Genomic DNA, 112,206 nt, shown 5'->3' on the forward strand with positions numbered 1-112,206 from the left:
GTGGCGTTTGTCGATCGTGATTGTGCGGATTGTCTTCGACTTGTTCTTTGAAGGTTCGTCATAATATCGATTGTTTATTCCGTGATTATTTGTTGCTAGACTTTTCATAGTTTAGAGGTGAAAATCACAACACACAAACTTGATTCAAAAGATCGGGACAACAACGATTCTTTGTTCGTTATTGAATTGAGGTCGCGATTTGATTTTAATCGTGTTTGCTATTCTTCGTACAAAGATTCACATCACAATGATTTCATATTCGATCGTGATATATGAGATGAAGAGAGTGTATTGTACGCTAAAAATATCTTAAGGTTCTTGCAGGTGCTATTAGTGATACCTAAGAGATCATGAGATGATACTACTAGACGTTCTTACCATAATCTGTTGGGTATAATTAGAAATGAGTTCTGACATTCTTGATCAAGAAGTTGAAGAAAAATTGGGGCCCTGAATAAGAATAAATGTTATTATGAATCATATGGAGACGTGAAACCACAACTAGCCGTATCCTGAACCATTGTAGGTCACACAATTATCGGATTCTGTGTTCCCGTTGAGAAATTCAAAGTTCAAGGAGTTGAATTTTACGACTATAATTTGATGAAGATAAAAAAGAACGCTTATAAAATAGTTTATAAGTTGATTCTATAAGATGGAAGAAATGAAAGTTAGCTTAATTGCTAATTGGGGAAGGAGCGTTAGATGAAGGAGTTCACAGAACTGGCAGATGCCAAATATAGATAGTTAAAATTTTGATCTTCGAAAATTTCAATTTTCATTATATGAACTGGACTTGTATCCTTGACACATCGGCGTTGTTAGATCATCGATCGGGGTGGTAACGAGTTCAGAATCATTTATTTAGTGAATTTGGAATTTACTGATTAAATAATAGTACTTGTAGTGGTGACCACTAATATATAAAAAATTCTCATAAACATTCTAGAGATACACTTTATATGAAGATATAAAGATATGTGTTTATAATATAAATATATCATGCATTACCAAAAGTTGATAAATACATGATATAATAATGATATGATAATTTTAATCAATGAAAATCAAGAGTCCTAGCGAGAGTAGGATTATGAATTCTGATGAGAGCGGGACTCCTGATGTGATAAGGAATCAAGCTCCGTAAATATTTCATTGAGTGTCATATGAAATAACAGAGTTTTTTCACAAAATACAAAGCACAAAAATTCACCAAAATCGTCGCCCCTTCCAAGCTTTTCCTTAATTTGTTTGAAAGATTTCCGTTGTGATTGTGACTCTACTACTAATATATTGCTAGAAATTTTTTTTGTAAGCTATTTTCAAAATTAAAATCAAACACATGCATGCAATAAAAGTGGTCAATCGTGCATTTTTAAAAGCTACTCAACAACTAAATAAAAATAACTGCCGTTAAATAAAAACCTAAATATCAGCCCAACCCTAGACTACTGTTTTAAAAGGACTCACATGCAATAATCAAAAGCCTGCCAAATCATCCACGTGTCAAAAGGTGTAAAATGTATAAAAATCATGTTTCACTCCTGACTTATAAACATATAGTGAGGAAAAACGTAAAGTCATCGGGTTATCGTGCGCACTCCCATCTCCGCCTACTCAGTCTTCGGCGCCTCCAGTCTCTATCTCATCATGCTCATCATGATCACATGCATCAATCACACCGAGTGAGTCTAAATACTCAATACACCTGAACTGTTATAACAAATATGTATACATAATATGCGTCAGTGAAAAGTACTGTAATTAAAATAAACTTTATGATCTTAAAAGCATGAACGTAAACATATCGTAACGTAAACATATTCAAAACATATCTCATCATGTAATCATGTACGTGTTCATTTTCCTTTATTGAATTCAGATCATTAGTTGCGACTTTCATATCAGCTCAAGTCGATGGTTCCATCGACGTATAACCGCGGTACGCGGCGGCGGGGACAACCGCAACAGTTTTACCCATCCATGAGCGTGTCCTTGCATGTTCGTGTTCGTGTTAGTCACAACCAACTCACCTCCTTCTAACATGTCATCGTATTCAGTACTTATAAAATTCATACATATACATATATTTTCTTAAAATAAAGCATGCAACGTATTTTCTGTATTTTCATAAAATTCAAGTTCATAATAAACATAAAAATTTTAAACATGCAAATTTTTGTGATCAGGGCGCTGTCAGGACCGCTAACTCGACCCGTATGCAAAATGACTATTTTTACCCTAGAAACCCTAATTGACCATTTTACCCATGGACCTAAAAATTTCGACCTGAAGCCAACCAAACTTATTAAAACACCTCAAAAAATATTTATAATCATTTCCTAGACTTAGACTCGAGCCCATTCAGTAACTTTCATGATTCGTTTTAAAACCTGGCCCGGGGTCCCAGTTTGAACCCGAATCAACCCGAAACTTAACCAAAATTAGACCATAGTTCAAAGACTCGTAATCAAACCATGTATGACACAATTTAACCATCACTAATCTCAATCATAAAGACATATCAATATCCAAACGAGACAATAACACTAAAACTAATACCCGTCATATACTGGACTAGCGCTTGGGCACTGGCAGCGTAGCGCTACCCAGCCTAAGCGCTTTGTACCAACGCCATGGCGCTTCAAGCGCCGAAGCATCAGCGTAAAGTCGAATTTCAAAGTCAAACTCTACCTACTCCCAATGAGCCCGGACCAGACTCGAACCAACATCTCCTAGCCAACCTTTGGATCCTCCTGGATGGACCTAGCCAAGGACCCTAGCCCCATGCACGCTATTGAGCATGTTTTACCCTAAAGCCAAAAATGCCAAATTGAGCCCTAACCATGTCTACCCCTTTCGATCTACCCTTAGCCTGCAACAAGTCGTGCTTGAGCCACTCCAGGCCACATCCCACACCCACCAGGGCTTTAACCACAGCCCGGAACTGACCTTGCACCGTTGCACCTCCCACAACACTCGACCGAACCATCACAAGCCCTAGAACAAGGAAAAGCCCAATCGCACCATCACCCAAACAAGTCCCGGTCTGATCTTAACCTTCGAAGAACACCTGCTAGCCACGACTTGAGTCCTATAACTCTCGATCCAGACATCCTCTTATAAAGGATGAAAATTCTGTAAAATCATGTAGAATCCAAGTATAAATCATTCGTATAGATAGGTCTATATCATATCATGTAAATACCATCAAAATACCTACTATGATGTGATTGACGAGAAAAACAAATGTTTTGGCGTGCCTTTGCATATTTACGCTCGAAAACTTCGATATACTTACGTAGAACGGCCACCGGAGGGACGAGGAAGATTTCCTTTGAAAAACTTTGAGAAAAACCAAGAAGCGTGGCTGCTGGGATTTCGAACTGCTGTAAATGGGGAGGGGCTGCCGAATTTTTATTACGGTTTGGGAAGAGTGGCGGCCGAATTGTAATTAGGGTTTGGGAGGGTAGAGTTAATTATAATAATTAGTATAATGGGCCCTTAATTAAAAAAATGAGGTTAAGTAGGATTTTAGGCCCATTATGTATTAAAATTGTCCCATTAAGCCCAAAAATACTCCCGTAAAATATTTCGTTTAGGTAAATTTTTGAAAATATTGTCTGAACCCTCAAAAAGTCTTCTGACTTGCTAAAAATTGCATACCGGTTCAAAATATGACTCGATGAGCAAAAATACCTTACAAAGAAATATTTTCGAAAATCACACTTACGTACATCATATATTAAATAATTAAAAATAATTATTTAATTAAAACATTTTTCCTTAAATGTCCCTGATCTCCAATCCTCGTTCGAGCTTGAAATACTACTAAAAGCCTTATAACATTAAATCTGACGAACCATGAAATAAAACACATATTCATGTCATGATCATAAAATTAATGCATTAAAAATAATTAAACACGTATTTTAGAAAACCCTGGATTGCATGCAGTCAGGTTACGTAGTTCGAATTTTCTAGATCTTACAATTCCTTCCCCTTTATATTGAATTCCTTCCTCGAAATTTAAGACGTACCGAATAACTCCGGGTAGCGACCCCCATCTCTGTCTCAGTCTGTAGTGTCTACTTGTTTTAAAATTTTACTGAAACATTTTTTTTAAAGCTATGATCGAAAAGTACTCATGCACATGCAAGCGAATAAAAGCAGTCGACCATACATTTTAAAAAGTTATTCAACCTCTGAATAAAAATAACTGCGGTTAATTAAATCCTAAAATGAACGCAACTTCCTGGTCTACTAATTTAAAAGAGAAACTCGAACAGATAAAAGTCTGACGAACCCACAACATAACAAGATTTCAAAACCTTTCAAAATATTTAACCATATTACTTAAACTAATGTCTCATAAACATATTATGCGGAAAAACGTCCGGTCCTCGGGTTATCCAGTGCACCACCAACTCCGCATACTTAGTCTTCAGCGTCTCCAATCTCATCAACTTCAAAATGCTCACCTGCATCATTCACACCGAGTGAGTCTAAAGACTCAACACATGTAACGTTATAACGATTACATATACATAACATGCAACAGTGAAAAATATTGTACTGAAAATACATTTCATGAAGTTGAAAAGAAACAAGAACTTAAACATTTCATATCATGACATAGCATGTCAAAAACATCACATCATATCATCATATATGTATACATTTTCTTTTATTGAATTTAGTTCATTAGTTGTGATTTTCATATCATCTCTATTGTATCAGCTCTAACGTACCATCTTTATTCGATTGATCCATCTACATGTAACCGTGGTACCCGACGACGGGGACATCAGCGAAAGTATTACCCATACACTGTGCCTTGCCCTCAGCTCATCGTATACATATATCATCAGTCACAACAAATCTCATCCTTCAAAAACACCATCTTTTTCATAACTTAACAAAATCATGCATATACGTAATTTTCTTTACAATCAAGCAAGCAGTGCATTATCATAATTTCATAAAAATCATGTTCGTGATACATAAACATTTAAAAACATGTTAATTGTGATCAAGGCGCTACCAGGACTAAAATTTTGATTCGGGTGAAAAATGACCATTTTGCCCCTATAAACCCAAAATGACCATTTTGTTGGGGAATTACCCCGAAGCGATGCCAATCATGATGATAATAGTACCCAAAAATACGGAATAAAATAATCAACAAGAACACAAAGATTTACGTGGTTCACTCAATATAGGCTACGTCCACAGAGCACTGCAACTTTTATAACCGGAAGAAATATTACAACAAGTGTATACATCAATACACTCAATATCTCATGATCCCACCCCGAGTATACCGAGAAAATATTTTCTCTAACTCACAAAAGAGAATTCGCGCACTCAAGAAAAAAATACACTTTTTTTTCTATGCACTCTCTTTTTATCAAAGCTGATAAGCTTTTGATTTTGGGATACAATAACTGAAGGAATTGAGCTCTAATTATAACTAATTCCTACGATCAGTTTTGTAAATTCTTTCGATGTGGGATACGTTTTTTTATTATTTTAATTAATGTGGGCCCCACCCATATTTATTAAAATCTCACCTAACAATTCTCCCACTTGAAGACTTGATTTCAATTATGTCTTCACACCATCAGTGCAGCAGCTCAAACCTTCTTTTTTAGTCCAGAAGACCAACTGAAGTTAAACACAACTTCAGTTTTTCAATGATAACAGCCTTCGTGAGCACATCAGCTGGATTCTTGCTTCCAGGAATCTTCTCAAGCTTCAAGACTCCATTCACCCGATCTCTATGGATCCCAAGGATTTGTTTTGCAGCACTCAAATCCTTCAAAGCAAATTCCTTTGATAACTCTTTCTCGAGTTTATCAATCTCCTCTAGACAAGATCATGCTATTAACATACCATCTACATATATCAGTAGTATGATATAATAACCATCAAGCTTCACATGACAACAGTGATCAGCCTGATACCTCAGAAAACCATCATTATTCATTACACCATCAAACTTCTTGTACCACTGTCTTAGAGCTTGTTTGAGACCATACAAGCTCTTCTGAAGTTTGCACATCATTTTCTCTTTTCCTCGTACTTCAAATCCCTTTGATTGATTCATTTCTTCATCTAGCTTACCATGAAGAAACGTCGTCTTTACATCTAACTGTTCCAGATGTAAATCTTCTTTTACCATCAATCCAAGTACATTCTGATAGTAATTAACGTTACCACCAGAGAGAAAATAACAGTGTAACCAATGAATTCCTTTTCGCCTTTTACAACAAGTATTTCTTTTTACCGCTTGCTACCGTCATGTTCTAACCGGTACTCCCACTTGCTCTGTAAAACCTTTTTACCTTCAGAAAGTTCTGACAACTTCCACATGTGATTGGATGACAGGGAATCCATCGCATCTTCCATGGCTAACTCCCACTGTTTAAAGGTCTCATAAACATCCGATTTATTTTTCACAAAATAAACCCAAAATCTCCTGCTCGAATCGTCAACAGTAGTGTCATAATATCTTGAGTGATCTCCAAGGGATGTCACAGGAGATGGTCCACATACATCAGTATGTACAAGCTCCAAATCAGCTGATTTCGGTTCTCTAACCTCTTTCGAAAAGCTCACCTTTTTCTGCTTTCCAAAAAATACAGCTTCACACAGCTTGTGTTCAACGATCTTTAATTTCGGTAGCTTTCCGTTTGAACCAAGCATCTTCATTCCCTTCTCACTCGTATCCCCAAGCCTACTATGCCATAGACTTGAATTAGCTCCAGCATCCACAGCCGCTAATTTATTTCTCAAACTGGAAGTCATATAAAGTGTTCCAGTTTTCTTTCCTCGAGCAACAATCATGGCTCCCTTTTTCACTTTCCAAGAACCATCACCAAAGGTCACCTTATGACCTTCGTTGTCAAGCTGTCCCACTGAAATCAGATTGTGTGTCAACTTTGGTGCATGCCTTACTTTGTTGATTTTCCAGACAGATCCATTTGTCATCTTCATCCGGATATCACCCATACCAATTATTTCCAAAGGTTTTCCATCAGCCAGGAAAACTTTTCCGTAATCTCCCGCAATGTAATTATCGAATACATCACGATTACCAGTGGTATGAAAAGAAGTTCCCGAGTCCATAACCCAAGAATCAACAAGGCTTTCCATGGATAATAGCAGAGCATCATGTACCTACTCAGTAACAACATTAGCGTTGTTCTTTGGTGATTTGCTATTCTTTTTCAAGTGACCAGTTTCACCACAGCTCCAGCACTTCACATTCTTTTCAAAATTGCTTTTGTCTTTTCCATTTCTTGACTTGGACCCACCATGCCATGGGTTAAAAGTCTTTTCACCACTCCTGCCTCTTCCTCTATTCTCGAGATTTAGAGCAGAACTTGATGATGTTCCTTCACTAGAATCCATCTTGCGAACTTATTCAGCAAGAATTTGATCTCTGACATCATTGAATTGTAGCATTCTTTTTCCAACAGAGTTGCTAACCGCTGTCCTCATCGGTTCCCAATTGTCTGGTAAAGACGCCAAAAGAATAAGTGCTCGAATCTCATCATCAAATTTAATTTCAACCGATGTTAACTGTGAAACAATCGTGTTGAATTCATTGATGTGTTTAGCCACCGATGCATCTTCTCTCATCTTCAAGTTAAATAACTTCTTCATGAGATGGACTTTATTATTTGCCGATGGCTTTTCGTACATGTCCGACAAAATGGACATCATCTCCTCCGTTGTTTTTGCCTCCGCCACGTTATGTGCCACGTTCTTCGTTAGGGTCAATCGTATTACACCTAACACTTGTCGGTCAAGAAGCTTCCAGTCATCATCCTCCATCTTTTCCGGCTTCTTTCCTGATAGATGTTGATGCAACTTCTTGCTATATAGATAATCTCTAATTTGTAACCGTCAGAACGAAAAATCTGTTCCGTCGAACTTGCTGATTCCCGGTCCCGATCCATCATCTTCGGCCATCACTTCTCTAGCCTTAGCAAAAAATCTAAAAAATCTTTTCTGATGTGGAAGATCAGACAAAGCTGCAACCACAGAGCATACTCAGAATTTTTAAGAATTTTCATAACAAGGCTCTGATACCAGTTGTTGGGGAATTACCCCGAAGCGATGCCAATCACGATGATAATAGTACCCAAAAATGCGGAATAAAATAATCAACAAGAACACAAAGATTTACGTGGTTCACCCAATATAGGCTACGTCCACGGAGCACTGCAACTTTTATAGCAGGAAGAAATATTACAACAATTGTATACACCAATACACTCAATATCTCACGATCTCAACCCCGAGTATATCGAGAAAATATTTTCTCTAACTCACAAAAGAGAATTCCCGCACTCAAGAAAAAAATACACTCTTTTTTTCTATGCACTCTCTTTTTATCAAAGCTGAAAAGCTTTGATTTTGGGATACAATAACTGAAAGAATTGAGCTCTATTTATAACTAATTCCTACGATCAGTTTTGTAAATTCTTTCGATGTGGGATATGTTTTTTTATTATTTTAATTAATGTGGGCCCCATCCATATTTATTAAAATCTCACCTAACACATTTTACCCCTAGGCCTCTAAATTTCGACTCGAAGCTTACCAAACTTCTTAAAACATCCCAAAAAATATTTATAAGCATTTCTCAGACATTAACTCGAGCCCATATCAAAGCTTAATCGATTCGTTTTAAAAGTTGGACGGGGTCCCGGTTATAACCCCAATCAACCCGAAACTTAACCAAACTTTATTCAACTCGAACCGTGACTTAAACCTACATGAAGAGCCTATAAACCACTTAATTCAGACCCTATATGACCCTCGAACAGTACCCGAAAGTCGTTGGAATTTTTCTGCACATACGTACTCGAAAGCCTAAAGCACCAAATCTTGAAATTTTCGATCATATCCTACATGCCAACGTGTCCAGCCCTCAACCCAACACCATAGGACTAAGACTAAGCCAAGGACCCCTCTCATGGACCGAATTGACAAAACCCTTAGCCCTCCAAACTCGCGGACGTGCGCGACTCTCAATACCCTACACCGGAACAATCAAGAACCACCCTAGCGCCACACCCTTCGAACAGCCTATGGACCATTACCAGCCACTCACACCCCTCTTCTAGCCTATTCATGGACCCAAGAGGGTCGTATCTTTAGCTGGGATCGAGCCCTGCAAGGCTACATGGCCAAAACTCTCGATCTAACAAAACCCGCTCAACCGAACACCTAGTACCAAACGGTCCTCAATATATCCAGACTAAACCTTGACTCCGGCGTCTTGACATCCTTTTACTCGACGTGTACAGACCCTAGCATGAAAATCAGCAGCCCCCTTACACAATAATGCAAGAAAAGGTGAGTTATGCGCAAGAATATGCGTTTTCATGAGAAACCGAAGCAACAACGTTTTTATGGTGCTAGTTCTACGAAGTCTACATACATGGCGCAAGAATCAGCATAAATACAACATGAATGATGAGAAAAGGATGATACAAATCGTGCCTTGACGTTTAGATGCTTGAAAACTGTGAGACCCCGAGACTAAAATAGCTTCAATGGCATTTTGGTAAATAAGTTGAAAAATATTCAATTTATTTTGATGGTATTTTCGTAAATAAGTTGAAAAATAATGAATTAATTTTTAAGAATAAAATATGACATACTTGGTCATTATGAAGTCCAAATGTTTTGAGATTTGGATATAAAGTAGAAAACTCAAAGATAGAAGTTTCATGTTTTGAGTTTTGGAAAATTGGATCGTTTGACTCGTCTAAAAGAATAACCGACAAGTAACTCATATTCGAAGTTGGAATTGAATTATGATATGATTTTGATTTCATATGAATTTTTGAAGTTTCAAATGATATTTGAAACTCATATTAATGATTTTGGATTATGTTATTGATTGAAGTGAGTATGTTATTGATGTAGATAGATTTTTATACTGAAATCTAAAGCTACAGTGGACTGGAAACGAAGAATTGAGGTATGTTGTGACCTGGTAACATACGACATGTATCTGAATTATATGATATATGTCGGATTGATTTGATTGATTGGAATGAGAATACGTGTCTATATGCCTTATTTGCTGATTGACGTGGCATACATGACATTATGATTGGAATATCGATGTATAAAATAAATGTTTTGTTAACACACATCATTTTATTCATATATCGATACATGACATGCACGTTGAGCTATGATCCTTGGATACCCTGATATGATTTGATTGGATTATGGGGTTTGTGAACACAATTGCTATGTTAGTATTATATGACCCGTAAAGCATAGACATTTGTGGCCCCGATGATTGGATATGAGATTTGGGATTTGATGGCGCTTTTTCGACGCTATCATACGAGTATTTCTTATTGAGGCCGGTGTGCCAGCTCGAGCATTGATTTGATAGCGATTCGTTTGATTCTGACATGTGCTCAGTGGATGGGCATTTGACCTGATACCTCCACGACATACATGCATTGCATATCATATATCATTATTTATATATCTGTGGTATATATGATTGGTTGTTCCATACGGAGCTTTGCTCACTCCCAAGGGGGGCTGTTGTTGTCTTTGTGTGTGGACAATGGCAGGTACTCCAGGATATCAGGAGACCGGAGAGGTTACTTCTGGAGGAAGCCATAGCTTGGGCTGAGGTTTATGTTTCTGTTTTGTTCCCAGTATATATGTATATGTATCTATATACCGGGGCATGTCCCGAGGATATGAGTTGTTTGTATATGATTGGCTTTGATTATGTGTGGGCATGTTTATGACGTGAGATGAAATACTATTTTTAGTATTTAAAATTTCAGGAGAGTTGTTTTGGGCTCGTCGTAAAGAAATTTTAAACTCGTTTTCCGCTGTAATTAATTAACCCTAATCAGATTGCATTGTAATAACGATTAGAAGCTAAGGGCCCCACAAAAACTCCAAGATCTACGCACGTGATGTGAACCGGAGAGGCAGGGAAGAAGTTTTCTTGAAAATATGAGGGGTCGTGACTAGCTGCTGAAAGGAGGAGAGCTCGCAGCGTATACCAGGAAAAGGAGACCGGGGTCGACCAAGATAAAATTTTCTGTTCAGAGACCAATGCAGTCAAAGATTCAGCGATTCGAGCTCGCAGCGTATGCTAGGGGCGAGGCCCCTAATCTCTCTACTATGACAGTGCATAGAGCTGTCAATCGGGCCGGCCCGTGTCGGGTTGGGTCGGCCCGACTCGGGTTGAGAAGTGGTCGGCCCGTGGCGGGCCGACCCATTGGGTTGGTGGGTCGGGAAATCCCAGCCCAGCCCACCAAAATATAGGCCGCGGGTTGGGTTGAGCCAACCCACGGGTCTAAAAAAATCTAAACAATTTCAATACATTTGCTTAGTTTTGCATATTGTAGTTCACCCAAAACAATTGACAAAAAACGCTGTGCTGTAATCTGAATAAAAAAGGGTTGTTGGCGGTCAAAGAATCCAAAGATTAGTAAATGTTAAAACATGAAATGCCACAATTGACAGTGAAATAAACGAACAAAGTGCTAAAAAGTTAGTTCAAAGAAATTAAAGTTCATCAAACTAAACAAAAAAAACAATACAATTTTTTAAATTTCATTAATCATGAAATCATTCATATTAAATTCTTCTCCTCCATCTTCATCCTCTCCCCCTTTATCAATATCAGCATTTGATCCCTGATTAGAACGCTGTTTTAACACTTGTGTCGTCTTCATTACCTTGATCAACATTAAAATACAAAAATACGAATGTGGTTAAAATTAAAATAATAATAAACTAATTTATCAACTAAGTCAACAACAAACTACAAATTTGCAAACAAAATTACCAACGTAACCATGCAACCAATTGCGAGTGCAAATAAGAGCTTGAATTTTTTCAGGAAGTGTACAACTTCTATACTTGGTAAGCACACGAGCACCGATGGAAAAAGCTGATTCTGATGCAACAGTAGTAATTGGAATAGCCAAAACATCACATGCCATCATTGCTATGGTGGGGTACCGATGTTTTTTATCCTTCCAGTACTCCAAAACATTCAAATCTTGATGATATGCAAATTCAAGTTTTGGCTCCTCCAAATAAAGATCAATTTGAGATTTTCCGACATTTGTAATTGTCTGGCTCTCATATGCCATCATTTCCTATATTAATTGCAATAATTATGATATGAAAATATAAATCAGTTAAATAATACAAGAAAAAAAGTATTAGAATACTTACATAAAAAATGCTTTTGCTCTTTCCTTTACCTTCTCCTGCACTTTGGGGAGCAATTTGTGTGCTAGAAGAAGATCGTGGTCGTGAAGAACTTGCATTGTCAGTCTTAGAATATTCATCAAAAAGCTTATAGAAATTTGCTTTCACAAGTTCTATCTTCTCTAGACATTTAACAAAATCACTCTCAGCCTTAGAATAAAAAAACTCCAACATCGAAAGCTTTATCCGTGGGTCAAGAATGGCTCCAAATGCAAGCACCATGCTATATTGTGTCCAATACTTTTCAAACTTTCCCAACATTCTTTTACACATATCACTTATCACCTCATCTTCATGCATTAAGTTTTCCTTTAACAAAACTTCAATCTTCCAGACTTGCATAAAATATAAATTTGATGTAGGATAAGAAGAACCGGAGATCAAATTGGTAGTGTAATAAAATGGCTCAAGGAACTCACATATTTTTTCTCCTCTTTTCCACTCTTCACTTGAAAGACAAAATTTATAATTCTTGTCATTGAATTGAAGGAAAACAAAAGCTTTCTTATACTTGATGGCACTATCAAGCATTAAATATGTCGAGTTCCAACGAGTAGACACATCCAATCGCAAGCCAATATTAGTATCAATGCTACCGACTGTTTGTACACATTCTTGAAACTTCTTCATCCTAGTCTCCGAACCTTTAACATACTTGACTGACTCTCTAATTTTATTCAAAGCAACAACAGCGACTTTCAAACCTTCTTGGACAATTAGATTCAATATATGAGCAGAACAACGAACATGAAAATACTCACCGTCACACAATAAGCTATCATGCAAAGAGAGTTGCTCTTTCAAATTAACTTGCATGTTGTCATTACTAGATGCATTATCCAATGTCAAAGAAAAAACTTTTTTCTCAATTCCCCACTCCTTCAAAAATTCAAATAATTTTGCTGCTAATTCAACTCCTGAGTGTGGTGGAGGCATATGAGAAAAGCTAAGAATTTTACTATTCAACTTCCAATCATTATCAACAAAATGAGCAGTCAAGCAAATATAACCCTCACTAGTGCACGACGTCCACAAATCCGAAGTTAAACAAACTCTATTCTGAATAGTAGCCAAAACATGCTTAAGTTTCTCTTTTTCCCTCAAATAGATTCTTTTAATATCACAAACAAGAGTGTTTCTAGAAATACAAGGAACATCGGGATTTATGTATTTCATCCAAGCTCTAATACCATCATACTCAACAAACGAAAATGATAAATCATGTCTAATAATTGCACAAGCCAATAATTCACGTGCAATTTTTTGGTCTATTTTCTTAGACCTCATCTTCCCATCTTGATCAAGAATCATTTGTCCTACATCATGGAACTTCAATTTGCTACAAGTTTTCTGATGACGCCACAACGTAGAAGTTCCATGTTGTTTAGTCCCACATTGATACTATTTTTTACATCCATTACATTCAGCTTTACCTAAACCATCAATCCCTTTAATTTTCTTAAAATACATCCAAATATCAGAAGTTTCTCTACGTCTTTTTGGTTTAGTTGAACCCTCATCATTCTTAGGATTTTTCAGTTCATCAACATCCACATCGGCAGTTTGAGTTTGAGAAGAAACGTCCATTTCAACAGTGAGTGAGTTCATATGGGGAAGTGCAAGTAACTGCCAAAAGAGAAATTTTATTAAGTCAATTTCGTTTTTGTAAATATTCTAAAATTTGAAACTTCAACTCTATAGGAACAGCCGAATAGGAAACATGCTTAGAACAAAATTTGAATCAAACAAAGATACACCTCAAATACATTTATTTTAGGTCCATTCATCATCAGGAAATGCTTTACCAGACCAACAACAGTAAGATTTATCACTTGGAATATAAATTTTATTAAATAAGGAATGTGGCATTTAAGTCCAAAAAGAAAAAAAAACGAATTGCAAAAAGAAATAAAAAGCTGCCAGTAGGCTACCAAACTCTACCTTCCACATTAATTTTAAAATTACTTATTTTTTATATTAATAATAAAAACCCAAAAAACTTGTATTCCCTGTCTGAAATATAAGTGTTAATTTTTTATTAAATATTGTGAGTAATTCCATTTGTTAGCTTAAGGCTTATTACCGGTGCCATGGCTTTGTTCATTTCTTAACATGATGTACATTTATTCTAATCACAGATCAATCCAATTTTATTAAAACCTGCATCCTTATTTAAACATGATGATCCAAAAATTATAAATATCAATAGTAAAAGCGGGGAGAAAATACCGAAACAGAAGTACAGAACACATCCCAATTTTTATTTCTTAAAACCTTAAATGTCTCTTGTTATTTCAGTTTTTTGTACATCATTTATAAGCTAAAATTAGTTGATATTATAATTAACAAATAATAAATCGATCAACAAATATCCTCCGTAAGGCATCTCAATCTTTTAAAAACTCTTCGAAATGTTTCGATGATTCACAAAATCTTTATTCCACCACAATTCCTTTCACCCTGCGTAGCCCAAAACTAAATAATAAAACATCTTTTCATGGAATACCTTTAGATGGATCAAGAGTCTTTAGTAAATAATTTTGGTGCAGTAGGCCGCCGGCGAGGAGTGAGGGCCCTCTGGAACAGCCGAACAGGAAGAAGCTTTGGAGAAAATTAGGTTTCTCGGTAGAATAGGAAGTTTTCCCATAATGTAGGATAAATTTAATCATGGTCCATGGGCTAACCCGAGCCCATCGGGTTAGGCCCAATTCAACCCACAGCCCGAGCGGCTAGGCCCGTTTAGGCCCGAATTAAAATGGGCCAACAAAATAAAAACCCAACCCATTAAATTTTATTTTCGGACTGGGCCAACCCAGCGGGCCCAGCCCATATTGACAGCTCTAACAGTGCAGTTGACTCTGAGGAATAGAATTCGTGAAGGTCAGTCTTCTGATGAGCAGTTGGACAAATAGAGACCGAAAGATGAATCTAAAGACCGAAAGATGTATTCCAAGGAGGATGGCATAGTTCGATATCGAAATCGACTATGGATTCCTAATGGAAATTCACTGAGAGAAGTTATAATGAAAGAAGCTCATAATAATCCATAATGTACACGGATTTTCAGCAATTGTATTGGTCGTCAGGCATGAAGCGAGACATTTTGCGCTTTGTATTTGGGTGTTTGACATGCCAACAAGTTAAGGCAGAGCATCAGAGGCCATCAGGGAAGCTTGAGCCACTTCCTATTCTGTAACGTCCCGAAAATTTGAAGGTCTGCGTGCACCACATGCCTGCAAGTTATTAAATTTCTTTTGTATTTTATTAATTTGTTTTAAAGTATTAAATACATGTTTATTTTATTAATTTGTGTTTAATTATTTTATGCATTTTATGTATAATTTTTGCATGATATGATTTATTTCATGATATTTTAAAAGTTCATGCATTAGGATTTTTTTAGTTGCATTTCGCGCTCGAACGAGGAACGAATACCGGAGAATTATCAGAAAAATTATTTTTATTACATGATTAATTTTTATTAATTAATATAAGTTGTTTTAAAGGTTTTTTTTCAAGAAATGGACTTTGTTAGGTATTTTTACCCGTCAGAGCATATTTTTAACTGTACGTAAATTTTACCAAAGCGGAGACTTTTTTAGGGTTCGACTAATATTTTCAAAAACTTTTCAATACGAAATATTTTTCGGGAGTGTGTTTGGATTTAATGGGCCTAATTTTAAGCTAATTGGGCTTAAAACTATTTTTAAACTGTTAATCAAGCAATTTAGGGCCCATTAGCTATTTTTTATCTATATATTTATCACCTAATTATTCCCCTAATTAAGCACTCCACTAAAACTAATTATTCTACATCAGGCGCCCACCCCCCTCTACTCACAAACCTCCTCGTGAATTGCTGCTGCAAAGAATTCGGTGTCTCCATTTTCCCTTCAAGCAAGAGCTTTTCCCTTTGGCCATGTGTTCCTCGATCTTTTGTTCAAAAATAATCACCAAGGCACGCATTGTATCATTGCCTTTTCATCACACTCATTTTATATGTTTCTGAATGGGTTTCTTGCATGAAAGTTTTCGATCCAATCATGTGCATAAGAGATTTCGGGTTTCATGTGCTTTTCTTGCAATCCATGTTTGTTGTTCACATTTTTACTGTATTTTCGTGCAAGTGCTGCTAGTTCTCGATCTAGGGGCTTTTCACGTTGAGGAGAATGATGTTAAGATGCTAGAGTCTAGGTTTGGTCGACAACTTTGAGGGGCCGATCGGTGTTTGTTGTAGGGAGGCTTGGTATGGCAAGATTTAAGGTTTTGGGGTGTGATGTGATGCATGGGCTTGAAAAAAGCTGTGTTTCAGACCTTGTAGAGTCTAGTAAGATGTTAGGAATGAGCCATGGGTGTTTGGTCGAGGGAGAAGCTCGATCCTTGGAGGTATGGCGTGAATCGAGAGGTGAGGTGTTAGGTCCGATCGGTTTCTGCACGTGGCTTGTGCAGCAACTTCATGTTTCGGTTTGGCTTAGTTTATAAGGGTCATTAAGGTCCTAATGATGAGACTTAAAGGCTGGACATGTGGTGGTAGAAGGTGGACCGAAATATTTAAGAGTTGGGGGCTATGTGTTGGAGTAAGATTATAAAAAAAAGGGGGGGGGGGGGGGGTGCGAGACTTTATTAGGAGCATTAGGTGTTGGATGAAATTTCATGGATTTCAAGGACATAATTTAAGTAGTAAATGGTTAAGAATGAGTTGTTTAAATTACGGTTCAACTTGGAAAAAAAATTGGTTAAGTTTCGAGTCGATTCGGGTTAAAACCGGGACCCCGGTCCAAGTTTTAAAACGAATCGGTTAAGTCATGAAATGGACTCGAGTTTATGTCTAGGAATGATTTTAAATGTGTTTGTGATATTTTAAGGAGTTTGATAAGTTTCGGGTCAATTTTAGAGGTCTAGGGGGAAAAGATAATTTTTTTTTTCAGGGGTAAAATGGTCATTTTTCACCCGAGGTAAGATTTTGGTACTGGTAGCGTCCTGAGCACATTTTATCAAGTTTTAAATGTTTCTGCATCGTGTTTATGATTTTTTTTAATTATGATAAATTACGGTGCATGCTTGGTTTTAAGGAAAAAGTTACGTATATGCATGTTTTTATTAAGTGGTGAATATGATGATATTTTGAAGGATGTGAGTTGGTTGTGAATGACGATGTATATGTATACGATGACATGAGATATGATGAGCTGAGGCCAAGGCTCAGTGGACGGGTAATTCTATCGCTGATATCCCCGCTGCCCAGTACCATGGTTATACGTAGATGGATCCATCAATAGAGTTGATACGATAGAGCTGATACGAAAGTCACAACTAATGAACTGAATTCAATTAAATGAAAATGTATACGTATATGATGACATGAGATGACATGATTTGACACGATATGATTTTACACGACATGTTTATGTTATGCTTTCAGGTTCATGAAAGATATGTTGAGTATGGTATTTTTCACTGCTGTGTGCCATGTATATGTACTTTTTATTACTGGTACAGGTGTGTTGAATATTTAGACTCACTAAGCGTGTGTGATGTAGGTGAGCCTGAGGATGAGGGGACTTGAGGTGCCGAACTCTAAGTAGGCAGACCTGGTGCGGTGACAAGACCCAAGGACCGCATGTTTTTCCGCATTTTGATTCATGAGTTTTTGAGAGGAGTTAAACATTTTCATATGTTGATGATTTTACGATTTCACTCGTTTATTTTTACGTTTGACCTTGGATGATTTTGGTTATTCTAAACTGCGCTATTTTTATTGTCAAATAAATACGATTATTTTAATCTTTATTTTGAAAATGCGAGCTTTAAAAAAAATATATTTATGTACTTTTAAAATGAGTAGAAGTTTCATATTCCCCAATGGAAATGAGAAAATATTACTATAGATTTTGTTGTGGGATTGTCAAGGACCATCAACGGATTCAATGTCATTTGGGTGATAGTTGATCGTCTTACAAAATCAGCACAATTTCTACCTTTTAAGACGACAATCACCATGACTCAGTGTGCTGAGCTGTATATCCGAGAGATAGTCCGAATGCATGAGATTCCAGTGCTATTGTTTTGGACAAAGATCCGATGTTCACATCGTCATTCTGGAAGAGTTTACATTCAGCAATGAGAACAAAGTTGTTGTTCATTACCACATTTCATCCTCTAACCGATGGACAATCGACATGGTGATTCAAATTTTGGAGGATCTACTCCGAGCTTGTGTGATCGATTTCCAAGGAAGTTGGGGACCAAATACCTCTAGTAGAGTTCACCTATGATAATAGCCACCAATCGTCGATAGGTATGACTCCTCATGAGGCACTTTATGAGAGAAAGTTTAGATCACCGATACATTGGAACGAGGTTGGTTAAAGAGGAGAATTTGGTCCGGACTTGATCAAGAAGACAGTAGAGCTAGTAGTCAAAATCCAAGATAGGATGAAGACTACTCAAAGCTGCCAGAAGAGTTAAGTTGATAAGCGACAAAAGGAGCTAGAGTTGGCAGTTGGTGACCATGTATTTGTGAAGATATCACCTATGAAGGGTGTTATGAGATTTGGCAAGAAAGGAAAACTCAGTCCGAGGTTCATAGAACAGTTTGAATTCTAGAGAAGATTGAAACGTTAGCCTATAGAGTGGCTTTGCCACCGATGCTAGCTAGAGTGCTTAATGTGTTACATATCTCGATACTGCGAAAGTGTACTAAATTATGAGCCTCTGTATTTGACTCCAAATATATCCTATGAGGAAAGGCTTGTACAAATTCTGGGTATGTAAGAAAGAAAGCTCCGAAATAAGGTTATACAAATGATCAAAGTCAAGTGGCTAAATCATTCGGAGTAGGAAACTACTTGGAAAACCAAGACTAACATGAGGAGTCATTACTCAGAGTTATTCGGTAAATTTTAACTTCGGGGACAAAATTTCATTAAGGGAGAGAGGAATTGTAAGTCCAAAATGCGATAACGTAACCCAACTGCATGCAAATGTAGGGAAAACGGAAAATGACTAATTAAATCATTTTAATTTCATTGATTGAACGTGGTAAGCATGTTTTCATGTTTAAAATATGGCTTTATACTAGAATGCATAAAACTATATTTTAATGGTTATTCGAGACGCGATCAAGGAATGAAGACCGGGGATCGTAAAGGGAAAATATTTTTATTAAATGATTGTTTTTAATTATTTAATATATGGTATATTTTATATGTTATTTTTGAAAATGATGTCTTTTGAGATGTTTTTACGCGCCGAGTCTTTTTTTAACCGGTAGTCGATTTTTGACGAAAACAAGGACATTTTGGGAACTCTGCTAATATTTTCGAAAACTATCCTAAACGAAATATTTTTCTTACTTTCTAATGGGCCTAATGAGCCTATTATACCAAGGTTTTTGGGCCAAGATTTCCACAAATTATTTATTTCAAACTTAGACCCCCCAAAACCCTAGTCTACACACATAAACTCGCGCCTCAAGCAACACCATGATTCCTAAGGTTTTTCTTTCAAACAATGGGACACACACACATGTCCAAGAGCCTTTTAACATGAACTTTGAAGGAGGAAATGCAGCAAGGATCCCCCGTCTCTCCGCCAATGTTCTTCGTATTTCAAATAGTTTTTCGTGTGTGAAATATGCAAATACATGTCTTAATCCTCCTTCACTCATCGTTCATACCATATTATGTTTGTTTATACATGATTTCATGATAAATATGATCTCCTCTTACATATTTTCGTCTTCATGGCTTGTACATGATAAAACTTGAGTTTTCATGCTTTTAAATTCATGTTAATGATGTATAAAGGAACTGCCATGGATTAAATGGGATGTTTTTCAATATGTTTAAGGGTCTTAAGATGCATGATGTAGGCTGGAATAGTTCAAGATAGAAGTGGGCTGCACGTTATAAGGTTTTGGAGGAAACTAGAACATGGTTTTGGGTTCCTAGGAGGGTGCACTGATAGCTGACGTAGGGACGTGTTCATGGGTCCTAAGAGGGCTGAGTAGTGGTCCTAGATGGCTGGTACCGTACCTGGTGCGAGAAGGAGGGCTGCAGGCATGAGTTGGGGTCGTGCAAGGCTTGAAGTTGACGAGTTAAGGGATGTGGCGTGCGTGGGATGTAGAGATGATCTAGGAATGGTCTAAGGGGTTCTGTTAGGGTCCCAACAGGGTCAGCTAGGGTCTTGTTGGTTCGGTGAAATGCTAGGATCGAAGGATATTATGGTTTGCTAGGGCTAGGGTTTGGTCGAATTAGGGCAAAAATTCAGTAGCCTTCTAAGCTTGTTCAAGGATCTTAAATGGCATGATTTGGGATGGACAAGGGTTAGGTATGTGTTAATAAGCTATGGTTAAATTTTGGTTAAATTTCGAGTCATTCGGGTTAAAATCGGGACGTAGATTCAAGTTTTAAAACGAATTGAGAAACTAGTCGAGTAGCTTAAGTTTACGTCTAAAAAATATTTATGGGTGTATTCAAGGTGTTATGTTAAGTTTTGATGGATTTGGGTCGTCGTTTTAAGGTTCAGGGGTAAATTAGGAAAGTTAGGGTTTCAGGAGAAAAACGGTTATTTTTTACTTGAAAAATGTTAGACGTCCTGAAAGTGCCTTGAATGCTGTAATGAATGTTAAAATGTTTATTTTGAAAGATTATGAAATTTTCTGATGAAAAAAGATAAATCTAAATGACGTATTACATGCTCGGTTTAAAAAGAAATGTTATATGCATGAATTTTTATAAGTGATAGAAATGATGAAATGATTGAAGGAGGTTATTTGATTATGACTAATAAGAATAGGAATACGAAAGGATATGATGATATTTAAAGTGAAGACTCATTTGACGGGTGAGAGTGTCACTGATGTCCTCGCTGCATGGTACCATTGTTATACATAAGATTGATCGATTGACCAAGCTGAAACGATAGTCACAATTAAGGATCTGAATTCAATAAAAGGGAAACATATACGTGTATGATGGAAGGAAAAGTATATGATGAAATGAAATGACTTAAAGTTATGCATGTTCATGAAAAACTAGTTTATTAAAAGTGTTTTTCACTGTATTGTGAATATATATATACTACTTGTAATCATGATTAAGGTTTTCTGAGTCAATAGACTCATTAGGTGTGAATGATGCACGTGAGAATAATTTTGATGATGATAGAAGACTTGATGGTTGAATTGGTTGGGATGATGATGCACATAACCTGAGGATCGATGCTATTTTTTCGCATTATGATGATTTTACAGTACTTTAAATATTTTATGAATTTTATGCTTATGAGTGATTTTTGAGATGTTTTAAGAGTTTATGCTATTTTTGAAAAATGCTAGCTTAAGGTTTGGTTTAACGATTTTACGTTTTGCACTGTGTTTTGGATTTTCAGCAAAATAGTTGGTTGAGTTATTTTAAATGATGCAAAGTAAATATATTTATATATGTGAGTATATTCGGCCGGAAGTTTTAATAGAAAAAAATTCTAGTAAATTTTAAAAAAAAACGAGTAATAGACGTTTCACCTATATTGAGAGATTGTTGAAATAAGTAAAGAGCAATGTAAATGTAATTAGATCAATAGATTAAATGCAATATATACTAATAATTAACCCCACTAAAAAACCATCTACGTACTTTTTTAATTCTTCTTCACTTTGCACATCCCAAATATGGGCAGCCATTTGCTCTTAAGGGAAACAATACACAACATTATCGACAATCAAAATAATTATCCAGATCATCAAGATATAACATAATAAATCTCAAAATACAATAATTACCAACCGAAAAACCACAAAATTGAATAAAAATAAGATAAACATACTCACAAAGTCCTCCACATATCTTTTTTTTTTGGGTTTTTCCCTTTACGTGCTAGCTCAAAAATTTATCACGAATTCTTATCATATTCACTTGCTTACATTCCTTACAAAATAAAGATTTACAAGTTTAGATTCTGTTTTCAAATTGATATTCACTGGTTATCGAACATATTTTAGTCATCTTAACGGCTCTGACAATGTAAAAGGAACCGATAGCTCTGACAATGTAAAAGGAACCAATACATTGTCTCCAAATTTGAAGAACACCAACTAGGCATCGAATTTTTTGACCACTACCTCAATTTTTATGAAATTGAATCTAAGCTTTGATTAAAGCATTCCAAAAAGTGGAATCTTTGATCCATGTGAAAGTTCCTCCATCACATTATGAAACCTTACATAAGATCAATGGCTCGGTGACTCGTAGAGTGACTCGTAAGGCCTACGAGTACTAGCCTTGACGTTATCTCTCCTTCTCGTTTCTAGAACATTTCTGCAAAAAAAAAAAAACGAGGTGAAAAAAATCATAAGAAAACGTAATACTAGAAAACATACATCACATAACCAAAATAAACCCTGTAAATTTCCACAATAAATTCGTAACAAATATTCAAATGTACTTCTCCAGTGTCCAGAAACAACGATTCAAACAACCGTAGTACTAGAAATCAACATTTCACACTACCAAAAATGCAAAATGATATCATAATCATCAAAATTGCTTATTCTATCATTCAATCACAATAATTAAACCTTAAAAAACAAAAAAATTTGGACAAAATCAATACCTAAAAATGCATTATCTACAAGATAAACTCTGATGCCCTGCCCACTGTGGAATATACACTTTACAACTTCTCCAAAAAACTATATTAAAAAGTATACGAGACATGATTTTTACACTATCGAAAACCCTAAACGATCGCCGGAAGTTTGCCTTGTCGATTTAGAAGACAAAATTTTGTAGCAAGAAGGACAAATGGCTCGCCCTTTAGAAAGATGAAGCCCTTGATTGGAAAGGAGAGATATGTCCAAAATATCTCAATGATCTCGTCGGTGGAGGACAGTCGCCGCCGCCAAAGTAAAGAGTCGGCTGGAAGAGTCGATGGAGAGAGAAGAAGGTTGAAGATGAGGGTGATGAGAAAAAAACAGGTATGTTAATTATAAGTTTAATAATTTTATTAAAACAAAGTCTTAATGTACCATTTAGTTGCATTGTAGAGCTAGAATTCAATATATTTGACAGTATAGAACTTTAATAAAAAAATTCTGAAATGAGAATTGATTTATAAAATGAAATTGTGACTAAGGCTGCAATCGAGTCGAGTCGAGCATCATACTACTCGAGCTTGACTCGAATAAAATACTCGAACAAACTATCATATACTCGAGCTCGATTTGATTAAAGGCTCGAGCTACTTGAACTCAACCGAGCTTGAGTCGAGCTATTCGACTCATTTGCGTCCTAAGGATATCTATAGCAATGGATTTGAGACTAATTTGTCCAGTCGAATATTTTTGAAGTTATAAATTTAAAAGGTAAAATAATATATTTAAAAAAAATATTTGTGCGCAGAACTGTCGGGGGGTTTGCGGAAGCGAACTCCGAATTATTAATCATTCTCAGCACACCACAGCAGAACGCTCGGAAAAGGAGACATGGAAGTGGAATTGGAGCCGAGGGTTAAGCCCTTGAGTTACAAAGTGAAGGCCATGTCCAGAGAATCTCCTGCGCAGAAGGCAGCTCACGTGCTCGACACTGACCTCCGCAATCATTGGTCCACCGCTACCAACACCAAGGAATGGATCTTACTTGAGCTCGATGTAAGTATACACGCTCATGCCACTTGTTTGCCCCTATTTCGCTTTCAGGATTTTTAGGGAGTTTGAGAAGGAGTGATATATCAAATGGCTTTTTGCTGTTCTGTTTTTGATCGTATTGGTTTGATAATGTGGATTTCATTAGATGTTTGTTGCTGAATTGTGGAGTTTGAACTGAAAATTTGGCCACCATTTGTTTCTGTTTGTAAATTTTTTGAAGAACGTTGGGTGTGTACATTTTGAAGTGGTTCTGAAGGAGTATATTTTATATGTTTATACAGTTAGTTGTGACTGGCATGGTCAAAGTTGCATGAAGTTAAGGATATGCTTCCCATACAACATTTTTTCCTTTTCCTTTGAATATGTGTTTGGGGAGGGGTTGTTACAACAGGAAAGATTATATTTTGTTATACAGTTCGGTGGAGAGTGACTTTTGACAGGTGTATGTTTCAGATTGCACGCAATGTTAATAGTTTGATCTTGTTCTGAGGCTGAATTTTGTAAAATGTTTGCATGACTATCTTTGTCGTAAATTGGCTTTATTATAAGTTTTGTGGTTTTTGAAGCGACGTATAGAAATTACCTGTTGCTGTAATGGCTGCATTGTTTTCCCTGGAAAACTGGACAACTATCAGGGAATTGCACGTGAGAAAAAAAGTTCTGAGCTGACTAAATATATGGAAAAACCATGGAATAGATTTTAGGAAATTTATTATTATCTTTCATAACTTTAGAGTTTTGGAAGTTATTAAGAAATTGAGTTTTTAAGTGTTTATCAGACACAATTTATCTGCGTGAAGTGTTTTTGTCTTTGCTGTGAAACCCAGTGAATTACTGATGATGATGTACTTTTAATTTTAAGTTGGATTACCTTGTAGTTAACTTTAGTGTGTTGGCATTTCTTACCTAGAATAACAGATGAAAATACAAAACTTGAATTTGGCTCGAGTTTGAGTTTGAGCTCGTTTGAAATATTAGTGTATGTTTATGCGCTATTCAAACCACTGTTCGAAAATACAGACTTGAAATATATTTATTTAATATATAATTATATTATATTAGTAAAATATCAAAGTTTGAAAGGAGTCGCAAACTATCGAGCTAGATAATTTGGCCTCGAACATGGCTTGAAAAAGTTTGAGTTCATATAGAATCTATAATTTTGAATATGAATCAAAATTTTTTCGGGCCGGCTCGACTAGTTTACACACCTAATGTTGTGATCCTCTAATCATAGAAACTTCACCCGTACAAATATCCATTTGAGGTATTTTTCCATAGTTGTTTTTAACTACTCCAGCATAGCATATGCAGATGCTCTTCAATTTTCAAAATTGTGCATATAGGAAATACAAAAGTCATCCATCTTCAATTATGATATCCTATAGTCTTGTTTCTAATGGAAAAGTTTCTATCATTTGTTGTAGGCACTAGTTGATATTTTTCCTTTCATTTTGTCGTGGATGTCTCAATGTTTGACATTGGACTTGAACATGCTTAAATCATCTTAAAGGTCAATCCCCGATCTCCTTTGTAGTTGTTGTACAGCCTGCTATCAATTCATGAACGATATGTGTGAGGCCCGGGGCCAAAGAGGGCGGGGGGTGATCGCCGGTGCCATCAGTTGCACGGACAATGAGCGGCTCGTGGCAGGTTTCTAGGTGTAGGGAACATGAATGAACCGACCCACACGGGAATGAGAGGGATTCCGAGACTGTTCAATGTAATGGACTGTACAGTTGAAGAGGGCTTAAAAGATTTGATTGGTACTACTCATATCACGAAGGTGCATCTTCTTTTCGGTAGCTCATCACATAAGAACTCCAAAGTTAAGCGTGCTTGACTTGCGGCAATTGTGGGATGGGTGACCTCTTGGAAAGTTTCCTAGGGTGCGTGTGAGTGAGAACATAAGCACGCTGGAAAGACTCGTCTTGGTACAGTTGGGACATTCGTCAAATCTGGGGCGTTACAAGTGGTATAAGAGCCGACCTCTCTTAGTACGGTGTGGTTCGGGGATGAACCAAGCGGAAGCTGGTGGGCATGTGAGGCCTGGGGCCGAAGAGGGCGGGGGTGATCGCCGGTGCCATCAGTTGCACGGACAATGAGCGGCTCGTGGCAGGCTTCTAGGAGGAGGGAACATGAATGAACCGACCCACACGGGAATGAGAGGGATTCCGAGACTGTTCAATGTAATGGACTGTACAGTTGAATAGGGCTTAAAAGATTTGATTGGTACTACTCATATCACGAAGGTGCATCTTCTTTTCGGTAGCTCATCACATAAGAACTTTAAAGTTAAGCGTGCTTGACTTGGGGCAATTTTGGGATGGGTGACCTCCTGGGAAGTTTCCTAGTGAGGACAGTCGTCAAATCTGGGGCGTTACAATATGTTTGTGCCTTCAATTTATAGTAAGGAAAATGGAAGTAAAAGAAATCAAGCAAAAAGAAATTATAGGAACCAATTCTGTTACAATTTTCCTTTTTTGATGGTATATAAGCATAAATCTTGTTAACGTTTTGAATACTATCAGGCAAAACGGAATAAAATAGATTAGAATAACTGATAATTTTATCTCATTATCATATTTGTTCAAATGAATGTTTGCTTTACTGTTTTCCACACTAAAATTAAAGGTTTAAATGCTGTTTAAATTTTATGCTATAGGTTGTCACTAGGCTAGCTTGTGGGAGCTTACTTGTCGAACTGGGGCTTGGCATAGTGTTGTCCAGCAAAAGCTGGCAGGCTTGATTGATTTGTAGCTAGGTTAGGTAGCAAATATTGTGATTTAACTTTTATTTCGTTGTCCGTTTATGCTAATTTAAAACACTCGTCGAATGAATTATGACTTATTGCAGCATTTTTTTCATTTTGCCTTTCGTGGTTTGGTAAACTATGTGAGGATGAATGCCTTTTTGGACATTTATGTGGCCTATCTGTTTGTTGGAAATTTATTTCCTGTATTTGTTAATGTTGCGTACGATACATTTATAATCTAATGCTATCACTGGTTTTATTTCACTCCAGGTTCCGTGCTTGTTGTCACACATAAGGATTTATAATAAGTCTGTGTTGGAATGGGAAATTTCAGTTGGATTGAGTTACAAGGTCAGGAGAACATGACGTTTAACATAAAATGCATTCAATTTTTTCCTTTCAGAGTTTTCTATAAAGAGCTTTCTTCCTCCAGGTTTTTTTTTTATTGTAATCCTTATATACATGTGTTTCGCCTTGGTAAAATTCGAATTATATGCGCGCTTTTCATCTTCATCATCTTTTAATAACTGCTTGTGCTAGGCAATATTTTCCATTTTTTCATTCTGACTTTCCAGACGTGGACAATGAGAGTTTATGAGTGCATTTACTTTTGCTGTAAATTCATCCAAATCTAATCAACCCCCTGTAGGTTCTTGAAAATGCGCTCTTTCTTACCATTTTTGGTATTTTTAGAATCTGCTGCACAACTCCATCCTATCTCGTAAAAAGGAGATCCATTTCTTGCCAGAATTCAGTAATACTCTGTCATAGTGTTGCTTCCTTGCCTAGTGTATTGGGATTTTTTCTGTTTTCTAAACATTGACCGGGCCTTGTTTTAAAAATCAGAATAAATCTCTTGGATAGTTTCTCAATATCCTTGTCTGTCTTGCAAAACAAAAAAGTTTATCCAATGTCTCTTTCCATGGAATTGACGAGCCATGCCTTGACAATCTAGTTTTCTCTTCTAAACTACCAAAAGAGGGCCTGTCTATAGTGACGTGGCTTTTTTTCATTTAGCTCGTATAGTTTGCTGAGGGATAAAAACAAATCTTCATATCCTATGAGATTTCAAGCATCTTCTAGATCCAACATGCTCAGCCAAATTGTACTTTGTGAAATCTCTGCATGAAGAATCTTTTTTAGTAAATTGGTTTCTCCTAAACTAGATCAGTTTTTATTCGATCTTGCTCCTAGAGTTCCCCATTTGACTCTTTTGTTTGTGCAGGATATTGACAAGGTGTAGTTAGGTTATAGTAAGTGCTTGCATGTTTGATGGTTTAAGTTTCTGATTTTTGGATGTTCATCCTTCTGTCCCTTTTCCATGAGCATATGAGAAATCAAAGCTTAGATAATTTCTGTTTAGTTACAACCTATTCAGCTGTTCTGTCTGAAGTATATTACTTTTCTAGGCTTCTTCCTAATTTATCATAATCTAGTTAATGCTCCTAATGTAGATTCTTATTCACTTACTACTTTCATTTTCCAACTTTCACAGCCTGTGTCATCTTTAGCTTCTGTATTTTCCTCCTATAGTGTTGCTAAGGTGTAAGGATTGGATGTCTTTTCCTTGATTACTCATAGCATGATGTGATTTGTATTTGGTTTCTGCTATAATGTTATTTGCTTGTAATATTGCTATTGAATAACTTTATACTTTTATAAATGTGGTGGTTATCTCACTTTTTTATTTTGCTATCCTTATATGTCCTTTCAACATATTTTACGACAGCCAGAGGCTTTTGTAAAAGTTCGTCCCCGCTGTGAAGCACCTCGGCGTGACATGATGTACCCAATGAACTATACCCCATGCCGTTATGTGCGATTATCATGTATGCGTGGAAACCCCATAGCTATTTTTTTCATTCAGGTAAAAGCTCTCTCTTGAGCTATCACATGCTACTGCTACCAATATTTATTATTTTTAAGCTGAACATCTCTGTCTTATTTGCATTTCTTGGTAAATTAGATTACCTTTTGTCCATCTGAACATTAGGGATGAATGTCGCAGTGTTTATCACATATTAAGCCATTGACTATGAAATAAAGCAGCCAAATGTATGCCATATTTGTTGCCCAAAATGAATCTAATTTAACCGGATAACTATTGATCTGGACAAAAAGGAACCATTCTATTTTGTTTTGGCATGACATTATTAGTGTAGTGTTTCTTTTGATTGGTAATCGATTGTGCGGATTACTCATCCGCTTATTATGTAATCCTATTATTACCAATAAAATTAGTTTCTTCTCAAAAATAAAAATAAAAAATACAAGGCCTTAGATACCAGACTAAAATGGAGGAACTGCACAGTATGAAACTAGATCTGGGCCCAGGAAATCAGAATACCATGATTCTTAGAGTCATTGCTCATAGTCCAAATAAACCAAAAATTGATGAATGTCAAGGACTCCTGAATGTGCCAAGGCTTGGACTAACCAACATTTGTTTTCCATGGTATAAATTAAGAGGAGAAAGACACACTATTTAGAGTTACAATGAAGAGATAAATAAAGGAAACTAGTTACGGCACCTTGAATTGTTGTATTTTTCGTAGAGAGAATTTTTCAAAAATCCTCTCTCCATCGTTCGTTTTCGATTCATCGTTATCTCCTTTCTTCAATCGATACACAATCAATGGTCGTTCGCATCTAATCGCCGGCCTGTGCCGTTTGCCGATCGCCGGAAATCTACTTTCATAGTTAAATCATTCGCCCTTTTCGTAATGGAGTTTTCAAAATCGGGGTTTTCATTTCTCATCTCAGACCTTCACCCACATTCACCGGTCACCCATGAACAATTTTAACTTCCGATCGTTATCTTACCCTCTTCGTTCACCCAGATTGACCTTGACTTCCAAGCGATTCATAAGCTCATAATTTTATCCACATTTTCTAGGTATTCCATAGCCATGCAAAACTCTCTTAGTAGAAAGGATAAAATCTTTGAAACCTCCAAGACGAACCGAGGGATTTTAAGGGATTATTTCAACTCAAGCCGCGAGATCAAAATAGAACAAAAATTGTTCTTATTTAGCCGGAGTAGGAGGGGCAATACGGTTTTTGTGACCGAGAGGACCAGGAATGCGAGCTATCAATTGGAATTGGATTTCGAAAGTTTCTATTGGATTTTGTCGAAATTTTGGGAATACATTAACAATCCACAATCATGCCCTTTGTTCAATAGATTCAGAGGTAGAGAAGCAGTAGTGTCTATGCAGAAAGTTGTGAATGGTCGAGGAAGTTATCTAGAAATATCTAAGCTAGTCTGGAGGGGAAAGACACAGCGCATCATCATACCAAGTGGACGATCTGTTGGGGGCTGGAAATGGATGGCAAGTAACCTCTCCAAATTCATGGCAAACCAAAGGGATGATGTATCGCGATTTAGAGATATTAGGAAGCCTATGGAACAAGCACAAAAGCGTGGAAATTTTCGTTCGAATGACATTGATAAAGGATTTTCAGAAGTTGCAGCAACTGAACAATTACCAGCTTGTGTGTCTAAGGATTGGAGTAAAGCTATCATCATTACAAGGGATTGTGTCAACATATCATGGGAGTTGGTGAGTACTACCCTTGGGAAGGTAGTCCAGAGGAAGATTGAAGTGTTCCCATTCCAAGCCAACAAAGCAGTTTGGTGGTCACATAACGAAGAGGATGCATCCTTCTATTTGCGATTGAAGAAGTGCTTTCTGGAAAATAAAGATTCCTTGTCTTTTGAGAGATGGAGTCAGCAAATCAACAGCGAGGAGGAAGTTTCTGAATGCTGTAATAGTTGGGTGCGGTTATTGGGGATACCATGGGATTTATGGTCCACGGAACTCTTCAAAAATATTGGTGAGCAATGTGGAGGCTTGTTGAGTATCAGTCAAGACACCATCCTACTCAAAGACTTGTCGGCAGCAAAAATCAAAGTAATGGGAATTGAAGGAGGGTTCATCAATACAAATTTAGAGATCCAAACTAAAAGAGGACCTTTGATCATTCGCATTATTGTGGACTCATTCAATGTATCAGCGTATGATATCTACGAAAAAAGATCTTATGCTCAAGTGGTGGTTAATGGAGCTAGAGTTTTGGCAGGATGGGGTAGAATGAACGGACTCGAAGGAAACGATTCAAATGCAGTACCTATTAATGAACTTCAAAAAAGACATTCGGATGACACCAATATTCAGCAAGTAACAAATCAGAAGGATCTGCCAAGCACAATCACAAGATTGATCTAATGAAGATGGATAAAAAAATTGTGACAGAAGGACAAAAGAACGAGGGCAGGGTTGAAAACTGGCCTATTACGTACTTGGGAGTACCGTTGGGTGGCAATCCATTACAAACATCGTTCTGGGAGCCAGTGGTTGCTAAGCTATCGAAAAAACTGGCTACTTGGAAGAAAGCATTCTTGTCAAGAGGAGGGAGATTAACATTGATATTATCGGTTTTGAATTCCATCCCGATATATTACATGTCTTTGGGGTTCTTAAAGGTATTGCGGAATCGATGGAAAAGATCTCAAGAATCTTTTTATGGGATGGTGCGGATGGAGAGGTGCACATTCACTTGGCCGCATGGGATCAAGTGTGTAAACCAAAAGATAAAAGGGGTTTGGGTGTTGGGAAAATTACTTTTAGAAACAAGGCCTTGCTCGGGAAGTGGTGGTGGAGATTTTTTGAGGAAGAAAGGACATTGTGGAAGAGAATTATTATCAGCAGATATGGGTTACAAGATAATGGATGGGATGCGGGGTTGGCAAGAAACGTCACGTTCAGATGCCCTTGGAAGTTTATTTCCCGAATATACCCGACTTTTAAAGAGAGAGTTTCTATTAAGGTGAGAGGAGGTAATGAGATTAGATTTTGGGAGGATTTATGGTGGGGGGTTTCTTCGTTCAAAGATAGATTTCCAGCTTTGTTTCAGCTATCATCATTCCACAATCTGCCTATATCATATTTTAGCCGTTTTGATGATGTCTCGCGTAATCTATCTTGGGATTTACATTTTAGAAGGGATGTGAGAGATGAGGAGATTACTCAGTTGTCAGAGTTACTAGGTGCTTTAGATTCTGTTAGGTTGGTTGAAAGGGTAGATGATTCTATTGAGTGGTGCGGGGATTCTTCGGGTATCTTCACTGTCAGGTCATTCTATGAGTCTTTCTTCCCTGATTTTGTTTTTCCTGCTTTTCCTCTGTTCCATGCGCTTTGGAAAGTTCTCGTTCCAAACAAGATCCGGTTTTTTTCTTGGTCAGCTACTCTGGGTAAGTTACCGACCTCGGAGATGATTCAAAAAAGATTTCCGAGATATGCTTTGTGTCCCAACTGGTGTGTTCTGTGCAGAAATGAAATAGAGACTCAGGATCATATATTCATTCACTGTCCTTTCACGACATCATTATGGGCTAGAGCATTGCAAGAGCTGCGGTTGGTTTGGGTTATACCGAAGTCAACAAAGGATTTATTTAATATGGATTTGGGAAATCAAACTGGTAACAGAGGGAGAATCTTTTGGCAAGTGGTGGTTAAGATATGGATGGAAAGAAATCGAAGAATTTTCGAAGACATCGGGGCTAATACAGAAAAGTGCTGGGAAAAAATCAAGATTAACATTGCTATGTGGATTGGCACTCATCAAGATTTCAAGAATGTCTCCATTTTAGATTTAATGAGAGATTGGGAATATGTGTATCATTAAATTAGCTTGGATTTTGTGTGTTCTATTACCACAGTGAACTTCTAGTCCACTGATGTAATCTTAAATACTTTATCATTAATAAAATATCGTTTCCTATAAAAAAAGATAAATAAAGGAAACAATTCTGCCAAAATAACTTATTGTAATTGATGATATCGTATCAGGTATCCGTCATTGATTTTGTACAATTTTTTTTTATCGGAAACTATCTTTTTATTATAATATTAATAATTTAGATTACAAAGCCAGTGGATGAGTGATCCACAATCCACCACAACAATTAAAGACTACAAACTCTTCAGTAGCAAATAAAACACCAATCCTTAACTAGGTATGATAACAGTAGATGCTGAAACATTGGTATGGTAATAAATACAAAGTGATTTGAATATTTTCTACACTTCCCCTCAAGTTTTGCTGTAGATGTTGATTAGATCAAGCTTGCATGCAACAAAATCGTGAGCTTGTTCAGACAATCCTTTTGTAAGGAGATGAACCAGTTGGTGAGATTAGGAACATATAAAATAATCATGCTGCCTTCATCCACTCTCTTTAATGATATGACGGTCTACCTCTGCATGTTTAGTCATATAATGATGAACAAGTTTGTGAACGCTGGTAGCTGACTTATTATCGCAGTACGGACCTTGGACAGTTGCTTGGCAAAAAGGGAAAAATCTTTTGGAGAGTGGTGATGCACGGAATATGTTGGGCAATATGGCTAGAGAGAAGGGACATGGAATTAAAACAAGTTCTCACCCTAGAGAGAGAATTTTTTGAAAATGCTTTCTCCCTCCTTACCTCTCACTTTCAGTTCCCGTCTCCTTCCTTCGGTCTATTGCTTCTTCTTTACCTGAGTCGCGTCGTCTGCTCCACAGTCGCCTCCGGCGCCGTCGCCGGTCACGGCTGACGGCGGCATTCCGTCTTATCCCGTCTTTTTCCTAATTTGTATTGCCAGGTCTCCTCGTTTTAACGTTCGTTCTTCCCGTCACTTGCTCGACATTCAAATTCCGATCTTCATCCTCCCAGTCGTTCTGTCTAAGATAACTATTCCATCCTTTCGCCATTTCCGTTATTAATCGCACCCTTCAAGCTCAGCCGCTGGTCGTTCTAAAATGTATGGACTGATCTCGACTTTTCACCCAGATGGAATGATTAAGATAGAATTCAAAGCGTTCTCACTCAGGATGGTTAACGGAGGCTCGGCCATTCGGTGGTCTGAAAGAACAAGGAATGCTAGTTACTTTCTGGACATGGATCGACAAGAAGCCAAATGGTTCTCTTCAATACTCAGGAGCTTTGTTCATAGTCCTCAGTCAATGTCGGATTTTTATCGGTTTAGAGGCAGAAATGCGATCATCATCGTACAGCGTTTTGTCAATAGACGGGGCCGATTCTTAGAGGTCTCAAGATTCGACGTGCAAGGCAGGAAAAAGAGAATAATTGTACCGAGTGGATTCAACTCTTATGGATGGACAAGGATCTTGCTATTATTCAAACAACTACTTACGGGGAATGCTCACAGATCGGAACAAGATAAAGCTGTTTATGGACAAGATTCAAATAGAGATAAGCGACGACTTCAGGCAGCAAAGGCTAGTGTCAAAGAATACCGCCAAAAGACGTATCCAAACACAGAAGAATTGGGCAGGACTAGAACTGAAAGGAATTGGAACGAAGCCCTCATTGTTACTAGAGGAAGAATTAATGTATCCTGGGAGTTAGTTGAATCGGTTTTAAGTAAGGATGTAAAGACAAGGGTCAAATTATTTCCGTTTAGAGACAACAAAGCAGTATGGTGGACTTCACATCCGAAGGAATTCTCCTATTACTTGCAGCTGAGAAGAGGATTCTTTGATAATGGAGTGGCTCTAGATTTTGAGGGTTGGAGGCCAGATATTAACTCATCGGATATGGTTTATAAGTGTTGTCTTAGCTGGATTAAGATATCTAATCTACCTTGAATTTGTGGACCCGACAGAATTTTGAAGCCATTGGGGAACGATGCGGGGGATTATTGGAAATTAGTGATGACACATTATCTTTCAGAGATTTAGAATCTGCAAAAATCAAGGTCAAAGGAACAAAAGATGGATTCATACCCAATAGAGCTTCAATCAATTTGAATGGGGCAAGTGCAGAGCTGATACTTTCAGTCGTATCTTTTGACTTGAAGGCGTACGAGACTTTCGAGAAACAGACGTACGCACAGGTAGTAATCAATGGCAAGCGGACAGCGGCAGGGTGGGGCAATTCCAATCTTCATAGGAATGGGGTAACAAATGGGGAGGCTACATGCTGCAACGAAGAATTTGAGAAAGGAGAACAGAGGGCTTTACCACATGCTGTTTCAGAAGAATTAAACTCAAAACAAGGATCTCCGGCAACACAAAAGTTGGATAGGAAGGTGGAGAAAATCTTACAAAGAATTAAACCAAAAGAAATTGAGGAGTTCAGACGATCTCCGATTCAATCTGCCTCAACCAAAATCCACTCGGAAAGGAATGCGCAGCTGCTTGGATTAGTACCTGGAACTTTGGTGTCACCTTATGCACGTACATATTGTAGAAGAACTATCATACCAACTGAGGAGGACGAGAGTGTCCGCGATCCCAAGGACAGATCAAAGGCCGTCGAAATCAATGAAGAGGTGATTAGCGAGCTACGAGGAACTTGTTATGATGACAAAGAAGACTTTAACTGTGACGACTCACAAGAAGATCTCATGAACGACGGATCTGAATCCTCAGATTCTGGCAGCTTCGCATCATTGTATTCTGAAACAAGGGAGTACATCGACACTGAAGATTTAGACATTGAGTTGCTGTTCTCGCAAGGAAAAAAAGATATCAACAACGAGCCATCCTTCCTTGAAAACACTAAGCCAATTGTGGGTAAGGTACTGTCATGTCTCAATCCATCGACTCTTAATCATTCCTTTTCACTACACGCCATTTTTCCTTCTTCATTCAATGCTTTGGGGTTGTCTAGTGGGTTAGTAGGGGGGGTACAACCAGGAGTGATTGACAAGTCGTCTTCAGGGCTAGATGCTTCGACAGGGTCTCAAAGGAATATCAAGTATGAAAAAGGATCGAGTTCCGGAGGGACACACCAGTTTTTATGAAGATTCTATCATGGAATATTAGGGGGGGAGGATCATCTAGAAGGAGAGAAATTGTACGTAGGGTTATTCGGAAAGACAAACCGGACATTGTGGTGGTATTAGAAACTAAAAAGAAATGGTGGATCGTCGGTTTGTTGCCACATTATGGAAATCAAGATTTGTGGAATGGGTGAGTTTACCGGCAATTGGTACAGCGGGAGGAATTACGGTCATGTGGGATCCTAGAGTTGTCTTTGTAAGAGATAATTTGATTGGGGACTTTACGGTTTCTATTCAGATCGAGATGGAGAATGAAATCAGTTGGTGGTTCACAGCGGTTTATGGCCCTTGCAAACCAAGGCAGAGAGAGTTGTTTTGGGATGAACTTGCGGGTTTGAATACCATTTGCGGGGATAGGTGGTGTGCTGGGGGAGACTTTAATGTGGTAAGGAACATTACCGAAAAATGGAACAGCAGGTCCACAACCCCGAGTATGGACTGTTTTGACAGATTGATTCGGGATTTAGACTTATATGACCCTCCTTTGTTGAACGCACGGTATACTTGGTCGAACTTCAGGGCAGAGCCAATTTGCTGCAGGCTCGATAGGTTTCTTTTCACAGGGGGATGGAAAGATCTATTCCCAAATTTCAGACAAACGGTCTTGCCAAGAATCACTTCGGATCATTATCCAATCTTGATGGATACTACAAAGTTACGGTGGGGACCTACACCGTTCAGATTCGAAAATGCGTGGCTGCTACATCCAAAATTCAAAGACTCGGTCAAACTTTGGTGGAATACAAGCAACCATAATGGGTGGGAGGGATACAAGTTCATGCAAAAGCTAAGAAGGATCAAAACTGAGATTAAACAATGGAACATCGAGGTTTTTGGCGATGTAAATCTAAAAATTCAAGAGCGGGAAAGTATTATACAGCAGTTGGACGACAGAGAGGCGAGGAGAGATTGGTCCCAAACGTTACAAGAGCAGAGAAGGGATGCACGCTGTGAATTGCAAGAACAGGTGATTCGAAAACAACAAATAGACACCCAAAAAGCAAAACTGAAGTGGCTAAAAGATGGGGATCAGAATTCAAAATTCTTCCTCTCTCTTTTGAACAACCGCAGGAATAGAGCAATGATAGACAGGATCGAATTGGAGGACGGGTCACTATGTGTCGAAGAACAAGACATTGAGGAAAATATTGTGGGTTATTACAAAAACTTATACAAAAAATCAGAAGGAGATGGATTGGGCCTTGATGGTTTGGATTGGGCTGAAATAGAGACTGTTGACGCAGACCGGCTGGGATTGCCTTTTTCAGAGGAGGAAATACATCGAGCGGTGATGGAATGTGATGGATCAAAAGCACCGGGGCCGGATGGTTACACAATCACATTCTACCAAAAGAATTGGGAAATAATTAAGGCCGATCTCTTAAAGGTATTCGCTGAGTTCTTTGAGGGAGGAGTTGTAAATGCAATTACAAACGAAACTTACATTTTCCTTATACCAAAAGAGAAAGATGCTATGAAGATCAAAGATTTTAGGCCTATCAGCTTGATTACAAGTTTGTACAAAATATTGGCAAAGGTTCTCACCACGCGACTAAAATCAGTCATGACAAAAACTATATCGGAAAATCAGTGTGCGTTCATTAAAGGGAGACAGATAATTGATTGTTGTATCGTTGCCAATGAGGTTGTAGAGGAGCATAGAAGGAAAAAGAAAAAGGGATGGTTGTTCAAAGTCGACTTCAAAAAAGCCTATGATAATGTTGACTGGAGATTTTTAGAATTTGTGCTTCGAAAAAAGGGATTTGGAGAAAGATGGAGGAGGTGGATAAGGGGCTGCGTGTCAAGTGTTTAATTCTCCGTTCTAATCAATGGCAAGCCGAGGGGCAAGTTCAGAGGGGAAAGAGGGCTCCGACAAGGAGATCCTCTATCCCCATTCCTCTTCAATATTGTGATAGATGGGCTGGGAAGGCTGGTGGAGAAGGCGAGGTCGGCAGATTTGGTGCGAGGACTTGCGGTTGGGAAAGATAACATAGAGATTTCGCATATTCAATTCGCGGATGACATATTGTTTCTTACACAATCCAAGGATCATATGATGAAGGTGGTCGAGCTATTAGCACTGTTTTGCAGCAGATCGGGTATGAAAGTAAATTTCGACAAAAGTGTTGTCCTAGGATTAAATTACTCGGATGATGAATTGGACATTCTGGCCACGCATATTGGATGCAAGAAGGAAGTTTGGCCGATTACTTACTTGGGAGCACCTTTGGGTGGGAATCCTAACACACTGGAATTTTGGGCACCTGTGATGGCTAAATTTTCGAGGAAATTGGCAAGTTGGAAGAAGTCTTTTCTGTCGAGAGGGGGAAGATTGACTTTGATAAAATCGGTTCTAAGCGCACTGCCAACATATTACATGTCCCTTTTCAAGGTTCCAGTTAGGGTGGCCAAGATCATGGAAAAAATGATGCGGGACTTTCTTTGGGATGGAGGAGATGGAGACTTGCATTGCCATGTTGTTGGTTGGGATCAAGTCTGCAAGCCAAAAGATAAGGGGGGTCTTGGGTTGGGAAACATTCGATTAAGAAACAGAGCTTTGCTAGGGAAATGGTGGTGGAGGTGTGCGGTAGAAAAAGACTCTTTATGGAAAAAAGTTTTGGGAAGCATTTATGGGTTTGAGGATAATGGGTGGGATGTTAGGTCGGCAAGAACAACAACCTTGAGAAGCCCTTGGAAGTTCATTTCTAGCACTCATACGACTTGTCATAATCTCATTGGCACTGTGCTTAAGGGGGGGAACATCCTTAGATTTTGGGAGGATCGTTGGGTAGGTGAGTTGCCATTATTAGAGTGTTTTCCACGTCTTTACCGTCTCTCCTCTAGTACTAACAAACCGATTAATCATTTCTACTCGAATAATACTAGTGAGGGTCAGTCTAGCTTAAATTGGGACATTAAGTTTAGAAGAGATTTTAATGATTGTGAGTTGCAAGAGTGTAGTAGGCTTCTAGGGGTCTTGGATTCAGTTACTTTGTCGTGTGAGGCCACGGATGCTCGTGTGTGGTTGGGGGATCCTTCCGGTGTCTTTTCAGTGTCATCTTTATATTCGTCGTTCTTTCCTTCTCAAACTTTCCCAATTTTCAAACATCACAACACCGTTTGGCGAGTACCGATACCACAAAAGGTGAAAGTGTTTTCTTGGATTGTGGCGTTGGGGAAGTTACTGACTAACGATGAATTACAGAGAAGAAGTCCGTGCATGATTATATGTCCACAATGGTGCTGCTTATGCAAGAACAATTTGGAGACTCAGGACCATTTACTACTTCATTGTGATTTCACGAGAGGAATATGGAACAGGGTCATGAAGCATTTGGAATTCCAATGGTGTTTCCCATGCAGATCGATAGACATGCTGTTAATGGATCAATCATTCATCAAAGGGAAAGATTTTATGGATTTCTGGTATCTAGTGATTTACTGCGTTTTCTGGTCAGTGTGGTTGGAACGAAATAACAGGATTTTCAACGACAAACACGACTCGGAGGGAGATTTATGGGACAAAATCAGGTTCAGAGTTGCGACTTGGACGATCAACTTGAAGAAGTATCGACATTTGCGAATTTCTGACCTAAATAGGGATTGGAAGTTTATTTGGTTTTAACATTAGGGCTGTAGTAATCTCTCTTTGTTTGTGGATTGCTTATCCACTTCTGTTGTAAAAATTTAATCTATTGCAATAAATAAACGTTTCTTATCAAAAAAAAAAAAATATGGCTAGAGAGAAATAGAAGAATCTTTCAAGAGACTGAAGGAACAGAAGAAGATTGCTGGGACAAAATCAAGATCAATATAGCAAACTGGATTCGATCAGTCAAAGATTTCAAGGGTTTATCGATTTCTGATTTATTAAGAGATTGGTCTTACATCTATTGTTAGACGTTTTGGTTTCTTTTCATTAGTAGTGGATTTCTAGTCCACTTCCTGTAATGGACATTAACATATATTAATAATAATTAATTGTTTCTTATCAAAAAAAAAAGTGTCTTCAAACTGAGTTTTTAACTTTGTCATCACTCTTCTTATCCAAATGAGTTTACATACTCCATGAGCCATAGCTCGGTATTTTGCTTCAGCACTATTTCTTGTAACCAATGATTGTTTTTTTCTGCGATATCACCAAATTTCCCTATACTACCGTACAATTACCAGAAGTCGATTTTCTATAATGATTGACCCGAACGAATCAGCATTAGTGTATACACTCACTCCTTGATTATTTTTCTTTGCAAAAAGTAAGTCTTTCCCAGGAGTTTGTTTCAGGTATCCTAATTCGGTTGGTGTGCTGCTGCCGGTTTCTTTCAACTGATCATAAGTGTATTTTCTTTGGGAAATTTTTCTGTTTCTGGCAATCTCTACTCCCAGAAAATATCTCAAAGTTTCAAGGTCTTTTACATCAAATTCTTGCAACATCATATTCTTGATTTCCTCCACTTCTTTACTGTCATTCCCTGTGAAAATGATGCGTTCAACATAAACTAAGAATGATGATTTTGACAAAAAGAACAAATTTCACATTTACAATTTGCGGGTGACACATTATTCTTTGCACAAATACGAATGCATCTGTTGGAAATAGTGGAATTACTCAAGTGGTTAGGCCTACACTCGGGTCTTAAAGATTAATTTGGATAAAAGTATTATAGTGGGCTTGAATATGTCTGACGAGGATATCGAAGGAATGGCACTAGCAATTGGGTGCAATAAAGGCTACTTCCCGATTAAATATTTAGGGGTTCCTTTGCGAGGAAACCCAATGCTATGGAATTCTGGGAACCGGTGTTATCCAAAACGGCAAAAAAATTAGCAATCTGGAAAAAATCATTTCTGTCGAGGGGGGGTCGGCTAACGTTGATCAAGGCTGTTTTAAGTGACGTGCCATTTTACTTTATGTCTATCTTCAAAGTGCCGAACAAGGTGGGGAAAATAATGGAAAAATTGATGAGAAACTACTTTTGGATGGGGCCGACGGGGAAAATCATTGTCATATGGTAGGATGAGAACAATTATGCAAACCAAAAGACATCGGAGGCCTGGGATTTGGAAACATCTGTTTACGAAATAAGGCGCTTCTTGGAAAATGGTGGTGGAGAGGTTCAGTGGACATGGAGACTATGTGGAAAAAGTGATTATCAGTATTTACGGTATTCAAGAAAATGGACGGGACTTGGGGTTGGCGGGGAATACGACCTTCAGAAGTCTGTGGAAATGTATTTTTTGATCTTATCTGGCTTTTCATCAGTTGGTTAGGGGGAGGGGTGCTTAAAAAGGGTAATATCATTCGGTTTTTGGAGGATGAGTGGGTAGGGGGGGTCTCGTTCAAAGATCGTTTTCCTTCATTATTTCAGATATGCACTTTAACTAACAAACCAATCCTAAGCTTTGTTGATGTTGTTTCTAGCAGCGTTAATTTTATTATCCATTGGAATGTCCGTTTTAGAAGGAATTTTAATGTGAGAAGAGAGTGAGTACACAGTTCTTTTAGGGGTCCTACAGGCCGTTCGATTGGAGTGGGGTGTTGAGGACTATAGAAGTTGGTTGGGGGACTCAATAGGGTTGTTTTCTATCAAATCTTTTTATAATTCCTTTTTCCCGACATCTATTTCTAATCCATTCACATATTGTCACAACATTTGGAAAGTACTTGTCCCACCAAAGATTCAAGTTTTTTCGTGGATTGTGGATTTGGGGAAGTTACAAACTTGCGATTCTATGCAAAGAAGATGGTGTTGTTTGTGGCTTAAATTTACAATGGTGTTGTTTGTGTCGCAGGAAAGAGGAAAGTCGGGATCATTTACTACTTCATTGTTCTTTTTCATCAAACATTTGCCTAAAGGCATTGAAAGACATGGATTTGGTATGGGCGTTCCCGGAAAAGGCAAATGAGATGTTTATTATGGAACCGAGTTTGCAAACACGGAGACAACATATGAGGTTCTGGTATATGATTGTTCATTGTTTATTCTGGTCCATTTGGTTGGAAAGGAATGCAAAAATTTTTGAAGAGAAGTTGGAGTTAGCCGACGAAATCTGGGATAAAATAAAATTCAGGGTTGTGAGATGGTTGATGATACTGCCGGAATATAAACATATTTGTATCTCAGATTTAGTTCGGGATTGGAAATTTGTATTGTCATGATTATGGTGTTGTAGTTTGGTTTTACTTACTTTACTGAGTGCGGATTTCTTATCCGCTTAATGTAATCATTATTTATCAATTAATAAAATGTGTTTCCTATAAAATAAACTCTACCAAATTCCAGGTGTTATTTTTTTAGGGCATGCATTTCTTCAATAACAGTAGCTTTCTACTCAAGAATAACTAGTGCTTCCATGATGGACTTGGGAGTCAATTCACTAGGTAATTTTGAGGTAAAGGCACGAAACGTAGGAGGGATTTAATAAAAGGTTGGAGATGTTCAAGTTGTCGTGGGGAGTGTAGGAGGCGATTATAACGGTACAGTGGCAATGCTGTCAAGCAGCTTGAAGGAGTAATCATCGACTAATCTGTTAAATTGGAGAGGAGATTGGGGGAGAGAGGAAATAATGGCTGGAGCACACGGCGAAGGTGGGGGCGAATGCTCAGAGGAGGGTGGTTGGTCCAGCTGTAGCAGTGAGATGGCCCGTCATGGCACTCGGAGGACATGCTGAAAAATCAGAAAATCGCCACAGAATTAGGTTTAGCTCTCAGAATGTTGATCGCAATTTTTGTGAAGATGTATTTCCTTGCAATCACAACTAGTAAATACCTTCTCTTTCATTATATGGGATTGTAGTCACTCCTGGATACAATTTGAATGGCGTGCAAACTTTGCTTGCCATGATTACCATACGCATTTCTCATCGATGATATTCTGTTACATAGAAAATTTTTTAAGTGACCTTTTACTAAACCTTTGGCAGTTAATATGTCTTGAAAATTTGATGTCAGTATCTAGGTTTTATGATTCTTCATTACAGCTTATTGGGGTTCCAGTTATTGGTCTTGAGCCTGAGTTTCAACCAGTGGCTAACTACTTGCTACCAAGTATAATATCCCACAAACAAGATGCTGGTGATATGCATCTTCAGGTGAACAAACTGCAAATACCTACAGTGCACGAGATGCTGCTTAGATTCTTGTATAATCAGACATTTCTCTTTTTTTGTTCCTTTTGTGATTTCTTTTCTAACTATTAATTTATAGTTGCTTCAAGATATCACGAGCAGGTTGGCCAAATTTCTTCCTTACTTTGAGGTACAGATTTTGAGCCTGTCTTAACACATGGAAAGGGGTTTTCATCGCTGTTCTTTTCCTCAGATTACTAAAGTCTGTCATGCATGTTAATTGCTACTGTGCAGGCTGATCTTAATAGCTTTTCGGAAGGCGCAGAACCTGCTATTCGTTTTCTTGCAATGCTTTCGGGTCCATTTTATCCAATCCTTCAGATAGCAAATGAAAGGTTGGTAAATTAATTTATATTTAAAGTCCATAAATTTAGTTTGTATGCCTTTGTTCTACTTTAGACTCTGTGGTGATGACTGATGGTAGATTTCTATTATGTGGCCCGTTTTAAGGAATATTCATAAAAAGAATGCAGATATTTTTCGGGAAAATACAATATTTTAGACTCGTGAAATTTTGAGTGTGCGACCTTTAATATTTACATGGTGAGTAAATGTTTTGTTAATAGTTGTATAGTAAAAACGATGGTGGGGTGTGGGGAATAGAAGGAGTGGAATGAAGCTCCATTGACAGAGGTTCTATGACAGAATTGGAGAAAACTTTTTTAGAAGAAGAGATTAAGAGAGCAGTCTTTGAGAGTGATGGAACAAAATCACCGGGCCAGATGAATTCACTTTCAGTTTACCAGCAGTGTCGGGATGCAGTCAAAAGGTTGAAGGTGTTTAATGAATTTTTTGAATTAGAATAAAAAATGTGACATGCATTTGTTTGATACCAAAAAAACAAGAATCAATTTAAAATAAATATTTTTACCCAATCAGCCTGGCTTTTCTAGTCTCAAATTATTGCTAAAGTTTTGTCATTAAGGTTAAAGAAGATAATATATCTCACAATTGCAGATTCTCAGAATGCTTTTATTGATGGAAAACAAATTCTTGATTGTTGTCTAATTGTAAATGAGTTGGTGGAGGAATATAGAATCAAGAAAAGGAGCTGATGGATCTTTAAGGTCGATTTTGAGAAAGCTTATGATAATGTTGATTGAGACTTCTTGGATTTTGTGTTGCTCAAGAAAGGTTTTAGGGAGTGTTGGCAGAAATAAACTAAGGGATGCCTATCGAGTGTATTTTTTTTTAATTCTTATAATGCCAGACCTAAGAGTAAATTAAAAGATGAAAAATGACTTAGACAGGACAACCCATTATCACCATTTCCTTTAATTTTGTGGTGGATGTTATGGCAGAGTGGTTGACAATGCAATGGTGATGGGTTTATGTAGAGGTTGGGAAACAAGTAGAGAGGGTGGAAATTTCCCATATTCAGTTTGCCGATGATACGTTGTTTTATGTGCAGAATGAGAATCATATGAGAATTTTAGCGGCGATTTTACGTTCATTTTGTGAGATGTCGGGGCTAAAGATCAATTTGGAAAAAAAATGATTAATGGAGGATCAATTGCGAAGCAGAGGATTTGGATATGTTAGCATGTTAAATTGTCTGTGGGAAGGAATCGTGGCCTATAAGATACTTAGGGGCTACTTTGGGGCAGAAATCCTTCGAAGGTTTCTTTTTGGGAACCCATCCTTTTTAAGATGACTAAGAAGTTGGCAAGTTGGAAGAAAGCTTTCATATCTAGAGGAGGACGCTTGACTTTGCTTTCAGCAGTATTGAAAGTGTTGCCAATGTATTCCTTCTCCCTTTTTCGGGTACCTCGAGGTGTAGCGGATGCCATGTAAAAGATTGTGAGAGATTTTTTGTTGGATGGAGCAGATGGGGTCACTGGGTGGCTTGGGATCAAGTGTGTAGACCAAAAGAGAGAGGAGGCTTGGGTATTGATAATATATGTTTGAGAAATAATGCTTTATTAGGGAATTGGTTGTGGGGATTTTGTACTGAAGGAGAGTCGTTGTGGAAGTGGATTGTGGTTAGCAAATATGTGACACAAAATAACGGGTAGGATGCTGGTATTGCAAAAAGTGTTATTTTCAGAAGTCATCAGAAATTTATTTCTAGAATTTATTCGGTTTTTCTTTGGACAGTGAGAGCGGTGGTCAAGGGGAGAGATAAGATTAGGTTTTGGGAAGATAGACGGTGGGATAATTCTTCTTTTCAGGATCTTTATCCGTCTTTATTCCAGATTTCGTCGATCCATAATCATCCGCACTTTGTACATTTAATGTTTCATCCGATTCTTCTACACTTTCTTGGAATTTTTATTTTTGACGAGATCTCAAGAGGGAGGAGTAAATTGAATTAGGTTATTTGCTTGAGTCTTTAGAGATGGTCAGATTAATTGAGGGTGTACAAGACAAGGGTGAGTGGGTTTGGGATTCTTCTGGACATTTTTATGTGAAATCTTTATTTGAATCTTTGTTCTGTTGTTATCCTGTTTTTTCTTATCATACTATTTGGAAAGCGCCTATCCCATCGCTGGGGAAATTACCATTGTTTGAGATGAAGGTTCTCTTCCTATTTTCTTTGTCCAAACTGGTGCGTGTTATGTTGGCAAGAGGTGGAAACTCAGGACCATTTGATCATGCATTGTCCTTTTTCACGATGCCTTTGGTTTGGCTTTGGTATCTGCTAGATCAGTTTGGGATTTATTCGAAGCGGATCTTGGACGGTATCTGGGAAGGAGGGGCATAATGTTTTGAAATTTGGTGGTTAATTGTTTGAGATGGTCTGTATGGATGGAAATGAATAAGATGATCTTTGAAGATCAAGAAGATTCGACAAGGGTGTTGAGACATTAGACAAGATTAAATTCAAGGTTTCATGTTGAAGCTCTAAGCTCGAGGATTGTAGAGCTTAAATCGCTTTCGGTTTCGGATTTGTATAGAAATCGGGGTCTAATATTATGTTAATCTATTTAGAATCTGTTTTCACTTTGATTTTTGTGGACCTCTGGTTTGCTTATTATAACTAATATTATGAAAAAATATAATATTGTTTCTTATATTTAAAAAAAGTTCTGTTAATAGTTAGTGAGTATATGCACTTCAAACTCCTAGTTTTCAAATGTACCCAGTATTCTTAAATAGTTTTTGCACAATGTTTAAAATTTCAAAATGTTTGAAAATCAATTATTATGTGCTGCCCTCAAGTCTTATCTGATTTTTATTTGTGATGCAAACAATTTTCCGTAAACAACCATGTCAGTTTTCGGTATGTAACTCTCTTTGAGACAGTTCTTTAACAAATGTTTTCCGAGTCTTGGCAGAGAAGCTGCGAGAATGGCTGTCAATGTTTCTGACTATGAAGCTTCTAAGATCAATCTGCCATCGACATCCTTGATGGTTTCCTCCAACTTTGAGGTACTCACATGAAGTCATTTTATTCTATTTAAATTTTGCCCTTAATTCTATTTACTATCTTATTTTAGAATATTCTCTTTTGGAATTTTATTTCTTCTGGATAATACTTTGGTTGTAAGTGGTATCGACAGGAAAGGTATTTACCTTTTTGATGTATTGATTATTGCATTATCTAGATTAAGTGCAAGCAGGACGCATCTTCTTTATCATTGTTTATCTCTGCATGGTGCTATATATTTCCTTTATAATTATCTCTTTTCTTTACCAAACATCTTTGTTAAAAGATACACTACGAAGCATCTAGCTTCAACTTTCAATGCCAACTAATCTCATGCAATAGAAAGTGCCTTGGCTTGGCTGTAGTAGTAGTCCTGCATGTGAACAGGCATGTAAAAAACGTTACATATCATGCATTCCCTCTTAACTGTGGCATACTGATGCATGATAGTGAGCTATATTTATTTGGCGTTTTATATATGAAAACGGGGATGAAATAATCAAGAAGTTTTTTGGAATTCTATATTGTATAGTGAAAGCGACTAATTCCACTTTCTTTTGACTCCACTGTCCAAGTGATTGAATACTTTTAAATTCTCTGTTTTGTTGCGCACAGCCAAGGAGATCACGAAATACGTCATCTTCGTTGTCAACAATTTCTAGTCACTTTGTATTTCGTCCTGATGCAATTTTCACATTGCTTAGAAAGGCTTATAAAGATTCTAACCTGGGGAAGTTGTGCCGGCTTGTAAGATATGCTTCTTGTTTTTCATTTGCTTTCTGGGAAAAAGAAATTTAACCAGGTTAATTTTTCTTTATCTGATACTTGCCATGTTGTAGGCATCAAGGATTCTTAAGAAACTTTCAGAGTCTACGACATGGAGAGAAGCGTCTACTTTAGCTTCCGATGTTACATCTTCTGTAGCCGAAGAGGATCTTAAACCTGAACCTGTTGCTCCTGTTTCTTTAACTGACTATTCAAACTTGTTTGGGGAAGAGTTTCACATGCCAGATGATCATTGGGATTTAACATACCTTAATCTCTTAGATTCCGAGGCAGTAGAAGAAGGGATTCTGCATGTTCTTTATGCATCTGCATCTCAGGTTGGTTAAATGGAACAGAAGTGCCTTGTCGACAAAAACTGTCAATAGTGATAATTCTGCACGTACGATGTCTTGATGTTTGATAAAGAGCTGCAATATAAATTCCTGTTCAGCCTTTACTCTGTAGCAAGCTGGCAGAGAACACTGCAGACTATTTTTTGGCGCTACCACTGATACAAGCATTGCTTCCAGGTCCTTGTTCTGAACTTCTGATTCCAGTTTCCTATTGAAATTATTGCGTGTTTAATTGTTAGTTTTGTTATTTTTTGCAAAGCATTTACTGAAACAGAGAAACTTTGAGAAAATTATTTATTCTACTTAACTGTTTACTATTTTAATTTTTATCAAATTATTTACTGGAACGAAGAAAATTTTGAGAAAATTATTTATTCAACTGAACTCTTGAACAACAGGAATTAATATGTGGATCTTTCCTTAATGATAGCTAAGAGAAAACATGAGTACTAAGTATTGCCATGCTAAAAATGTTCCATGGTAACAATTTTCAAATCAGGTTTAAAGATAACATAATCATCCAAATGAGCCTACAGTCCTTGTCCCTCTCAAGTTTTCTTGTGCGTTTAATAATTTTTTTTGGGTTTTTTGTAAACATCTTTAGAGAAACATGTTCATTATTGTAAAGATGAGAAGGGGAGTTTCCTATTGTTTGAAGTTAAGTTTCTCTTTCACAAGTTGTAATTCGATTAATCAGTTAATGTGCTCTGTGTCTCGTAAAACATAAATTGTATTTTCGCACACGAGAGTGTTACATATTTAGTTTACTTTTTTACTAGTATCACTAATTTGGATTGGAGTATATTTCTTTTGAACACCTGAAGGTTTCTCCTGACATTCAGCTTAGAACATTTGTACAAATGATTATGTATTTGAAATTTCGTATCTAGCAACTAAAATAGAATAAAATATTTTAGCATGATATGAACTATTAATATTTTATATTTTTATTTACGAAACTTGATGCTTTATTCTGTACTTGCTTAAACAATCATAAATAATAGTATTACTAATCTAGTTATTAGGTTTCATAACTTGCTCTCATTTAGGGATTTCGAGGCCTCAACTGACACTTCTTTGTTCTATGTTTATCTAGCACTTCGGCCTGTAATCAGCAGCCCTTGCCAAATTGATGACAGCTTCTCTCTTTGGAAGCAACCATTCGTGCAAAATGCATTGTGTCAGGTATTAATGGATCAAAATGTCTTTCTGCTTGATTTTCATTGTTCCCTCCATCCTAATTTCTACCTTGACTTTTATTTGGGTAATTGCAGATTGTGGCAACTTCATCTTCGTTGGTGTACCGTCCTCTACTTCGTGCATGTGCTGGATATTTATCTTCTTTTTTGCCATCACATGTTAGTTACTTCTTTTTACTTTATTTTTCTTCAAAATACTAATTTTTTTTTTCTCAATAGATTTGTTCCTAAGTATATTTTTTAGGGTTGATCTATTCTCTCCTCTTCTTCTTGCTTCTCAAATAACCTGCTTTAATCTTTAACGTATTTTCAGGTCAAGGCTGCATCCGTTCTTATTGATTTGTGCTCTGGTGTATTGGCGCCATGCATTGCTCAAATAATTGCAAAGGTTGAATGATTTGTTGCTTAATCATCTGCTACATAGTTTTGGGCCTCATCTGGTGGACCCACCCGTTGTCTTTTATCATTCTATGGTTTGGGATTTCAGGTGGACTTAACTTTGGAGCTACTAGAGGACCTTTTAGGAGTAATTCAGGTATGTTTCGAACTTTTATTTCCCCCAAATTCCAAGATGACTTTCTCTTGCTTTTCCAGCTGGTATAATATAGCACCATCATTTGTTTTTCCTGTTACACAGGAAGAATGTTTAAAGGAAAGAAAAATGCAGAGATTACTTAGAAGAAAGTGTTTATGCACTCTCTTCTTTTGAACTAAGGAAAACTTCAATTTATGTTGCCTTTTTCATTGAAACTAATTACATAATGTACATGTCTAGAGAAAGCGAATATCTTTCAATGTACATGAAAGTCACCCCTTGGTGCTCATTGAATGGTTTTTCTCTGTTTAAGTGTTTTGTTTTCTCTTAAAGCATCATCACCAGAACTTCATAGTATATGCTATTCTCGTCAATAAAACTTTTTTCTTCCCTTTCATTTCCCTCTCGGCAAAATATATATAAGAAAAAACTATTAGGAGCCTCTTTTTTTTTTATGAATTTTCTGTTATAAACAGAACCACTATGTTCCTTTTCTCATTATGTACTGTGACTAGCTAATAAAATCTAAATTAGGACGCAACTCTAAATTCTAATGAAACATAGTGTTCTATCGACAGATTATGCATAATTTGTGTATTGCATAGAGATGAATTCTAGTTACTTTTGTAGCTTAACAAAGTCAAAGCAAAGTGCAGTTACACTTGGTAGGGCAGTCCAGAGGAAGGTTGAAGTGTTTCCATTTCAAGCTAACAAAGCTGCTTGGTGGCCTCATAATGAGGAGGATGCAGCGTTCTATTTGAGACTGAAAAAATGCTTTCTGGAAAATAAAGTTACCTTGTCGTTTGAAAAGTGGAATCAACATACCAATACCGAAGAAGAGACTTTCGAGTGTTGCAATAGCTGGGTGCGATTAATGGGCTTACCTTGGGACCTATGGTCAACACATCTCTTCAAGGAAATTGGTGATCAGTGTGGTGGTTTGTTGAAGATTAGTCAAGACACAATTCTACTCAAAGATCTATCAGCAGCAAAAATCAAAGTAGTTGGTATTGAAGGTGGGTTCATCAACAGAAACTTAAGAATTCAAACTCAAAGAGGACCTATGATTATTCGAATTTTGGTGGACTCGGTCGATTTAGCAGCTTACGATATTTTTGAAAAAAGATCTTATGCTCAAGTGGTGGTCAACGGTGCTAGAGTAATACCAAGATGGGGCAGCTTGAAAGGTTCCAGAGGTACAGAAGCGAGTACTGTTCAAAACCAGAAGGATGACACCCTGAGATTGGACAACAATCACAGCGTCAAAGAAATGCAAGATACGTTAATGATGCAAAATTCTGAAGGTCGCAAATGTTACTCCGAACCATGGTATCGAGGGAAGCAGATCAAGATTTTGAAAAGAATCCAGCCTAAATCAGTGAATGAATTTCAAACAGGGACGATCGAGTCTTTGAAGATAACTCCAAAACAGAGGGAATTTCAGTACGTCTACAGTAGGAAGAAAAGTAAGGCAATTAATGATACATATTACGGCCCAGCGGGTGAAGAATCAAAGAATCCATTCATCGAAAAATACACTGATTTCACAGAAGGGGACGTAGGAAACTGGGAGAAACATCTGAATCCAAATTTTTCAGATGTAGGTGGCGAATCCAGTGCAGAAGAAAGTCTCATATCCGATCACTCGACATTACATTCTACAGATTTTGACGATTTGGGTGTCTTTTTTGAAGAGTCTCCGAGTAAGGGTGGCAATTTGCCCAATAACTCTATTCTTATTCAATCCTCTATCCATTCTCTGTCTCCTACTCGTTCCTTACAGGGTCGGGGGGGTGGGGTCGAGATTTTAGGTGGGGTGGGAAATACATCTACTGTGTTTAAGTTGGGTAAACCCGGGAAAAATTCCCTACGGCAACATAATGACAAGGTGAAAGAATTGTCATCGGGGGGAGTCGACTTACAGAACTTAAAAATTGCGGCCGATAATGTTTGTTTGACAGCTATGGGTGTCGAGAAGATTGGAATTTTGAATATCAGCGAATGTTGGGAGGTGGATGGATAGTGTCGTTCTTTGTGAAGAGCGAGTTCAAGGGGAGATGCAGTGAAGTGATGAGAATTATTTCATGGAATATTAGGGGAAGTGGTTCTGCAACACGTAGGGGTTTGATACGTGCTGTCCTTGTTAAGGAAAAACCGGATTTAATAATTTTGCAGGAATTAAAAAGAGAGGTGGTGGATCGAAGATTCATTGCAAGTCTATGGAAATCGAGGTTTGTGGAGTGGCTCATTCTACCTGCTATTGGTCGGTCTGGGGGAATACTGATGATGTGGGATCCAAGGATCATTTCGGTTAAGGATAATTTGATTGGGGACTTTTCGATTTCGATTCATATACAAAAGGATAATATCATTGATTGGTGGTTCACGGCGGTTTATGGTCCATGTCAACCTAGATTGAGAGCTAATTTCTGGGATGAGTTGGCGGGATTGAGGGTTCTATGTGGTGATCGTTGGTGCTTGGGAGGAGATTTCAACGTGGTCAGATCAATAACCGAGAAGATTAATAGTCTTTCACAAACAACAAGCATGAGTTGTTTCGATGCACTGATTCAAGAATTGGAGTTGATCGATCCTCCATTACTCAATGGAAAATTCACATGGTCGAACTTTAGAGAATCGGCCATTTGCTGCAGATTGGACAGATTCTTATTCACGGTGGGGTGGTCTGAAATTTATCCTTCTTACAGACAATCTCTCTTGCCCAGGATTATTTCGGATCATCATCCAGTGGTTTGCGACTTGGTTAAACCTAAGTGGGGTCCGACTCCATTCAGATTCGAGAATGTGTGGTTGCGGGATCCGAGTTTCAGAAATTTGATGCAATTGGCGTGGAACAATGAGAGCTTTCAAGGCTGGGAGGGTTATAGATTTATGATGAAATTAAGGGCAGCAAAGGGTGAAATAAAAAAATGGAATGAGGATGTGTTCGGGAAGGTGGATATGAAAATTGCAGACTTAGTTAACAAAATCAGCAGATTGGATAAGCTAGAAAGCGAGGGTCGGGGTTCACAAGAGGTTTTGAATGATAGGAAAGAAACAAAATTGTTGCTGGAAGAATTGATATGCCGTAAGAATCAAATTAATAACCAGAAAAGCAGAATCAAATGGACTACGGAAGGAGACCAAAACACAAAATTCTTTCATTCAATCTTAACTCAACGCAACAACAAAGCGATCATTGACAGAATGGAAAGAATTGATGGAACAATTACGATAGACGACAATGAAATAGTCTCCATTATTCTCCAGTATTATAGGGAATTGTACGGGCTGTCAAACGTGAGGAGTTGGGGCATTGAAGGGGTGGAGTGGAGTCCTATTGATGAAGAGTTGAGTGCAGAATTAGAAAAGCCATTTTCAGAAGACGAGATTAAACAAGCTGTTTTCCATTGCGATGGATGTAAGAGCCCGGGAGCCGACGGTTTCACGTTGGCTTTTTTCCAAGTGTGCTGGGATTTGGTGAAAAAAGATTTGATGAAGGCTTTTGAGGAATTCTTTCAACGAGGAATCATTAACGCAGCGACAAACGAGACATATATTTGCTTGATTCGTAAGAAAGTGGAATCGAATAATGTGAAGGATTTCAGACCAATAAGCCTGGTAACGAGTGTGTATAAGATTATAGCAAAGGTACTGACGATGAGGCTTAAGAGTGTGATAGCAGCCACCATTTCTGAATCTCAAAACGCTTTCGTTGAAGGGAGACAAATTATGGATTGTGGACTTATTGCGAATGAATTGGTGGAAGAGGGAAGAATTAAGAAAAAAAAGGGTTGGGTATTGAAGGTGGATTTCGAAAAAGCATATGACAATGTGGATTGGGATTTCTTGGATTTTGTTCTGTTGAAAAAAGGGTTTGGTAGTAGATGGAGGTCGTGGATCAGAGGTTGTGTGTCAAATGTGTCCTTTTCTATATTGATCAACGGCAGACCAAGAGGTAAGCTCAAAGCTTCCAAAGGGCTAAGACAAGGTGACCCATTATCACCGTTTTTGTTCAATTTGGTGGTAGATGTGTTGGGAAGATTAATGGATAAGGCGAAGGAGACAAATTTTATAAGGGGGATTGAAGTTGGAAGAGAAAAGGTAGAAATATCACATATTCAGTTTGCCGACGACACACTCTTCTTCGTGCAAACCGAAGATCATCTAAGATTCTTGGTCAAAGTGGTTCAATCTTTCTGTGACATGTCGGGATTGAAAATCAACTGGGATAAAAGCGCTTTGTTGGGAATTCATCGTGCTTCGGAAGAGGTTGAATTATTGGCACAAGAAGTGGGCTGTAGAAGGGACAACTGGCCTATCAATTATCTTGGAATGCCCTTGGGTGGCAATCCGTTGAAAACATCTTTTTGGGCACCCATCGTGGCTAAGGTAACAAAAAAATTGGCAAACTGGAAGAAATCTTTTCTTTCCAGAGGTGGTAGGCTCACTTTGATACTATCGGTTTTAAATTCTATCCCGATTTATTTTCTGTCTCTATTCAGGATGCCGAGAGGCATAGTAGAGGCATTGGAGAAGCTCTCTAGAAACTTTCTTTGGGATGGGGCGGATGGCGAATCTCATTGCCATTTGGTTAAGTGGGAAAAGGTGTGCACACCGAAAGAAAAAGGAGGATCGGGTGTGGCAAATATAAGTTTGAGAAACAAGGCTTTGCTTGGAAAGTGGTGGTGGAGATTCTTTGTGGAGGGTGAGTCATTGTGGAAGAGGATAATAGTGAGCAAATATGGGTTACAAGAGAACATGTGGGATGCAGGGTTGGCGTTGAATGTCACGTTTAGATGCCCATGGAAGTTCATTTCCCGAGTTTACCCAACTTTTAAACAGATGGTTGTATTTAAAGTGAGAGGAGGTAATAAAGTGAGATTTTGGGAGGATAGATGGTGGGGGGATTCCTCTTTCAAAGAACTTTTCCCAGCTTTGTTTCAGCTTTCTTCAATCCATAACATGCCTATTTCTTATTTTGCATGTTTTGATAGTGTGTCGTCTACTCTTTCTTGGGATTTTCATTTTAGAAGGGTTGTCAGGGACGAGGAGTTACATCATTTGTCTGAGTTATTAGGGAGTCTAGATTCGGTGAGTTTGGTAGAAGGGGCAGATGATTTTCTTCAGTGGCAAGGGGACCCTTCCGGTGTTTTCTCGGTAAGATCGTTTTACGATTCGTTCTTTCCTATTAATCGTTTCCCAATTCCATCAGTTTCCCTTGCTATTTGGAAAACTCCGGTTCCAAAAAAAATTCAGTTCTTTTCTTGGATAGTGTCATTGGGTAAGCTACCTACCTCGGAGATGATTCAAAAAAGATGGCCATCGATTGCGTTGCAACCTAATTGGTGTGCACTTTGTAGAAATGATACAGAAACTCAGAATCATTTGCTCATTCACTGTCCATTCACATTATCCCTATGGTTTAGAGCTTTGCAAGAACTTCATTTGGTGTGGGTGATGCCTAACTCAACAATTGATTTATTAAATATGGACTTGGGACAGCATACGGGAACAAGGGGCAGAATTTTTTGGTTTGTAGTTGTTCAGTGCATATGTTGGACTACATGGCTTGAAAGAAACAGAAGGGTTTTCGAAGATGTTGAAGAAAATGCGGAGAGATGTTGGGACAGAATTAAGCTTAATATTGCGTTGTGGATTGGCAATCATCACGATTTTAAGAACGTCTCAGCTCTAGATTTATTGAGAAGTTGGGAATATGTTTATCATTGACATAGTTGTTTTCGTGTTTTTCATTATGAGAGTGGACCACTAGTCCACTATGTAATCCTTCTTATCATATTATTAATAAAATATGTTTCTTATAAAAAAAAAAAAAAAAGCAAAGTGCAGTTCCACTAGTGGATACTATTACTGATAGATTATCCATCCTTACAGGGAAGGCCCTTAGAGCACTCTCAGTGTTCTAAAAATCGGCCTTTGATTAAAAGCCCAATAAAACTTTCAAAAATATTAAAAGCAAAAAAAATAGATTAATTTTCGGCTGCCTAAGTCTGCCTAGCTGCCTAGGCTGGCCGACTAGCACTTTGTCGGTGCGGTTGGCCCGCGCCCAGTGCCTAGGCGGCCAAAAATTACTTTATTTTGGCTTTTTTGGTTTTTTTTTTGATAAAATGAACGATAATTTTTTTATAGATCCTAAACCAAAGTACAACAAGAAATATGATTTGTTAGCTTTCCCTAACGCACCAAACTTCATCTTATTATGTTGATACCGTGGAATCTGCTTAGCGACGCCTAGACGCTTCCCGACTAGTGCCTTGCAATTTTTAGAACCTTGAGCACTCTACAACATGATTGAAAGAGAATATTTTTTCCGTTTGAATGGTCGTGTACTTGTTATGGGTGTTAACATAAGACCTCGTGATCCAAAGAATTCACATTAGATGCTAATCAAAAAATTCTAGGTGAAAAGCTTTGTAAAACAAATCTTTTTGATACGCTTACAGACTAAAACTTTAGCCATGATTGCTAAGTATTAAAAGTTTTTCTGTTTCATTTTGCATAGGGTGCCCGTTTTTCATTGTCCCGTGCACGTGCCGCCCTCAAATATATCGTCCTGGCACTATCTGGAAACATGGATGATGTATTGGCAAGCTATAAGGTAGTTCCATGAGCAGAGAAAATTTTAAAATGAAATTGTAGGTCTTGCTCCAAAGTTCCACCATGGACCTCATGGCTCATATCTAAATTTTTTTAAAAAACTTCTTTTGTTCTGGTTGGTTATGCACTGCCTTCGTGCGTTACAGGAGGCAAAGCATCAGATACTTTTCTTGCTGGAGATGCTGGAACCTTTTCTCGATCCTGCTTTGACCCCCTTAAAGGGCATGATTGCTTTTGGAAATGTGTCTTCCTTTTTTATTGAAAATCAAGAACAAAATTGTGCTATTGCATTAGATGTGATTCGCGCGGCAATAAGAAAGTCTGCGGTGCTTTCATCATTGGAAGCTGAATGGAGGCGTGGATCTGTCGCTCCAAGGTAATAGGAGCCGTGAATTGTATTTAAACTTGTGTTCATGGTTCATCACGATTTTCAAATTTTTCTAATATATTCAAGTTTACCCAGGTAATGACAATATTTAAGTTCATGTTCAGGCAATATTTAACTTCATGTTCTCTTCCTAATATTTCCAAAGGCTTTAACTTGAGCAATTGGGTGTGTTACAAATTCTAGTTTAATTATTCAATTATCAACAGGTCATTCAAAAGTACAATTATCTAGGGGTTTAAAAGTTGTTTATCCTTTTTAATGCTGGCTGCCAATCATGTAGTTGTGTAGTGTAAATCATTTATCATTCAGCCTATGTTGATGAGAATGTATTCTTCTGGCAGTGCTTATGTTTCCTGAGATGAATCAGATGATTATGGATTTTAGCACTGTCCAGAAACTTAGTGTGCTTAGTGGGCCCATTTCTGAATGTTTTCTCTTCTCTACTATACGGTTCCCTTGTTTTGTTGTGTGCTTACTTCCTTTCCTGTTGAGCATTGAAATATGTGTATGTATATTTTCATATGAGGTAGAATACGAACGTGTTTGCACTCAAGAAAACTAAAATTTCATTTACTAAAATTTCATTTCAATACCCCCTTAGTTGATTAAGAGTGGTAATATTCATCTCCTTATCCTGGACCACGCCTTTCGGACTCATTGAGTTCTTTGCTCTCATGTGCTACTGGGTTACCAAATTATACTATCACACCTGTTGTAAATGTAGAAGACTGCATAGTATAGGGAACATGTTTTCACTGATGATGGAATCAAGAGGTACATCATGCACTTATATAAAAATCTAGATATACTGATAACAAAATAATCTAATAATTTAAATATAAATCTATTGTCTCAACAAATGATTAAATATAATTACCATTATCTTTCCACACTCCCCCTCAAGACGTTATATACATTGATCATACCCAGTTTGGAGCTCAAGTTTTCAAATTTTTGTCGAAGTAGGGCTTTAGTCAAGATATTTGCTAGTTGCCTTTTAGTAGGGACATAGTTGAGGTCGATGGCTCTGTTCTCAAAATTTTTGCTTATAAAATGTCAATCCAATTCAATTTTCTATGTTTGATCATGGTGAACTGAATTTTTTGCAATACTTATAGTTGCTTGGTTATCACACATCACATCAACTGGACGACCATCTTCAAGTTTCAATTAATTGAGAAGTCTTTTTAGCCACATCCCTTCACAAATTCCATGAGCTAATGTTCAATATTCTGCCTCAGCGCTACTATGTGCCACCACAGATTGCTTCTCACTCCAAGCAACCGGATTTCCCCCCACATAAATGTGCAATATCCAGATGTAGAGGGTCTATCAACATGAAAGCCTGCCTATTTATCACCCGTGTTCGCTGTAGTTTTTTTCTCGAAGATTTTCTATAAAGCAATCCTTTTCCTAGATTCCTCTTTAGATATTTCAACACCCGATATACAATTTCCATTTGATATTCTGTTGGTGTATTCATAAATTGAGTAAGAACAGTGATGGCAAATCCAATGTCTTGGTTTGTGTGAGAGAAATAGATTAGGTTGCCGACTAATATTTGATATCTTCCCTTGTCAACTAATGGACGCTTTTTCTTACTCCCAACTTCACATTTGCATCAACCGGTGTGTGTCTACAGGTTTGCATCCCAACATCCTAGTTTCATTTAAGAGGTCGAAAATATACTTTCGTTGTGAGACTGCAATCCCAAGTGAAGATCTAACAACTTCAATTCCTAGAAAATATTTAAGATTCCAAAAATCTTTATTTAAAATTCTTCTGAGAGCAATGCTTTCACTCGGATCATTTCTTCATTATGATCTCCCATAAGAACAATGTCATCAACATGTACTATCAGGATTGTAATCTTCCTTGCTTGTGGGTGTCTGTAAAACAAAGTGTGATATGACCATGAGTGTAGCCATGACTTTCAAACATTGGTGAATCGAAAGAATCGGGCTTGAGGTGATTGTTTCAACCCATACAATGACTTCTTTAATTTGCATACTTTGTTGGTCGTGGATGTTGTTTCAAGTACTGGTGGGATATCCATGTAAATCTCTTCCTCGAGGTCCTCATTGAGGAAGACATTTTTGACATCCAACTGATACAAAAGCAAATCCCTGTTAAGCAACAATTGATAGGAGAACTCAGATGACATTGAGTCTCAGCCACATGAGGAAATATTTTTTGATAATCAATGCCATATGATTTTACATATCCCTTTATTATTAATCGAGCCTCGAAACATTCTATACACCCGTTTGCCTTTTATTTAACTGAGAAGAGATCAATGATATGCGAAGCATTGTTCTTCTCGAGTGCCTTTGTCTCATAAAAGGCAGCAGCTTTCCAGTTAGGGTCCTGGAAGGCATCTTCTGTGGAGCATGGAACTTGAATATGATCTAACCTACAAACAAATACTTAATATGCAGGTGATAAGTGCTAATAAGAGATAACATTACATATGTGATGTTGGATACATGATCTAACTCGTTTCTTTATGCAATTAGTATATTATCATGTTCATTATTTCCAGGGAAATCACAATCAGTACCTTTTGTGTTCTCAATGGAGTTTGTTGCCGAGGAAGATTCACGAACTTGCTGAATTTGTACTGGTTGTTTGTGTTTCTTCTTTTGATGCTTATTTCTTTCAGTGTACACCTGTCATGACTGGTTATCAGTATTGGGTGTGAGCTGGGTGGGTTCCAGCTGTGGTAATGTAGGTGTGAATTTCTTTGCTACCGGGGAGTAACACTTATGTAACCTTTTGATTTGGAGAATACCCCAGAAAATGCACCTAATTACCCTCGAAGGAGGGAATGGACGTGGACAAAAGGCAGAGTGCCCAATAACTTTGAGAGGTATATTAGAGCACATGCGGGTGGTAGGGTAAGATTCAAGGAGTGTTTGGATGGGTGATTTGTAGTTGAGGACACGGGAAGACATTCTTTTAATCATAAATGTGTTAGTGAGGAGGACATCCCAATGCAAGAGGAACAAGTGAGAGAAATTTTAAAAAATGCTCCTGCCCTCTTCCAGCTCTCGAGTCACTGGTCTTTCAACTATCCAATCATCTCCTGCTACTACTGAGTCTCATCGATCGTCTTTTACCTCAGTCACCGGCACCGGCCATCGGCCGTCGGCGTCCATTCACCTTCAATTAAAAAAAATAAAAAATCTCCCGTATTACGTCTTTTCTTGCTGAGTTCATTTCGAACTAGGTCTTTTGAAAATCCCGATTTTCCTCGTATGATAATCGACCCATCGTTTTTATCATTTAATCTATCGATAACCTTTGACCTTTAGCCTCAACGCCTGCATCTATTCACCGTTTCTCAGAACGTTAAACACTTTCACCGGTCATTTTCGCTTCGTTTAGTATCCCGAAGCATTGCAAAAATCTCTTAGAAGAAAGGATAACATCTTTGAGACATCCGAGATGTATCGAGGGATGTTCAGGAATTACTTCAAATCAAGCTGTGAGATCAAAATTGAACAAAAACTGTTTTTATTTAGCAGGGGTAGGAGGGGTAATACGGCTTTGGTGACCGAGAGGACCAGGAATGCAAGCTACGTAATGGAACTGGATTTCGAAAGTTTACACTGGATTAGGTCGAAATTGTGGGAATACATTAACAAACCACAATCATGCCCTATGTTCAATAGATTCAGAGGTAGAGAAGCAGTGGTTTCTATGCAGAAAGTTGTGAATGGTCGAGGAAGTTATTTAGAACTATCTAAGCTAGTTTGGAGGGGAAAGACACAGCGCATCATCATACCAAGTGGACGACTAAATGGGGGTTGGAAATGGATGGCAAACAATTTGTCCAAACTCATGATAAACCGAAGGGATAACGTATCGCGTTTCAGAGATATTAGGAAGCCTATGGAACAATCACAGCAGCGTGGAAATTTTAGCTCGAATGACATTGACAAGGGATTTTCAGAAGTTGCAGCTTTGGAACAATTACCAGATTGTAAGTCTAAGGACTGAAGTAAAGCTATTATCATTACAAGGGATTGTGTCAACATACCGTGGGAGTTGGTGAGTAATACACTTGGGAAGGCAGTCCAGAGAAAGATTGAAGTGTTTCCATTTCAAGCCAACAAAGCAGTTTGGTGGCCACATAACGAAGATGATGCATCCTTCTATTTGCGATTGAAGAAGTGCTTTCTGGAAAATAAAGTTACCTTGTTTTTTGAGAGGTGGAGTCAGCATAGCAACAACGAAGAGGAAGTTTTTGAATATTGTAACAGCTGGGTCCGATTATTGGGGATACCTTGGGATTTATGGTCCACAGATCTCTTCAAAAAAATTGGTGAGAAATGTGGAGGCTTGTTGAGTATCAGTCAAGATACTATCCTACTAAAAGACTTGTCGGCAGCAAAAATAAAATTAGTGGGAATTGAAGGAGGGTTCATCAATAGAAATCTACAGATCCAAACTAAAAGAGGACCTTTGATCATTCGCATTATTGTGGACTCAGTCAAAATATCAGCGTACGATATGTACGAAAAAAGATCTTATGCACAAGTGGTGGTTGAGGGAGCTAGAGTTGTGGCAGGTTGGGGTAGAGTGAAAGGAATCAAAGGACACGACTCAAATGAAGAACCTATTAACGACATCCAAAGAAGACAGTCGGATGACAACACAATTCATCCAGTAGCAATCCAAGAAGGAACTGTCACCCATATGCAGAAGTGTGATTCGACGAAGCTGTGCAAAATTACAGAAACCGACAGACTTAGGATCGCGGATAGGGTTTATAATTCTGGTGGACGGAGCTGTGTATCAGAACCATGGTATTGAGGGAAGCATATCAAGATTCTCAAAAAGTTAAAGCCGTAAGATGAGAATGAATTCCAGAAGGGGAAGATTGAATCTACAAGCACTTTTTTTTTTTGATAAGAAACATAATTATATTAATTAGAAATTTATCATTTACAATTAGTGGACTAGTGGTCCACCGAAGAAAATATGAAAATACACTTTAGCAATAAACATAAGTCAAATCCCTAAGGAGATCTAATATCGATAAGCTGTGGAAATCTTTATGCATCCCAATCCAGCTCACTATGTTGAACTTGATTTTCTCCCAACACTCGTCCGCACTGTATTCCACTTCCTCAAATATTCTTCGATTTCTCTCTAGCCAGATACACCAGCATATACCATGGATCACTACCCTCCAAAAAACTCTTCCTCTTTTTCCAACTCATTGTCCCAAATCCGTATTGAACAAATCTGTTGTTGTCTTCGGTAAGACCCAAACAAACTTCAATTTTGTCAAAGCCCTTGACCACAATTCGTTGCTAAACGTACAGTGAAGCAGCAAATGATCTTGCGATTCCAACCCATTACGACACAACACACACCAATCGGGAGAAAGAGCACAACTAGGCCATCTCTTTTGCATCAACTCTGAAGTCGGTAACTTACCAAGAATAGCGGTCCAAGAAAAAATTTGAATCTTTGAAGGAATAGGAGTCTTCCAAATGATTTTGTGAAATGCAAAATTATGATTGTGGAAGAAAGAACGAAAAAAAGACTTGACCGTGAACTTCCCCGACGGATCCCCTTCCCAAACTTTAAAATCATCAACCCCTTCTACAATCCTAACCATTTCTAATATTCCTAACAAAGACGCTAACTGAACCGCCTCCTCCTAACGGAGAAGCCGACGAAAATGCAAGTCCCAAGAATAAGCATTTGACACAATGTCGAAACTGTAAAAATATGATATTTGCGAGTTACTAGCTGAAGTTATACGAAATAAAGAAGGGTACAAATCACGAAAAGCAACCTCCCCCCACCAAACATCCTCCCAGAACCTGATTTTATTCCCCCCTCTAACCTCTAATCTTACTAGTTGGTGATAAGTCGGGTAAATACTTGAGATAAATTTCCACGGACATTTAAACGTCACATTCGTCGCCAAACCTGCATCCCAACCATTATCTTGCAGCCCATATTTGCTCAATATTATTCTTTTCCACAACGGGTCGTTTTCCTCGCTAAACCTCCACCACCATTTTGCCAAAAGCGATATGTTCCTCAAACAAATGTTTCCTATACCCAATCCTCCTTTCTCTTTCGGTTTACAAACTTGTTCCCACCTTACCATATGACAATGTGATTCATCCTCGTTCCCATCCCACAAAAAATCTCTCATTATCTTTTCCATCTTCCCCGCCACTCCTTTCGGTACCCTGAAAAGTGATAGAAAGTATATAGGCAAAGCATTTAACACCGAAGCAATCAATACACTTCTTCCTCCTTTTGACAAAAACGCCTTTTTCCACGATGCCAATTTTCGTGTAATTCCGACCAATATAGGATCCCAAAAAAAAGCTCTCAGTGGGTTACCCCCTAAAGGAACTCCCAAGTATGTGATTGGCCATTTATCCCTTCGACAGCCAAGCCTCTGTTCGATGATTTGGGCTAATTTTTTGAAGAATCTCCGAGCAAGGTTTGCAATTTACCCAACATTTCTTATTCTCATCATTCTTCTTTCCTTTCTCTTCCTATTTTAGATTCGATGGTTGGGTCGGGGGGAGGGGTAGAGGTTAAGGATGGGCGGGGAATTACTTCAGTGGGTCAAAAGTTGGGTATATATCGGGAAACAACTACATAGGCTCTCATGAGGGGTTGGTTGAAGGTGGGAATGTTGTGGGTGTGGGGGTTTAGCAGGATATTAACAAGGCAGTTCATAATGAGTTTAAAAATGTTGGGTGTAGAGAAGGTGGAACTTAATGAGTCAGAGGAGTGTGGTAGGAGGTTGGAGAGTCATGAAGTCAGTTGTAGAGAGAATGCAAGGGATGCTGAAGTGAATCGATGAAAGTTGTTTCATGGAATATTAGGGGGAGTGGTTCAGCCACACGTAAGATGATTGTTAGTAAGTATGGGTTACAAAAAAATGGGCGGGATGCGGGGTTGGCAAGACACGTCACGTTTAGATGCCCATGGAAGTTTATTTCCAGTATATACCCAACTTTTAAACAGAGAGTTCCTATTAAGGTGAGAGGAGGGAATAAGGTTAGATTTTGGGAAGATAGATGGTTGGGGGACTCTTCGTTCAAAGATTATTTTCCAGCTTTGTTTCAGCTATCATTATTTCACAATCTGCCTATATCACATTTTGTCCAGTTCGATAATGTCACACGAAACCATTCTTGGGATCTTCATTTTAGAAGGGTGGTGAGAGATGAGGAGATTGATCAGTTGTCAGAGTTATTAGTAGTCTTAGATTCGGTTAGGTTAGTTGAAGGGGTAGATGATGTTATTCAGTGGAGCGGGGATTCTTCGGGTATTTTCTCTGTCAGCTCATTCTACGAATTTTTTTTCCCTAATGATCTTTTTCCTCTGTTCCAATCGTTCCATGCTATTTGGAAAGTTCCAGTTCCAAACAAGATACAGTTTTTTTCTTGGACAGCTACTCTGGGTAAGATACCGACCTCGGAGATGATTCAAAAAAAATGCCCTGGAACTGCTTTGTGTCCCAATTGGTGTGTGCTGTGCAGAAATGAAATAGAGATCTTTGTGGGCTAGAGCATTGCAAGAGCTGCGGTTGGTTTGGTTATACCTAAGTCAACCAAAGAGTTATTCGATATGGATTTGGGACAATCAACCGGTATTAGAGGAAGAATTTTTTGGAAAAACGTGGTTCATTGCATCTGTTGGACGGTTTGGTTGGAGAGAAACCAAAGAATTTTTGAAGATATTGAGGAAAATAAAGAAAATTGCTGGGAAAAAAATCAAGATTAGCATTGCTATGTGGATCGGAAGTCATAAAAATTTCTAGAATGTTTTCATTTTCGATTTGATGAGACATTGGGAATATGTATCACTAAGTTTTAATATTGTGTGCTACATTACGACAGTGAATTTCTAGTCCACTGATGTAATCATTTTTACTTTATTATTAATAAATTATCGTTTCCTATAAAAAAAAAGTGAGGAGGACATCCCACCAAAAATATCTAGGACATTATGGGCAAAGGGTAAAGATCTTGCCACCTCAAGTAAGTGGCGTTTTTTACGCAATGAAACACCATTATGTTGTGGAGTATTCTCACATGAGCTTTGGTGGACTATGCCTTGACTTTGATGGTATGCACCTAGGACCGAATTAAAATAATCACGGGCTCGATCAGTTTTCAATACATGAATGTGGGCTGAAAATTGATTTCCGATCATTGTATTGATGTTTTGGAATTATATTGATATAAACTCTTTTTAACTTTAGAGTTTGCACCTTTTCTATGCCAGATGAATGCCTATACTTCCATTTAGGGTCAATTAAAAAAATGGGATTGAAACATAAAAGATTTAAAAAACAAAGACTATGACTTTTTTTTTTTTAAAAAGAAGGAGTTGACTCTTGATTATTACATTAACTCTAATTAAAACCTTTAACTTAATTAATTCTCTTTTTCTTTATTTCTCGGTCGACACAGAATCTATTTTGAGAAAAAGTAACAGTCCATCCAGAAAAATTGCTCGACCAAAATTAAGTTAATTTTCTTGGTCGACCAAAATTTTGTTGGTAGACCAAGAAAAATTTTGGTCGACCGAGAAAATTTCTGGGTCGACCAAGAAATTTTCTTGGAATTTCTTGGTCGACCAAGAAAAGAAATTTTCTTTTTCTTGGTCGACCAAGAAATTTTTTGGTCGACCAAACCATCTTCTTGGTCAACCAACATAATTTTGGTTGACCAAGAAGAAAGTTGAATGTTTTTTTTATTATTAATTTTTGTCTTTTATAAATATCTTATTCTCTTAATTTTTGTTGAATTTTGTAGGATTTACCTTTGGGTCGACTCAAAAGCAAAGCAACAAGGGCCGACCCAAAAACAACAAGGTCTACTTTGTGTCGACTCAGCTAAATATGTGATTCATATGTTAAAACATGTAATATTATATAACATAATTGTAAATTGTGATTCATATGTTAAAAACATGTACATAATTGTGAAATTGTGATTCATATATTAAAACATGTAACATAGTTGTGAAATTGTGATTCATATGTTAAAACAACATGTAACATAATTGGTTGTGAAATTATGATTCATTTGTTAAAACATGTAACATAGTTTTGAAATTGTGATTCATATGTTAAAACAACATGTAACATAATTGGTTGTCAAATTGTGATTCATATGTTAAAACATGTAACATAGTTGTGAAATTATGGTTCATATGTTAAAATATGTAACATAGTTGTGAAATTGTGATTCATATGTTAAAACAACATGTAACATCATTGGTTGTGAAATTGTGATTCAGATGTTAAAACATATAACATAATTGTGAAATTGTGGCCCATATGTCAAAACACATGTAACATAGTTGTGAAATTGTGGCTCATTTGTCATAACATGTAACATAATAATGTAACATTATAGAACATACTTGTGAAATTATGTGATTCATATATTAAAAACATGCAACATTGGTCAAAATTGTGTAATTATCCGTCAAAATTAAATAATTATCGGTCATATTTGTCAAATATATGGATTCATGGGTTAGAAAAAAAGTCGATCCAAAAACAACCTTGGTCGACCACTTCCAAGCACTTGGAGGTTGTCGATTAGTCTTGGTCGACCACCTCCAAGCAATTTCAAGCAATTCCAAAACCTTGGTCGACCAAGACCACTTTCAAACAATTCCAAAACCTTGGTCTTTTGGTCTTGGTCAACCAATTCCAAGACCTTGGTCTTGGTCGACCAAGACCAAAATTGGTCATTCCAAGACGAAGACCAATGGTCGACCATTGGTTGGTCGACCAAGACCAAAACCTTGGTCTTGGTCTACCAATTGCTTTGCTTGGAAGTGGTCTTGATCGATCAAAATTTTGGTCGATTTTAAGTGTGGATTGATTTTTTTTCAAATAAATTGACTAATCTCAATAAATCGAAATAAATGTGAAAGATAAATTGTCTTGAGAAGAAGTCGACGGAAAAAGATTTAGATTTGAAGTCGACTGAAATGAGAATGAATACAGTGTTAAGGGTTTCTAAATCAAATTTAATAATATATTTATGTTTAAACATAAGGACATTTATGTAAATTGACTCATTGGTCCTTTTTTTTAAATAAATCACTTTTGGATCCCTTTTCCCTAAATTTCCCCTTCCATTTATATAGGAAAAGGGACATTGTTTCCAGTAGCTTGATCCAAAGGCCTCGACTCATTATTGTTAACTTCCATAATTCTGAACATATAATTTCAGGCATAACAGATTTATTTTTAACAGCCTTTACAATCTCGAAAAGCATGAGATTAATTCGATCCATTTATTTTATTGTTCCTTGAAGTGTAATGCTGATAACACTGAATTATTTTTTTATGCAGTGTGCTTCTAGCAGTTTTGGATGCTCAGTTGCAGTTACCTCCTGATATTGATGGCCGCAAGTTTTCTGCTTTAGCAACACAGAAACCACAATCATTTACCACCTTGCCTGCTGCTTCTTGTGATGGAATAGCCTCTTCCAGATTAAATAGCCAAGAAAATGGTGATGGGAAGGTTGATGATATTGACATCAGTGTTAAAGTGGATGTTCCTGAAGATGTAAGTCTTCTTTTTGCTCCTCCAGAAGTGAATAGAATGTATCTTACCAATGTTCCTGCCAGTGGAGACAAAAATATTTCTGATTCAAGCAGTTCAAATGTTTGCTCTCAGTTCAATAATGCTGTGCAGAAAAATATTAACTATTTTCATAATGATTTGGCATTGACTTCCAGTCATGGAATAGAATTGTACAATTTGATGACTAATTATTCACATCTTATGAATTATCGAGATTGTGAGCTGAGGGCTACCGAGTTTAGGCGCTTAGCTCTGGACTTGAGCTCCCAGAATGAAATTACTCTGGAGAGTCATGATGCTGCGATAGATGCTTTGCTTTTGGCAGCAGAGTGTTATATTAATCCCTACTTCATGAAGTCTTTCAAGGAAATTTCAGTTGGTGTAGGAAATATTCACAATAAAAGGACCAGTGAAAACTGTGGGCTTGCAGATATTAACAGTATTTTCCCCCCAAAAAACAATGACTTGAAACTGGTGGCTGATCTTGAAAGGAAAAGAGACAGATTTGTTCTTGAAATTTTGATTGCGGCAGCTGAGTTAGACAGGAAATATTGCAAAGTTGCATTGGAGGGAGATATATCTACATCAGACGTTGAAGAGGACGAGGATATTATAAATATGAACCAGCAGGATATTTTTAATGCAGATGCTATTACCTTGGTTCGGCAAAACCAAGCGATGCTGTGCAATTTTTTGGTTAGGCGTCTGCAGAGGAATTCAGATTGGGAGCAATATTATATGCATGAGATTCTGATGTGGTGTCTTCTCTTCTTGTTGCATTCAGCTACAAAATTGTTCTGTTCCCCGGAGCATGTAGTTGACATTATATTAAATTTTGCAGAGTCCTTTGAGGGACAGCTAAAATCATTTGAATCTGAAGGAAATTCACAATTGAAAAGTTCTAAGCTGCATGAGGTGCAATGCCGCTGGATTCTTCTCAACAGATTGGTGATTGCGTCAAGTGGTAATGATGAAAGTTATGAACTGTCAATCAATGCTAAAAGTGGTTTTCGGTTCTCAAATTTAATTCCCGCTTCTGCGTGGCTACAGAAAGTGCCTGCCTTTGCTTCTTCTGCTAGACCTTTGGTTAGATATTTCGGTTGGATGGCAGTTTCACGTAATGCAAAGCAATATCTGAAAGAGCGTCTCTTCCTTGTTTCTGATTTGTCACAGATAACATATATTTTGTCCATATTTTCGGACGATCTTTCTCTAGTTGATAATATCATTGAACAGAAAAGTGGGCATGAGTCAATTGAAAGACTTGGTATCCACCAGGATAATAACATGGTGGATAGAGGCAGAAGTCACGGGTATCAAGATGCGCAACAATCTTTTCATGCTTTATATCCAGGTATCTGTAAATTATTTCCCAATCTGAAGAAAGAATTCGAAGCCTTTGGGGAAACTATATTGGAAGCTGTTGGTTTACAATTGAAATTTCTTTCTTCCGCTCTTGTACCAGATCTGATGTGTTGGTTTTCTAGTTTATGTTCATGGCCATTTGTTCAAAGTCAGAAGCCCCAAGACTTATTTCAATCTGAATCTGTTTATTTCAAAGGTTTTGTTGCAAAGAATGCTAAAGCTGTTATTCTGTTCATTCTTGAAGCAATTGTGGTGGAGCACATGGAAGCAATGGTGCCCGAAATACCCAAAGTGGTGCAAGTGCTTGTGTCTCTGTGCAGGACTTCTTACTCTGATGTATCATTTCTTGATTCCATATTGCGCTTGTTGAAGCCCATCATAGCATATTCCTTGAACAAGGTGTCTGATGAAGAAAAGCTTTTGGTTGATGTGTCATTTAATAATTTTGAATCTTTATGCTTTGGTCAGCTTTTTAACAATATTAGACAACGAGATGAAAGTTCAGATTCTCCAAAAGATGTAGGAAAATGCAAGGCTTTGACAATATTTGTTTTGGCTACCATTTTTGGTAATTTATCTTTCCACGGGAAAGCCGAGGTATTGCAGTCCGCCATCTTATGGGCTGATTTTACTTCCTTCGAGGGAACAACTGCATTTCATGATTACATATGTGCATATCAGGCACTCATGGAAAACTGCAAAGACCTACTGATTGGCACTTCTAGAATCTGGGGCATCATCCCACTTAAAATGTCAGCATGTACTAACTCTACCTTTGATAGTGATGAAGGTTTTCCCAAGTCACGCTCAGGGTTTCTCAGTGATATGTTCTACTCTGCTTCTCCTACGGATTCAGAGAGGCATCAAGATAACAATAGTGCAGATGCTGATGCAAGTCAAAGGATTTTTCAACTTGATTTAGAGGAGATAAGGAGTATCACGAAAAACCTAGAGGCCCTTGTTTCAAAACTCAACCCAACCACAGAACAATGCTGGAAAATACATCATAAATTGGCAAAGAAGTTGGCACTGACATCTGCTGAGTGTTTCATGTACTCAAAGTGTTTGTTTTTTATTGCAGATAGGGCTTCTGCTTCTTCGGAAATGGAGAAGCTGCTTCAAAGTAAGTTTGTTGATGAATTCCCGGGATTTTGGAATACTAGTCTTGAAGGACTTTCTAGAATGATCTTAGTGCTTCAAGAAAACCTTTGTTGGGAGGTTGCATCTGTACTGCTTGAATCACTTCTAGGAGTGCCTCTTTTTTTCCATTTGGATAATGTGATTCGTGACATATTCTCGGCAGTGAAGAATTTTTCGGACAGTGCTCCAAATATTATTTGGAGATTACAAACTGATAAAATGATATCATTGATTCTGGCGAGAGGCATCCATAACCTTTGTCAAATTGAAATGCCCATACCCTTGTTTGATTTGTTCTGTTCCTTGCTTGGTCATCCTGAGCCTGAACAACGATATATTGCCCTTAAGCACTTGGGTAGACTTGTCGGCCAAGATGCCAATGGAGAAAGGTGGTTTTTGTCTTTAACAACTGAAACTTTAACAGGTTCATCAAACCTACCACTTTCTGATTATGAGCCAAAATTATCCGCTCTGGTTTCATCTACCTGGGACCAGGTCGTCTTGTTGGCGTCATCCGACTCATCACTGCTTTTAAGAACCCATGCAACAGCACTTCTTATCTACTATATTCCATATGTAGAAAGAAGTAAATTGCAGTCATTTCTAGCAGCAGCTGAGAGTATTCTTCAGTGTTTGACAACTCTCGCACAACCTTCATGCTATGGACCATTGACACAGTTCTCCTTGGCACTGATTGCAAGTGTTTGCCTTTTCTCTCCAGTTGAAGACATCTCTCTGATTCCTGAATGTATTTGGAGAAATATTGAAACTTTTGGAATGTCTGGAAATGGTAATTTTGCTATGGGCTGCCAGAAATATAGTCCAATTCTAGTCTGTCAGATTTGGTTATCTAAGAATACCATTTTTCCCTGTTTATTGTCTTTGCAGGTAGATATTGCACTGATCTCGAGAAAAAGGCTTGTGAAGCACTGTGCAGACTTAAAGATGATGGAGACCAGGCTAAAGAGGTTGGTGGCCAGGCAGAATTGAATTCACATGTATTTCTATGAATTGTCAGACTATGGAATTAGTTTTAGATATTTGGTGCAGTAGCTATAAAGTGAAATAGTCCTTACTTTGTCCTATTGACCCTACTAGATGCATCTTTTTCTTGGTATTAGTTAAAAAAATTTCTCGCTCTGCTTACCTTATTTTTCTTTTATCTTTTGCGATGTAGATCTTAAAGAATGTGCTCTCTTCTAGTTCTCCTAAGCAAATGCCTGATTTTGTAACCACGCGTGAATCAATTCTTCAGGTATGCAATATTGAGTAGTTAAATATGTTTAGGTTTGTGCATTACGAAGACGTAGCACTTGTGCATGTGTACAACATCATGTTTTTATATTGAACACAGTCTATTAGTGGTCAATTGTTATCACCTACCTTTTGTTTTATGGTGTTTCTTTGATCTATTATTCATTTCTTTGCAGGTTATTGGCAATTTATCCTCTGCCCAGTCATACTTTGATTTTTTCTCAAATGAAGTTGAGCAAAAGGCCATGGTTAGTCTTGGCACACTTATGATGATCTACCTTAATATGCTCAATCAAATTATGACATCTTTTATTTATTTTAGGAACTAGAAGAAGCTGAAATGGAAATGGAACTTATTCGAACTGAACGTCCTGTCCCAGATTCATCTATTGATTTTCAAGATTGGCGGCAGCTACCATTTTTATCCAGTATGGATATTTTCCTTCAAGATGGCATATTCCTTAAACCAAAGGGACTATTTGTAGGCTTTTGGTTTTAGATAATAAACATTTTTGAGTGGATGAGAGACAGTTGTCATGAGTTACTGTGAACTGAGAGTAATTGTGTTCTACAGTTTACTACCAACTAATATCTCTCAAATTCACTCTCCATATATATTTCAGTTTCATAATTATTTCTCATACAGCTTATGCGAAGAATGATGATCGCTTGCAGCAAATCAAGGATGGAATCAGATCATTGTATGTGTATTTAATATTTTTTAATGTCAATCACAACTGCGTAGCTTAGAGAAGAAGCAAGCGAATCCAGTACACATATTACTAATGCTAGCAATCCCAGTTATTGATGTCATGCACTTGAATTATTTTACTTATTGCAACTGCATCAACTGAAGAAGCTCAATATTTGGAAATGCCACTGAATGAATATATTAGATTTTTGAAGGAATTGTAGTTGCTTTGTAGATCTTATGTCGGTGTTAATCACATCCTGTTTGTTACACTGAAATTTATTTTGTATTTATGGGTGAAAAACATGGATCTGATCCCTGACTGTAAGTTGTTCTAGTAGAACTTGGACTTTTGCTTTCCTTTGGAAAGATACTTCTGCTGCTACAAAATTTCATTTTATCATTTCTTCTCCTTTTCTATTTTCCTTGAAAGTTGATGTGTTTTTCTCGATGTGATTGTAGCTTTCGCCCTCTAAATACACTCTTTTGTTTTCCTATTCTCTTTCTTCAGAGAGAAAACAAAAGTCAGGGAAGATATAGTTGCTCGTAGGCAGCGAAAGCTACTTCTAAGGCTTTCACGCCAAAATTTTTTAGAGGAAGCAGCTTTACGAGAATCAGAACTCATTCAAAAATTTGATAGGTTTTCCACTTTTTCTGTAATTTATCAGATTTTGTGTCATGATTAGCATGTCTGCTTGCATTGTTGAAGGATTTGTTTTGTTGTATCAGAGAGAGAACAATTGAGGTAGAAAAGGAGCTTCAGAGACAGCAGGTGCTGGAACTTGAGCGTGCAAAAACCAGAGAATTGCGGCACAACCTTGATATTGAGAAAGAGAAGTTGGCACAGGTAAGACCTAAGCAATTGATTGCTCTCAAAATAGCCTTGCATTGGCCATTTTTCTAGAATTTTGTGAACATGTTTAACTGATCAATTTATTAATAGCTTCGTGGATTTCCATTGATCCCTTTTGTCATGTGTGCTGACCTTTCTGCAATTATTCTTATGCGATCATGGTTTGTGCTAAGCTAGACTAAATTTACTTGAAAATTCTCATTAGTTGAGTGGTATATACATTAGGCTGAAAGATAGTTTCACCACTCAAATGAAAATATTCTCAATCTATTGCTTGCTTATCAAATACAAGATGAATTTATGTAGCGCGAACTCCAGAGGGAACTTGAGCAAGTGGAAACTGGGATGCGGTCATCAAGACGAGAATTTGCATCCTCCAGCCATAGTAGGTGCGTCTTACTCTCCATCGCAATTGCTTCATTAAATTTTAAATTTAGAGTCTTGTACAAGCTGTTTTGGTTGCATTCAAGGACAATTTGTTAAGAATACAAAAATATGTGATCTTTTTAACCTTTCAACATTAAGCTAATCTAGGTATGTGTTGTGATCTCTTTTTCTCATGTCCAAATCGAAGCGGAAGTTGTAAAATTTTATTTTGACATTTAAAATATAATTTGGACACTCGTATGGTTTAAAGTAAACATTCATAGAGCGTTTGAAACTTTTACCTTTAGTGAGATATTCACTAGGCTCCAACTATTCCGAGATTAGCGGAGATAACTCTTTATGTATTTCCTACGAACTTTCTTCGAGGCTCTTTTTCTTCAATCCTTCTATCAAGTCCACGACTAGATCAAATGTTTTCTTCTAAATTGCATTAGAAATTTAGAAGGATTTTACGTTGAGATTGATCTGAAGTGGCCGAAAACAAAGTGAGTGGGAGGAGGTGATTTTCGAGAATCCCTTGGCTCAACTCCTTGAATTTATTATCTCAACGGGGACAAAATAATCTAGTACTTGTGTGACCCTCAATGGTTCAGGGATTCAGCTAGTCGTGGGTTCACAACTCTTTGTGATTCAGGACATAATCCTTTATTCGGGTTTACCCTAATTTGACCCATTCTATGTATCAACAATTGATAATGAGAATGTCAGAAATCATATTACTGATTGCACCCATTGAATCATGATAAGAGCTTCTAGTAGCATCGCCCCATTATTCCCTAGGTATCACTGATAGTGTCTGCAAGAACCAATCGGTTATGATTAACGTACAGTAGGTCCCTTCATCTCATATATCCTGATCGAATCTGCAACCATTGGTTCATCGAGGGTTGTATAAGAATTCGATAACTCTGTGACACATCTTCAATAATAAATAGTGGCATCGCATGTACAGTTGGAGAACTCTTCTCTAATGTACATTTCTTACTCTGGCCAGAGATTCCATGAACTATTATTTCATTAGATCACACAGGATATCCACACCCGTAGGTGAGCGATCAATTCCCTGCTACAATACATTGGCTCCTACATGTGTCGCAAGTGTACTCAATCTCGCCACCTGATGACCCCCCTGAAGTCGGTAAACAAGTGAAAGCACAGTCTTAGCATATAGAGTCTCACTGTTGTCCCAGGTCGTAAGGACTAATGATGAACAATGATAACCACTGACTTATCCTCTCGAGGAATGATAACTACTTGGAAAGTCCTAGAGAGGGTGGTTCGGTATAATCATCATATGACTACCCATCTGCGTGTTTGGACATCTCTATGTCCTTACCAAGAAACGCGGTACACAACATCACAGATGCTAGTCTCGAGCTCAAGCGACTTTTATCCATGTTTTAGACGGCTGAATCAACTAAAAACGAATTTAGATTATACAGTGTTTACAAATGAGTTTCAACATCAAATTACGATTCATTTGTTTTAAAGTATAATCAAGGTCTTTATCTATGTTAATCACATGGGTGTACAGATAAAGAAATAACAAACCATGAACTAATGTGTTATTAAAATAAAGATTGTTTGTTACAACTGAATCAATAAATTCCCTAGCCAACAGTTGGCTTACAGGGCATTTACTCTAACAATTTCTCGCTTGCCCTAGAACCAACTAACGATAAACTTTAATCACGTTGTTTCGCAATGCTTCTCAAACAATGGTCCTGGCAATCTCCCGGATGATGTGGAAGTTCCTCAGTATATGTTTGGATCGCTGATGAGACCTTGGTTCCTTTGCTTGCACTACGGCACCAGTGTTGTCGTAGTACACAGGGACTGGATCAACTCCATTAGGAATTACGCCAACTCTTGTACAAAATTTCTCATCCAAACTGCCTCTTTGGTTGCATCAGATGCAGCTATGTATTCATCTTTAGTGGTGGAATATGCAACGGTGTCTTGCTTTGAACTTTTCCAAGAGACAGCCGCACCATTGAGTATGAATACAAAACCAGAGGTCGATTTCGAATCATCTACGTCACATTGGAAGCTAGAATCAGTGTAGCCTTCCAATTTCAATTCTCTACCTCCATAGACCATGAACTTCTTAGACTTTCTTAAGTTCTTGGAGAACTCATTCTCTAATGTACATCTCATACTCTGGCTAGAGATCTCATGCACAATTATTTCATCAGATCACACAGGATATCCACACCCGTAAGTGAACGGTTTCCGGCTACAGTGCACTGGTTCCTACATGTGTCGCAAGTGTACCCAGTCTCGCCACCTGATGACCCTCCTAGAGTCAGTAAACGAGTCAAAGCACAACTCTAGCATATAGAGCCTCAGTGTTGTCCCGGGTCATAAGGACTAATGGTGAACAATGATAACCACAGACTTATCCCCTCGAGTAATGATAATTACTTGAAAAGTCTCAGGGAGGGTAGTTCGGTATAATCATAATACGACTACCCATCTGCGTGTTTGGACATCTCTATGCCCTTACCGAAAACGCGGTACACAAGATCACAGATGCTCGTCTCGAGCTCAAGTGACCTTTATCCATGTTTTAGGTGGTTGAATCGACTAGGAACGAATTTAGATTATACAGTATTTATAAATGAGTTTCAACATCGAATTACGATTCATCTGTATTAAAGTATAATCAAGGTCTTTATCTATGTTGATTAAATGGGTATACAGATAAATAACTAACAAACCATGAATTAATGTATTATATTAAAATTAAATATTGTTTATTACAGCTGAGTCAATAAATTCTCTAGCCAACAGTGGCGTACAGGACATCTACTCTAACAGTATGTCATTTGGAGCTATGGATTTACTGTCTTATGGGCCTGGACAGTTTCTTAGTCTACAAGCATATATCATGCCTGACCTGTTGGGATTTCAGGATACTTATTGTCAGTGTAGTCAGTGGTTCGTTAGATTGTAAACTCTAGTCTCCAACATGATAACGGATTTGAAATGGGAATCCTGCTATTTATTGTGAGCCATCACACCAGCAACTCCAACCAGCCCAACTAGAAATTATAACCGTGTCCAGTACCATGGACTTTTATGATTTATAAATACATGACAAACCTCTCCTTGAAACTTGTGAAAATTATAATAACCAGGGTGAAGGAACATTGCTAGTTCTTTTTTGGCCAATACGAAAGCTCCCTCAGTTTCTCATGCCACTGGGATTTGCTTGTAGTTATTAAAAGCTCATAATGCAAGCACCTAGGTTCAAGCTGTCGCGAGGGAAAGGAGATTTTGCCATGATGCACGAGCATTGATGCGTATCAAGGCTCTAGGATCCTTTAAGTTGTTCTAAATGAATGGATTATAAATTCAAATTTGAATGAAATACCATTGCCATCACTTTTGGACACTAACAAATATTTATTGTAGTTGGTACTCGTGATGTAATTTTCTTCAAGCATTTAAATTTTAGTATATTATACTATGGTATGCCTAGCGTCAATAAGTTGTGCATCTTGCCTGCTCCCTGAGGCCCTATGATACTCATGACCAGCGTCTAGGCCGCGTAGGCGGGTTCCATGGTATCAACATAATAAGATGAAGTTTGGTATGTTAGGGCAAGCCAACCAAGGTCTATAAAAAATTACTTTTCATTTTTTTTTAATTGGGCTTTTAAACATCTAAATCCCAAAAAACTTTTAGAAAAAATCCCAAAAATAGCCCAAAACAATAATGAAATAATTTTCAGCCGACTAGCACTTCTTCGGAGCGAGGGGGCGGCCTCTGTTTTATTGAAACATCTATCATAACAGTTGTTTTGTGTTGTCAGACATTAATTGCAAATGTTCCTTAAATCATGTGGATTTCTAGTGTTTCTTTTTTATTTGATTTTCTTTTCAATATTTTAGATATGCTGTCTTTTTCAGGCAGGCAGTAGTAGCATTTTGTTGTGATTTCAGCGTCTTGATCTTTTAAGGCTGGTTAAGATTCTTCAAGTTTATTGAACTGCTTTACTCGCATCAAGCCTTTTGGCCAGTGTCCTTTCTTAATTCCAAAAGATTGCCTTTTCGACTTTGATACCGATGTTACTATGAAAAAGCTCGGTTTTCTTCCATCACCTTGTTTGTTTACTGGCCAGATCTAATGGATGTCGGCATGCTTATAAAAATCGTTGTTTGAAGTCTTGCCATCTGACACAATATCTCACTTTTTAATAATCAGGCAACGAGATAGGTACCGTGAAAGAGACAATTTACCGGAAGGTAATGAAGGCAACTTAAGAACAAGTGTACGAACGGTTCAGCAAGATGCTATTACTTCTAATACATCCATGGGCAACCAGCCAACAGTTGTATTATCAGGGGCAAGACCATTTGCAGGTCAACTTCCCACGATACTACAATCACGAGAAAGATCAGATGATTGTGGCAGCAGTTATGAAGATAATATTGATGGACGGAGCAAGGATTCTGGTGATACGGGTAGCGTTGGGGACCCCGATACAGTGTCTGCCCTAGAGGGACAGTCGACTGGTTTTCCATCTGCTCAAAGGCATGGATCCAGGGGTAGCAAATCTAGGCAGATCGTCGACAGGAGAGAACGGGATGCTAGGCGTGAAGGAAAGTGGGAGCGAAAACACTAGCAAGCTATAGTCTCTGATGCTTTTGTACCAAATTAGTTAAATATCTGTTTGTGCGTATGACATGTAATGATTTTCAGCCAACCAACTCAGTAGAATAATGTTGTAATTTTTTGTATTATTGATCACTCTGGAGTGGCATATCTCCCTGTTATGAATGCACAGAGTGAGCATTTCCTTTGAAATTAGAGTTTACCCGTTCAATGCGCCTGTTTCGGTTAATTTTCCTTTTGGGCAGTTCAGATTTTATAATACTAATTTGTTTTATCTAGTCATGTCAGATGTGCAGGATGCAGTCAGGATTTTCTCTGACAGTAAATGATTTTTTAGTCAGTTGAATTGAAGACAAAATCTGTGAATCTCGTCTCCGTGAATTGTGCTCACTCCTTTATTCAAGAACAGTTGTTTTTCTTCTCAAAACCTTCATGGAATCAAGCGTTGTGCTCTTGATCCTTAATTCTCATGACACAAAGGGCCTAACGAGTCCCCATAAAACCTGGTTGCTTCCACTGCTGCATCGTGTCTCACCGTTGATTGCCAGTTCTTCCTTCCGTAGCATTCCGCCCTCCAACTGACACTCCATAAGCTCAACAGGAATAACTATCACAAATAGGAGAAATCCATGAAATTGGCTCTTGGATGTAACAGGAAAATTAGATCATATTACTGGTGAAGTGATCCAACCGACATCCACCTGACCGATATGTGGCTCATCATTTGTATGAGACCTACAATTGGATAGTCTCACCTTGTTTTATCAATATCCAAGGACCAAGGTAGGCTGCTTGAGTTTTGTATTTTGATTTCGAACTCGTCCTAAATATTTGATTCGACTCTACGAATCTGGAAATCCGACGAAATGACCATGCTGTTACGACCTTTTAAAATGAGATGGTGTCCAGGGGAAAATTACGATGACCGTGCTCACCATGAATAAAAGGTTAAAATTGCTTATGGTTCCTTCTCTGCCATAGGTGGAACTGAGACCACATATCTAAGTTAAAAAAAAAAGGACCTTTTACTTTTCTCGAATAAGTGTTACTTTCTAGAGTGGGTCTCATGTGAGACCTCTCACGGATCTTAATCTGTGAGACGGATCAACCCTACACATATTTACAAGAAAAAGTAATACTCTTAACATAAAAAATAAGACTTTTCATAGATGACCCAAATAAGATATCCGTCTCACAAATACGACCCGTGAGACCGTCTTACACAAGTGTTTGCCTACCTTCTAATGTATTGTTATCTTTCTTCATGCTTCTTTTTAGATTGAAATTCCATTAATCAAATTAAATACCGAAAATACTATAGAAAAAAATGAATTATGTGAAGAAATGTAGTCAATTTAAACATAAAAAGGTTGAGAAGATTTTATATTATAAAATTATCGAATTGTATTAAAGTTTGTAAACTTTCCATTATAAGTTAGTGGGTGGATGTTTCAAAAAGAGATTATCAATTTTATATAATAATTTAAGCTATTGTTCCACCAACATTATTTTTATTGCATCTTGTGATACAGGGAACGAACTGGAGAATTGGAGGAATGTCTTTTCTTCGTAGTGTTAATAGAGTCATCAACACGTGACATTTGGGGTGCTATATTATTTATTAGAGTTGTACTGATATCACTAACTATAATTTTTAAGAAAACGATAAACGTAGAGTTGCATGTTTTTGGTGAACAATCTTAAAATACGAAAGAATATGACTCTATGCAGGTATTTCATTTTATTTTATTGTAGAGCAGACCCAAGATTTCGTTTTCAATAAAATCTTCTATTGATAAAATTCTTTTATTCTCTTAACTTATATATTATATTAATTTAATATTTTTTAATACAAATATTGCTAATAATAAGATAAAGTTTTAAACTTTAATATATTAATATTAATATTATAAATCTGATGGTGCAAATATTCTCTAAGTTTAATAAAAAATATACTTTAAAAAAAATTAAATTGCTTGAAAGTTAATTTATTTATATTATCTTTGATATAGAGTTTTATTCTTTAAATTTAACTTCTGTCGATCTCATTCTATGTTATAAAAAAAGATGTTTTGTTCCTTTATCGATTTAAAAACAATCAATCTATATGATAAGAAAATATTTAATTTAGTTATTATATAACAAAATAATTCTTTTTAATTTTATCACAAAACACATAATTATAGATTTTATTTATATTTAAGAATATGAATACCACTTGAAAAATTACACACCACAATAAATAATGTCAAATTTTATTCTAATGTTCAATAAATAGGTCATACAAAAAAATTTAAAAGCCCATTATATCAATATAAAAACCTAAGACCGCGATGCGCCTAGTTGAGTTGTGATATTTGATAAATTTAGATATATAATAAATATTGTGATTATTAAAAGGCAAAAACTTGTTGAGATAGTCTCACGCGTCATATTTTGTGAGACGGATCTTTTATTTGGGTCATCCATGAAAAAATATTACTTTTTATGCTAAAAGTATTACTTTTTATTGTGAATATCAGTAGTGTTGACCCGTCTCACACATAAAATTCGTGAGACCGTCTTACAAGAGACCTACTCTTATTAAAATATTTTAGTAGAATGTGAAATAATATTGAATAAATAATATGCTTCACTTGATTGATTAAATTTGGGATAAGATAATAAATTATATATCATTTTCATGAATGAATGTGATACTCACTAAAAATATAGGGTTCGGTTTCAGCAGATGATACTAGCCCAAATGCAGACCTCGAATTTACTGTATGCCTGAATCAATAAGGAGACCGTTAGAAAAGGACCGGGAGGGTGCCCCGCCATTGCCCCTCCGACGCTTAAGTCAGATATCGAAGAATAGAATTAGAGAGCAGCTAAGGACACTGCTAAGAATCAATATAGTGAATGAATGAATTAGACACTCAAACCTGATATTTATAGGAGTATACATGAGGTACATCATTGGTCTTCTACCTTGGCTAGAGATGGGCCGGGGGTCCAAAATCCAGTTTGGGCATGATCTTGATGGGTCAATATATGGGAGTATTATCAGTCTCCTCCTCTTAAGTTGAACTGAATCGCATGTTCGAAGTTTGATTAGTGGCGCTTCCTAGACGACTGAACACGGTATCCATCAATAACCCTTCATTTCATTTTTTTTTGTTCCCCTATAAATAAATGCCCTCCTCATTTCATTATCCTGTCTCCCCTTAATATTTAATGCACCCTTGCCCTCGTCAACGTAATTCCTCGCACTCTCCCCACTCCGCAGCCTCGCCCCTCCTCGCGCACTCGCCCTGCACACCACCTCGCCCCTTCGCCTCGCAACAGCTAGCCTCTCCCCTCCTCACACAAAGCCTCTCTCACCCACAGCCTCGCCCTAGCCCCTCGTCATCAACCCTCGCCCATCACCGCTCTCCCGAGCCTCGTCCATCACCGCTTCCATCCTCCTGCGAGCCTCGCCTCTCCCGCCCGAGCCCACGCCTTCACAGCCTCGCCTAGCTTATCCACCCACGCCTTCGGCTTCACCCCATCCTCGCATCTCCCTTCGCGCAGCCTCGCCTCTTGTGCAGAATCCTCACCCTTCTTTTCCCCTCGCCTTGCCCCGTCCCTGCTGTTTGCCCTCGCCCTTCTCTTCCTCGCCCTCGCCCTCGTCCTTCTCCCCCGCCACTCGCCCTCTTTGTTGTCTACCCTCCCCATAGCCTCACTATGTCCTCGCTGTTCGCCCTTGCCTTTCACTCGCCATAGCCTACGCCGCTCGCCCTCACCCTTCTCTCCCAGCCCTAGCCGACTCACCCCTAGCCCTGCCTCGTCGCTCATCTCCTCACCCCTTGCCACTCCACGCAGCCTCCTCGCTCGCGCCACATCCTCACCTGTCGCCCTCTGCCTCTCCTTCCTCGCCCCTTCTCTTTGAAACAGCTCTCGCCATTCCTGCCTCGCCCCTGGCCCTTAGTCTGTAGCTCTCGCCTAGCAGCTCTGCCCCGCCCCTCCCTGAGCGCAGCCCCTCACCTCTGCACACTCATTTGAGCACCCTCGCCCCTCGCTCCGCCCACCACCTGCCATTTCCCTTGGGCTTGTTCCTCGAGTATTTTCCCACGCTTTTTCCGGGTAAGTTTTCTCCTCTTTTTGTTTAGTTATCCTTAACACCCATGTCTTCATCTGATTCTGAGTTCACTTCCTCGAGCAATTTCGAGAGGTCTAGCGAGTCTGATGAGTCTAGGACTTCCTTAGAAGATCCTGAATTTTCTCCCAACTCCCAAGAGAAGGAGAATGCAAGCCATAAGCGTCCCGGTGAAGAAATCCTTCATGTGAACTAAAAAATGAATATATCCAACGCCGATAATATATGGTATGGCCACATATAATCCCACAACTCTCCTACTAATGAGTTGGACCTTAGGGCTTCGTGGCATATTCCCTCTTCCCATAAGATCATCATTCCCACCCCCGAAAACCGACCCTATCTAGCTCCCAAAAGTTGTAATAATTTTTTCCAACATCAGTTAGATGCGGGTCTCCGCTTTCCCCTATGTGATTTCCTCTAAGAGTTGAGTAGTTATTATAAGGTGCATCTAGATCAGCTCACCTCCAATACATTCCGCTCGATATGCAGCTTCATCGTATTACTTCGGGCCCTAGAACTTTCTTTATATTGCACCAATTTCTCCTACTTTTTGGTCTTGGCCAAATCGAAGGAGGAGCCCTTCTACGTAACATCTTGATCCAACCATAAGATTTTTTATAGGGCTCTTAGTTATGTGAAGGACTGGAAAAAATACTTGTTCTTTATCCAGCCTCCCAAAGAGTTGACTTGTGTCACGGAGTGGTACCCTGTTTTCACCAAGCCTACCCTTCCAAAGGGTTTCAAAAAGGATAAAGCATATCTGCGCATAGTGAGTGTACTAGGGGACCGATGTGTTAGTATTTCCAAACTCTTATCTGAAGATCTCCTATACTATGTCGGGTTAAGTCCAACAAAAATTAAACTGAAGGGGGATGCTGATAGATAGTCTCATCTTTTCACACTTTTTGTTTCGTTTTTACTTACTATAATATTTTATAACATTCTCATCTGGTTCATTGTTTTTATTCACAGGTACGAGAGTCATGAATGCCATATTTCTCTGAGAGCTCGCGAAGAAGGGGAAGGCTGGGGTTTCGTCATCAGCACCCAAGAAGCAAGTTACTCCAGCAGTCACGACACACACGAAGGGAAATTGCTCCAATGCTGCGAAGAAACCTGATGGCTCACCTAGTGCCGTGAAGAAAAAGACAGGCTCGTCCTCCTCCACCCAGAAGCGAGTTTTCTCCCTGCCTTTTAAGTACGAGTCCCCTCCTCACTCTAGCAAGAAGAAGACTTCCCCTGATCCCAGCACATCCGTCCAACTTAAAGGTAAGCAAAAACTTTCTGAGATCTCAATCACGTCGGCTTATTCTTATGAGGTGACCGGATCAGATGATGAACATCCTTCTGGGCCGTGGATACATCCTTTGTATACCACGAAATCAGTTATTGTTAGACGAGGTCCTACTCATATAGCACGAACGCTATTATTTCAGCTTCCTTCCCACGCAAATGCAACATTCATGAATTCCCTGGGATGGTCTGAACTTGCTCACCGAACATGCAGCAGTTTCACTGAGGTACATTTCTCCCTTTAAACCTTAACTTGATGTTCAATATACGGGTGATTTTCTTCTCGTTTTCTCATTCTCGTCTACTTTATTCAGGGCATCATGTATCTAGGAGAGTTGGTTGAGCACGCTGAGGTTATCTGATTGGATGTTTTCCGATTCACGTGAGGGTAGGGCTCTTCGCGAGCATCTCCAGGCGACTATCGGCGAGGCGCATCCCAAGTATGTAAATTTTAATTTTCAATCTCTCCAACTCTTCTCCTTTACTGGGCGCAACCCAATTAGGTAAAATTTAATTTTCTTTCTCCTCAACTCGTCTCCTCTACTGGGCGCAGTCTAAGTAGGTAAAATTTAATTTGTATTCTCTCCAACTCTTTTCCTCTACTCGGCAATGCCCAAGTAGATAAAATTTAATTTTTCTCATCCTCATAATACAACAAGATTCATGAACTGAATAGAATAACTTGTTTTTATTGAATTTCATCCGATTATATAGGACAAATTCAAAAACGAAATACATCAACGATAAAATCAAGAGTGATATTTCCAAAGGTAGTAAGCATTCCAAGGTCTCTTTAAAGTTTTTCCTTGCACATTCTCCTGATAATAGGCTTCAAAATTAAGCTTCTCGGTCGCTCTGAAATGAACCTCCCATTTTGGGTCCAACTTTCCTCTCTGCTCTTCTTGTACCTTTCTTAGGACCAAGTCACCCACTTGGAAGCTTCTCTGAATGACCCTACGATTGTAGGACTGAGCTGTACGATTTTTATGAGCTTCCATACGAATGCTCTCAGCCTCTCTTTTCTCTTCCAATAGCTCAAGGTCAACGGCCTGTCTCATACCATTATCTTCATCATAGAACATCACCCTCGCCGATTCCAATCCGATTTCAGCTTGGAGCACCGACTCATTACCATATACTAAACTGAAAGGATTTTATTTTGTCCCTTCTCTTGGGGTGGTTCGGTATGCTCACAAGAAACTCGGTAGTTCATCCACCCAATTGCTCTTAGCATTGCCAAGTCGAACCTTTAGACCTTGAACTAGCGTCCTATTGGTCACCTCCACATGTCCATTACTTTGCAGGTAAGCTAAGGAGGTAAAGAATTGCTGAATTTTCAACTCTTTACACCAGACTTGGATCTTAGCTCCTTGGAACTGTCTTCCATTATCGGATATCAGTCTTCTAGGCACCCCATATCTACACAATATATTCTTCTATAAGAATTTCAAGACCCCACTCTCAATAATACTGGCCAAAGGCTCTGCTTCAACCCATTTCGAAAAATAGTCCACTCCTACCAACAGATATTTCTTCTGAGCGGGAGCTACAGGGAAAGGTCCTACAATATCAATTACCCACTGGTCAAGGACAAGCAGCTATGATAGTCCTCATCAGTGCGGCCGGCTGGTGATGCAACCGAGAATGACGTTGACAACTTTCACAACATGTCACTGACTCCTGGGCATTGTGTAGCACCGAGGGCCAACAATAGCCTGCTAGCATCTCTTTTCTTGCCAAAGCATAGGCTACCAAATGATTTCCAAAACATCCTTCGTGAACTTCTCGGAGCACATAATCAGCCTCTTGATAACTCAAGAATCGAAGGAGCGGCCCTGCAAAGGATCTACGATACAACACTTCTTCGACTAAAACATAGCGCGAACACTTTATCTTCAATTTACGAGCTTCCCTAGAGTCATTAGGAAGCTTTCCCTCTTTCAAATAACCAATTATGATTGTTCTCCAATCCTCTTCTTCTTGTTCAACTGCAGGCAAATTCGTGTGAGGTGCAAGTTAGACTTGAAACACCACATCCCTAGTCTTCCAACTCCCCATCGCCTCGGCCATTATGGCTAGAGTGTCTGTCTTCTCGTTCTCTTTCCTAGGGATATGCTCAAACATGACCTCTGTGAACTTCTCTCTAACTTTGTCCACCTCTCGAGCATACTCGATAAGTTTTTCATTTTTCACAGCATACACTCCCTTCATCTGCTACGCCACCAATTGTGAGTCAGAAAAAACTAGCACTCGTGTAGCTCCCATGTTCCTGGCTACCCGGAGCCCTGCCAACATAGCTTCATACTCAGCATCATTGTTCAATGCCAAAAAACCAAACCTTATAGCTAACTTCATTTCATCTACAGCCGGTGAAATTAATACTATCCCCACCCCACTTCCATCATTCGAAGAGGAACCATCTACATACACCCTCCAATGGTAATCATTTTCCTGATGTATAGTTTCAGGCAGAAAGTGGGCAAAGGCTTGTGCTTTAATAGATGTTCTTGGTTCATACTGGATATCATGCTCTCCTGCTCAGTAGTTCATTTAACCAAATGACCAGATGTGGGGACCCGGACGCTAATTCATTTCTTAATTGTCTGTGAGAATAATTAAATCAATTATAATAAACATGGTCTAATTTTTTTTATATATACAAGTGTCAAATGCGGAACGTAATGGAATTCATTCGAATATATACATCGAAAACAAAGTACAAGTCTTGTACCATATACAGTCATTTAAAACTAAGGTTTAACGACTACATATCAAGTGTTCAAACCCTATCTAAAATCCAATTCCATAGTCTCCACTCTAACCACGATCTCTCTTAATCTCCTCGACCCTGATTCAGTCCCACCTGTTGCCATGCACACATACAAACACGATAACAGCCGGATAATTCCGGTGAGAAATACATCCCAATATAATCAACGATACATGCAATCATATAATCAATATAAAGAATGAAACAGATATCATTAATATGTATCAAAATCTGAAAACATAATTCAATATAAATCTGTTAATAAACTCATGACTCTATATCTCATACTAGACTCATTCCTAGTCTAGGGATCCCAATTTCCAGACATTGGCATACTATATCGAATCTCAGTAATATAAGTAAATCCATTTCTAATCAAACATCGATATAAATCAAACATCCAGTGTCTTGACCATCCGTGAAAGACTTTGGCACCTCCGCCAATCACTATTCTGTGACAATGTGCAATGGGCCAGTTGCGACTCCATCACCATCTGGCCCTTCTGTCACAAGACCAATCGTCTAATACATACTTTCTATAAATCAATAGAACAAGCATATCAATCAAATCAATGCACACAATAACAATAAGTATCTGGTTTAGGGAAACTCAAGTATATCACACTCGAATCATTCTCCCGGTTCGACAATGACTTATACCTTTTTTTTGTTGCAGTTCTGACAACGTTCTCGTCTGGAATTCGAAGTCAGTCAATACTCAATCTAGCAATGACAATATCAAGAAGTACAATATCAATACACTACTCAATTCAATACCGAATCTGATAAATCTGAATCTAACTCAAAATCAACGGCATAACGGAACAATCCCGATATCCTCATCAATACAATATCAACAGATATCAATTACAATCGATAACCAATATCCGATACAATCCGTACTCAATTAATAATCCAAATCTATCCAATTTCAATCAATATAATATGAAAAACCATAACAATTCTATAAACAATCTGTTTTTCGATCTGACTTCGATTCTATGATGTCTAGTATCTCGAGAACACTATATATCAATCAAATCATAATTCCCATCAATGTCATATTTTCAAATCATAATATAAATCTATAAAACTCGTCCACTAGTAGCTCTCATCAATAAGAACACGGTACAGAAGTCAGATTCAAAATCAAACGGACGGATTTTCTTTAATCTTCAACTTTCAAAAAAGAAAAGTGACAATTCCCCTGAAGCTTTCGTCCTTGTTTCTTGCTGATTTCCAAGGGAAAGGTTATATGGATATATATATCCTGCATGCAAGGGGCAAGTGGCTCATCCTTTGTGCAGCACGTCTCGCGTATATGCGCGACCTCTCTCGGGGCATATGCGCGAGACCTACTGGTCTTCGTACTTAGTTTTTCGGTAGCTCGCGCATATGCGCGCCTCATCTCGGCGCATATGCGCGTGGTTCTCTGGACTTGGCATTTGCTTCTCGCACAGCTCGCACATATGCGCGCCCTCACTCCGCGCATATGTGCGAGGTCTTCTGCCCATTTCGCGCATGTGCGCGCATTTACGCGAATGGTACTGTCCTCGCACATCAATTCTTGTAGTTTCTCGTCTTTCCCGGTCCGATCCTTTCCGTCCATAATTACAGCAAATTATAAATCAATAATCGCAAATTATCAAATAAAATCCCGGGCATTACACCAGACATATCTGAATGAGTTAAGATCATATCCAAAAGATTTTTGGTGAGCACCACAATTGGATGTGACAAAAAATATGGTCTCAAGCATCTCGCTATCATAACCGAATCCAAAGCCAACTTCTCCTCGTTGGCAGATAAATATACCCACAAATGATCACATGTTGCTGTTTTGACAGGACAAGGAGCTCAGCTAGATACCTTTTCAATTCTTCAAAAGCCTTCTCACAATCTGGATCCCATTCAAATTTTTTCTCCTTGCGCAAATTCGGAAAAATGGTAAGCTTTTGTGTGCGGACCTTGAGATAAACCGCACTAGCGGAACATTCCTCCCTGTCAGCTGTTGGACATCCTTAGGTCCTCGGGGTGGAAACCATATCTTGGATAGCTCGGACCTTCTCGAGGTTAGCCTCGATCCCTCTCTCCGTCACCATATATCCCATAAACTTCTCACTCTTCACCCCAAAGATACACTTGTGTGGTTTCAACTTCCCCCATAAAACCTGAGGGTGGAAAATGTCTCCACTTAGTCAGGTATGAGCTAAGTTGAGTCCTTTGAATTCACCATAATATCGTCCACGTATACTTCGACATTCCTTCCTACCTCCTCGGAAAATTCTTTATCCATTAATCGCTGATACGTGGGTCCAGAATTTTTGATTCCGAAATACATGGTCATGTAACAAAAACCTTATGAGGTAATGAAACTCACTTTATCTTGATCCTCCACGGCTAAGGGGATTTGATAGTACCCCTGATAAGCATCCAACATACACATATTGATGACCGACCGTGGAGTCTACCAGCTTATCTATCCGAGGCAAAGGATATCAATCTTTATGACATGCTTTATTGAGATCTATTAAGTCCACACACATCCTCCACTTTTCTGAACTCTTCAGCATTAGGGCGACATTCGATAGGCAGGTAGCAAAATGTACATCTGGAATATGCCCCGCACTAAGCAACTCTCCCACTTATTTTTTTATTACTTTGTATTTTTCGGTCCCGAAGTGCCTCTTCTTCTTTTTCACAGGGCGAGCATTTGGCAAGATGTTAAGCCGGTGCTATACGATGTCAGGGGTCATGCCTTTGAGTTCTTGGACTGACCAAGCAAATACGTCGAGATTAGCCTGCAAACAAGTAATGAATTCCTTCTTAATCTCTGAGTCAAGGTCAAGGTCAGGGGCTATCTTGAGTGTCTTTTTCGCGGACCCCAACTCTATGATTTCAGGCTCTTCATCCGCTACCTCCTGAACCTTCCTTTTCACTATGGGTAACCCATTTCTTCCCTTCCTAATCATGCTAACCTTCACACACGCTCTCTTTCTTTCTTCTTTCACTACTCTTTCATAAAACCGATGAGCGACTCTTTGGTCCTCGAACAAGACTCCGAATCCCTTTCCCATCGGAAACTTAAGCTTCTGATGATATGTGGAAGCTACAGCTCTGAAATCCTTTAGGGCTGACGTCCCAAAATTCCATTATACGCTGATGGGGATCCACCACGGTGAATGTTATCATCTTTGTTACCCACCGAGGATCATTCCCCAAGGATAGAAGAAGAACAATCTGACCCAATGGCGGAATGCCATGTCTTGCAAACCCATACAGAGGGGTAGAGAGTGGCTCAAACTCAAATATTTCCAATTTCATCTAATCCAACGTGATCTTGAACAAAATATTTACAGAGCTTCCATTATCAATAAAGATACTTGTCACATCATAATTGGCAATAGTGGCTGTCACCACCAAGGCAGCGGTATGTGGAGCCACAACCCTCAGAGTTCTTTCGGCCCAAAGCTGATGATAGGATATTGTGGTAAGTCGGCGCCCCTAGATATCCCAAAGTTCTCCAGCCTCCTTCCGTATGCTTTCCAAGCTCGCCCGGAGTCTCCATCAGTTGTGTAACGCCCCGAAAATTTTAAGGTCCACGCAAACCACATGCATGCAGTTTTTAAATTATCTTGTATTTTAAGTAATTGTGTTAATTGCATGGATTAATTTTGTTGTGCATTTTTACATGTTTAAAAATATACTTTTCTATATGGTTGCATTAAAAGGTATTTTTATAGATTATTCGAGTTGCGATCGAGGAACGGAGACCGAAAGTTGAAAAATAGAAAATGTTTTTATTAAATAATTGTTTTTAATTATTTAAATTAAGGGTGATGCTTTTTCTTAATTTTGAAAATATGGGGTTTTGAGGTGATTTTATACGCCAGGACGTAAATTTTATCGGTGTTGGTTTTTCAACAAAAATGCGAACGTTTAGCAACCCGGATAATAAATTCATAAACTTTATTAAACAAAATATTTTTAATATTTAATTAAGCACTAATGGGCCTAACTTGTTTGCTTAATGAGCTTAAGCTTGGTTAGTACTTAATTAACTACTTAATGTAAATTAGACCCCATAACCCTACACTTTTCACACGTCACTTTTCAGAATTTTGCACTCCAAAAACACGGCACACACACTCCAAAATTTGGTAGAAAATTTCGTGAGTTTCAAAGAGGAATTCAAGCCAAGGTTTTTGTCGTCATTCTTCGCAATCGTCAACGAGAAATCGTGCATTTAAAATGCAAAGGCACGCCATATTCTCTTTTTACTCATCATCACACCATAATATGTATTTATGTTTGAATTTGCATGAAAACAAGTTGCAACTCTGAAGATTTTCGGATATGCATATTGTGTGATTTTTAAAACATGTATTTTGATCCAAAAAACCATGAATTTCATCTATCTAAGGGGTTGCCATGATTAGGATGTGTTAGGGGCATGTTTTACACAAGTTTAAGGGGTCCTAAAACAACCCAAAAGGTTGCACACGATAACAAAAACAAGCTGGAAACGAATGGAACAATTTTGGAACCAACTTACTGTCATGTTGCTGTAGGGTTCAGTTTCATGGGATTGGTGACTGGGCATGAGTTTGGTTTGGACCAGGGCCTGGCTAGGGTCGTGAGAGGTCTAGGGAAGAGTCCTATCCATGCTAGTACTCGAGACCAAGGGCTGGGGAGGAGTCCTAGCAAGCTAGGACTCCACCCGAGAGGTCATGGGGAAGTCGCGCAAAAGCTGGGCGAGAAGGATGGGGCTTGCGGCTGGCCTGTGGGCGAGCCAAGTGGGTCCTATGGGGTCTAAGGGAGATGTTCTTGGTTCGGACCAGGGGCTACTGCAGTTTTGGTGGCTGAAGGCTTGAGAGGAGAGGGAACCGTGAGTGAGCAAGGGAGGATAGCGCAGGTGCTGTTCTTGTGCACGGCCTTGCTGCTTGGTTTAGGGATTCAGGCTGGGGGTGGCTCGGTTCAGGGACTAGTCAGGAGTCATTAAGGGTCATGGGTGCTCGGTGTTTAAGGGCTGGTAGAGTCCTAGGCGGTTAGGAGTCCCAATTCAACAAGGACACTACAAACGCGCACACGCATGCACTTGGGGTCGGTTTCCAGGAGTGATTGTGTGACTTAGGGGCTGGTTCTTGGGCTTGGGGCTGGTCAGTAGGGTTCCTAGATGGGTTGGCTTGGGTTTGGCTCGGGCGCGGCTCGAGTAAATTGGGAGATGGCTCGGCGTGTTCGTTGATATGTCAAAAACAAAAATTTAAGGAGGAAAACTGAATCCATTGGTCCATGGGTGGGGCTCATGACTTGTAAGGGTAAAATAAATACTAAAAATGTTATGTTTAAAATTTGGGGTCAAAATAACGAGTTTCGGATTTATCCGGGATTTAATCGCCGCACGAAACACTAATTAAGGAATTAATTAAAAAGCATAGTTTAAGCTTCATAAAATTATAAAAAATTAGGTTTATGCTTAAATAATTATTAGAAGTCTAAGTTTTTAATTTCGGAATTATACTAAGGTTTGGTTTAATTCGGGATTAAAACGCAGTAATACGTCTTATTTAAAGATTAATTTAAAAGTACTCGATTTAAGCCAAATAAAAATATGAGAAAATTCATGTAAGCTTAAATAATTATTTGGGACATGTTAGAGTCAATGGAATTAATGAAAAAACTTCTAGCACGATTTAAGAAAACGAATAGGAGACGTCTCAAGTAGCACCCCCGAGATCATATGAATCATTCCTCTCATAGGAAGGTTGTCCTCATTCATTCTCCTTCTCGGATCGGCAGGCTTTCGAGGGACATCTTGACCCCACCCCTCCCTTCTTGGCTCTCCTACTTTATGATTTATCCATGGAGGGCCTCGACCTCGTCTAGTTGACAAGTGAGACCTTGGGCGAATCTGGAGGAGGATCACTCTTATCTATCAAGCGGAGGCAGTCTAGCACTACCCTAAACCCTCTGTGATTTTATCCACCATTCTTCGGATTCCCTCACCTCCATCACCATGTCTCAATTGATAATCATAGGAACATGGGATGAGAATTGTCCTCTACCCCTAGCTTTATCCTATTCTCTTTCGCATGCGCCTCTCTTCCAACCTCTTTTCTCTGCTCCCTCAAATCTACTTCCTCCGGGCCGCTGCTCCATCCTCTTGTGCCATTGGGCATCCTCTAGATTCACATGCTTTTTTGCCCGAGCCAAAAGATCATCATAGCTCAATGGAGGTTTCTTGACCATCGATTTGAAGAATTCCCTCCTCTCATTCTTTGGGTAAGGCACTTATCATGATTTCAAGGATAGCCGCTGGTATCTCTAGCACTGCATTGTTGAAGCGTTGGATAAACTCTCGCAAACTCTCTGTCTCTTGTTGCTTCATCAAAAATAGGCTTAAGTTACTCTTCTGGTACTTCTTGCTGCTAGAAAATCTATGCAAGAAATCTCCGTATGGAGTTGGGTTACAGCGTGTTAAACCACTGCTGGGCTGATCTCATCAACGTGCCCAGAAGCACCCTGAACCTAATCCCGTCCTAATTTTGATGCAAAAGAGCCACATTCTCAAATCTCCCCAAGTGTTCTTCTGGGTCAGTACGCTCGTTGTACTCTCACACGTTTGATTGTCGAAAACTTGGGAGAAGCTCTACTTCCAAAATAACAAGGAAAAAAGTACTCTCTCTTGGGCGTTGGAGCCCTGTTTCCCAGCTGCTGCCTCAACATTCTTATTTCCTTCCACATCTCCTCCATGTCAGGATTCTCCCCACTTGGGAGGGGCTGAGTCTCTTCAACCCTGCTCTGATGGCTCTCAGCATTCTCCTCTTCCTGGCCAAGAGCTTGTTCTTCGGCAAACATATACTCTTGGTTCTTTTTCATGGCCTCATCTGCTGTCCTGGTAATGAATTGTCCTACATGTTCCAGTGTCAAGTTGTAGAGCCCAAAATCAGTACACGTAGAACCACAAATTATTGCTGAACTAGCTCAAGCTGAGACTGAAGCACCATAGTTGGCCATGGTTATTTTCAATGAAGAAGACAAAGACGATGATCCAGATACACATGAAACCCTGTCCCCTGAGATGCCTATGGCTGCTGACATTATTATTGAAGAAATCCAGTCCAATTTACACAATCTAATTTCAATTGTTTCTGATATGAATTCAACCCAACAGCTGCATATGCTAAAGATTGATTCTGTGAAGGAGATTACTATGAAGAGCCTCCAACAGGTTACTAAAGATATTACTTCCTTATTTCTCCTAGTAGATCAGTTGAAGAAGGACAGAGTGACAATACCAGCTCTTTTCCAAACTCAAGAAATGCTTATCAATCGGATTGATTTCATACAAAATAGCATAACAAAGATAATGGATTTGATGCAGGAACAAATGTTAAATGCTATATCTCAAGTCACTTCAGCAGTCCGTATTTTATGAAATCGAGTTGGTGGTATCGACAAAAAAGGGGAAGAAGAACAGCAGCAGCAATCAAAGAAGAGACTGAGTCAAACAACTGATCAAGAACCAGCTGACAAAAGAGTTAAGAAATAAATATCAATTAAAAGACAGTCTCTATTCGTTCATTCTTTGATTTGGAAGAGTATCAGTTAGAAGTCATTCTTTCATTATTCGTATGAATCTGTACAGTGAAAGATTATTTGCAAGAAAAGATTTATCTACAAGGTTCAGTTCATATCAGTTCTTGAATTCTAGGTTTTGTCAAACACCAAAAAGGGAGAAATTGTTGGAATCAGAATTTCGGAGTTTGACAAATCGAGCGTTTGAAGATTACAGAACTGATCAACTCAATTAAACGTAACTGAACTGAAATGACTTGGACCGAAGTTGCGCAACTAATAATCAATGCGCTAAACAATCGAAGGCAAATGAACTGATTAAAGCTAACTGAATCTGTGTAGCAAACTGAACTATCAGTTAAGCCTGATCAGTTCCACAATCGGTTTATCGAATCGGCTATAGAGTCAACTGATAAATCAGCTTGACACATCATCAGTTAAAGAGTGTAGCCAACAACCGACAATTTGTACAAGAACATTACTGCAACTTGTAATGCGAGCACCGCATATCAGAATGCCACAGTGTACCATTTTTAGAAGAATGATGACATGTTTACTCAGGAAAAATCAACGGATATATGACATTTAAACGCATTCAATATTACTGTTGGGAGCAAAGCCTATAAATAGCCGAGATGATCAGCTGAGAAGAAGAGAGTGACAGTTACCGAGTTAACGAGAACAAGAATGTAGGACCGAGCACTTGCCGCTTTACCAAAAGCTATAGCTAGTAGTAATGGTGCAACTCAAATCTTTTAAACCGCACAGCAGCTCAAGCACCACGGTTTGATCGCTCTACCAAGTAGGGACAATTATTGCACCCAAAAATCTCTCTCCCAATAATTTCACTCCTAGCAATCAATGAGAATCGAACCCATGACCTTGGCTCTGATACCAATTGTAGGACCGAGCGCTTGCCGCTTTACCAAAAGCTATAGCTAGTAGTAATGGTGCAACTCAAATCTTTTAAACCACACAGCAGCTCAAGCACCACGGTTTGATCGTTCTACCAAGCAGGGACAATTATTGCACCCAAAAAAGAGAAAACAAATAATTCTCATTTACAAAAAGCTCACGCTTTATCAGATATATTCATAGCTTTCACGCTGAATTTCAAGCACTAGCACAAACACTTATTGTTACTATATTCTATCTTTTTAGATCAGTTGTGCTTAGAAAAATATATCGATTGCGTACTGATAAAATTGTAAAGATACTAAGAGTTTCAGTTTGGCAGTGTTTAAGACCAAACTGAAGTGGGTTATTACATCTTCTGTAATTAATCAAAGTCTTTTAGTGAAAATCCTACCGTGAGATAGAAGTGGTGACGTAGGAGCATTTGAAGTCTTCGAACATCCATAAATTTTTGTGTTCTTTATTTCTCAAGTATTCAATCTGTCTTTCAGTTTATTTCCGCAATTTAAGTTAACTGATTGGCTTTGGCAACAAGATTATCGAATTCAGTTTATCACTAAACTGATTCAACCCATCAAAAAGATTTGAAAATCGTAAAGTGTTTATTCAACCCCCATTTCTAAACACTTTCGCTCACCTAATCGATCCTAACACATCACTTATAAAATCATGCATATACATAAATTTCCTGAAAATCAGGCATACAACGTATTTTTCATAATTACATAAAAAGTCATGTTCATAATATCATATATATTTAAAAACATGCAATTTTGTGATCAGGGCACGGGCACTGTCAGGACTGCTAACTCGACCCTGGTGAAAAATGATCATTTTGCCCCTGCAAACCCTAATTGACCATTTTATCCATGGACCTCAAAATTTCAACACGAAGCCAACCAAAATCCTTAAAACACCTAAAAGCATAATTATAAACATTTCCTAGAGGTAATCTCGAGCCCGTTCCGAACTTACACGATTTGTTTTAAAATTTGGACTAGTGTCCCGGTTTTAACCTAAATCAACCCGAAACTTAACCAAATTTTTCCCAACTTAAACTGTGACTCAAACTACACAACCAGCCCATAAATCACTTGTTCCAGACCCCAATGGATCTACGAACCACACATGAAAGTTGCTAGAAATTTCCAGCGCTCACAAGTCGTAACCCTAGTTGCACCAACCCGTGTTTTATTGATCATAGCATAAAAACAGACGTGTCCAGACCTCAACCCGACACCCTAGGACTAAGATCTAGCCAAGGACCCCCTCCTATACCATTCAACCGTGCCCACAGCCCCATGAAATTGGTTGTTCGCCCTTTTCCCCGAAAATACCAAAACCGACTCTAGTTGCCCTCGATCTCCTCTTATCCCAAGACCAGCCATGTAAGGACTTCTCCTAGACCTCGGTTTGGACCCTCTTGGACCGCACCATGTCCTGGTTCAGTCCCCCTTGGCCGTGCCTCCCCTTCCCTTCCACTATAGCAACCAAAAACCTAGCCGTTCAAGAACAACGGTCAGCCCTCACTCAAATCATGAACCACTCGAGTCTCCAACCCATTGACGCCTATTTTCTTGACGTGAACAACCCCCTAGGACCCTCACTTGGTAGCCCCTTGCAACAAGGTAACAAAAATGTGAGTTATGAAACAAACCATGCATACTTCATGTCAAAACTTTGTGAAAAAAATACTACATGATAAATCAAATAATCTCTCATGTGCACACATATACAACATCATATACATAGCGTGAATGATGAGGAAAAGAGATACATGACGTGCCTTAATGTTTATACGCTCGAAAACTTGAAGACACTTGCAAAGAACATGCACCGGAGGGGCGGGGGATGATTTTCTTGAAAGCCTTGAGAGGACTTTCGTGAGGGTTGCTGGTTCTTTCGGGTAAAAAAAAAAAAGAGCTGCTGAATGAGTGAGGGGGCGGCCACCTTGAATAGATTAGGTTTAGGGTTGATAAATTAGGTTTAGATTAAGATAATAACACACTAATGGGCCCTTAATAATAATTTAAATAGATTAAAAAGATTTTGGGCCCATTTAAACCTCTCAAGTCCAATAACACTCCCAAAAAATATTTTGTTTTCGTAAATTTTAAAAAATATTGCCTGAACCCTCAAAAAGTTCCTTAACTCGATAAATTTTGTGCATCGGTTTAAAATTTGACTCGACGAGTAAAAATACCCAAACAATGCTCATTTTCGAAAATCATACTTAAATACACCTTATATTAAATAATTAAAAATAACTATTTAATAAAAATGTTTTTCCTAAATATCACCGGTCTCCGTTCCTCTTTCGACCGTGAAATACAACTCAAAACCCTAATGCATGAAACTTTAGTTAAATTACATATATAATGATGCAATAATCACGCCTTTAAAGTTTTAAAATAGTTAGAAACAATGATTTTATTAAAAATCCTAAATTGCATGCAGTCAGGTTACGTAGTTCGAATTTTCTAGATCTTGCAAAAATAATTAATGATATGTAAGATAAATAATAAATACACAAAATTGCAACTATAAACATTTGATTAGATATGATTATTAACCATCCAACGCACACCAAAACAGTTTGTAGGCATTAGTTTGAGCAAAAATCTATTTGAATGCCAAAAAATACTTGAGAATAATATTTAACATAGCTTCGTGAAATTTTTTTTAGAAAAAAAAGAGTAGAAAATACTATATTTGGATCATTAATAAAAATTAGCTTTTACTATGTTTAGAAAAGGAAAATGTTAAAAATAGAACCTAAAAACCATATTTCTTCTGTTTTAAATTTTTTAACCATTTACAAAAATCGCCAGCAAATCATTTTTTACTCAAACCCTCTTAAAAAATGTTCATTAATTTATGTTAGCAATGGTGAAACTGAAATACATCTCATATAGTTTAAATCGTTGGACTATATAATATACATGAGTTTTGACATGATTTTTGTGCAAGACCTATAAAATTAATGTATAAAACAGTAGGCAAATCAAAGTCATTAATAGCTGGACTTAAAATGATGAGAGACGATGAAGTTACTTCCACTTCTTGAACCTGAAAAACTTGCCCTTATGCTTCCCGAACATACCGTGCTTCCAGCGTTTCCCAAACTTGCCATGTTTGAACTTTCCATGCTTAAACTTTCCATGGTGATGGCCAAAATATCCACCATGATGATATCCACCGTGAGCCAAATGGTGAGCCCCATATGCAGCGGCTGCTGCTGCGGCACCTCCAGCTAAGAGTCCTCCAATTCCGTGGCCTGTGATAGTTGTTTATGACATTGTATGAAGCAAACACGAGCACAGTTTAAAGAGAAGTTGACACCAGGGACAATACAGTTGAGAGGACCGTCTAATACTGTGATTTAGTCATTTTGGAAATTCCATCCTATTCGAGCCCTGGTTCTTATTGGATTGAAATTTGAAAACATAACGGATTAGTGAAATTCACTGAATTCTCATTTATGAACCCGCTTGCATATTTCCATCGGCGATGTACTTATATGCTCTCTTCCAATGCTGAGTTCCTTGCTCTTCCTCTCCATTTTCATAGAACAGAACAAGGGTGGAGGAAAAACTTTTGTACAATTCTAAACTTGGCATAAAAAAGGTAGGAAAACTCATCTAAATAGTAATAATTGTTTCAATATCAAATGATCATGAGCTCCAAGGAATACAGCAAGAATGATAATCAGACTCAACAGAGATAATATATCATCTGAGATTACCTGAATGGGACGACCCCGGATAACTGGCAGGAGGAAATCCGCCTGGGGGAGGATATCCAGATGGTGGATATCCTGGAGGAGGAGGGTACCCTGCTGGTGGATGTCCGCCCGGAGGTGGATATCCATATGGAGGATATCCTTGTGGTGGATAACCATGCGGATGATATGCAGGAGGCGGGTACGGTCCATGGTGTTGAGGGTAATAAGCAGCTCCAGCAGCATATGCTGCAAGATTCGAAAACAACCCTTTATCCTGGCTATCCGGGTTTTCCTTTCTGTCTCCCATTTTTCTCCAAGTCAGATCAAAATAATGCTCTGTAATTCATGGAGAAATGAGCATATGCAATAATTATGGACAACAAGAATATAAATTTATGTTACTCCTGTAGTCTCGAGAAACATTTCAGGACTTTTTATGAGATATTGTTGATCAACAGACCTTGAATCGCAAACTGTATCTCATCCTAAAGGCTTGATACTATATCATTCAAGATTCATTTTTGTTGTTGAAATTGAAGAATCACAAGGAAATACAGAAGTTAATTTTCAGACATAAGAATCAAAGTGTATACATTTTCACATATAACTCTTTAAACAATTCTCTCAACTGCAAAAAAAAAAAAACTAACAAAAAATCCAAACTCTAACATGATTGAAGCCACACAAAAAACAAGATGCAATACATTCCCTGGCAACAGTTCCTGGTGACGAAGACTACTGTTTTTCGAATAAACGTCGTCAAATTTAAATTCTATTATTCAACAACTATAAAATCCTTCTTCATACAACATGATTAAAGCCACACAAAAACGAAGATAGAAAGGACCAACATCATCAATCAATTCTCTATATCCAAATGAAAATCGTATAAACTCAAAGGTAATGCAACAATCATACAAAAACGCAAGCATTAGAGCAAGAAGTGAGAGAGAAATCCCCCTCTACCAAAATTAAGCCTAATTTTTCAAAAAAGAAATATAAAATTTTACGTTCTCAAATAGAATTTAACAGATTCTCACGACATCAACCATTGATTGCAAGCAAGAAACAAGAAAATTTGATAACAGCTTCAACAAAAAAACTAAAGGGGTTATAGACAGGAAAACAAAACTTTAACAACAAATGAAGCCAACATCTAACACCATAATCACAAGGACAATTCACGAAATTCTGGATCACAAATCATCCAAGAGTTTATATTTGTAGTCAAGAATTAAGCGAAAAATATACCTATTAAAATGCAGTTCCCCTAGAGATTTTTTGGGAAGAATTCTGTGTTGTTGTATAATTTTTTTATAGAACAGAAATCGCCTGGGGCTTATTTTGAAAGCAATCCATGTCCATGTTACGTTACCCGCATTTAAAATATACTCCACACGTTTCTTCTATGCGTATACTTTAATTTCCAAAAAAAAATATGTGTATATATTTTTATTTATAAAATACAACATATTTTTTTCTTAAGATAATATAAAACAGTTTTGTATATAAATTTTAAGAATAGTATTGTAAATGTTGGTGGGGATTTCTGGTGAACAATTTCAAAGGATTTGAAATCTAGATAATAAAACTCAATAACTATGTTATCAAATTCGAAGTCGCAAAAGAGAACTCTTTTGTCTCTAAGAAGAAATTCGAAGTCACAAAAGAGAATTTTTTGTCTTTAAGAAGAATTTGCACTCATGATGCTAATGAGATATGATAATCATCTCTCAAGATACCACGACTTTCAGCTTATGATAATAACACTACAAATCACGAGTTTCATAACCAGAAAATGAAACAACTTTTAAGATGAAAGAAGAAAAAATTCAATATGAATACAAAAGATATTCCTTTGTTTGATCATCTCAAAGTTGATGTTATTTTGTGTCTTAAGTTATTAATTAATTCACATGGATTGATATATAACTCACAAATCTCGAAAATGCACTTTACGAGCACCTAAGCACCTCTTTCACGACCCTAAAAAATTTCAAGGGCACATATATAGGGAGCTTATTCACCTCCCCAGTGCCTTGGATTGTTCGAGGATGCAATAGCGCCCCTTCCAGGCGCCTCAGTGCCTCCCCCGACTCATCGAACAATGCGATTCGAGTTTTATATACTTCTTAGCTTATTTATCCAAGATTAAAAACTAAAATAAAACAAAAAATTTATAATTTATAGCTATATTTTCTGCTGAGAACAATAATTGTTCATAATAAGAAAGTGATTGAAATATGACATTTGCAATATTGTATGATTTGAAAGAATATTTACACTGTTACCACTATTTATAATTTGTCGTAAAACAACAAATGTATGAACCTATGTTTCCATTAAATTATTTCTTTTTAACTGCCTTTTAAAAATTTATATTTTTTTCAATGCTTTTCACCTGAAAATTTATCCCTATAAATTTTACCAAAAAATTTACGTGATTCTAATTATTCAAATTCCTGAAACTAAGACGTTAAATTTATTTATATACCCAAAAAATAGGTAATAATCTATGTATATGCATGTAAATATTTATTCATACATGCATGTGTGTGATAAATAATGTATAATATATTTATTGCATGCATGAAATTAAATATTTGAAGTTGTCGGATGCTTTCTATGTTTCTCGTTTATTGTCTAATATTTATCAATATAACTGTGTTTATTTTAATTGATCAATAATTATACACTTTTTATTTAAACATAAACATAATCGCATTAAAAAACATATTTTTAATAAAATTAAGCCTTATAAAAAGAAAAACTTCTTACATATTTAGAAAAAATTATTATTGTTTGTAGGACACAAAGAATATTTCACTTTGCTGTGGAACATTTTTGTTGGTAGAAATAAAGTTTGAGTTATTGTATGATTTAAAATATTTTAGCTTTATTGCTACTATTGGTTATAATTTTTCGTAAAATAACAAATGCTCATTATATTATACAATTACTATTATAGTCAAAATCACGTGTTCGATTATTATGGATTTAATTGCAATTATTGAGAAGGTATAGCTGGGAAGAGCGATCGAAACGCGACGGTTAAGCTCTTGCGTCGTTAAAAATATTGAGTTGTATCTAGAGCTGTAAACGAATCAAATCGAATCGAATTTTATGAAATTTTCAGTATTCGAGCTCGAGTTCGAATTCGAATAAACATATTCGAAGCTCGATTCGAAACTCGAACTTTTATTATTTTCGATTCGAACTCGATTCGAACTGAGGCTCGAGTTCGAATTCGATTCGAACTCGAATAATATTATATATATTATAATATTATATATAAAATATAATATATATAATAATATATATAATATATATACGTAATAATATTATATATATATATATATATATATTTAATAATATTTTATTTATTTTTTAAATATAATGCTAAAGTTCGCGAACAGTTCGTGAACAATCGAACAATATAATTTTAGCTCGAATTCGATTCGAAAAATATTCGAACATGTTCGAGTTCGGCTCGAATTCGATAATTTCAAATTCGAACCAAATATTATTCGAACCGGCTCGAAAAGTTCGTGAACGTGTTCGGTTCGTTTACACCCCTGGTTGTATCGTTATCCCAATTATATTTTTTAGTAAAATAACAAACGCTAAATATGACATATAATGTATGTGTAATTATAACTAAACCAAGACGGTTTATGCTTTTAGGAAAATTCTACTACGAACACGCGCGTCTGATCATGCAAGGGGGATCGGGAAGCAACTGCATGAAGGATCGGTTAGTTCGATTATGGGTGTGTGGGCAGTGCCCACACCCCATATGAGTGGTTGAGATTCCACCTCATGGGGAAAAAAAAAATTAAAAAAAAATAAAATTGGGCCAGAAAAAATTCTGGCCCTACTGCCTGCAGGGGTAGGATGAAATAATCCTAAAGGATCACACACAAAATTAAATCACTGATCAATCTACAAACACTCCAAACAAAATCTACATAACTCTTATTTTTAGCAATCTTTTCAGTTTTTTTAATTAGTTTGCGTTGTAATTTCATTTACATTATCTAGCTTTTAGTTTCAATCTTTAAACTTTATTTCATAATCATTGTTGAAAAAATGTTCTTGTTATTTCTTACTGGCATTATTTCTTATTCATGTCATTTAATATTTTTTTTTGAATATCTTTTATAGTTGGTATTCAAGGAGGTTAGGACTAACGACCGAATCAAGGATATACGTTGTTTGATTTGGAGGTTAAATTTTTCTTTCTTACATTTAAATTTGTACCTTACTAACATGACACGTCCGCAAAATTCGAAACAAACAAGTGTATAGCTCTTTAATTTAATACTCTTTAAGTCAATATAAACAATATATTTTATCTTAAATTTATAATAAGACCCTGACTTTCTAATCATTAAAAAAATAAATCAAACTTTAACTTAGGAAATCAAATATGTGACTATCAGCATATTTCTTGAATTTAATTATATATATATATATATATATATATATATATATATATATATATATATATATAAAATACATAATATTATAAAATTTTGGAATTCGGATAATGTTTTCCCCTTCAAGCGCGTCAGCAAACAAGATACGGGCTGATAAGCAGCAACACGAGTAGCAGGAGATGGCTAATTGAGAATTGTCAACTTTGAAGGGAAATAATGTTTTCAAGTTTTCAATTAACATAATTAATTATTTCCCTGATATATTTCCCTTGTTGTTTTGATTGACTAAATATTTGTTTTGATTTTGCCTTCCTTAGCTAATGAGATATTAAAAAATTTAGTAAATTGATAAGATATGATTTTAATGTTTAAAAAGAGTTTAATCCTAATAAAACTCTTACTTTCCTTGCTTAATAGGTTTCCTTATGAGATAAGGCTCTCATCTATAAAAAGGAAAACCTAGGACGATGGAGTGGGCGGTCTTCCACTCATAGTCATATGCATACTTTGCACGATCAAAAGTTCAGAGAAAATCCCTATCAACGATTGCTGCTTTGAAGACTGCCGATAACAAGTGTTGCCTTGAATGTTGAAAGCATCCGAAGACAACATCTGTGCAGACGTTGGCTGAAGATTGCTTCTCTTGGATTTACAGATTGGGAACACTGTTTTGCTTTCTTGTTCACGTTTTAATATTGTTGGTTATTTGTTTTAGAAAGCTTTATTTTCTCAACTTGTTGAGGAAATTGATTTTTGTCATAATCACTAGTGTTAGGTTTTTGTGTAAACATTGTGGTTTTCTAGTGATTAATTTTTGCCATAAGGCACCGCACAAGTATTTATACTTGTGCATATTTAATCTTGTCCATCTAATTATTTAAAGTGAATTTGTGTTATTAATTTTTCGCTGCATGTAGATGTTGTCCGAGATGTCGTAACATCTGGCACAACACCTAATTCTGATAAAACATAAATTTACTGTTTTACATCCTATTCTGATATTTTAATTATTTTCGATATCTGTCGGACAAAATAATCCCTACAAGTGGTATCAGAGCCTACTCTTGATATACTAAGTGCTGATTCTGGTTTTTGTTTTGTTTGACAGAAATATTTAAATGGACATCACGTTTTCAAGTGCAGCACTTCGACCACCAGTCCTTGATGGTACTAATTACAGCTTATGGAAGGTCAAGATACGATACTACATAAAATCCCTAGATGAACGGGCATGGCAGCGCGTCATCAACGGATGGACTCCACCAGTCGCAACAGATCAAGAGGGGGACAATCGACCAAAACCTGAAAGTGACTGGACTGCTGACGAAGTGCAGAACTCAAATCATAACTCAAAGGCTTTGAATGCTATATTCACATCGGTTGATATGAACATGTTCAGTTTAATCACAAACTGTACTTCGGCTAAAAAAGCATGGGATATCCTTCAATGTCATTGTGAAGGGTCTGAGAATGTGAGACGAACCAGATTAAGAATGCTTACTTCCAAATTCGAGATGATGAGGATGGAGGAATCTGAAAGCATACTTGAGTATGATCGTCGTCTACGGGAAATTGCTAATGAGGCATTCAGTGCTGGAGATTCAATCTCCAGTGAGCGTCTAGTAAGCAAAATTCTTCGTTCTCTGCCTGAAAGATTCAATATAAAAATCTGTGCAATAGATGAAGCTAAGGACACGTCCAAAATGTCAGTGGAAGATCTTATCAGCTCACTACGCACGTTTGAGATGAATCTGGACATGCAAAGGAAGGATAAAGGGAAGACAATTGCACTTCAAGCTTCTAATGACTCCTACAATGAACTTCTACAAATATCTCAGGAAGCCAATGATTCCGATCTCTGCGAGGATTCTATATCTTTTATTACAAAAAAATTTGGGGATTACTTGAAAAAAATCCGGGAAAAGAAAAAGGATGCACAACCCTCTAAATATTATAGTCTTCCTGAAAAGCCACAAAGGTCTCCTGCAATGTTACCCACTCAAACTAGGAACGAAGGCAAGGGACAACTCATATCAAGGAAGTTTGATTCAGTGCAGTGTAGAGAATGCCAAGGATTCGGTCACTATGCCAATGAGTGTGCAAACAGATTACGCAAGAACAAAGGGTACAATGCATCCCTTAGCGATGAAGAAACTGATCCTGAGGAGAATTCCACTGATGAAGACAATCAAACCTCCCTGACTGCACTACTGACAGAAACCAGCTGGCTACAAGTGAATCCTGCAGGTGTTGCTACACCTGGCTACAGCATCTGTGAAAAATCAGTATGTTTCAACTCTACAGTTTCTGGGAACTTGAATGAAGATAATCAGGAGGTTGATGGTGAAGAACTTACTCTTGAAAGTGTCCAGGAGCTTTATGAAGAACTGTTTGAAGATTGGACCAAAAGAAACAAGCTTAATGCGAATCTGGTAAAAGAAAATGCTGAACTAAAATCAGTGGTGAAAGAAAATGCTGATCTAAAAGCAGTGGTTGCTAAACTAGAGGTAATTTTGAGCAAAAAGGATTTGGAACTAGGAAAGACCAGAGAAGATCTTCAAAAAGCAACTGAAACCTTGTCCAAATTTAACACAAGCTCATCCAAGCTTGAATCCATTCTCCTGATGGGAAGAGATGACAAGAAAGGCCTAGGGTTCAAGGACATTGTGCATGAAACAGGTGAATCTTCCAAACCTACTGTTTTTGTGAAAGGAGAAGCTGACACATCTTCACAACCTCAATCCAAGTCTCCCATCAAAAGCTCTTCTCAAATAAAACAACCTTCTGCACAAATTTCTAAGAGACGAAAACGAAGGTATGTATGTCACTACTGTTTTAAGCCTGGTCATATCAGGCCATACTGCTTTAAACTCAGGGATGATCGCATAAATCAAAAGTCAAGCCAGATGTTGCCTCGAATGTTGTCTAACATTCTTCGCAACACCTCCTACCATCAACCTACAGTAAGACAAATTTGGGTTCCAAAGGTAAAAACTCACTGCAAAGTTGTCTACACTTCATTAAAAACTAACACTGCAGGTCATTGGTACTTTGATAGTGGTAGCTCACGCCACATGACGGGGTCTAAAGAACATCTGATCGAGTATGTTGAGCAAAAGTGTCGTAGAGTGACCTATGGGGGGGGGGGGGGGAGCAAAAGGAAGAATTGTAGGAAAGGGTACACTAAATGTTGAAGGACTGCCAAAGCTTCACAATGTGCTCCATGTTGAAGGATTGAATTCAAATTTGATAAGCATAAGCCAACTGTGTGATGATAATTTGTTTTTTAAATTTGATAAACATAACTGTGAAGTCTTTGATGAATCGAATGTGTGTGTTATGACAGGCACAAGGTCCTCGGACAATTGCTACCAAATAGGAGAAGACCTGTCATGCAAACATGTGAAAATCACTGAACTTGACCTCTGGCATCAAAAACTTGGACATGCAAACTTCAAAACCAGGAAAAACTTGAATAAGTACGATGCAGTAAGAGGTATGCCTAATCTCTCCTCTGGTATACCATATGTATGCGGTGACTGCCAAAAGGGTAAACAGACTCACGTGTCGCATCCTGTGTTGCCAACACCTGGGACAACACGGTGTCTGGAATTGCTACACATGAATCTTATGGGTCCTATGGAAGTTGAGAGCCTCGGAGGTAAGAAATACTCTTTCGTATGCGTTGATGACTTCTCACGTTTCGCATGGGTTAATTTTATTAAAGAGAAGTCAGATACATTTGATGTATTCAAAAACTTGATCACTAGAATCACTAACCTCCACAGTCTGAAGGTAAGAAGGATCAAGACTGATCATGGTAAAGAATTTGAAAATCGCTCATTCTCATCATTCTGTGACAGAAAAGGTATTTCTCATGAATTCTCAGCACCAAAAACACCACAACAGAATGGGATTGCTGAACGTAAGAACAGGACTTTGCAAGAAATGGCAAGAGTAATGCTAACTTCTAAGAACCTTGCAAAGCGTTTTTGGGCAGAAGCCCTTAACATAGCATCTCATATTTCAAATAGGGTGTATCTAAGGAGTGGATCAACCATGACTTCTTATGAAATTATTATGGGAAAGAAACCTAACCTTAGATACTTTCATGTTTTTGGTTGTGTATGCTACACCTTGAATGACAGGGATCAACTGGCTAAGTTCGACTCCAAGAGTGATAAGTGTCTGTTTCTCGGATATGCCACTAATAGTCGTGCTTATCGTATGTTTAATCTTAGAACAAGAACGATTATGGAATCAATTAATGTTGTTTTTGATGACCGTGCAGATCTTAAGAAGAAAACTGCAGAAGATGATGTTGAAGATCTGTTGGAGACTTAAATACCGCTGGATAAGACAGATGTTGCTCCAGATGTTGCAACATCCAGCACAACATCTGACACTGATGTCAACGGTTCACAGGAAAATGCTCACAGCGATAATGAGGTAGTCGATGATGGACCGAGTATTCCAAGCAAAATCCAAAAGAACCACCCGTCCTCTCAAATCATCGGAGGAATAAGGGAAGATATCCAGACCAGGAAGAAGGACAGAGTTGACTATCGAAAAATGGTTGGACTCGTGTGCATGAGTACCATGTACTCGCAGGTTAGATTTTCATGCTTTGTGTCTCAAATTGAACCTAAAAATGTTATGGAAGCATTAAAAGATGAATTTTGGACTAATGCTATGCATGATGAGCTTGAAGAGTTTGTTCGAAATGATGTGTGGACTCTAGTTCCATCTCCTGACCATGGCAATGTGATTGGCACAAAGTGGGTTTTGAAAAATAAAACTGATGAGTCAGGAAACATCATTCGAAATAAAGTAAGGTTGGTTGCTCAAGGGTACACACAGGTTGAGGGGGTTGACTTCGATGAGACCTTTGCTCCTGTTGCCCGCATTGAGTCAATTCGACTTTTGCTTGCCATTGCTTGTTACATGAAAATAAAACTGTTTCAAATGGATGTCTGATAGGTGGTGTTTTTACGTGTTTATTGCATTAGTTTTAGTTGTGTTTACATTGTGCATGCATGCATTTCATTTATATTTTGTTCATTTTATAGTAATTATTTGCATTTTATCATGTCTCACTTGTGTGTGATGAATCTGCAGGAAAAAATGGTCGGAGAACGAAAATCAGAGCGAAAGGTGGAAGACTCAAGAATTTGGACAGAACAAGCGGCGCCCGAGCGGTACATTTCTACCGCCTAGGCGCGAGAAGTGAATAACTGAAGGACCAAGACAGAAAGTTGGCGCTCGGGCGGTGCTTTTCTACCGCCCGAGCGCGAGAAAATGCCTCCGAAGTCATCCTTACAGAAAGTTGGCGCCCGAGCGGTACTTTTATACCGCTCGAGCGCGAGAAGTTGAAGTGCCAAGACAGGAAGTTGGCGCTCGGGCGGTGCTTTTCTACCGCCCGAGCGCGAATGCCGCACCAGCCGAGGGAAGTTACAGAGAGTGTGGCGCTCGAGCGGTACTTTTCTACCGCCCGAGCGCCGCCTATTTTTGGAAGATTATTGTGCGCGATTTCTTACCTTAATTTGGGAGTGTGGCTGCTATGGAAAGATTATTGGTCGACTTTTGAGGATCATTGAGGGATTTTGGCAGCCGGGATCGAGTTTGGAGAGAGCTTTGGCACTTGGATTGAAGATTCGACAGTTTCCGGGCATCGTTCTTCGCAGATTTCGTCACGTCTCGTATTTCTAGTTTATTTTCCTTTATTTAAATATTGTTTTGCTTATTTTAATTATGAATTCTAGTAGCTAAACTTTCATATTTGTTGGGATTAAAGGGGATCCTACCCCAAAACTTTGATCTAGTTAATTCATATTTCGATTTGTGATTTGTTCTTGGTTATACTATTGTTTTATTGTGTTGTTAGAGTGTAGCTAACTTTAACACCGTTTTTATATCGCGAGTGAGTTCGAGAGAATAACTTGTGATAAGAACTAGTAGTATAATTCGCGGATCTACAATTTTCATAGATATATGAAATTGGATACGTGCTGATAGTCATAGTCCTTAGGGTCGAAAACTAGGGGATTTCATCAATCGAAATGCGATTCATTCTTGATAAATAATTAAAGACATTTAATTACTTCATTGAGTGAATTAGTTTGGCATAGCTCGAGAGAGTGTGTTCAATTGAATAGGAAATCTTGTCGGAAGCGTAGAACACAATCGAACGAATTAATTAATTAATAAGGGGTAGGTGAACCAGAATTCCCAACAAATTCTTTTATCATTTGAAATTTAATCAATCGATTTATCAATCATATTTTATCATTTAATCTTTGAACTTGTTTATTTAATTTTCTTGCATTTTATTAGTTATAACACAACCAATCACTTTTCGTCGCTAAAGTTTTAATAACTAAAATAATAATTGTTAAATACAGTCTTCAGCGGAACGATACTCGTATTCACATACACTATATTATTACTTGACATCGTGTACTTGCGATTACTTTTTGAGCATACAAAATCATATTTTATTGGGGAATTCACAGTGCAAGTTTTGCTCGATTAAGTTTTTGACGCCGTTGCCGGGGACTGTTAATCTACAATTTTATTTTTAGTTATTTCCTTTAGCATTATTTCATTTCTCTTGAGATAACACTTCACATTTTCTTACAGATATCCCTTCCAGTGCATGCCAAAGTCACTTGACGTGGAGCTTGAATTCGATCCTGAAATTGAAAGAACCTTCCGCAGGAGGAGACAACAGCAGAGGCTTAAAGAACTTATGGAGAGACACGAGCCAGAACGTGAGGAGGAACAGCGTGAGGAGAGACATATTGAGATGCCACGCCGCATACCAATGTTAGAGTATGCCCAGCCTTCTTTGGATGGTGCACGCCCTAGCATTGTGAGGCCTATTGTGCGGGCAAATCACTTTGAAATCAAGCCAGCTATAATCCAGATGATTCAGAACACAGTCCAATTCGGAGGAACTGCAGTACTCCTAACCGTACTATGATAGATGCAATTCGGAGGAACTGCAGCTATAATCAAGGACCTACTACGAAGATGCCCACATCACGAGTTACCACTTGGGTTAGTCGTTCAAACATTTTATTACGGTTTGCTTACTCCTAACCGTACTATGATAGATGCTGCTGCGTGTGGGAACCTTTTGAGGAAGACTGCGGAATAAGGATATGAGTTGTTGGAGGAGATGGCTGCTAGCAGCTATCATCCTCAATCTGACAGGAACAACCAGCGGAGAAGTGCCGGAGTTCACCAGGTAACTGATTTTTCTGTTATTACTGCACAACTTGACGCTTTAAACAGGAAAATAGACGGCTTGAATGTGGGTGGCACGGCTATGTGTCTTCAAGAGATATTCTGTGAAAAGTGTGGAGGAGAGCACTATGTGAAAGACTGTCAAGATGGAAATCCCTTCTATGTGCAAAATGAGGTACCGGTGAATCAAGTGGGAGTCCAAAACCGCCCAAGAAATGACCCTTATTCGAACACATACAATCCTGGGTGGAGGCAACATCCCAAATTCTCATGGGGCGGTCAAAACAGTTAGAATAGACCGCAAGGAGGACAACAATATGGCAAACAACCGATGTACAGATCCGATCCTCCTAGAGAAGAAAAGTCCAACTTGGAGCAAATGATGTCTAAGTTTATTTCTTCCACTGAATCTCGACTCCAAAACCAAGATGCATCGATAAAGGGGCTCGAGAATCAAATTGGACAGTTGGCCAAGATGATAGCAAGTAGAGAGCCGGGCACCTTGCCAAGTAATACCGAGACTAATCCAAAAGAGCAAGTGAAGGCCATTGAGTTGAAGAGCGGAAAAGTTTTGGAGCCTAGAGAAAAAGAGAAAAGCCAAGTGCCGGATGAACAAGATGCGACATCTAAAGGTAAGTCTTCTAACCCTACACTAGCACCCACTACACAACCAAAAATTGTTATACCTCCTCCTTTTCCTGCTGCATTGAAAAAAGCAAAACTAGATGCACAATTTGGTAAGTTTCTCGAGGTGTTTAAAAAGTTGCATATCAATATTCCCTTTGCCGATGCTCTAATGCAAATGCCTAGTTATGCTAAATTTCTTAAGGACATCTTAGCAAACAAGAGGAAGTTGGAGGATCACATGACGGTAAATTTGACCGAAAGTTGCTCTGCTTTAGTGCAAAAAAAAATCCCACCAAAACTAAAAGACCCAGGGAGTTTTTCTATCCCTTGCATGATTGGTGATGTAGTTTTTCGTAAAGCATTGTGTGACCTTGGTGAAAGTATTAATCTTATGCCTCTATCTGTTTTCAGGAAACTCGGATTAGGAGAGCCTAAGCCGATGAGGATGTCCTTGCAACTGGCTGACAGGTCTGTCAAGTACCCCCACGGAGTGATTGAGGATGTGCTAGTAAAAGTGGACAAATTCATTTTTCCTGCAGACTTCGTGGTGCTCGACATGGAGGAGGATACAGAGATGCCTCTAATTTTGGGGAGACCATTCCTTGCAACTGGCAAGGCACTTATTGATGTGCAAGAGGGAAAGTTGAGATTGAGAGTGGGCGAAGAAGAGATTACATTTGATGTTTTTAATGCACTTAGGCACACACTGCATTCTGATAGTTGTTTTAGAATTGATGCTTTTGACTCTCTTGTATCCAACTATGTGCAAGATGCTCTTAGGGACCCTTTGGAGGCCACTATCAATACTGAATTGGGAGAAGAGGAGTTAGACGAAGAAAGAGCTGAAATTGTGGCACACTTTAATGCCAACCAACCATGGAGAAGGCCAATGAGGATGCGACTGGAGGATCTAGCAGAACGAAGAGATTTGACCCTCAAAGGTCAAGCATCGAGGATCCACCAACGCTTGAGCTAAAGCCGTTGCCTCCACACCTCAAGTACGTATACTTAGGTGAGAATAACACTTTACCTGTCATTATTTCTGCTGCTTTGACAGATGTGATGGAGGACAAGCTGTTGGAAGTTTTGAAAGCGCACAAGGGTGCATTTGCGTGGAAGGTGGCAGATATCAAAGGAATAAATCCATCCGTCTGCATGCACAAGATCTTGATGGAAGAGAAGTACTCACCTCTTGTGCAACCTCAAAGACGATTAAATCCAAAGATGCAAAAGGTAGTAAAGGCTGAAACAATTAAGCTTCTCGATGCAGGTATTATCTATCCTATATCTGATAGTGCATGGGTAAGTCCTGTTCAGTGTGTGCCAAAGAAAGGTGGGATTACTATTATAACAAATGAAAATAATGAATTAATACCCACTAGGACTGTTACGGGATGGCGTGTGTGCATTGATTATAGGAAATTGAATGATGCTACCCGTAAAGACCACTTTCCCCTTCCCTTTATTGATCAAATGCTTGAGAGGTTAGCGGGTCATGAGTTCTATTGTTTTTTAGATGGGTATTCTGGGTATAACCAAATCATGATTGCGCCCGAGGACCAAGAGAAAACCACTTTCACTTGTCCTTATGGCACTTTTGCTTTTAGACGGATTCCATTTGGTTTGTGTAATGCCCCTGCCACTTTTCAGCGATGCATGACTGCTATATTCCATGATATGATTGAAACTTTTCTTGAGATATTTATGGATGACTTCTCGATTTTTGGCTCGTCTTTTAATGATTGTTTGCAGAACTTGCAGGTAGTGTTGAGGAGATGTGAGGAGACAAACTTGGTGCTTAATTGGGAAAAATGCCACTTTATGGTACAAGAGGGAATTGTCCTAGGGCACAAGGTTTCGGGGCACGGAATAGAGGTGGATAAGGCGAAAGTTGGAGTTATCAAGAACTTACCACCTCCGGCGTCCATAAAGGGAGTTAGAAGCTTTCTAGGCCACGCCGGTTTTTACCGACGTTTCATCAAAGATTTTTCTACAATTGCAAAACCTTTATCTTCTTTACTCATGAAAGATGTGCCTTTTGATTTCAATTCTGATTGTTTGCAGGCATACGAGAAGTTGAAAGAGCGCTTAGTGACGGCTCCTGTCTTGGTGGCACCGGATTGGGATCTACCCTTCGAGATCATGTGCGATGCTAGCGATACTGCGGTAGGTGCTGTCCTCGGACAAAGACAAAACAAGGTATTTCACACCATATACTATGCAAGTAGGACTCTAGATGAAGCACAATTGAATTATGCCACCACCGAAAAAGAGTTACTTGCTGTAGTGTTTGCACTTGACAAGTTTCATGCTTATCTTGTTTTGTCGAAAGTAATTGTGTTTACTGATCACTCTGACCTTAAATATTTACTTGCAAAGAAAGATGCAAAGCCACGCTTACTTCGGTGGATTTTATTATTGCAAGAATTTGATGTGGAAATAAAAGATAAGAAGGGTGTTGAGAATGTGGTTGCAGATCATTTGTCTAGATTAGAATTTATCAGTAATGATTGTGTGACTGATGCGATTAATGATTGGTTTCCGGATGAGCAGTTGTTTGAGGTAAAAAATTGTCCATGGTATGCAAATCTTGCGAATTTTCTTGTTACAGGCTCACCTCCCCCAAATCTAACATTTCACCAAAGAAAGAAATTCTTTTCGGACGTGAAATATTA

At 38.0% G+C, this 112,206-nt stretch overlaps 3 protein-coding genes across 3 annotated transcripts; 2 read left to right on the forward strand and 1 right to left on the reverse strand.

The window, feature by feature from the left end:
- Positions 1–23,708: 23,708 nt before the first annotated feature.
- On the forward strand, positions 23,709–77,043 carry LOC140841412 (uncharacterized). The gene is made up of 26 exons (XM_073208805.1): positions 23,709–23,938; positions 26,961–27,041; positions 28,420–28,557; positions 42,523–42,633; positions 42,749–42,799; positions 42,904–43,004; positions 45,948–46,041; positions 46,655–46,786; positions 46,879–47,142; positions 47,256–47,334; positions 48,254–48,342; positions 48,432–48,515; positions 48,670–48,744; positions 48,844–48,891; positions 55,418–55,513; positions 55,659–55,888; positions 66,270–69,799; positions 69,898–69,977; positions 70,187–70,264; positions 70,440–70,511; positions 70,586–70,691; positions 70,910–70,964; positions 71,466–71,594; positions 71,684–71,801; positions 72,114–72,196; positions 76,404–77,043. The coding sequence occupies exons 1-26, from the start codon at positions 23,774–23,776 to the stop codon at positions 76,822–76,824; spliced, it is 6,510 nt and encodes a 2,169-aa protein (XP_073064906.1). The 5' UTR covers positions 23,709–23,773; the 3' UTR covers positions 76,825–77,043.
- Positions 77,044–96,397: 19,354 nt separating this feature from the next.
- LOC140840473 (uncharacterized) lies at positions 96,398–98,588 on the reverse strand. The gene is made up of 3 exons (XM_073207657.1): positions 98,469–98,588; positions 97,239–97,553; positions 96,398–96,770 (listed from the first exon to the last, which is right to left on the reverse strand). Exons 2-3 carry the CDS (start codon positions 97,522–97,524, stop codon positions 96,544–96,546), a joined length of 513 nt encoding a protein of 170 aa, XP_073063758.1. The 5' UTR covers positions 97,525–97,553; positions 98,469–98,588; the 3' UTR covers positions 96,398–96,543.
- Positions 98,589–102,774: 4,186 nt separating this feature from the next.
- Positions 102,775–106,633, forward strand: LOC140840841 (uncharacterized). Its single transcript, XM_073208006.1, has 5 exons — positions 102,775–104,471; positions 104,532–104,643; positions 104,696–104,702; positions 105,003–105,987; positions 106,048–106,633. The coding sequence occupies exons 1-5, from the start codon at positions 102,775–102,777 to the stop codon at positions 106,631–106,633; spliced, it is 3,387 nt and encodes a 1,128-aa protein (XP_073064107.1).
- The last annotated feature ends 5,573 nt before the right edge of the window (positions 106,634–112,206 follow it).

This window comes from Primulina eburnea, chromosome 9 (assembly GCF_022965805.1).
Source record: "Primulina eburnea isolate SZY01 chromosome 9, ASM2296580v1, whole genome shotgun sequence".
NCBI classification, from domain to species: Eukaryota; Viridiplantae; Streptophyta; class Magnoliopsida; order Lamiales; family Gesneriaceae; genus Primulina; species Primulina eburnea.

Bases quoted from the DNA above. Each gene is read 5' to 3' on its own strand.
- LOC140841412 (XM_073208805.1), top strand. From the start codon at position 23,774: ATGGAAGTGGAATTGGAGCCGAGGGTTAAGCCCTTGAGTTACAAAGTG. The intron at 55,514-55,658 runs GTAGTTCCATGA...CGTGCGTTACAG, and splicing joins ATGTATTGGCAAGCTATAAG to GAGGCAAAGCATCAGATACT. The intron at 70,265-70,439 runs GTATGCAATATT...ATTTCTTTGCAG, and splicing joins CGCGTGAATCAATTCTTCAG to GTTATTGGCAATTTATCCTC.
- LOC140840473 (XM_073207657.1), bottom strand. From the start codon at position 97,524: ATGGGAGACAGAAAGGAAAACCCGGATAGCCAGGATAAAGGGTTGTTT. The intron at 96,771-97,238 runs GTAATCTCAGAT...CAACTATCACAG, and splicing joins TCCGGGGTCGTCCCATTCAG to GCCACGGAATTGGAGGACTC.
- LOC140840841 (XM_073208006.1), top strand. From the start codon at position 102,775: ATGGACATCACGTTTTCAAGTGCAGCACTTCGACCACCAGTCCTTGAT. The intron at 104,472-104,531 runs GTATGTATGTCA...CTTTAAACTCAG, and splicing joins TCTAAGAGACGAAAACGAAG to GGATGATCGCATAAATCAAA. The intron at 105,988-106,047 runs GTTGGAGACTTA...TGCAACATCCAG, and splicing joins GAAGATGATGTTGAAGATCT to CACAACATCTGACACTGATG.